Source organism: Anabas testudineus, chromosome 24, assembly GCF_900324465.2.
Source record: "Anabas testudineus chromosome 24, fAnaTes1.2, whole genome shotgun sequence".
Classification (NCBI taxonomy): domain Eukaryota; kingdom Metazoa; phylum Chordata; class Actinopteri; order Anabantiformes; family Anabantidae; genus Anabas; species Anabas testudineus.
This window is the reverse complement of record NC_046632.1, coordinates 18116625-18260803: the sequence shown is the minus strand read 5'-3', so window position 1 is coordinate 18260803 and position 144179 is coordinate 18116625. Positions and strand designations below refer to the sequence as shown.

The following is a 144179-nucleotide window of genomic DNA, read 5'->3' as shown; positions in this document are numbered from 1 at the left end:
ACACCACAGAGCTGTAAGGTCAGCACCAGAGAAAGGTCAATTACTCACTTTCCTCTCTCTGTGCAGACACTTCTGTCCAGTGTTTCAAGGAGAGTCAGTTGGATAAATTAAGTCCTTCAATGTTTCCTCATTGAAAGTGTTTAGCGTTGCACGCAATATGTGCCAGGATGTTACCTCATGGAGCCCTTAAAGACGATTATGTCATAATGGTGTCCAGGTGCTTAACTCGTCCAAAGATAGATATCAATGAGGGTTTCCCATTCATACAGTCCTGTTTTTATTCTGACACATTGGCCCCATGTGAGCTAATTAACAAGCTCCTGTTTGATGGCTCAGAGTTAATTACATTAGCTTCTGCAATAGCGGAAGAATGATGAGAGACCTGAAATTTCATGTATTAAAAGTCGTTTGTCTCTTATAGATGCAACATGTTTTTGACAAACTTCCAGGATTTAAATCCCTCCATGTGCTGAGAATCAGGTAAGTCCTGAGCATGAAATATACATCTGAATATTAAAAGGTTTGGAATGAGCAGAGGAGAATGGAGGCACATCATTTGGGCATAATCAAATCTCCACCGTGGCCAACGCGGTGGCAAGCCACTCCACAGAGCCTTGATAATTTCATTAAATTTTAAATGAGCAGATCGTTTGGCACGGACAGCCATTTGAATAGATAAGAGGCTGGTTGTTATTGGGATTGTGTCAGATGCTGCTGCTGGCAACTGTTTCGTGCCACGACTAACAAGTCAGAACAGAAAAACGTTTTTTGTTTTTTCTTTTTTCATGTTCTGTTCAGATCAGTGGGTTCTGTAGAGCAATGAGCGAGTCACGATGACAACATCAGCAAAACCTCTGACGATCAAGAAAATGTTAAAATGAAAAGTGAAATCACTGCATTTTCTTTCTTACTTCTTCTGGTTAAATTTACAAAAAACAAAGTGAGAGTAATGATGAAATACTGAAAAAATACACTGTACAGAAATAAAACTGTGCTGACTTTTCCTCTACTGTATAAATAACATAGGAACAAAGCTGATTCCCTCTAAAATAAGATATATCGGAAAACAAATTACCTGTAATTTTCATAAATAAAGTAATTTTAGGAAAATTAAAATATTAAGGCATAAAATAACATTATAGTTTACTTCTCTTCTACTCTTCAGGAGACCAGTGAGGTATCAACTTTTCTTTTCCTGTCACTCTAGAATTTATCTATAACAACAACCCACAATGACAGAAAAGAAATGTTTTTAAAAATCAGGAATTAAGCACATTTCACTTCATCATACAAAGGAACTGCAGTTTTTAATCTACCGAACAGTCCACACAGTTCTACTTTCAGAATTTGAGGTTAAATGAAATGTCAAAGCTGCCAACACAAGTGTGATGGATGTGTGATTAAAGCAAACTCAAAGTTTTCCATCACTGCCATTCATCTGTTGTAGAAACACTGCAGCAGGGGTCTGTGTGCTTGTGTCATTCAGTCCTGACATAGACTTCTCAACTATGAACACAGAACGATGGCTGAACAGTCAAAACTGCCAAATGTCCTCTAGTGAAGTGAACCTCATGAGTGACTTCTATTCCAAGATGAATGTCAGTTTCAGGATTTGAAGAGAGTTATTTAATATTTATTTGCAAAGAGTGTATGCATTTCCATCACTCTAAAGCATTTTTAAGCTATTAGCCTCTTGATCTGTTGTGTTTATATGTTGAATTAACCTATTTCTCTGAATTGCTACACACAACCTTAAGTATGTGTGTTGCGAGTCAACCGAAACCCATTTCTTTGTTCAACATGACAAACCTTTAGCTTGTTTAGTCGTCAAGCTAAATACTCTTGTTCCAAAAAGAATAAGGAAACTAGGAACAAAATGTCAGACGGAGAATTAAGTGAACTGAGTCAGGCTGATTTAGACTTTTTTTATGTATTAAGTCATCAAAACAAGTGGAACTTTTATATTACGGTTCAAGAGTTGTACCAGTGTGAATGTTTTTTGTAAATTTAACCAGAGATGATTTGATGCTTGTGTTCGGACATTTTATGAGGATGTCTGGCTTTATTTGTAGCTGAGGAGGCCTTTTTCTAACCCAAACTTTGCCTGGTGGTTATTTTTCACAGATATTAAATGCTGTAGAAAAACACTTGAGCTTTGACACCAACTTTCTGATGCTTGATTGGAACAAAATGTGAACATTTTGAAGCTACACATTCATTGGCACAATTTCATCTCCCGTGGTTCTTCCTCCCCCTGTTGGTTTCCATATTCCTGATCTAGCTCTCATACCTTCTTTTCTTCTCCCCAATGCAAGCGAGACCCAGGACACTGACGGGTAAATGACAGACAGATTAATCATTTTGTGCAGTATCCACCTCCCCATGTGTGTTTGTGCAGGTTCCTGCCAATAGACTGCTTCACATTCATTTGGACCCAACTCAGATGCACAAAGGGGATTATTTTACCCCAAACCATCCAGACAGTTCAATACCAAGCAGACATTGACAAAAAAAACAAATACCTGCTGAGACTAGAACATGTTTGTGAATCCTGTTGTTTTTAAAGGTTAAAAACGGCCATATGTTCATTCTTTTTCACAAAGTTTGTTAGATCTGTCAGCCGTTCCTCTCATTATCAGGAAAGGCAGGTGAGCGGTGAAACAGGAAGACTTGTGGATACAGTAATTGTCAAGCTGCTCCCACCCCATTAATTTGCTGTACCCTGTGGTGTCTGGCGCTGTCATGGCCAATAACATGGAGGCGAGGTCTCAGCGGGAGCTTGTCCTCTAATCGTAGGAAGGATTCACAACTCCTCCTGCTTTTGTCTGCCACACTGCAACAGTCACAAACACAACAAGCTCAGCAGTATTTTAAAAAAAAAGAAAAATGTGATTTATTTATTTTTACTTTATTCACTTCAGTTTAAACAACGTGACTGAGTATTGTTCTCATGACAACAACGTTACATATACTTCAAGCTTTCAGCTGTAGATTTTGTGCAGCAGTAGTGTATTTTCTCAGGGACTGATAACACAGAAAAAAGAGACTGAAAACTAAGATTCATCAAGTGGACGCCAGTTTGGTCGCTCTGTGTCTGCAAATAGGCAATTACTAACATGTTAACATCAGTTTAATTCAATTTAATCATTCATCTGAAGTCCTGTGAGAAAACACTCATTCATTCATTCTTATCTGAATGTACTGTGACTACCTAAAGAGGTAGGTTGTAAATGTGGAGGCAGGAGAAAAGCTCAGGCTCATTAGTGTGATCACTGGATTGTGCAGCAGCTAATGTACTGACTATGCAGACATTAGCTGTAAGTTAGGTAGCAAAGTTTACTACAACAGTGTGTAATCTTCCTTTTTCCTCTAGATTTACAAAGCCTGAGAATATTGTTTAGTCAAGCTGAATCATTTTTGATTCATGTTGACATGTCTTTGTGTGAGTTTGCATCAACTCAGGCAAATTTGTGGCTAATTACAACTATCTATTATCTTTGCTTGCAATCACCCCAATTTGCTTTGCATCCTGTCTGAACACACAGGAAGATAAAGATCATCAGGTAAAGGCTGAAGATAAAGAGAGAGAAAGAAATGTTATATGTAGTGGAGCACTCTTCACACGTCTAAAATGTCATTATTATTATTTATATTAATATTATTTATATTCGTATTGTTGCCGAAAGATGATTTACAGCATCATTAACATTTTTTTTGCCACTAACCAGTTGACTTAAACTTGATATTGTATAACTAAACTGTTTACACATCCAAGCAGACTTAAGAAACATTTACTATTTATCTCATTGGAATGGTGTTTATGTTCACCTTACCCAAAGTTCACTATACACAGTCCTCTTAGCTCTGTTCTTGGTCTCCCAAAGCCCCTCTAGCCTCTACTATCTAGCCATAGCACTCTGTTTTGCATGTTCACGTGTACACTAGCAGTGGGGGGGCTCAATTTTGGTAAAGTGATACAGATTTGGCAGTGACACAAATTTGAAGGGGAAGTCCATAAGTTGTGATCAACTTTGAGCTCTTCACATCAAACTTTTCTACCTAACTGGTACTGTTAAGCGCTTTTACAATGCATCTCATTCACCAATGGCATCTGATCTGACTCCCCTCAACTTGGTGAGGTTCAGTTTCTTGCCCAATGACACTGTGGCATGTGAATCGAAACACCAGTCCTATGATTGGCAGACAACTGCTCTACCTACTGAGCCACAGCCACCCACAACAGATCATCGTCACTCAGACATGTCACAGATCATTGAGTTGGTCATGGTCATGAAGAAGATGAGTCAACACAATATTGACTGTTTGCATAAACTTATTTCCCAGTAAATGTTTTGAAACCTATAAAATGCATGTAGTAGGTAAAAAACTGAAGCATCAAAGTTTGTGAAACTAAGTTTTTGTCACTGCCAAAGAAATTGGCCAAAACTGAAACTAGAGACAGAATGCCTCAAAAATTAGTATTTTCTTCATTAATTGGCCCAAAACATGTCAAACATCAGATTGTCTTTCATTGTCACCTACTGATGACACATGCAAATTGAAAGCATTGTCCTATTTCATTGGGGAATAGTTAAACCAATACCAAGGGTCACCCTGTTTTGGAGGATATGAAGAAAAAAATATGAAAAGAGAAATTTCAGCTTTTTGGTGTAAAGCTAGTGTACCGTAAATGTGGCTTATAGAAGCTGAAAAGGCTATTGAGATTAAAACTCATTGATTAGTTGAGCTTCAGGGGAGCTAGGAGAAGAGGTTTTGAAACCAAACAAAGGAACAGGAAAAATACACCAAGGAGTGCTGCTTTGTAAATCAGATAACTGAAAAGAACTCTGTGAAATTGAGCTGTACACATTAAAAGACAAAAGGCAAGAACTAAAGCTGCTTTGCAAAAATAAGAACAAAGAAGGGCTGGTCTTGGATGCCAGGTGACAACATGGTTGGAACAGATGTAGATGTTAAACAGCAAAAAGTGGGTGGCAGCCTGTACTGCAGGTCACCTTTTACAAAGAACTGCTCATTTCAGCATGTAGAGAAAGAAGGAGGAGGAGTGTGTTTACAGAAATGAGACATAATCAGGTCCATACCAGATAAAGAGCTGTCAGAACTTTAAAGTGATGCAGTGGATGTTTTAAACACAGGACCACTACTGCAGCCTAATGAAGAAGTGCTTGTTTGGCAGGCATCAGTTCACAGCAAAGCAAGAATATTCACATCTCCATTCTAATCACAATCACATCTAGAAAATCAGTTTATTCTCTTGATGACAGTAGCTGTGTAGAATTTTGATGAAGTTTTGATGCAGTCTTTTTCTTTTCTTTTAAAATATAGCCACCGATATTTGTGCCCGGCATTTAAAAGTGGTACTTCTTACTGCAGTAGCACATGACTTTTAATTACCTTTGTTTGTCACCAGCTGTATGTTAAACAGAAGTCCTCTGGGGTTCTCATTGATGTTGAAGTGCATTAACATCTTCGCTGACATATTGGACCATTTTGTTTTAAATCACTGAATTAAAGGGTTAAGAGATACGATTTTACTAGAAAAGTAGAGTTGTATCTGCAGAGAGTTGATATTGATTAGTTGATCAATACAGTTAGTGTGAAGAATTGGAGCTATCAACCCTAAATATGAGATAATTTCTCCTTTTCAGACCTGTAGGGATCTCAGTGCATTACTCTCTCGTCTTTGAGATTGATTCACCTAAGATCAACTCTGAGAACTCAGAGACAGCATCCGGAACACCAGAGTCCTCGGCTGAATTGGTCCTCAGGGATATGGTCACCAAAGCTTTACGTGAAGAGGCCTCACTGCCAGTTGATCTGGACTCACTTAACTTTAATCCAGGTACAATGTTAATGTCTTTCTACAGATATTGTGGTCATCTTATGTGTAGCAGCTATACCTTTTAAAATGAACGGTAAATGTAAAATACTGATTTCAAATGAGTTTTTGAAATGTTTGCCCCAAATTTACTAACTGTCCCTTATAGAGAGCTGGTGGAAAAGGTTGTGATGATTTGGTTTGATTCCATGTATTTCTCATGTATTTCAAATATAAAAATTACTGTAAAATGTTTTGCTTGACAGGAGCGATACTCCTACCAGCACTGACATCAACCTCTTCAGTGGAAGTAATGAATGAGGTAAGTCACACAAGGGTACTGTCCTTTGATTCATTTTGCACTTACCTGTAGATGGATTTTAGATTTTTCTGCTCAGTTAAAATGCTGTGGATGGAACAAAGGACTACGGGTTTTGTGAACATAACTGAAACTGATTAATGATGAAACAAATTCTGAAAAAATGTTATTAAATTATTACTTTTATAATTGGTTTGGTTCAAGGCAGCCAAAAGGAAACTGGGATCCAAAAAACACATTGTTATTTACCATCTGTAAACTTTAGGTGTCAAAGTTTTAGAGTACATCTAGTGTCTTTTTCATTTTATTTGCGCCATATATTCATTTCTCCACAGTTAAGTGAGCCTGACTCACATAACGAGTTTGAAGTTTCCACTGATGAGTCACAGGTTGATAAACCTTGGCTGGTTGTTCCCCTCACCCCCATGGAGAAGGAAAATGCCCTTGTGACCCTGCTGGATCCCACGGCTGTCCCAGATGATGTGATGAAGGCAGTGACTGGTGGGATGGCAGAGAGTACCAATCATCCCTCAGACTCAGAGGATATTACTGATAAGTCAGAGACAATTTATGTGAGTGAGCCTGAGCCATCAATTGATGGGGGAGGAGAAGAATTGCTCATCATTACACATGAGATTGAAGCCATTCATCACAACGAAACCAGCGAACTTGTGAGAGACTACATTCCAACCCCTCTCGTGATTCTTGAGTTGGAGACCGATACTCCATATATCAGTCTGTCTACCAACCAAATACCAGAGAAAGACTTAACTGCTGTTGATGAAGATAATAAAGCTCCTAGTCTGCATGTGATGCCGACCACAGAGGTCTTACTAACTACCACTCCAGCTGGAGAGGAGCTGTCTGACTTACGACTTTCAGCCATCACAGGACAGCAACCAACTGAGACAACAACCAGCCTTCAAGAAGACGAAGAAGTAAATGCTCTTCCAGAGGAAGAGGAGATCGAGATGGATGTCTTTGAACCATATGACCCTAATCAAGATGTTTCAGAGTTGGAACCTGAAGATGAATTGCTGAACACTGAGGGAGAATTAGGAGTTGAACCAGATGAAGAGAATGTAGAAGTGTCAGAAACAGACATAGAAGATAAAGAAGTAGATGATGTTTCAGAGCCAGAAGAAGAGCTGGTTGTAGAAAATCAAGAGGAGGAGGAGGAGTATGTTGAAGAGTCACATCCCGTTGAGGTTTCAGAGCCAGACGAAGGCACAATTAAGTTTCCGACCGAGGATGAAGTGTTACAGTCAGAAAAAGACACAGTTAAAACTACAGAAGCAGTAAAGGTGACCCCTGAACCAGAAACAGGATTAGATGAGGAGAGTTCAGTACAAGCTCCAGAACAAGATGAAGCATCAGAATTAGGTGGGGGTGTGGATGAGGTTTCAGAAGAAGAAGAAAAGGTGGTTGTAGATGCCGGATCAGATGAAACAGTACCAGAAGTTTCTAAACCAGAAGCAGTTGATGTTGAAGATGCTGTTGAAGAAGAAGGGGCTGCTCTGGTTCCAGTACCAGAATATGAAGATGAAGAATCAGAGGTTAAAGTAGTGGAGGTTTTAGTAGGAGAGCAAGTTACTGAAGCTACAGCAGGTAAACAAGAATTATTAAAACCAGAATCAGCAGCAGGTGAGCAAAGCCATGTAACTGAACTGACAGAAACAGGAGCTGATGCATCTGAGGCTGCAGAAGAGAAACAAAAAGCTGTTTCAGAACCAAGTGAAACAGTATTAGAAGTTGTAGACCTTACACAAGAACCAGATAAACCTGAAATCCCACAACCTGAGGAGGAGGAGGAGGTAGAGGGCACAAAAGCAGAGGAAGAAGTGCTTATAGTTCCAGCGCAAGATGAAGAACCAGAAGACATTTCAGAACCACAACTCCCACCAGACGTTCAAGATGAGGCAGAAATGGAGGTCGAGAGTTCCAAACCAGGAGAAGATACAGTTGATGTTTTACCACCAGCAGAAGAGTTACCCAGGGTATCAGAGCCAGAATCAAACGAGGAGATAGGTGATGTCCTAGAATTGAATCCAGAGGAGGGGACGGTTGAAAATTTAGAACCAGAACCTGAGAAAGACATTACTGAGCCACCAGCTGAATCAATTAAAATCCCTCACCCCTTGGACGATGTAGAAAATCTTTACCACGGAGAGGAGACTATTCAGGTTGTTGAAGATAATGAGTTTCTTCAACCTGTCGAACCTGACTATCATCGCCCATTAGAGGAGGATAATTTAGCTGTCATACAAACAGACATTCAACCTTTTGATGACTGGCACAGTGAAGTAGATCATGAAAATCCCATCATCGAAGACATTCACATTGAGAAAAATGTTGACAGAGTGGAGAGTGACACCAGTGCAGCTACAACAACAGAAGCAGCCAAGAGTGATCTACAGTCGGAAACGTCCTCTGATAATGCAGGTGAGCAGGACTCAGTTACTCTGCAGAGCATGAAATATGATTAACGGCAGTGACTTGTTAAAAGACTTGTGCACTGACATTACAGCAGATAATTAAATCTCCTTTTGACATTTAAATGTTCTGTTTTTAAGGCTGCTCGCCTGCTGAAACGTTATTTCCCTTGTTGTTTATTTGAAATGCAGCAAACACTGGACCCTTCAATACATCTTCAGCACTAAATATATAGTAATACATGGTGTATCAATAGTTATGATTATTGTTTTGATTTCTGGATCAAATACTAAGGCACAATCTTTAGGATATTATGTCAGTGCAACAATAGGGAATCAAACAGAAAATTCAGCAGAAAGCAGTTGGAATGTTTTATGTATAACTCAGCAGGCACATTTTGTAATTTGTGGAAATCCTTTGTGAGCGCTCAATTCAGCCTTCTTGTCTGACATTTCAAAGAGTTGACATCTCCAGACAAGCAAGACACATCAGAGGGCACCGAGGACTGGCCAAAGGAGACACAAGAAAGTGATTTATTCCCAGAAAGAGGCACCAGTGTGACGTTGACACCAGTTTCAGACTCCTTCCTTACACCTCCACCTAACTCTGTCAGCGTGTCTGAAGTGTTGTCACCTAGTCCGACTGTAGACTCTGGACTTTTTGAGGTGGCAGAGGAATCTGTAATCCCTACTGCTCCAGAGTCTTCCGAGGATGACGGTACAGAACCGGAAGCAAACTTGGAGCAAAATGAGCCGGCTGTTGTCATTATCGGTGAAGATTTAGACAAAGCAGTGGAGAAAGGAGGTGAAAGCCAAACAAACTCACCGGCAGCTACAGAAGATGTCATCAGTGAGGGTGTAGAAGACCTCGCTGTGGAGCTGGACCAAACAGACATTGCAGCAACTGAGGAAAATAAGCTGCTGGATGAGGGCAGTGGGTTCCCAGCAGTGGATGAAGTCCACACTGCTGTCACCGTCGTGGCCCCACCAACAGTGAGATACCTGACCACGCCTTCCATGACCACAGCCAGACACGGCAGGGAGCTGGTGGTGTTCTTCAGCCTGCGAGTCACCAACCTGAACTTCTCTGAGGACCTCTTCAATAAGACATCGTCCGAATACAGATCCCTGGAGAGCACCTTCCTAGATGTGGTAAGTAGACAAAAAACAACATATCAAAGTCTTCTGGATTAAATTTCCACTTTATCTACAATCTTTAGCATGAAATTCATTTTGATGCAGAAAGGTAGCGCTTTTAAATCTATTAACTTTTTGTAAACATCATCTTATATTTTAAAAATTCAATCAGGATATTTTTTAATTATCAGTTCCAATTATTCCTTGCTGTTACTCTGGACTTCTTTTTTCTACTGTGGATCTCAGCAAGCATTCTGTCTAAGTCTTATCTTAGTGGGGAGCCCACTTGTATGAAGAGGATCCACTGATTTTGTCTATTTGTTGACAACTGTGGGCTGAAAATCGAATCTTTTACTGTCACCCCTTCCAGCTTTATGCAAATCAGCACTTCTTGATCATAATTCTTCTGAGGTCTTTTGTGTGAAGCATGATTCACATCAGCAGCTTTTTGTGAGCAGCAAACTCAAGATGTCTTTTTTATTGTTTAAAAGCAAAGTTGCTTTAACATAGATGCACAGTCTCGTTTAAAAACAATGAATGCTAACTGTGATGAAGATCCAACCGTATTAGAACCATATTTATACATGAATGTAGATATTTGTCAAAGGATTCATTTTGTCACTGTATTATTGTAAAAATATAAATGATATTTGCTTTAAGTATAAAGTATAATTAGAACTAAAGCTCATTTTGATCTGGTTTTACTAAGCTCACAATATTTCTTGTAAATATATTATAACACCAAAGTTTTTTTCTGATGTCAGTCTTTCAGGCTGTGTGACACTAAACAAAAGCAGCCCGTGTCATAAAACATCTAATAATTAAGCTTGGTGAGCGTGTGACCTTCCTCTTTGAATTTCATTATGACTTGCTGGGTAACACAGAAACTCTGACAATTAATGAACACGAGCAGCTGCCGTGTTCATTTGCGTCTTTGTTTTCATTGTGAAAGACTCAGACTCAGACCTGTAGCTCGCTCTGTTGTGAGCGCGTTTGTTTTGATGTTTTGGATGAATAGAGGATGTGAGTGAAGAACTTAAAGCTCAGGGCAGATACAATGCAACGTTAATTTCACTGCAAACAATCACTCTGCTAAATTAATGAGGCAGGAAGATATGCCATGGGAATGTAGTCAGAAAAGGGAGGTGACACTGCTCTGCTGCACTGCTGTGCATTTACTCTTTGTCAGACAAATATTAACATACCATAGGTGTTAGCAGTGTTAAAATGGGTGCATCAAATCATGTAATCTATTAGGTAAATCTATTATTTTATTAGATTTATTTTTAGATTATCAGTAACTATTCTTTTAGAATAGAGCAGCTCAACTCTTCTTTCTGCCCATATTATCAGCCTAAATACTCAGTGGGATGTTCACACACACTCTTCTCTTTACTTAGGTTGTATTATTTGAATGTAACTCTGATTAGCTGTCTTCCCCAAACAAATGTGTAAATCCCTTCAATTAGCAGCTAGGCAGCAGTTTAATTTAGATGCCCTTTTGGCAGCCTGCGCTCAGCTGGTTTGAATCATTTGGATCAGAGCATTGGCACTGTGCTTTCTCTCTCTGTGAGAAGCATTTCTTTATATTATTAAGAAAATGCCCTCTGATCTGAGCTACATTTGAGGAACTTTACTTTAAAATCAGATATTCAGAGTTTAGAAGAAGATCTGTATCTATCAGAGTGAAAAACTGTTAGGGCTGCAGCTTGAGTTTTAATATATAATTTTATTATATAATTACTGATTTGTCTGTTGATTTGTTGTTTAAAGTTAGTAAAGTCAGTTACAAGTGAGTTTAAAAAACATAAAAATAATTAGATGACAACACCAACTTAACAAGGTAAAATTACTGCATGGCGGTTGCAGACTTTGCTGTATATATATATGTACACACATATATGTACCACTGAATATTCTGTTCTCACCCGCACAGCTGTTAATACAGCATTATTCCTTAACCCATTATCTGAACCACGGTCAACCTACAGTAGTTTGCTATTTAAGGTTTGTGTAATCGGAAAGTCTCAGTGAAATCAAGCTTTACTTTGCAAGATGGACATGAGAACACACACACAATCACAATAAAACTGTTAACTCATTGTTAGCCTTGTTAAATTCTATCCCAGCCTGGAAAAAAGCTAAGTCCATTTCATTTAGACTTGATTTTCAGTTTGTAATCTCTTGTGAGTTGGTTCCAGTTGGGTTGATTTTTACTGTTAATGGAACAGGGTGTGGTTTCTCTCCGTCAATCCCAGGATGCAACATGCTGTTTACAACCTGACATCATATATGAAATAGGACAATTAACTACATTTGAAAACTGTGGTAGTGCAACAACTCTGCTGTGAACACTTGTCTCCATAGCTGCTGTTTGTAATGCATTGACTCTATTTTGATGTAGAAAACTTAACAGGGTTTTGTGAGTGTGTGTGTGAGAAGCTTCTTTTCCATCACATCTCTTTATTTAATTTCTATTCAAGGACTTACCCATGATGTTATTGACCTTGTCTAAAGTTGTGTAATTTGTTTTTATTGACTGTTATGAATCCCTTTTCTCTGCTGTTTGTATACAGATTCTAATTGAACTTCTTGAATAGCTATAAATCACCAGTAACCCAGTCGTACTAGGGCAACTCCCTCGTGTTACTATTAAACAGACTGGGGAAGATCTTGCACAGTCAGCAAACCTTTACTCTAAAAACATCTTCGTGAGAAGAAGACGTGAACCTCAGCACATGTTTTTAAAATAAAATCAGAACTGGAATTTGTGTACGGCTGTAACCATTATTAATGTACATGTATCCTGCATTCAGTGTGAAGCTGTGGAGCCGCAGCACGCACCTGCAAAAGTGTAATGATCAGTGGGTGGTACAAAGACTGAAACGCAGCTTTGAGCAGGACTGTGTCCAGGTGCTCTTATTTTTATTTAATTATTTATATGATAAAGCTTGGTGATCAGAGAGATTTTAGTCTTTATGCATATTTAGATGCTAAAGAGTAGTTTTAAAAGATCTACATTATCTCATATCAACTTTACACTTGCACCACTTCACATCAGAGGCAAAGCAGAAAATAAGACAGAAGTGCAAATACTTTATTTGATCTGTGGGACTTTGTGAAGTTGAGTAGAGTTCAGCTTTGATGTGATGATGAAGTTCAGTGATGGCTCACCTTATTCATATTTTACAGACATTTCAGAATTAGATTCAGAATCTGTATACAAAGAATGTTGGACCAGCCAGCAGTTTAGTATGGCAGTAATTAAATTATTACTATAAACCAATTATTATTATTTTATTAATTATATATTATTGTTATAAATAATAAAGATTATATAGGAGTAATAATTAAAAAAAAGAAAATACATACACGATTCAAACTATTACTACTTCTGTCAGTTTTTGCACATTGTGTCAGATAAAAATTAAAACCAGTACAGTGAGAGATGCTAATGTTACTGTTGGTAACAAACATTTAATGATCTGAGCGAGATGTGTTAAATCGAGGTGTGCATGAACGTTAGCTAGCGTATACATTATTAGCATGTTTACAACTGTATCTCGAGGTCCCACAGTTTTGTATTTCCAAACAGGACTTTTTAGATCACTCTGATAGCTGAGCTGAGTGTTATTGTTGAATTATTCACCCATTTCAGTTTGACCTACATTTCATTGTCAATCATTACAGGTGATTGTTGTGTGACTCCTGTTCGTCATGCAGCAGCTCAGGTCCACACTGCTGCTTTTTTTTAACATTTGAATTCTAATTTTTCACAATCTAATGTATGTTTTATTTTCCTATTCATAAATATAATTAGTTTTGTTGATAGTTTTCTCATGTTTTAATTTCTAACCCTAGCCTTAACCCTTTTTTAACCTTTTTATTTAACCTAATTATGGGCTAAACACAAAAAATGAATGATTTGATTTAATGTTGCTGAGTCATATTTAGATGACGCAGCTGCTCAGTAAACTTAGTTTGAGAACGAAGTGCTTGTTCCAAAGATGCTCAGCATGCATTGTTAAAACTAATGTAGCAGCAGAAAATGTTATGAGTGTGAATATTTGTTTGGACCTCGGAGAAGCTGTGGCAGTCAGTCCCGGCTCAGTGAGGCCCAGCTGGGATCAGTTCCAGCCCCCGTGACCCTTAACTGGATAAGCGGTAAAGAGAATAGATGGATGGATGGAGATATTAAATGTTAATTAAATACGAATCTGGCACATTGAAATAATTATAATAACTTCTCAGTGCAAAATACCGAAGGTCCTAATTTAGAAGATTAAATTATTAATGTGACGAACATGATGTGATGCTGCTGGACAGATGACGTCGCGCTGAGCCTCACACTCTGACAGGCGACTTGAACCACTGTCTTTAAAGAAGACCTTACACTATATTTGTCCTTTCTACTGCATCCTTTTAGTCCTCAAGGCTGCTGCTGCACTAAAACATTAATTAAAACACTGAATCCCAGTAATTATCACATGAATAGAATATAATGGCTGAGGCCTGTATATCACCTTGTAAACAAAGTGCTTTAAATCCCTAAGAGACCAACATTTTCTGAATAGATTACTGTTCATTTGGCTGAACAGCATCAATAGAGATAATTATATATGGTCGTATGGGAATCAAAGTGTTTGTTTTTTTATGTGTGTGCTGTGCAGGCATGTGGCACCCTAAGAAAGAAAACCCTGATGACAGAAGGAAGAAAAGCGATGACTGAAACAAACTCAAGCATCTCAGCAGCCAACATAATCACACTTATAAGTGTATTTAATGTGTGTTCATCATTGATGAATTAGAATTTATTGAGCTTTAACACAGTACTCTACATCATCTAAAATCACAATAGCTCATATCTTATATCTGTGTAAACATTTTTACAATGAATGCACAAAGCTGAAAAATAAAAATGTAACTGATCAGACCCACACAGACAAATTTTACCAGTCAAAGCTTGCTCTTCTGCTGCTTGGAGACAAAATTGAGATTCCTATTTCAGCCTCATCTTAGTTTCCATTTTGTTTGATGTGTTTCTGATATATTTCTCCTAAAGTTCACCAAGAGAAATAGGTGAGACAAAAGGACAGAGCAAGTTTTATTTGGAGAAGAAAATGAAACAATTTTCCTCTCCAGATGAAAAGGAAACATTCCAACACTGTATCCTCATAACTGGAATGATGTATTGCAGGTCTGTACATTAGCTTAAATTTATAATAGCTACAGTATTGCTTATTTTGACAAATACATTCATTAAACCCCACACAGTGTGATGAAAGACCACGACCAAAGATATAAACACATTTGGTGATCTTCCATGTAGAACAGTCGAAAATCACACATCACCTTTATTCTGACAATCAACCTCTTCGTTATGGTATAGGAGACTCTAGTCCTTCTTCATTTGGGGGAACAAAAAGTGTATTAATAAATGAAAATGTGGTGGATTGTCCAACCCTGATGGACGAAGGTGACTGCTTTCCTGTTGAAAGTTAAAGTTTACCCAAATTACAAAAAGACTCTGCTGGTGCTTGGCTTAATTTCTTTCTTTTTTTTTTTACATCTCTTAATGAAGGGAAACACTGATTCTTTGACATTTAGCCCTCTGAGGATTAATATGCAGCCGTTTCTCTAAAGTTTGCATGATTTAAAAGCCATTTTGTTGTCTTTACACTTCATGAATATACATATACAAAAATTCAAATGAGGGAAACACTGGAGTTGTTTAAACAAGTTGAAACTCACCTGATTTATAGAGGACAGAATCTGATTTAGAATAAATTTACATATCAGCTTGCACAGGCATAAATGTGATTTGTAGACTATTCTAGCAGGTGAAGTGTGGGTTATTTATGCCCTGTAGACATGCAGTAGAATTTATGAGACATTTTAAATGTCCCCAAACTGCTTCTAAGTGTTTTTGCTTCAATGCTGTAGTTTCTGTTATTTGTAGAGTTTGTGTGAACTCAAAGAATCTGATTGGGAATATTATGTTTTTATTAGTCTTCAAATCTTTCTGAATCACTCCTGTAGCTTCTCGTGTATGACAGATGGGGTTGGTTTGATGAATGAAAGCAAACTCTTGGTCATTAATATCAAATTAAGTGTCAGATGTTTCCTAAGCGACCTCAGAGACGTCTGGTATTAAATTTATTTTACCATGGCAGAAACGGACCACAAACTGATTCTCTCTGTGCTTCTGCCTTCAGCTGCTGCCGTACCTGCAGGCCAACCTGACAGGCTTCAAGAAACTGGAGATTCTCAACTTTAGGAAAGGCAGCGTGGTCATCAACAGCAAGATGAAGTTTGCCAAGTCGGTGCCGTACAACATCACCAAAGCCGTCCACTGCGTCCTGGAGGAGTTCTGCTCAGCTGCCGCCAGAAACCTGCACATTCAGATTGACACCCACTCTCTGGATGTAGAACCAGGTACAGTTTGATCAACATGAAACACGAGGTTTGATTTGTGGAAACATTTTGAAATGCACTGGCCATCAAGAGTGTACAGTATTTCTACAGAGACCAACAGACCACAACATCTCAGTCCTTTTAACTAGAATCAATGTGTTTCTCCATGAAAATGCAAGTCACATAGTTGTTCTGTTAAAAAGGGCCAAACCACCAATCTAAAGATTTGCCATTGTAATTCTTGTTGGTAAGCTGTTTGGGCTCTTCTTCTGTGGTAATAGACAGGTTGCTAATAGGCTGTGCTAGCAAGTGAATTATCTTGTTGTGTCAGAATCTTTGACTGAATTAGAGTAAGTTTGGGCTTTTAATGAGCAGAGCCAGACACACACAGCTGTAATACATTTATACAGAAGAACAAAAGACACAACAAGAGCATCATTCCAGAAAGCATGCCACACAATGATCATTTAATTTCAATGATCTTGTTTTTTATGATTACTGGAAGCCAAAGTTGTGAAGCCACATGTTGTGTGGTTATGGAAAATGTGGCAAATTTAGACACATAGTACTTAGTTCTGGACGTACAATTCATCTTTCCAGTGGATATTCACGTGATTTTTTTAATACATTGTTATATTGGACTTGAGTACTTGCGTTCAGGCTGCAGGTTAACACTTTATTGTATACAACTGTATAACATTGTGTGATTTCCTCATTTTACAGCTGGATTACAGTGATTTGTCACATCGGTTATGAGTGTGAGATAAAACACAAACCAGCATCTTACAGTAATAAATCACACAGTTGTATCAGCAGAGTGACTGTGAATGCATCTCATACTCAGTAAGCTTTAGATTGCAATATTCTCCACAGATGAGGTGGAGGCAGATATCACAAACACAAGTAGACTCAGTAATTAGGTCTATATGTCAAATCCCCCAATACGCTGAGGGATTGTACAGAACATTACAGAGCTAGAATAACCATGATGAGAATAGAGCAGCATGTAGGAGAAAGGCTGCTGCAACATCTTGTTTCAGAGGTGGTCGGTGAAATCTTGAGTGGCGATCAGTTTTTAATTCAAAAACAATCATGTTGTAATATTGGCTGGTTGTGATAAGTACAGGAGTTCAGCGCTGTTATCTGCACTCAGCCACACGCGCATCCACAGGAGTCAAAGACATGTTTAGAATTCAATTATAACAGCAATATGGAAATGTAAAGATACACACAATTTGTTTTTCCAATCTATATTTCCAGCTGCAGCAGCCACCAAAGCTCTAAAACCCCTTTTTATTACACGACCTGCTCAGCAGCAAACAGCAGAGTAGTAATATTAGTCTTAGAATATAAACATGGGTGTAAAATAATTGTGACAGCGATTGAGTCATTTTTTCAGTTATTCAGTGTAAAAATCAACAAAAACATCATTATCTGAATGAACTCGGACATATCTTCATGTCTGTCAGTCCTTTAGGTGTCACATACTGATACTAACACATGCATATGGATGTGTGTAGGATTTCCAGCTACACTGGTAGATGCTGATCACAGGTTACACACATTCCCCAGTGAAACACAATAAACATGCTAATTTCTCTGGAGTTTACAGTAAGTCCATTCCAGAGGGCTAAATCTTACGGTTAGGGTTTTAATGCAGAACAGAAGCTGAAGATCTCATTAAAATCCAACACTACTCAGCACCTCCTGGAGAGAGGAGGGAGGTACACACTCACTCCTCATTAACACTAAAGTTGGCTGTTGTCTCTTCCTCCTGTCCACAGCTGATCAGGCCAATCCCTGCAAGTTCCTGGCCTGCGCTGCGTTCTCTCGCTGCGTGGTGAACAGCTGGACGAAGGAGGCTCAGTGCCTGTGTGAACCGGGCTTCCTGTCAGTGGACGGCCTGCCGTGTCAGAGCGTGTGTGCTCTGCAGCCTGACTACTGCCAAGGAGGGGAGTGTCACATAGTTCCTGGACACGGGGCTGTGTGCAGGTAAATGCCTACATACTGTACAGGGGTTATTGGGATGTTAGGTTTGATTAAGGAAAAACAGTGAAAGACTGAAAACAGAAATGCTGTTTTATTTCCTACCAAATTAGAATCCACTCATAGTTTTGTCTTTAAAATTTGAGAAAATGTCTCAGCACCCAAACTCTTGTATGTTTTGGCTACAGATATGTTTAGATTTATTCATGTGGTCTTCACAGATGTACACATTACTCATGCTGTGTGCACTAATGCATCTCACGACCATCACAGATGCAAGATTATACCAGTAACAAGTCAGATGGTTCCTCTGTTTTTTAGACTGGAGGAAATAAAGAATTTCAAATTCTAACTTGTCAGGCCACAGGACGGTTTCCACTTCAACCCCAGTCTAGAGAAGGTTAGTCTGGATCTTGTTTATATGTGGATTTTAAACATTTGTGTTCACTGGCAGTGGTTTTTAGAGGAGTTCCTGAGCCCATGCAGTGATTTCCACTACACAGTCATGTCTGTTTTTAATGTAGTGCTGCCTGGAGGCTTGAAGATAACAAACATTCAATATTGGTTTTCAACCGTGTCCCCTGTGTACAGATCCAGATTTGTCTGGAGTGTCTGAATGATATTATGAGCCACACATGATGAAATCTCCAAATTCTCAACAATTCTGCAGTGGAAATCGTTTAAAATTCAAACTACGCACTATTTACAATCAAAAATAGTTTTCAATAGTTTCCTTTCTGTTTTATTGACAACTCACACTGCGTCTCGTTCTTTGTGGAAACAGAGAAAACGTGTCTTTTGAGAAAGTCACAGGTTTCCATCCAAACATAAAAATCTGACAGGAAAGTCACACACTCTACTACTGTTATGTAGAAATTAGGAGTTGGTTTAGGGAAATGAGCAGGTCTTATTTGCTCAGCTGGTTTTCATTACACATGCTGTGATTGATTAACAGCATGTCATCTCTCACATGGAGCTTTTTGCTGTCGAGAGTTTATTAGAGTGAAACTGAATTTTAAACGTTATTACCTGGATTGTTTAATAACTGGTGTTGGGAGCCACAGTGTCTGTGGGATTAGGATTAGAATAAAATTTCTTCTTCTTGTTTCCTAGAAAACAGCAATGTGTGCAAAATTTTTGTTTGAGTGCAGTTTGTCCTCATTTAGTTTTCAACAGAGAATTACATTTACTCATGTATGTGACGTGAGGTTTGAGGCGCTGTGGGGCCGTTTTGTTTGTTCTGCCTTTGTTCTTTTCTATGTCTTCTCTTCATCTTTTGTGTTTATTATCTTCTGCTGCAGTTCTACACGCACACACATGCACAGTCTAATCTTTCTCTCACATCTGCAGCCCTCAACACTGTAAATCAATGCTAAACGGATTTTTAATGGAGAGAAAGCGTTTCTTTTAACTGTCGGCTCACAGTCGCAGCCTTTCTACTGGCAGAAAAATCTAATTTCAACCCTGTTAGACTTCAGCACCTCAGTGCCTGACGCAGAGCACCTCAGAGATTTTTCTATTGAAATATTAATTTCCTATCAACTGAACCTTGCAAAGATATTTTAGGGTTACATTCTTATGATGATTATAAGCTCTGTTGCACTCCCAGATAGTAAAAATTCATTTTCTGAATTTCCATTTTAGCCTCAGATGTGTTAATAAATCTACAAAGGAGAACTATAATATCAACACCCATGTGAACACCCAAATACAACAACATCACAGCCTAACGGCAGCGAGCTTCATCCCAAAATATCAATTTACAATGGTTGAATTAGCACAAATAGACAATAGACATAGACTTGTTCATATTCCAACAGATTTAATTAAAATGTGCTCTACTGTTTGTTTTTAATAGCTTAAATGAGGATATTAATCTTTACAGTGAACAAAGAAGATTTAAGATTTAAGATGGGTAGATTCAAATGACAAGAACTGAACTCTTTGCATGCAATATATATTTTAGTGACACTAAGGAAATTTCCTGTATGTCTTCCCACGTGTAAAGATACACTGGTGTTTTTATGCGTTAATTTTTTTCCCGTGTGGATATTTGATCAGTTGTACATGTAATTTCTGATTCGCAATAGACTCTATCTCAGAAATTTAAGTGGACAAGCTGCTTTTCTGTCTCGTCTGCAGACTGAAGGGGTTCTTGGGGGTCACAGATTTGCCACCTTTCATTAACACTGAACCCTTTTGGTCTAATCCTGTGACCAGACCGGCAAGGAACAGGACAGAGGGACAGAAAACAGCAGTAAACATTGAACGGAACCCAGAAGGTTAATACTGCAGAGCTACACGTCCCTTTAATCTTATTTGGCTGCTTGACAACACATAAGGCACTAGGAGAAGCAATGAAATCTATTTGGTTTGAGATAAAGACGTTTTCATCAAACACCTGAAAAAACACCTGTGAAGAGAAACCTGTCAAACGGTTTCATGTCCAAAATGATGTTGTTATGTCCTGCACCAAGCTCTTCATGTGCCGCTTTTATCCTGCAGCCACACTCCTTTGGCTTACCTACTAAGATTTGTTTTAGTTGGGTCCTCGCCCAGGTTAGTGTAACAGCCAGATTTCAGAAGTTGTGAGTCGTGTGTTTTTACATGTTTGGAATTGTAAACATTGAGGCTCAGTCTTTAGTTATTTTGGGGGATTTGAAGGCATAAAAAAGAAAAAGGAAAAGTGTGTTTCCATGTTTTCATTAGAAATGGGTAATCAAACAAAAACCAAAATAAGAAGTCATACTTCTGTTTCTCTGTTATTAAGCTGGGTACTGCGATGTTTCTGTGTGCATGTGCAGACTGAATCACAGCAGCTAGGAGCCTGCACAGTCAATAAAAACATTATTAAAAGCACTTTGAGTTGGAAATTATGGTTGAAATCACAAGAAAAGTTCTGTTAATCAGAGGTAAAAGCTCTGCTCTTACGTTTGTACACAGATGTGTTTTAAGCACAGACATTTTGGCACTTGGTTGTTCTAGGACAGGAACAATGACGGAACATTGTTCTTAAGCTAACTAAAAAGTGAATCATACCTCTTGTGCCACCACACAGCTGGTGTTTAGAAAAAGAACAGAGTTTTGAGAGCCGTAAAAAAGAAAGAGACTAAGAAAGATTAAACCTCATCTGTTTGTTTGTAGTAAATCAAGCCAGAGTTCCCTCAAGTATAGAACGACAATATGAAACGTGTCTGTGCTTTGCATGTTTTTAACTTTGTGGTACAGAAGGGACTGTTCGACTGCGTGACAACAATCATCACTTTTAGATCCTAATGTTCTCCACAAATCACTCACATATAAATAAATCAAGACAGAGAATGTAGTTGCTTTTTCTTAAAGCATCTTTACATCAAGGTCAGTTTCAAATGACAACAACAAATTTTCTCTCTTTATGAGTAGTAGTAGTGCACTCGGTGCCAACACACGTGTGATGAAGTGGTATTCATAAATGCAGAGGGATCAATGCAGTCTGGTAAAATTGAACTAGATTAAAAGTATTTAACACCAATCCACAGCAAAAAGGAGACAAATCATGACCTCTTAAGTTAGTTTTTGTAAGGCTAATAACCAGTCGAATGAGCCGTCTGCTCCTGGTTCATCTGTATGATTCTCCGCAGCCTTTTTGCTCCTTTGTTTTTTTTCTACACGAGTCCTCCTTCCGGTTTCAGTGTGGAGTCTCTGCTCAGTCCATGTGCACAGTTGCTGTAGCTGCAGTTTTGTGCTCACACCTGCTTAATTTTTCTATTTTTATAGATACAAAGACACACACTCCCTCCCAGGCCTGGCCAGTTAAGGAAATATATCGGATTGGACAGCACCTGAGAATATTACAAAAGGTAAGAGGGGCTTGTTGTCCTAAGGGAGGTTGTTCTGGTTCAGTCCCATATGTGCCATCATGTGCCACTGCCAGTAAATAGATAATGCACACTCAGCAAGGCTTCACTGTATAAATTAGAGCTCCGTAAGGTGACAGTGTCAGAACCTCCCACTGCTAGTCTGTACCAGCGCGAATTCTGTGAGTCCTGTGCTGATTGTATTTGGGCAAATTGCAGGGCTGTAATCTGTCCTGCATGTCTGGACCCAAATTGGTTTATAGCTGCCATGTGTTTAAGCAGACACAGAGCTGAAAGGTGAGTAATTAAACCTCACAAAGTATTGAGGAGGACTAAATGTCAAGACTGTTTTGGAGCAGAAACCGGCATTGACGGGTAAACACTAGGATTTGTCCCAAGACTACATCTCGCTTCGGGGTGATTAGTCTGCTCCTCCTGATCCTCTTTTGGGGTCTGAGACATTGCTGAGCTGCAAACGAATTCCAGAGCATCTCACTCTGAACATAAACATCGCTGCTTCTTATTTAAGAGAAGCAGTGTGTTGTATGAGCCATCTTTATCTTTTGTCTCTCTGCTAATGAATCATTGTGCACGATGAGAAAGAGAGAGCAGAAGAGTTTACAGCTGAGGAAGTGAACAGTGTCTAAGAAAGTCCACATTTAGATCTCGTTCATTCATCATTTAGATCCCTCTGTGGTAATTGCCATGTAATTTTGCTCTAATGATGGGAAACACATCATGTTCCCAGCTAATTCCAAATGATTTCAATTGTTACTTCAAGTTAATGTAGCCTTGAGTCTAATTATGAGTGCACAGCAGTTCTGAACTGTGAAATTTGTCTGCAGGCAGGAATAAAGTTACACCAAAGACAGTACATGATGGATGTTAGGGGCGTAATGGTCCTGACCAAAACTGTGTCTCACACATCCACAGTCTCGAAACCAACTCCACGCCCAACCCACCAATCTTTCAGAGATGTCCCACCCCTCACATTACAGAGTCTGTCGCTTATAAATACACATAATGCATCTTAACAGAAGAGAGAATGCACAGTTTTACATAGGCAGAGTTTCCTATTTTCAGTATTAGTACTGTTCACAATAAAATAGAAGTTAATATCTGAGATCTGTGAATAACATCTTCAGACTACACTAACAATAGACATAAAAACAACTGACTCAGGGTCTAAACACAGTAATTATCAGTTAACATTCAACCAAGATGGTGTTTAAAATTAAGATTTTGTCAGGTCGTTATACATTTATGTGACATCAGGATCAAAAGCCCTTTTTATGACCATATGAATTTCAAACGTGTTGAGTGTTGTTTCTGTTACACTTGATCCAACAAACCCCCCAAAAGGACTGTACAGTGCCCCAGAAATCCCCCAGGTAGAGCCCCTTCTAGCTACCGGATGGCCTTAATGTGGTTCTATGCCTGAGACCCTCCCAGTCTAGAATCACCTCTGGCAGTCCCTGTCTGACACTGCTGATACTGGTCTTTCTTTCTTCCTTTCTCCTACATACATCCTCAGTTTGTAGTTGGATTCTGTGACTAGTAAACTGACATTGACATGAAAATTGGTGGAATTGCCCTTTTACTATCATCTCTTTTTCCCCCAGACTCGATGAAACATGACTTAGCAGTAGGAAGTCGTGAATCATCGAAGCCCAACACGTTTGGTTAAAAATTCAAGGAGATTCTGAGCTGAAGAGGTTTCAGGACAAACCCTTCAGACCGCTGAGCTTCAGGACAAGCTCCCCTCAGGGGAAACTGACTTTTAGGCCACTCTGAAAACTGTCAGTCAGTGATGATGAAGAGGAGGTCTGCGGACGACTCTCCAGCATCGATCTGGCTGATATTGATTGACTGGACTGTTTTTATAAATAGGTTGGTCATTGTTAAAAATGGAACTAATCTTTCAAACACAGATGCAAAACAGGACCTCACATCTTCGGCTTGTTATGATTCAGTAACCGGCATCTTCACTTCCTCCCAAAGCATTTTATCATTTCCCAATAAGCTTTGAGAACTGACAACAATGCAAACATTAACCTTGTACAGCTGAACCTTCTACTGTATATTCCTGCACTGAAGATAGAGGTTGCTTAGGTAAGGATGAACAGGGAGGTACGGTAGCTTCAGGGTGATCTAGATCAATGGTTTCTTGCTGGCTAACTGCTTAAAATCAACCAAAAATTTGAGGTTGTTTGATTTAGTTTTTTTAGATGCCTCACTGGGTAAACGTATTAAGATAAATTTCTTTCTAATAATTACTTAATAATCCCCTCAGCCTGATCTCACCATTGAAAAGCACAATTTTAGAATATACTGTAGGAAGAGGAGGTTTATCAATGCACAGAACGGTTATGATGAGAACGTTACCTTATTATAATGTAATAATGGGCATATTTAAATTTTGGCCTGATGATGGCGCTAGTAGAAAAATTTATCAAGAGAGGAACAAGAATGAATCTGAAACAATATATATGACAGAGGCTTGTGCAGGGTGGTGGACCGACAGTGCCATCCTTAGCCACAGTTCTACTAGAGCTAAAGACCATAATGCTGTTGTCTGATCAGATTTAAAAATTTGCAGCTCTTGAAACATTTTAAACTTGGTGCCATGTGACCTGGGGTCAGTTTAAATTCCACCACACAGGCTTTTAAGCAGCAGCTCATGATGATCTGTGGAAGTTCTCAGTCATCCCGGTCATGGTTACTCCAACGTTGCTGTTCAGTGACAACTGGACTTACTTTAGGTTCTTGAATATGTTTCACATCCAAAAGGTTTCATCAGTTCATATACTTCAACTTAACGCTTTCATATTTTGACACGTGTGACCATAGGGTCTCAAACATAGTTCATACAAGTACACAGACACAAAGTAAGTGACACAGTCGGCACCAACGCGTCTTCGGTTACCATACTCACGCTTTTATGTACCCGTGGAGGTGATCAAGTTCTTTTCATAAGGTGGCGATACAGGCTAGCACTTCCATGATCACAGTAGTAATTGAACATGTCGTAATGGAGGATTGTGTACTTCCGCCAATCACAGCAGGATCCTATCATAAATGACAGTGTGTTCATATCTGTGAATTCAGTGTGTAGCTAGAACATTGTTGATGTTTATTTAGCAGCTGCATAGCTTAGTGGTAAAATCACCACCCTCCATGTGGGAGACCAGGGTTCAAATCCCAGCTGTGGCCGGCTAAACTAGACTAACATCAAAACCACTGGTAGCTCAGTGTTCCAACATCCACCACAAGGAGGTTGACGAGGCACAAGTGCTACGGCAAAGGGGAGCCAGGACAGAAAGATGGTCTGACAAAGAGACCATTAGGTGGAGGGAAGGGCTGTGTAGTGGTAAGATTGTTCAGCTGTTCCTCTATAACATTCTGTAATGACTTGATCCATAAAGACACCAAACAACAATACAATTGTCAAAAAAACAACATTCTTTAAATGTCCACCAAGTTAGAAAATTAAGAACTGAAGAAGCTTTTTGGATCAGAAAGCCACTTAATCAATTCTAATAAACCTCCCAAATATAGAGACTGTGTGATATTGTTGAAAGCTCAGGGAAAATTTGGTTAAATCTTAATTTTAAATTTGCTTGTGTACCTTTACATTTAACAGGCTGAAAACCAAGTATGATGTTTAATTTTGTGTGATGTGGTAGAACTTTAAAGTCATCATCACATTGCTGTTGTACAGTTTGTGTAAATATACTGTTGTACTTGACTATGACTTATCACTGCCATTAGGGGAAAATCCTGACTGTAATGTGGACCTTTCTTATTTAAGGTGTTAAATTGTGATTCATGTGTTGAGTTTTGCATTTAATAGTTGAAAATACAAACTGTGTTCAGTAGAAACAGCGTTGTTGTTGTTCTTAGATTTTTTTTAAAGGCATTTTGCAGGTTTTGTTTGACAGAAGCGTCACACTACCAAACTGGAGTCAAGGAAAGAGCATAGAGGTGAGTGAAACATGGAATGCATTTATTCATCTGTTAGAGATCAGCGTTAGAAAAATGACAGTCGACAAAGGCAGTGTTCCCGAGGAATGATTGTACTGTGTGGAGAAAAATGGTCCGTAGCAAATGCAGGACATTTTTTTACATTTGAGGAAAGGATTTATTATCACTCAATAATACTGAGGTTTTAATCAAGCGTGGCCCCTTTACACTCGGCATTAACATGCAAACAGGCTGTATGTATGTATCAGAGCTTATTTTGTTTCTTTTTTCTTGTTAAGACAAACTTGATTTTTCCTTCACATCAAGGAATTCACTCTTTTAGAAACAGAGTCAAACCAAACCTTTAAGTTAGAACTGTGCATGTTTTTGATGTTACAGGTAGCAACTCAACTGAAACCCGAGACTGAAAAACTAGAGGAACACCAAGGTAAGAAAATGTATCTTCCCCAGAATAAACAGCAGTTAATGTGTATATGCAGAATTATCATCTGAAAATGGGCTGATGGTCAGGAAGAAGCCTGGAATCCAAATTATGATACAAAAAATAGACGTTTGTATATTTTGTACAGTAACCAAGATGAAATCTCACACTCGCTCATCTATGTGGTCTGTCGGCTCTCGCAGTGATGGTGAGGTGACAAGAGCGTGGCTGGTTTGAAAATGTGACTGAACCATAATGTTTTTATAATTTTACAGGGACATTAAGTCTTCTTTGTGTATGAAATCTTTTTTACTTCATTCATCTTTATCCGAAGGCTTTTGTCCTCCATCTTGTAATGACATCAAAAGAATTTTAATTATTAGAGAATCATCAGCGTAAAATCGGACTTTGCATTTGGAATTATGTTAGACTGGTGTTTAATGGGTATGATACAAGTTGAGAGCAGCACAAAAATGAATCCCAGTGAGCAGAGAGGAGAGGGAGAGATCGGTTGTTAGGCTGTTTGTTCACTCACTGCCAAATATTTTGGGACCTGTGCAGCTTGAAAAGAGTTTTAATTTAAATTTAGCAGATTAGTTTACAGATTAGCTCAAAATTAACCATAGACCACTGTGTGTTGCCAGAGAACTACGACTTAAATATTTATGTTTGTGAAACCAGTTCCATGTTTTAAAGCATGGTTTCATCATTTGCAGGTTCAAGGAGTTCGACTGAAAAGTACACATCGTTCCACATCCAGGTTACATGTAAGAAATGTTTCCACGGTGGTTCAGTGACTATATTTGTATATATATATCTATTTGATACTTTGATATTGAAACCTAGGCGTTGCAAAGTGTGGAGGCGATGATATATAACAGACGTGTTAATCTGGACATCTTTTCAACTGCACATCACCAAACCAAAGTCTTCTGCCTTTTGCAGTTAGCTCAGATTTTTAGGGCATTTATATATTTAATTGAAATTGCTTTTGTGCATGTTAATGCCATTTGTAAAGGAGATCAGCTACTTAGCAACTACAGGGATATTCACGCTTTCAGACAGTCCAAGTCACCTTGTTTTTATGCCGAGCATTAAGAGGAATGGGAAGCTCAGGAACAGACTTAGCAGCCTCAGGTGAGTAGCACAGGTGTAATGTGACAGCAGATTGTCTTCCATTTTTCTGTGTGGGTAATTTATTGCTTCTCTTAACAATCTCACACGCCCGAGTAGGTGAAGTAGAAACTGTTCTTTCAAAAATAAGCTCTTACATTGCAATAGGAATATCACTGTTGGTAGCATGTACTGTACTTGCTGTATAGAAAATATTTCAGTGTTGACTCAATGTTCCAGTTCAAGGCTGAGTACCAGTGCATTGTACAGAGTTCATGCCTTGCTCAATAGCATCTCACACTGCAGAAAAATGTCCAATGTGACAGAGATGTCCTGTAATCAAGTGGTGCCATCACACTAATAGCCAGATAGGGATTTAATTTTTAAAGATAACATAAATGACAAAATGTCACCTTGGGAATCACTGCATTGGCAAAAAGATCAGGTTTAAAAACTAAAGATGGTGTGAATGGCTTGTTGAGGATTTCGTTTTTGCAGCGCTGATCTGCTCTCAAACAACAGCAACATGTGTGGTTGCATCTCAGCAGTTGCATAATTAATTCACATTTTCTGCTTTGCTTGATAAAGAGACAAAAAGTAATCACGGAGCTGAATTACTGCTCTGGTCCAAAGAAGAAAATAAAGTAGTGGGTCATATTTAGAGCAAAGTTTGGTCTCAAAGTTTTTGGAGCTTTCTCATTAGCTTTACACGTTAAATCACACATAATGAAAAGAAGAATCACTACATGAACAAATCAATAAGTTCTCAAGTTACATTCAGCTGGAAAGACAAAAGGTAAATTAAGAAATATTGGACTTAATTACGAGTGCACTCAGGAGGAACAATCTGACACTCATGCAGCACTGCCTCACGGTGAGAGCTCACAACTCCATGTGCAAGTTTTTTTTCTTTTTGCCCTGTAAGAACCACATGAAGACAATGTAAACAGCAGGTTTTAAGTCAGAGAGGGATCACCAGCTAGCTGTTAAGATGGAAGCGACACACCAGTGAGACTTCAGTGTGATAATCAGGAATGCATAATTACATGGAATTAGGTTTTGTGTTCTGGGGAGGCAGCTTTGAACAAAACAAAGTCCTACTTCTGGCAATTAAACCCTGTTAAAGTAGAATTAAGGCCTCATAGTTAGACGTGCAGAAATGTTAGAGAACATAATTCCTTGGAAAACAACTGGATGTGATCACTTAGCATGATTTTTCTGCATAGGGTTCAACTTCCCTGCCCTCGCCCCCATCGAGGAACTGAAAGCCAGCAAGAACTGAAAAAACTAAGAACAAAAGGACAGTTGAGAAAAATCGCTGTTCACTGAATGCTGAAGGCCCTAAAGTCAGAACCTGGCGCTCAGACGCCCTCTGTGTTAGGTAGCTGGTGCATTCGTCCCTTTGTTTGCCTTGAGAAGCCCCGGGCCCCATCACTTGAACATGCTCTGCAGCATGGCCGTGGCGTAGGTGGGTCGCGCCTGCCGGCTCTCGATGGCGCTGCGGAGGTACTGAATCCCCCCACAGCGCTCCCAGATCTCCTCAAACTGCCGTGGGAGGATCTCAGCCCCCCTTTTCCTCGACAGGCCTGTCTCCTCCAGACTCAGCTCACACATCTCCATGTCGTCCTTCCCTGTGGAGGAAACAGGTTTCAGGTTTACCCCTACAAAGACACTTGTAACTAAATCTGTTTCACTAAAACATCTATTGCAGTTCAGGTCTGGAATAAAATCCAGTGGTTGTGAACTCAGTGACGTGTCATAGCATGTGGCTGCTTGTTGGTGACTGGCCTAATTAAGAGGTATTTATGAAGTCCAAAAACAGCTTTTAGTTTAGAGCTACTGCTAATCAAGCACACGCTCCGACACTCAGGTGAATCCACTGACAAGCTGCTGACGTCTGCAGAGCTGCTACTAACATTAGCTTAAAAAGTTCCAAGTCTACTTCGAAGCTCTGTCTCTGTAACTGTTGAACTAACCAGAATCAGACTTTACTTCAGTTCCCTGTAGATACTTAGTTTAGTCGATGAATTCCTGAATATACAACTGACTAAACTTCAGCAAACATTTTATCCTCTGGTCACATTTTACATCTGCAGCTTTAGAGGTAATAAGTTCCAGCAGCGTAGCTGAGTGTTATGAGGTGGTTACTCGCCCCATCCCGTTGTTGTCTGTGAGCACTGCTGCTCCAACACACAACGTGAAAACTGTTTCACTGTAATATGAGCTTTTGTACATTTACGACCACCTGGTTTTTAAATCACACAACGTGATTTCATAAACCTGGAGCGCGCCACTCCTCAGCCCACAGATGACTGAAAATAAAGTTCAGAACAACGCTGCTGTGAGTCACAAGGTTTTAGCACATGTGCTGAGACAGATGGACAAACTGTAAAAAACCATTTCTTCTTTTTGACTTGTGATTTGGTACAATCTGTTTCTGGATTTAAAAAAAAAACAAAAGCAAAAAAAGAAACCCACCGTTACCTAGACTGAGTCGAATCCAACAGAAAATAAATGGATAAACACGTGTATTTAAATAATAATGTGTTGTGCATTTAAATACAATTCTATTCTAACCCTTAACAGCAACTGCTGAAAATTAATATGGTGATAAATGATAAGATGCAAATAAAAATACTAGAAATAAAACGTGTAATTTCTTCTTTCTATATTATTAAAGCTGCTAAATAATTAACTAAACTAGGTGCAGTGATCAGTCAAACCCCAGGATGCCCACTCAAAGGCTCCAGGAACTTTTAGTATTCTTCTTACTAATAAGATAATGTGTCTATGGTTTCAGTAATAAATAATAATAATAATACATAATGGAGTTTCTATTATTTATGGTTTAGTGGCGGCTAAAAAACATCAGTTCACCTCAGACGATATGATGCGTCTGTGCTGTAAACTCAACTACACGCAGGGTAAAGAAGAATCAGCGTCTGTTCTGCTAAGAGCTGACGAGAACTGAAACCCGGCACCTTTGCTGGAAAATGTCAAACACTAATCGATAACTCGTATAAGACGTCACATACCAGACTAAAAAATAAAAGCCTCTCATGCTTTACAGCCTCCCCACAGTGAACAACCTGACTGTGCATTATAATAATAGAGCTGATGATGATGGTGATGATGATGATGATGATGATGATAATGATGATGATGATGAATCTGCTGCACTGTTACAGTCAAATTCCAGAACATGTATTAGAGGCGGCCAATAAAATGTCACTTTAGTTTCTGTCGGCATCGATTCCTTTTTGATTTCTCCACATCAGCCATCCGTCTGCGCTCTGTTCTCACCACGCTTCGTTTCCTCTCTGCCTCCACTGCTGCCTATTCTCTAGCCTTTCCTTATTTCCTTTCCTCTGTCCCTCGTGTGATTTTCCCTGTTTCAGCTCATAGTTCACTAAAACCCCAAACAGTGATGGTTCATCATATGTTCATCATATGTTCATCATATGTTCATCACCCTCCACGTCCGACTGACCTGCCACCAGTAGGATGGGGTGTTTATCGGGATGCAGCTCCATCTGCCTTGCAATCCAGGGGCCGTCGAAGTGAGCGTACCACCAGCCCTTCTTTTTGTTCTGGGGGTCTTTGTACTGGTCTCCTGGCCGGATGAACGGGATGCGGAAGTAGCGTTGCTGCCGGTTCATCGCCACCTCGTACTGCCGGGCCGGTATGGGCGGGGCTGGGTTCTGCTGGGCTGTTGATTGGATGGAAAAAGAGTTAGGAAGCAGCTAACAGCAACCAATCAAGAGCCAGTGATAATGTTTACATGCAGCCTGGGACCCGCTTAATGTGGAAACATGTCTGATTCCTGTTTATCACCTTGTGTATTAACTTCTTAAACAGCATGAAAACTGCACCTACACCATGTTTGAAGTGCGGTTCTACTCTAGTAGGAACGTTCCCTTCTTTTGCTCCTGCAGGTCCTTGTTAACTCACTGCATGAAAACATTAGGCCCCGTTCTGCTGTGCTTGGATCAGCTCTGAATAATGGTTCCCATGTTAAAGAGTAGTTAGTGGATCCTGCTGTTAGAGCTGGAGGAGGGTCGGCAGAGATCGCAGCAGTGCTGACGACAGAGGGGGGAATCAGCAAGACATGAAGCATGACAGATGCTTATGAAGAGGTTTGCATACTCATGTGAAACATTAAACATACAGCATTAGCAACTTTCTACAAAGCGGAGCGGAAAGTCAGGACAGACTGGGGAAGCTGTTTGAAATGTTTCACTTCAAACAAGCAGTTTCATCTTAGTTATAAATTAAAGGATTTGAGGGAAATAATCTTTCTGTTGTGTTAAACACGCTGAAATAAACGACTGCATTCCTTTATTTTATTCCATGTTTCCAAAGCAGAGCGATGAAAACAAGGAATTAGTATCTGTTAAAAATAAACTGCACTTTAAAACTGATCCAAGATTCAAACATCTTGTTAAAATGAGGTTTTCTTTTCTTTTTTTTTGCAGGATCTTAAAAAGGTGAAACAACCATCTGTTTCATCTGAGCAAAACACCGCTGCACCGTCACCAACACCTTCAGAAAGGCGAGAAATTGAAAAAGAACGACGCCAACAAACTTCACCTCCCCACCGACAAGTCTGAAAGTAAAAAAAATAAAAACTTCAGCATCAGAAGACGAATCTGAACATTTCTGTGCACCAGTGGAATCATTTTCTTCACAAAGGCTCCTGTTGGATTCTCTCAGGTTGTTGATTGCTGTTTGTTGTACTTCCTGACCTGCTGCTACAAAGTGACTGATGTGACGCGATAACAGGTGGAGAGGTGCATTCAGGTTTCAAGGCTGATGAAAATCAAGGGATCTGTAACCTGTACAAGCAGCAGTAGATCATCTACCCGACACTGACGGAGCTGGTTGTGACGTGAAGAAGAAACATGAGCAAGAAGTCAGAAATGTATCTACATGAACTAATCCTAACGTCGTCCAGTAAATAAGCTGTTACAAGCTAATGTTGGTGTGGCTGTAGGTTAAAGGGCTGTGACACATCAAGGCAAAGAATTATAAACTACAGAGCCAAAAAATGTAGCTTGAATTCATCATTTAAAAGAGAAAACAGAAGAACTGAGACTGCGTTGGAAACGTCCAGTAGGTGGGACACGTGTCTGACCCCGACGGGCTCCTGCTACATGTGTGAAAGGGAACTTTTCTGTCCTGAGAGTCTCACGGTCTGATTTAATATGACATTAATATGACATTAACAGGACATTAATGTGACACAACAGCTTCAGATAACGAAGAGAAAAAACATCTTCGTGTTAACGATTATGAGCGGTTTCACTCCTCGTTACATTCGCTCTGGTCTCAGTTTGTAAACTGTACTTTTCCTCTTGGTTCAGTTTCTGTTCACAGAAAAATATAAGTGAACTAGAATGTGTCACTTCAAACCACACACAGGTAGAGGATCCTGTGTTGTGGACTGTAGCTGCTGTTTCTATGCCATGATGTAATTTAACCTACGCAGTTACTCGTCTGACCACATCTGACCTCCTGTCAGGTGTATCCTCCAAATTATGAATTAAATAAGAAAACAGAGAGAGGATACATGTTCTCTTTGAGAAGCTCCAAACACAATAATCAATTTTCCTTAAAACAATAACTTGACTGATTTATCAGCTGCTAAATACCAGATTTATTTTAAATGTCTGATAATTTAATGCTAAATTCAACTTGAGTTTCAGTCCCTGTGTAAAGGCAGCAGGTAGTCAACACTGACTGCGTCAGCCTCGTTTACTGTAGCTGATAGCTGATGTATCTAAGATCTTCATTAAGTCTCTGGTGGATGGAGGCGACACCTTTTACCACGTTTGTCTTCAGATCAGCTGGTGCTGCGGCCTTTTGCTCCCGTCACGCTCCTGTAAAACGTGATGCTATCATCAGCCGCCAAACACAAGCCAAGCAAGCTGCTCTAAAAGCCTTCTGTGTCCCCCCCCTCCCTCTTTTTCCCTTTCCCATCCTTGAGAATTCATCCATGTGGGAGTATCAATAACAGCCGCCTGAAGAGCTCGGAGGATTTACCTCGGCTCTTTATCAAACCGTTATAGCTGTCTGCGAGGCGTCTCGCAAATGGGCAAGAGCTGGCACCGCTGCACCGGTCATAAAGACGAAACCGCAGCTTCGTGCCTTCGAATCGCTCGAATAATCTCTTCCACACACGTCTCAATTGGGGTTGCCATGGAAACCCATCCAGCCTCCTGAAAAGGGAGGGGACTTTTCCAACAAACGGAGCAGCTCAAAGCAGAAACCATCAAACCCGTTAAGAGCAGACCTCTACCATGTGTGAGGAGGGGTTAATAAGGGCGGGGGCGGTTAGTAGCGTTACACACTGGAGGACCACTTACATGCTTTTCTCACAGGAGGTGCATGATCTGAAAGTAAACATGCCAGGTTACACACACATACACTGCAGAAGTGATGCAACAGAGCAGCATAATGAAAAAGAGAAGACAGTGAAAAGATCAATAATGTCTGTTCACGTGATGAGAACGACGAATGCAGCTACTCCTGAAAACACTAAACGTCATCAGTGGATTAGTGGGTACAGTACGGTGACATGGAGGAATAACAATTGATGTAGAAATAGAAGAAATGAACACGAAGCTAATTTGTGAAACTTCTTCGTGGGTCAACAGATCGTTTCTCTGTCTCTGCGCTGATGGAGACCTTTAACCCCGTCACCCATCCACACAATAAACAGTCAAAACTCACTTCTGCAGTATTTTAACAGAGTCAATACAGGATTTCATGACCTGCTGTAACGTCTGTCACCTTGAAACACGGGTCAAACACTAAAAGGTAAAAAATAAAGTGTCATCACTTCTTCTGCTGTCTGAGATCATCTGGAAATTATTTTAGCATCTTAGTCCACTGAGTTTAAAACAGAAGAAGCTGAGGAGGGACTTGATGAAGGCGACAAAGCTCCTGGGACGGACACACACACAGAGCTCAGACGAAATTGTCTACGGTGAAGTGTGTGTGTAGCAGGACGAAGCTGCGTCTCTCGCATGGAAGAACAGAATGAATGTGGGCGTGTGGTGCTCCTGGTCCAATCAGTCAGAGCGGAGCACACGAGCTGGTTCAGAATAAGACCCTTTGTCATCATGACAACTTGATGTGTTGCACAAGGGGAAGAAGCGTTGGCTCGGAGACGTGAGAGACACGAGTCCAGAACGACGAGGACGGGTCGAACTGGACGAGCTGTCAGAGTCCAGAGGAGTTCATCTTCACAAAGTTCAGCAGGTTTATTACAGATCACCATGTTTAAGACTTGTCAGACTTCACAGTGAGGTCTCAAAGTGTTTTTGACTAATCCAGGACAGAACAACCTGTAACGGCTCCAGGAGCCACGTGGATGAAGGACGAGTAGGAAGAGATGTCTCACACTTCATTTATCATCTTTATGATATGAGATGGTGCAGACGAAACAACACAGGATTTATTCTGTCTGTCTAATTTTACCGTTACAGTGAAGACATCGTTTTGTTCCCAGTCTGTAACATCACTCTGTTGAACTCTGTTAAAGCAGTTTGCAGAGAGGCTGCAGTGATGTGACGGTGAAGACAGACTAATACAGTTCATTCACGTTTTCCCGCTGCAGCGTCTAAATACTTCAAATCAAACAGTTCAGTTTTGATTTCTGATAAAACACAGAATGAGTTGAAAATAGATATTTATCTTTTATACTTCCTGAAGACTGCTGCACTGTATTGAAGAGTACGTCCTTGGACACAGCAGGACGTTACCAGATGACATCAAACCTGCACGGCCCCCCCCACACTGCCGGACTGACTACGTTCACCTGAACAGAGTCGATCTAATTACAGCCTTAACGTTCTTTTTTCATTTAGTACTTTGTTTTACGACTCGTCTTTACATCACTGGAGATAACAGCGTGTGCTGAAGGGAGAAATGTGAAGTGTGTTTAAATACATAAGATAAAATAATGTAAAGCACTGATAACAACCACGACAGGAAACAGGATTAAAGAATGATACAGGTGCTGTAATTAGCCACAGTCGTACGTAACGACGGCTTCTCTGTCACTGTCAGCATCGTCTAACACGATTTACAGTCTAGAAAATTGAAGGATTCATGTGCAGACAGACGATTAAAAGCAGTATCACGTCCATTTATGTCAAACTGTGAGTAGAAATGAGACTGGATGTTGTGAAACAGCTGATAAATGAACCTGTGCATGCACAGATATTTAGAGTTTTAACATCTGGTCCTATCGAAAAAATGTTTGTTAACAGAATGTTTTAAACTATTAGTCAGGGAACCACGAATCCTGGATGTTGATGGATGAACAGCAGCTAAGTGTTGAACCAGCAAACGTGATAAAGATTCAACACGTTAAAACTAAACCTCATCATTTGAATCCTAACCGAGCGACTGTGTGTCATCACGTACCGTAGTCAGTGATGGATTTCGGCGCTCTCTGCTCCGTGTCAGTGTTCCTCTTCTTGTTCTTGGCCTTCCAGGTGTGGTAAACTTTGAGCCGGCGGTGGAACTCCTCCCTGCAGGCAGCCAGCAGCTCGATGTCTGCAGGTGACAGATTAAAAAAATATTGTAAAAACACAGTGACAGTGGTGCCTGAACAGTCCCAGCAGGTGGGCTCAGGTAGCCTTCAACAGATGGTTCAATATTATTTAAGTGCAGAGGAAACACAGCAGCTGTGCTGGATCCACATGTCCCACGTTCTCCAGGCTGCAGAAGGTGGTTCTCTGTGGGTGCTAAAGTCAGTCCGTCGTTCAGTCACAGTGAAATATCTCTGTTATAATTTATTATAACTGTTTCACATTCAACATCTACAGGACAAATCCGAAAATCAAAAGGAAACTAATAAACCTCCTCATCCACTTCGAACATACTGCTAATTAACAAGTTAGTGCTAAACTAAGAAGATGTTTGCAGCTCAGCTCATCATTTACATTAAAAACTGTTCATCAAGACGAAACATTTAGATGAACTGAGACAACAATCTAACAGTATAGGAAAATCCAAATCATGCTGAAAACAGACTAGAATTTAAACTAAAGTCATTAAACTGTTTATTTGAAATCTCAAAACAAGTTCAGACATTTTCCTGCTGCATTAAGATAAGAGAGAGCACATTTCATCAGGATGATTCAGATAAATTACTTTAGTAAAAGGAGGAAAGAAACAGTGTGATGAGATGCTTAATGCTCACTAAGTGCTTAGGTAACGTCAACGGAGCAGTAACACTTCAGAAAACTTCAATTAACAGAGCAGAGCTGAAGTCAGAGCAGAACCATCCACAGTACGACGGGTGTCAACAACCTGCCGCCGCCGTCCACGGCTGCGGATCATCACGCGCATCATGCTCACATCAGTATTCTCTGTCCTCTGTCTGGGAGACGAGCTGAGCAGCCTGTTCACAGCGGACTGACTCGATGATGTGCGGCTGCTGCAGACGTCGTTCTAACACATTCATTTGTGGGTCGTGTGCCGACCCCCCTGTCCTGAGCTCTCAGGTTAAACGTCAGTGTTAAGGGAAGAAATGAAGAGAAATGTGACGTCTCTTTGAGTCATAATCAGCTCAGTCACGCAGGATATTTAAACATCAGGCTGGTGCTGTTCTGCTGTTCGGCCTCGTTTCTATGCTGTAATGTTGCTGAGCTGTTGAAGAGAAAATAGAAACTCCACTTTACAACAGCTGCTTTAAAGTCCTGCACCTCATGTTGCTCCAGTGTTCCTGTTCAGAGTTTAGAGAAGTTTGATGCTGATGGTACTTTTAATTTGTCTGTTTTACGTCTTTTTACTGTGTATTTAATTTATCATCAAAGTCATTATTATTAGTCTGAATATTTTTGTGCACTAATCTAAACCCATAATAACATATTACATCTAAATGACTCACTAAAGGTTTGATTTGCTAAATAACTGATTTAATGTCGGTGGCTTTAGTTAAATCAACATCTCTAATGTGTAATCATCCTGTTGGTATCTAACCACTGCACAGATTTTATTACATCTGTGGGGAAATACTCTGTAAACTGAAACACTTCCTCTTTTTCTAATTAGAGTATAAAGTCATTTCATAGTCAGGAGGAGCTGTAGCGTGGTGCCAGTTAAAACCTGCATCCATCTACTGATTGACTAATGAACAGGGATGAAAACATTTAGCCTGAGAAATAAGTGTGAAAATAAAATAAGCACACTCTCAATCACGATTAACTTATCGTTATCGTCCTCCACATGTGTGAAATACATCAGAACAGCTCTTTAACATTTACAGCTACACAACCAAACTCCAGGAAGTAGCCGGTCTCATTATTCTCTGTCCTATAGTCGTCTTGTACAGTAACTCAGGACTGGATGCTCATACATTTGACCTTTGAACCTTAATCCATCAGCCACAACTTGACATTTTAACACTAGAACTACTGACTTTTCTGGTCATACCTAGGAGCCCGACAAGGTGGTCAAATGACAACCTGCCCCCTGTGGACAGCTGCTTTTATTATGTAAAGACGGTCGTTAGCGGCACACGTCGGGGTGGGGGCAGATGGGGGGAGGGTTGTCGCTGACTTAGCACAAGAAGATGTCTCCATAAGATGTTTTGGTGAGGCAGAGCTTCCTCCTCCTTGACCACCTTGTCGGGCTCCTAGGTATATAGTCATTTGACTGGTCTGTCGTAGTTCTAGTGTTAAACATTAATATACACTTGATCCATTTGCTGAGCAACGTTTAAATTAAATAAATCTGTTCTGTGGATCAGGATGTTAACGACCACAGCCTCATTTTTTATTCCAGCAGTCCTGATGCTTCAAAATCAATGTGACAATGATCAAATAATACTGAAATGCTGCGTGTGATGCGTTTAAAGTGCTCTGGATACAAATGACAATGACTGTTGAAATGCCAGTGTGAAGGTTAAGCAGCTCGTCGCTGTCAGATACGTCCCCGTGATTTCAGCTGGTATTGTAATATTTGTCTGAACAAAGAAATAAACAGGCTCCAACTGTGGGATCATCATGATGAGTTTAGTTAAAAGAGTCGTTCTGTTCCGCTCGACCAGCAATTCACTCCCACACGAGAGAAGTGGACGCGTTTACTAAAATAAAAGTAAGTGGAGTGGAAACAGAGCTGGAAACGAGGAGTGAACTCCGACTACAACTGTTTTATAAAGTTCAGCTGAGAGTCTTACGGATTAAAATGGAGCCTCACAGTGAAGCTGAAGGAGCAGTCACACAGCTCAGTCTCAGCCTCTGGGGAGCAGGAATGTGCTCCAAACATTTCTTATCTAATTGCTTATTAAATTATACTCATTATATAATGAGGAGGAATCTACTCATTAACCACTCGAGTGGAAATAATGGTGGTTATAGAAAGTTCGACCTGATGGTGGCGCTACAGTCAATAGATGATTAGAATTTGATCATTGTGGAGCTGAGCTAGTTAATTCCAAATCCCAAAAATAAAACGCTGCGAGGTTACAAAACCAAACTCAAGTATCCTCTGCAGAGCATGAACCTGTTTATTAGAATATGAGATGACATCAAAGACAAAGATTCATCCTCTGAGGATCAAGAACATTCATTCAATTCAATCAGTTTTTAAGATAACGCGTCGTGAACCTCATGAAACTGACAGAGCGGTCGACAGGAGTTAAAAACAAATGTTTCATCCACTGAAGCTTCTTCATCAAACAGAAACTCACCACATGAGGTGTTGATGGCGTCTCGCAGCTCCGCGTACTTCCACTTGCTCAGTTCGTACTTCTTGGCGCCGGCAGCAGCCTTGGAGGCCTGGACCTGTGGACCTCTAACACAGGAAACAGACAAGATGGAGGCAGGAAGTCAGCAACAAAGACCCTCAGCGGGGGGGGGGGATGCTGCCAACACGGAACTTATGTGGAGATCAGAAAGCGGGGCTTTGTTTAGAACTCGAGTCTAAAAGGATTCGAAAAGTAAAGCGTTGTAGTCAGAAGTAGATGGGTGGAGTTTACAGAGTGTCAGATTAAAGACTGACGACCTCCGTGAACACTTGGACGAGATGGAGGGACGATCCACTTCTACAGGTTATTATGTTGAGATGTTGTTCAGGGGGTCAAGACCCTCGAGCAGTCAGACGATCGGGCTACATCTGTTTATTATGAGTCAAAACTGGAAGTGAACACATCTAAAGACAATAATCAATCAACAGTCTTCTCCAACTTATTGAGCTTTAGTCAAACGTTGAAGAAGAAGGAAACTAAGAGCAGTCAGACCTGAAGCATGACGACTGGCAGATGTAATAATGGACTCTTTGGGTTCTCAGATGTGGACGATTGTGGAACTGCTCGTGTTTCTTGACCCATCTGAGTCTTTTCAGTTCTCCGTGTCTCATCTCAGTCGTTTCTGGTCGAAACCATGACAACGTGGAGAAAAGTAAACAGACTGGAGATATAACAAGAACAAGAATGGTATCGAGCTCTCATGACATTTATAAAAACACAGCCTGAAGTCGCAGCATCAGTAGAAACAGATGAACGACCCTGGACCTCGGATCTAAAAAGTGAACTGAAGAAATTCAGAAACGGCCTGAATCACCTTTCACAGTAAACTCCACCCACCTCATCACAGCAACAGGTGCAAGAATGACACATACAACAGATACTAAACAGTGGTTTGTTGCAGCTACAGGTTCACGGCACCAGTAGAGGAACGACATGCTGTGCCAGTCGCCAGGAAGTCAGAACGTGTGTGGGTGAAGCTGCTGTGAAGCTGCAGCTCACTCTGTTCACAATGAACCACGTTGGACGGGAGAGAGTGGACAGCTCCTCTCCAGCTGTGGGTCGAGCTGCTCGCTGACAGGCCTGATTAATCCGGGACCAGGATTTGCTCCTTTTAGAACACCGGGACGCTGCAGCTTCTCTAATCCTATCTGGTGGCTACGTGTCGTGATTAACGGGAGCTGGCCTCGAACCCGTGTTCCCAGAATCTCACGCTGGCTTTGGCAGCTGAAGGCTACAGTCACCTTCTGCTCGTACTTCCTGCCGTGGAGCGTTTGAGGTGCATTGAGAGGCAGCCGGAGATAATTAGCCACAGACAGATGATCAGAGGAACCGGGGGGAGGGACTGAGTGATGTCACATCACACCTGGGCTGATGCCAAGAGCAACACAGGTGGAAATGTGACATCACTGACCAGTAAACACAGCTCCACCTCTACTGGACAAACACAGAGTGACCACTCTGTGAAGTAGCTGTGTGGTCTCAACCTTTTGTTTTAGTTCCATCAGAAACCAGGAAGAGTTCGACCTGGAGAACGGACTCTTTATCTGCACTTTAATAAAAATGTCAATAACAGATTCTAACACGTTCCTGTTAAAACTACAAATGAAAACACTGAACACTCAGACGCTGCTGTCTCAGGAGGTTGGAGACAATCATCAGCTGTTCACGTTGCTCCTCTCCAGCTGACAGCGACAATTCAATAAAGTCAGTTTGCACTTTGCTGATTAACTACGGAGGAGGTGGGGTTCTGGAACTGAGAGGATGAATTAGAAAAAAGATGGAAAAGACTCAAATAAACTGAGAATTAACTGATAATCAGAATTTAGATGATTAAAATTCATTTTAATTAAAAAACATATAAATTGGTGGATTTGGATCAAGTTATTTTTTTTGCATGATCAAGTGATTGATTGTGTTGACGGGTTTCTGTAGTTTTAACAGGTGCTTCGTACCCACCTAGCCAGTAGCTCAGTCATTTCTTTCGCCATTTCTTCCCTAAAAACAGCACGATGGTGCCAAGTGTAAAGAAGTTAGTACAGGGTGGTGTCTTCACAAAAATAAATACAGTATAATATGTATAAGACAATATGTGTGATGAATGTAGATCTCTAACCTGAGGTTGAAGTAGAAATAATAATAATAATAATAATAATAATAATAATAATAATAAATTAATATAATATAAATAAATAAATAAGAGGTTGAAATGTTTGTTGAAAGACGGCAGAAAAATAAAAAACTGATAAAGAGCAACCTGAAGTTCTACAAACGTCATTTGAGCTGATGGTAGATTAGTACAACTATGACCCCAGGTTTGTTTTTAATGAACATACTGAACGCGTTTCCCGCCTCTTGTTCAGGTAACTCACTAAATAAAGGTCAAAGGTAGAAACAGCTCAACACCTACAGGTTAATATTGAGAAAATAAAATCAAAGATCATATGATACGATCCAATATTCAACTAAAAGCACCGTGAACTCAGAGGTTTAAAACGTTTAATAATAATATTAGTACTACGTACTACTAGTACTATGAAAGGTAAAGTATTTCTTTGACTGAATAATAATTTAAACTTGATTAATTAAATATCAAATTTAGCTCCAGTACAGTCGAACATTCTTGAGGATGTTCGACTTTTAGATTCTCAGTCTTAGGGAGAAACGCAGTAATAATATTTCTAAGGAGTAACTCAGAAAACATCTGAGAGAACAAGTGGAGCGTGGATTGGAACCATCTGGTGAATAAAGTGCTACGACGCCCCACTCCAGCAGTATAATGTGACCAGCACCACAGCTGACTCGTGACATGAAGCATCAATTTCAACTTTCAGAGTGACTTTGAATGTGGGTCGTTTCAGGCTAAGTGAGGAGAAGAGAGCGGGGGAGGCTGAGGCCCACGAACCACCGGGAAACTGAAGCGAACGGCAGCGACGGCACTCGAACGTTTCAGGATGCATCTGTGAACTGGTTCAACCTCCGCTGTTGTGTTCAGAACAGAAACAGATGCAGAACACGGCGGAGTGCATGTGATTTATGCAGCTGCTCTAAATAAACCGAGAGCTGCAGGTGTTTGTGCTGAGAGGAACCTACATGGTCAAGCTCTTGAGTTTTGTGGCTCCAGCAGCTCTGTAAACAGAGGTCAGAGGATTATAAGACGCTGCACAGTAGAACACAGCAGTTCAAACAGAGAAAGGGGAAATCAAGAAGTGATTCTCCTTCTGAACTCTGATCAGAGGACACGGCCTGAATTTATCAGACTACTGAGAGAACAACTCTGTCACTTTGACTCATATTTAGTAAATTAAGACAAAAAGTACTGTAAAAGTCTTTAAAGTGAGGTCAGAACTCTAAAGTTGGACGTGAGAGGGACTTTTTCCAGTTTCAATCCATTAAAGAGACTAAAATACTGCTACTTTATTAGTAGTTATAAATAACTCTATATACTAATAATTTAATAATTATTATCTGTGACTACAGTATTTTATCCTTCTATCTGGGTGGTGCAGACAACTGCCCTCACAGGACAATTAAAGTTTTGTGTGTGTATATATATATATATATATATATATATATATATATATATATATATATATACACACAACTTTAATTGTCCTGTGATATATATATATATATATATACAGCTGCTAATATAGCAGTAGCAGTAAATCCTCTAAGTTTCCTGCATTTATTGCTGAGGAATCCAACTTTTCATTTTATCAAAGAATATGTTTGTGTTATTTTATCTTATTATATTTTAACAGTTTACATCGTTTTATCCATCTCAGAGTTGCTCCTGCACTTTGCTGTAAGAATAAATCCTATGATAAATAACTAAATAAATAACTCTCAGAGGTTCGATAAACACAGGCCAGGATCACAAATTTCTGCTGAGTGACAGAATCACGTTTGTGCTAAAATCAAGTCTGGTGATGAAACGTCAGATCTAAACAACACAAGTTGTAAAATGACAAATTAAAAGTGAATTCTGGTGCAGCCGTTAGTTGGAATCTGCATCTCACTGTTAGAGAACAGAGGTCTGTGCTCAGCTGGCGGATTGTTACAGCATGCAGGGGTTGGTTAGGGTTTAAAAGGTCAAAGGCAGGTGGGGGGGGGGTTTAAATGAAAGGGTTAAATCGCCGGGTCTTACGCTGATCTCTCTGGGGACGATGGAACTGAGGAGCCATTACTGGGAGGGAAACAAAAAAGAAAACAAAGAAGAAGAAGAAGAAATGGTTAAACACAGGATCAACTTGTTTCCCGGTACGAGATCCAGGAGCTGAACGATAAATAAAATCATTCCTGCTCCGAAAGAAGCAGGTTTGAAGACGACACAGTCCCACGAAGCTCGAACAGCTCCACAAACAAACACCTTTATACTGAAGGCACAACTTAGTTTCATCAAACAGAGGTCTGAGGTCTGTTTTAGAGCCAGGACGAAGTAAAACTGACTGATTTTAGAGAAAAATCACATCAAAATGATTTAGTGACACATACATTTAAATGTTTGTCTCAATCTGACCCGGTTGGAGGAAACTGCAGCTGGAGCAGAAACCATTTCGCAGCACAGTAACTTTACGTTTATTGGCCGATGGCTTTTAAGTTAATAGTGTTTCTCCTCTTTTTAAGCAAATGTTGTGCTCGATTGTCTCCCAGACCTCCATTATCTTGAAGAGACAAAGGTCTGCCTCATCTTCTGCAGGACACTAACGTCCCTCCTGGGACTGAGACTCTGTTCGTTACCTGCGCAGGCCCGCGTCGATCTGCACCTCCTCGGGGATGAGCTCGGCCTCGCTCTGGGCGATCCTCAGCGCCAGCTCCCTGTCCCTCCTCTCCTGCTCCAGGACGGCCTGTCGAGCCGCCTCCTCCTCCCGCTCCGCGTGCAGCTGCAGCTCCATCTCCATCTAAACACACATTAAACATTTTACTTCTCCTGCCTGGACGTTCTGCAGTGGAGCACACACGGTCCTTACCTGCTGAAAACTTTGATTCTTGGTTATTTCAGGTTAGTAGAAAACACATCTGAAACTAAACCAGTGCTGGAACTTTTATCACATCAGAACAATTCTCACTCGTTTTGTCAGGTTTTTAAAATTAAAACAGAAAAACTCCACAACAATAAATAAGTAAATGATGCTTTTAGCATAAAGTCCAGAGCAAAAACTCCAAACTGCTCAATGTGATGATGAACTGATTTTATCTGTTTGTGAACTCAGTACTTCTGGTTTTGGACAGTTTGGTATGAACAGGCTGACGCCCTCCAACAACAAGAGCAGGTCAGACGGTGGGGGTGCATCTCCTCTGTCCTGCTCATTAAGGAAGGAGTTGGGGGCAGCCAGTGAATGGGGGGTGGGGGGGCACGTGGATGATTAATGCTCCTGTTTCCTCCTTTCTTCACAAAACAACTTTTCTAAGTCAAACGCCTCGAGAAAACTTTCATCCCGGTTTAATACAGGACGCTGAGGAATTCATGACATTAATACAGGACATAATAAATGAATCAGTGTTGTCACTACAACTTTATTTATTTGATATAAGCCTGAAACATTTGAGCTCTGATGATAAAGTATCGAGCTCTGTCCGACTGTCTTTATATTGTGACTGTGTCAAATATCTGCACTGAGTTAATGTTGCTGAAACATGAGACGTCTGCGTGTTAGCATCGCTTCCACTTTGGTTGGTCAAACACCTTCCTGGTTCCTAGTTCCGAACCCTGAGATCATCTGTGTCTGTCACCAAATGCATTTTAAACGTCTGTTAAACAATCGATTTCTGCACCGGTTCATCATTTAGTGTCTTTACACGTCACTCACACACATCATCCGACCTTTAGGACCCTAACGATCAGTGTATAAAGAAATAAAACTCTTTAGAGTCGTGTTGTGTTCAGAGTCTGCAGACGAAGTCATGAATATTTAGCTGAGAGGAAACGTGCAGAGCAGCCCAACAAGTCTGTGCTGTGCAGGAGATTGGTGGGGAGCCCGGCCAGCAGCTTTGATCTGAACGGCTAAAATCTGTACTTGATCCAGGCCCGGTCGACGCCCCCGGGGGAACCAGAGGAACCAGCCACGGCGCCAACAGATGAGCTGCACGCAGACAAACCAGATAATAAACATAAAACTCTATGAACCGTAAAAGCCACTATCTCTGTGACACACTCACACAATGTGTTCGTATCTGTGAAGCAGCCAGACTGAGGCGTTCAGTGTAAGAGAGAAAAACCGAGAACCCAGCGTGCACGTATGATCAGCACAGTGCAGACACGTGAACATGACCACGTGTGGTTAAAGGGTCAGTTCGTCCAAACTGTGAGCTAATAATAAAGTCTCCATCCATTGAATCAACGTCATCGAGTCCTTTTCTAAAAAGACTAGTCCTTTTCTAAAAAAAACAGAAAAGCAGTGAAATGAGGCTTCTTTCTTTTTCCTGTGCATCGTTACATTCACTGATTTCTTCATCATAAAGGAACGAGACACTACGAAGTCAAGGTCACGCAAAATGTTTCCTCTGCAGCAGTTTGCATTCAACATTTCCACCGGTCCTCACACAGATAGCACAAACAGGCGCTCCCACAGAGTCACAATGACAGAGAGGGCCATTAGAGAGTGAAATGCAGAGAGATAACGTGTGGCCATGTTCCTGCCAGAGCAGCTAGAAATGGATTAGAGAGGAGTAGCTGCACAGGAGGGATTTCAGGGCTTCGACTCGCTCGTCCTGCAAAGACAAATGTGTGCGGACGTGGACACGAGCTCCGTGATCCCACAGCACTTGTTCTGTCCAGATGGTGACGTTTTAAAGTCCCTGTTTAAACTGGATTCATTTTATCTGCACAGTCATTTTGAAATCAGCAGGAACTGTGAGGTTCTAACCACATGGACGCTCAGTTGGTTCTACGTCACGTTACTCAGTGAGGTTTGAGAGTCGAGTTTTAAAGAGGTCAAATAGAAAAGAAGACGCAACGCTGTCATGACTTCATTCAAAACAACTCAGACACACTAGAAAACCACAGGTGTTAAACATGGAACGATCAGTTTCATGTGATCACATGAACCATAAACTGTACTGGAGCCACAGACCCACCTGAATCCTCCTCTCTTCCTCCTCCCTCCTCTTCCTCTCCTCCTCCTCCTGCTTCCTCTTCAGCTCCATCTCTGCTTTCCTGAGGGCCAAAAGGAAACAAGACAGAAAGAGAAAGAAAGAGACATTGATTAAGAAGAAGAGGGAAAAGAACCGACGTGGAATGAGACCGAAGAAGAAGAATAAATAAAAAGACGAGACACAGAGAGAACCACAGTTCGATGTGTGAGGTGGATACTTCAGTTCATCCTAACTGATCCTAACGTCAGCTGCTTCTTCTTCTCTCACAGCTGAAGTGTACGACTCAGCATTTCTCTACACTTCAACACATTTACAGTTCACAGAAGCTGTTAAACTGAATCTGGTCACTTTACACTCGATCTTCTGCTTCACATCTTCTTCTTCGGCTCTAGTTGAACATTATTTTTTCAAGTTTTTATGCTTCACAAACTAAAAATAACTCCTGACACAGCGTTTGAATCACACGCTGCAGCATGTTTAGCTCTGTTTTTGGTCTCCACCAAGTCCTGAGATACGTATCAGCTCCTCACCGGCTGGTTTCTGAATGTGTCTCTCTGCTGTTTGCTGCTGATCAATAGTGATTTGCAGCGACGTCACGTCCGACACGTGGACAGTTTGTATTTTCTGGATTAACTGATGTTAACTTGTTCTTTGTTTTCTTGCTCTTTGCCTTTTCTTCTGTTCGGCGCCCACAGACACTAACAGAGCACTAAAGCTTTGACATGCGTGCTCCTTGCTGCCGACTGCTTGTGCTCTGTGGTCATCCAGGAATTGAAGGTTATCCTGCTGCTGCACACGCTGCAAACCGCTCTAAATAGAAACATCAGCCGAAGGCCCAACAGAAAGAAAAGCACCATGTGCAGTAGTTTTAAAAACAGTGAAAGCACCACGAGTGGAGTCTGCTGGGAGGCGTTTGCATCGACAGGCAACACCTCCCTGTAGATCATGTTTGGATTAACGCTGCACTGGATCTATGATGAAATGGGAAATCCCATAAAACAAGGTATTAGAGGCTGAGAGACTTTATCAAGGTCTTGTGATGCAGCTCAGAGAGCCGGCGCTCTTCGGCTTTCACGACCTTCAGTCTGTGACCTTCAGCTGAATCTGAAGGGAGTTCATAACGCCCCGGAGGAGGAGAGCAGAGCAAAGAGGAAGTGTGCTGTAAAATTTGGGCCGTCGTCTCTAATGTCTTATATTAGCGGGTAGTGGTTTGTGACGAACACAATGGCCCCCATCAGTCCTCCTAAAAGGCTTTCCATACCGCTCAAGGAGAAGGGGGGGCCTGGGGGGTCATACGTCTGCCACAATCTGGGCAGGAAATTAGATTTTCAGTTTAACTCACATGGTGGTGTTGAGGAGAGGCTGCCAGACTGAACACTGAGCAGACAACGAGTCTCTAAATCCGAAACTACTGTAGGACTAAAATCAACCTGGACGTGTGTGACCAGCGCTGAATTAGCTCCTGGTGTCTTCATCTGGTTTAACGGTTGAGAAAGTCCTGAATTAAATGAGTTCTTTCAATTCTCTCGTAACCGTGAGGCCGTCACATCCTTCTGTGATAACACACACTGAGGAGCTGAAGCTTGTTCTGCTGCTGTTCATTAAACCACGTCAGCTAAATACAGGACAACAGCGCAGCCTGTTCTACGGACATAAATCCCTTTGGAGCAAACAGCTCATTATGTAAATCTCTTTTGCGCACATTTAAAAATAAGTTTGTCGACCGCAGCAGTTTCTACTTAAATGCAGTGTCTCTTCTAAAAACGCTTCATCTGAACATGTACAGGTGCTGCAGCCTGAAGCCCCTCCCACTTACAGTCGCCTGTCTTCCTCCTCCTGCTTGCGCCGCTGCTCCTCCTCCTCCCTCCTCTTCCTCTCCCTCTCCATCTCCTCCTGGATGCGCCGGAGCCGCTCCCGCTCCTCTTCCTCCTTCTTCTTGTTCTGCATGGCCACCAGCAGCTGCTCCGACCGGGTCACCAGGGCCTTGTACTCGTGGTCGATATCGATCCGGGTCATGATGGTGCTCTGAAAAACACAGAATCAGAATCAGTTTATATGAGAAGAACTTTAAGACGAGTTGAGACTGGTTTAACTCTAGTCTAAAAACTAGATTAAAAAAAAACAACAGTTAAACAAACAAAAGAAATTATTCTTATTTATTTATTTATTTATTTACTGTAATTTAAAAAAAGACACTTCGACTTCTTTTTGACTTTTGAGGTTTTATATTTCAACCTTTTTTAATTAATTAATAAATAAATGGGTGTATTATTTTGTCAGACTTGTTTCTTTGGGTTCTTTTCAGTAGTTTTGGGACTAGATGACTTTAACGACCATTAGGACTCGACAACGTCGCGGTGAAAACACAGCTGGAGACGCTCACACTTCTACTTTTTTTACTGACACATCTGAGTCGGTTTCTGTTGGAGCTTAAAAAAACCCTGGAGGCTTCTCACATTCTACTGAATGTTCAAGCATCATCAGATCTCAATGTGACAGCTGACACCAACAGGCGGGGGGGCGCTGTAAACCTGCGGACGGAAACGTGTTAATTTCTCAAAGCAGATGAATATTTATATGCATCTGCTGTCATCGTAACCTTTCTCCTCCGACAGCCAGCGAGCCCACAACAAAGCCACTGGGTGGAGTTTGATGTGACAGCAGCGTCTCAGTCGGAGAACCTCGACCACTGCTTGTCCTTCTGATCCCGACACTGACTGCAGTGATCACCTGTCAGACGACTCTCCAGTGGGGAAAAAACAAGCGGGCGAGATAAAGAAGACAGCAACGCTGAATTATGAAAATCAAATAAAAAAAACGACTCTAGGGTATTTAAGATTCATGACACTCAGAGGGAAGATTATCTGGAAAGAGGGCGGATTTAAAGTCAGAGAAAAGCACACGACTTCAGTTCAACAGTAAATATCATCAGTAATGAGAAGTCAAGAGTCTTGACTGCACATTATTCTGAATAAATAGCTCTGAAATCTTAAACCTGACCCCCGTCCACATGAAAAGCCTTATGTGCTGTATATAAAACATCACAATCTGGACTCTGTCATTTTTTATTTTCAGAAAATCCCGGGGATCCAATCTGTTCTCATTTTGTCAAGCAGAGACTTGATGCACCACCTGTCTGTCAAAAGGCACCAGAACACGGTTTAATTTCATGCTGTCCATCATTTTCTGAGAGTGGGTGGCACTTTTCTCAGAGCTGGTGGATTTCCCATTTTTAAAACTAAATTATTCTGTATACAGTATCTGTCGGAGGAGACACAAAGGCTCTTACCGGAGGATATAGAAGACGATATATATAATTCATAGCTGAATGCTAACAGCACAAACACACCTTTATTTTGACTATCAGGGCGTCGACGGCGGCCTCCAGCTCCTGGATCTGTTTGCTCATCTCCTGTTTCCCCTCCTTCAGCCCGGCGACCACCTCGTTGAAGCGGTCCATCCTCTTCTTTAGGTTACGCACTTTGACTAACCCGTCGATCCTAAAGCACAGACACACAAATGTTTAGTTACGAAGAAGAAGAAGAAGCAACTCTCAGTGTAGAAATACACAAGTCAAATCTAAATGTTCAGTAAATGTCAGTGTCCAGCAGGAGGAGGCCACAACACGCTGAAACTCCAATTTATGTTTTGAGCTAAAGATTCAAAGAGCAACTCAGAGCATCAGTCTGTTAATAATATCAGTTCAGCTGCTGATGTCTGTGCTGAAACTAAAATCATTTCATTTATGGCAAATATCATGCGTGCACTGTGACTCTGTGCTCATATAAGGAAAATCAACGTAAAGAAGAGCACTGTTACGTATCCACTCTCTGAATAGGGCTTAATAAACTGATACTGATGTGCACAATGAGTGACATGCCCCTTTAATCTCTGCATAAAGTGGTGCTGGAATCACAAGAAGAGAAGATTATTTAGAGTTCTAGTCTAAAAGTTTTCAAAGACACGACTATGTCAGGCTGACTTTTAGGAGAAATGTGCACAAATGAAAATCTGGATCTTTTTATTTGATGTGACGGAGCATAAAAGAGTCAAATTGGATTTTAATGTCATCAGAGAAAGGTTGTAGAGCAGCTGCAATAAAGAGGAAAAAAACAACAGATAAAAGAGTTAAATGTGTGGAACTTTAAGGGAACATATGCACGGTGGGATTCAGCCACAAATCAGAAGCGATTCCAACACATTAACTCATTAGGGACGGAAACTGCAGCAGCCCACTGTTAAATGCTGCTAATCTCGTCTATGGGTAATAAGTTGAGGCGCGAGTCGCTTTGGCAGCTAATAAAGCTTCATCTACGCTGTAGAGCTGAAAAATGACCTGCACCATAATCTCAATCACGACGAGCTCGCCTCCGACACTTGATTCAACATAATTGGGTTTGATAATGACCCTGTGTTTAAGGTTTCTGCTCTGCTACATTAAATCAAACGCTCGCTATTCACCAAACTGTCTGATCAATCACAGGCATAAGCGCAGCATGAAATAAACGACTGCAAGAGCATTTGTACGACCAGACAACTGCATTCAATCCATAAAGAAAATCGTTTTTATTAGTCTGGAAGCTGCAGTTTAAGAAGATACAGCCCCTCCACCAGGGGGGTGATGTTTCCACAAAGGCTCAGTGAGAAGCAGTCGACTGTTGTTGGTATTAAACCTGGTACTAAACCTGTTATTAAACCTTTTATTAAACCTGGTATTAAACCTGGTATTAAACCTGTTATTAAACCTGTTATTAAACCTGGTATTAAACCTGTTATTAAACTTGTTATTAAACCTGGTATTAAACCTGGTATTAAACCTGTTATTAAACCTGGTATTAAACTTGGTATTAAACCTGTTATTAAACTTGGTATTAAACTTGTTATTAAACCTGGTATTAAACCTGTTAATAAACTTGTTATTAAACTTGTTAATAAACTTGTTATTAAACCTGGTATTAAACCTGGTATTAAACCTGTTATTAAACCTGGTATTAAACCTGGTATTAAACCTGTTATTAAACCTGGTATTAAACCTGTTATTAAACCTGTTTTTAAACCTGGTATTAAACCTGTTATTAAACTTGTTATTAAACCTGGTATTAAACCTGGTATTAAACCTGTTATTAAACCTGGTATTAAACCTGGTATTAAACCTGTTATTAAACCTGTTATTAAACCTGGTATTAAACCTGTTATTAAACCTGGTATTAAACTTGTTAATAAACCTGTTATTAAACCTGTTATTAAACTTGTTATTAAACCTGGTATTAAACCTGGTATTAAACCTGGTATTAAACCTGTTATTAAACCTGTTATTAAACTTGTTATTAAACCTGTTATTAAACCTGTTATTAAACCTGGTATTAAACCTGGTATTAAACCTGGTATTAAACTTGTTAATAAACCTGTTATTAAACCTGTTATTAAACTTGTTAATAAACCTGGTATTAAACCTGTTATTAAACTTGTTAATAAACTTGTTATTAAACTTGTTATTAAACCTGTTATTAAACCTGGTATTAAACCTGTTATTAAACCTGGTATTAAACTTGTTAATAAACTTGTTATTAAACTTGTTATTAAACTTGTTATTAAACCTGGTATTAAACCTGTTATTAAACTTGTTATTAAACTTGTTATTAAACTTGTTATTAAACCTGTTATTAAACCTGTTATTAAACCTGTTATTAAACTTGTTAATAAACTTGTTATTAAACTTGTTATTAAACTTGTTATTAAACCTGGTATTAAACCTGTTATTAAACTTGTTATTAAACTTGTTATTAAACTTGTTAATAAACCTGGTATTAAACTTCATATTAAACCTGTTATTGACCTTTTAGAAGCAAATTGAAAATAGGAGCAGTATTTACATCATTTCTGTGATTAAGATGAGCTCACACTTCTACACTTCACTCGTTCAGTGTTCAATGACTCTGCTAAAATCTGCTACTGGTCAAAGACCTGCTCATCATTTCTCTATTTCATAACTAAGACATTTTCAAAATCTCATGACCTTTGACCTTCACATTGTCCAGGAATCTCTTCCTACTTTGCTGCAGAGGGGTAGACTCAAGTCAGACCTTTGGCTTTGTAAGATATGAGCGAGCTGCCGCTGTTCTCAGTGTGAACACTGGTGAAGAACGTGAGGAGAGGGAGGCTACAGGTAACTATGGCAACCAAAGAAATGACAGCACGGGAAATGACACAGGAGATGATTTCACGGGAATCTGAGTGACACAAATCAAGGAGGGAGGATACAAGGAGGGAGGATACAAGGAGGGAGGGAGGATACAAGGAGGATACAAGGAGGGAGGGAGGATACAAGGAGGGAGGGAGGATACAAGGAGGATACAAGGAGGGAGGGAGGATACAAGGAGGGAGGGAGGATACAAGGAGAAAGGGAGGATAAAAGGAGGGAGGGAGGATACAAGGAGGAGACAAGGAGAGACAAGGAGGGAGGGAGGATACAAGGAGGATACAAGGAGGGAGGGAGGATACAAGGAGAAAGGGAGGATAAAAGGAGGGAGGGAGGATACAAGGGAGGATACAAGGAGGGAGGGAGGATACAAGGAGAAAGGGAGGATAAAAGGAGGGAGGGAGGATACAAGGAGGATACAAGGAGGGAGGGAGGATACAAGGAGGGAGGGAGGATACAAGGAGGATACAAGAAGGGAGGGAGGATACAAGGAGAAAGGGAGGATAAAAGGAGGGAGGGAGGATACAAGGAGGGAGGGGGGAGGAGGAAAAAGGAATAAATGAAAGTGAGGAAACAGATGGAAAGTGGAAAATGAAAATACTTCTTCTTTAATACTTTAGATTTTGACTTTTCACTCCAACTCGTGTTTAGTTGAACAAAATGTTTTTTACTGTTACCCTGTGAAACACGGGACGTAGAAGAGGACAAGTAAGGAGGCAGAGGAGAGGAACGGAAGGAGGAGACGGAGACAGAAGACGGGACACCCACCGAGGCTTGTGCTTCTTCTTGCAGAGCCACATCCGAACGGTCTTCTGCATGTTGATGCAAGCGCTGGTCCGATACAGAATCTTGTTCTTCACTGGAAGAGACGTAAAGACGAAGGAAGGAAGCAGCAGACTGTTAACGATCATTATTACTGTTTGTATCATTAGAGGTAAATTTGTTCATAACATACATCACATGTGACCTTTTTTAACCTCACGTCACCTTTATTTCATTTCTGGAAGCAGCTGCATTTTGAGCCACTAAAAACTTTCACGTCGACCTCATTAGCTCACATTCATTCACTGTAACATTTGAACCAAACAGCTGAACTGATGGTTTTTCCATCTGTTGTAGGACGTTTTTAATAACTGGAGATCCGCAGCGGTTCAGGTTCAACCAGAGCACGCTGCAGGTCACAGAAAAAAATCTGCACCTTTACATTATGTTGTGTTTCTGTGATTCCTTTACAGAACACGTATTCTTTGTGTTTGATTTGATCCAAGTCTTCACCAATGTAGCTGCTCTTTCTCTGCCGCCAGCGAAGCATCAGGCAAAGAGAGAGAGAGAGAGTGACAAAGAAAGATAAATGGAGACAGAGATCGATAAGATCGCTGCTTGCTGCCAAATTCTTGTTATGACCTCTGAATATTTAACGTCTGCACAATAACCAATAGACGCCAATAACAGTAGTGAATTAACGACTACGACCACTAAACACACTGTAGTGGTTCTAATCTGCAGCCTAGTGGACTGGAAAATGTATTTATCTTAATGAGATGTGATGATGTGATTTGCTAATACTCGCCAATAAAGCTCATTTCCAATTAGATCAATAAAGAGAACCAAGCGTGGGCGAGAGGTGAGGGAGGGAGAGAGAGAAGAAGATGGACAGATATCAGAAAAGAGAGAGATGGAAGAACCCAAACAGAAGGAGAGAAATTAGCAGAGACAGAACAGAGAACAGCAGCCTGCACCGAGCGGCGGGAACTCTCCTCAGACTCTGCAGTGGTAAACACCAGACAGCCGACAGGTGTACCACTCCTCCAGGAGCTCAGCCCCACATTATTAACAGCAGCCTGTCTCTGCTGCACATGTACCACCCTGTGGTTTGTTTTGCTGTCGTACTCGCTCCGTCCACAAGGCCCCTGGGTATTTTCCGGAGCCATCTGTGCGCATACAGATCTGCGTCTTGTTTGCATGATTGGATTTCCAGCACGTCTGCACGGACAGAGCCGAGAAGAATCACCAGGAACTGTACTGAATGTGTAAATGTAGAATTACTCCTTGTGTGCACTGCTCAGCAGCCTGAGGGCTGAGCTCCAGGTCTAAACCAGTGCTGGTTTCTGGTAATGGTGTAACTTGCTGATCGGTTTAGATTATTTACAGGAAGAAGGGGACTCTGAGTCTCAACTCATCCAGACTGCATCCAAACAGCTTAAACTAATAAAATCTTAATAGCAGTGTGTTATGTGCACCGTAGTTAATTAGAAGATAAAACACCCTCATGGCATCAAACCCCGTTAAGATGAATTAATCATTTTCCAACATGTTATTACTCATTACAGCTTCCTAAACTTTATTTATGCATTAGTTCCCTTCGATTCTCGTTTAATTCTTTAATTCAGCACTGATGCTGCTCACGTTTGATGACGGACAGAGCGCACCACTGGACCTTCTTCCAGCGGCTGTGGATGAGCCACTTATTGACTTTCTTCACCAGCTCGGCCAGGTGGTCCGGGTCCGACTTCATGATCTGGTCAAACTCTGCAAACTGACAGAAGAAAGGAACCCGTGATTTTACATGATGAACAGTGGACAGAGACTGTTCAGTAAAAGAAAATGCATTAAATGAAGCTTCTTTCCTATTATCCTAACATTTACAGTGTGTATCCAGATGTGCGGTACACTAACATGTTAACATGTCTGCTTTATTTGTGTGTGTGAACCTTTAAATGTATCTGTGAACAGTTTTTAAACATGTGTAGAGGACTCTTGAGTGTTTTCTGAGGGGGGATAAAAAGTGCTGCTCAGTGAGGTTGTTGGTTTTCTACATAATTCTGTATTTAGTTAGATTTTGTGTAAGTGATACGACTTCTGTTGTGATTTGCTGCTATACAAATAAAATTGAAGTGAATTGAAAATTGCACTGTGCACCCTGCATGTGCCTGACAAGTAAAGTGGACGCTCATTTCATGCACTGCAGCTCTGGACTGTTTAATTCAACGTCGTTGACTCTGTTCTCGTTAAATTGTTTCACATGCTGCTTTATCTTTCACACAAATACCTGGAACACATCACCGCTTCTTCTTTTCTAACCCTACTGACAATATCTGCATTTTTTAATAAAACACCAGTTTGTTTTTCAAAGCAACAGCTATTTATTAAACAGAACCGTATTTTAAAATATCCCACTCTGACATAAAGCAGATAAATTAATATAGCAAACCATAATATACGCATTATTCTTTATATATCAGCGTATTGTAGCAAGTCATAAAATCAGAAGAGCAGGTTTAAAGATGTCATTTTTCATGTTTTACTACCTTTGTCGTATTTTACTAAAGCTCAGCCAGAAACAGAAACAGAATAAGAAGACATAAATTAAGTTTAGCTACAGTTATTATTCTTTTATTTTTTTACTATATAATAAACCCGGTGCTGCTGAATTCAGTTCCTACACTGGATTTAAAAGTGCGCTGTGATACTGTACATGACATCTGTTGCTGTGTTTGGATTCTTTGCTTTGGAAACCTCTGACTTTCAAACCTTGAGAGCAGCTGATTTTATTTTAAGTGTAATTAAGCCGCCCTCCACATTCACAGCTTGATCATGTTCCCACCCATTTAAAAACTCTTGCAGGACACATTAGCTAAAGCCTGAAACATATTTTCCACCATCTAAAGTTTCTCATAGTAGGAAACAATCCTCTCTGGCTCCTCACAGACGAAAAACAATATTCTACAACCACCACGTGATCGTACGTCTTTGTATCTTTGCCTGCAGAGCAAACATCACATCTCCGACACGTCCACAGAGACACGAAGGGTAATGAAAGCATCCAAGTATTTATTTATTCCTCTGAGCTAAATCTACAGTGTCAGAGTTACAGTTTGTCCTGCAGCGTGTACGCATGCACTTTAATAAAGCCCCCTCAGAAACCACATGTCTAACCCCAGTGTGATGAATTATTCATCCAGTGGAGAAATAAAAACCCCATCTGTTGGTTCTGGCTTGTTCTAAAACCTCATCTCACCTCAGCAGCCAAAATGACTAATGTGCTTTCCCTGTGAATCTATTGTCTATCTATTGGGAAACAATACCTATGTTAGCTGGAGTGAGGCGAGGTTGGAGCTGGTTTTAAAAAGTCTCACCTTCCCAGGTCTGAAGAACACTTTGGTCAGACCGAACTTGTAGTCGTTCTCATTCAGCCCCAGAGCTTTGAATAAAGCCTGCGACACAAACACAGAGGCAGTGATGAACATGAAAAAGTCACCGGATTAAATCATAATAAGAGACTGGATCAGGGCCGGTGCCGAGACTCGGATGACTCACCTTACAGAACAGACGCGGGTCGAGGCGGGTGAGTTTAGCAGGCATGTACTTCTGATACATGTTGTAGAGTTCGTGGAAAGGAGCTCTGGAGGGGAAGCCGCCCTGCATCAGGTCCAGCACCGACACCATACCTACAGAGGCAGAGAGGACACGAGGCTTCAGCTGCTGAGAGTTGGGGTCAGGAGCTTCTGATCTGAAGACTTACTAGTTTCAGGTTTTAATGGTAAAGTTCTGGGTCAGTTAACCCTTAACAATTAAAAACTTCTCTGCTAAATGAAAAACAGGAATAATTGTGCAGCTCTGTGAGGTCGTACTGAGAGGACAGCGGTGCACTGAGGTAAACGTTGGGCTCAGCATGCTAATAATCTCATGATAATTATGAAAACATGCAGATGATTTACAGTATTTTTTTACCACAACTCAGCGAGCTGACATTCGCTAATTAGCACAGAAGAAAACTACAGCTGAGGAAGCTGGAAAGGTCACTGTAATTTAGTCATAAACCGAAGTAGGAGCCAAATGACAAATCCGACCTAATCACGACACTAAATGTACAACTTGTACCTTTATAACTTTTATTAACTTGGAGGATCACTGGATGTAACTTCCTACAAGTCATGGAACACATCAGGATTCAACATCTGGAGTCATTACTGTTTGTACCAGTACATCAGTAAATGTTTATGATATTTCATTAGATAACTGTTTATTCCCTGGACACTGCAGATATCTGAACCGTCTCCATCCCACAGTTAGTTCACACAGAACCAAAGACACTAAACTTGTTGTCTGATCAGGCCGAGGACACGAATGCAGGTGTAAACACTGCAGATCCAGTGAAATGACTCTGAATTAACTAAATCAAACAGCAGAGCTGAGTCACACAGCTCCAATTAGCAGCGTTTGTCCGCTCTGTGACTCTTGTGTTGACTGCTCCCCACGACACATTTTATTCTGACCCCCTGTAAACGCACATGATTTGGCCTCTTTGAAGAATTGTTCGTCATCTCACTGCGTTTAAACGGATCATTTTCAGACTCTTTCAATGCAGACACACGTTACTAATTAGCATTCAGTGTAAACGAGCAGAGTCTGTGACTGAATACGTTACTGAAGAACTCAAGTCCTTCGAGGATTTTTGAGTTCCTCTGTCAAACCCTCCACAACACTAAGACTTTTCAGACTCAGAATTACACTTCCATTAAAGTAACAAGCTCCAAGTGTTTAAATACAGTTTCTGTTTCTGGAATCAGGATAAAACCAGGTCAGACACTCCCTGAGCACGTCCCCGAACCTTTTATCCCAGTTTTAGTCTCCCTTCACTGGCTCCCTGTAAAACCACTCACTGGTTATTAGGTTCTTCTTCTAACTTACAGGGTATTACACAGTTTCAATATGTCACTGATTTTCTTAAGCCTTCTAAGTCTACATGTGCGCTCTGCTCTGAAGAACAAGCTCAAGGCCACTTTGGTCAGAGGGACCAGGTCTGTCTCACGGTGCGATGACATCTACATCTTATTTTCAGGGATACAGTCCATTTTGGATCCAACCACCTCGGTGATAAAGAGCCTCACGTGGTATCTGGACAGTGTTAATAAAAAGAGATATTAAACCCGTCATTTGTTTTCCTCCAAACCTGAGGTCAGTGTCAGAGGAAGATCAGACCACAGGAATCCAGGTCTGCAGAAATGAAGGGCAGCAAGATTGGATTCGGGGTTTCTGGTTGTGTTTGATTAATTCAACTGATGTGATTCCAGCACTGATACGTGACATAAAATGAAGAATTTATTTCAGCTGATTACAGCACGTAACGTAGCCGTGCGATACACAAAAGCTCCATTGGACCTTGAGCTCAGACTGTAACTCACTGAACTCTGCTGCTAAAACTCTAAACAGAGTTTTAAACTCTCACTTTCTCAGGTTATATTTTCCTGCAGAAACAAGATGTCTTTGTCGATGTAAATGTTCTGGATGATGAGTCACTGCTGATATGAACTGTTCCTCAGTTTGTCCTTGGGTCTTTATCTTTCTCAACATTCTCGTTTATTTGCTGCTTTATTTATTTTTCAGTGAAGAACTTTCATCCTGTTTTTTGTATTTAAAACTGGATCAACAGGCTGTGACAGCACATGTTGGACACATCGAACGGAAAGACTGAGAAAGGTTTTAGGTGTTAATATATATTTAAAGTCGTAGAGAATAAACAGGGGAACACAATATGATCCGTGTCAAACTGACCAGAGCACTGCAGCTGTGAGAGAATCTGAGCTCCTTCAAACTGGTGGCTGATCATCTTCAGGTTTGGTTTAATGCAGCGAACGAAACTGGAGCCCTGAAGGCGAGAAGCGAGGATACATGGAGACAGAACAGCAGAGAGAGAAATGAGCGAGAGACAGTCATTACAGTAACAGCAGGATTCACAGGCCGCATCAGAAATTCATGACATCCATCACATGCTGGCTGTGAACATGATGCTGTGTGTGTTTCAGGGGAGATAGAAACTGTGGGTGTTTGTGTCTGGTGAGATGTGAGACCTGTAACATCACATCAACACAACTAGAAGTGAGAAGAAGGAACACTGACCGTGCTGCGGAGCTTGTCCAGAAGAATATTCAGCTGGGTCTGCAGACAACAGAACACAGAAACGTTTCAGTTTGATAAAGTGTGTGATCAAAAGAACGAGAGTTTATCTTACAACTTAACATCCGATCGCTGAGTGGTCTTTACCAACACGTAGCTGTAGATAACACGGCGTCACCCACAGTCAGCACATGTTTGGAGGATTTAAAGGTTTAGCCACAAGAGGGCAGACTCGAACCCGATCATCCCTGAACAACAACGTTATTTCTTCTTTGTGAACTACAGCTTTTTTAACATAGATTAATTAACAAGCACAAAACCTGCTACAGAAAGGCGCCATGTTTCGTAAGCAACCGCGTAGTTAACACCAGGTGCCGTTTATCCAGCGGCCTCACAACAAGAAGCTGAATGTTGAGCAGCAGCCCCACCGCCTCAGATTTCAACCGACTCATGAGAGTTTTGCAAATAACACAACATAGTTTAACTTCTCAAATGTGTCCATGTGTCAGAATGAGAGAAAATCAAACCAGGAAATAGAAAGTCGCAGTAAACACCTCAACGTAGTGTTTCTTAATGTCATAATAGACAGCGTGACAAAGTATTAGTAGAAATTAGCATCAACATTTGAGTTTAGGAGACTCAAAGAGTGTTTGTTACCAACTGTACACACACAGTCACCAGTACATCTCCTTACTCTGGATGTGCCACATGTTCAGTGGGTTATTGTATCCCTGCCTAGACCACGTAGGAACGATTACTCTGGAGTTGTTGAGTCTCACAGTTTGGCCGAAGGTGCTGCTGAGTTGAACAAGTGAGGTGGCACCGAGAAGAACGCTGATAAGCTGCATGAAGAAAAGCTTTTTACTTTAGTATGCATTAGCAAGAACCCGCTTACTTTTCATGCTGCCATGGGTCAAGAAGGATTAATTCTTTACATCTGTTGTGAATCACTTAAAATACCAGCGGGGCAGGATTCTGATAAGCAAAACTTTGCATCAGCAGCGTCTTTGTTCAGGAGCTGAACTGCGAATAGTGACCAGGCCAAAAAGACACAGTTCAAAGTATTAGTTTCACCGAGCTGAGTGGGATTCTGATAAGGCTTTATCTGTAAAATGTTCAGAGTGTGCATTTTTAATTTTTCTTCAATGCACGTACATTAATCTCAACTATAGGCAGAACTTCAAACTAAACAAAAGCAGCTTCAGAAGAAGTGCTAATTAGTGCTGAATCATTAATATTCCAATAAAAGTGGACGCTAACTTCTCCAGTCTGGCCAAAGATGGTTAATTGCACCGGTGGTGATGCATATTCAAGCATGACTGTGAACAGCATCCTCACGATGTCAATGTAAATAATGTAAATTAATTAAAGTGAACAACAGAGGAACAGGTGAGTTCAAAAAGGGACACGTAGCCAGCGATGCTGCTAAAAGTCCTGGTTTGTTCACTAATGTGTTTGTCAGACACAACACGGCCAGTCAGCAAAGCAGAGAATGAGCAGATAGTGGGGGTGGAGACAATTCAAGGTCTACATGGTTTAAACCAACTACATTTCATTTTACTAATGCCAGCAGCATTATAATCAGTGAAATCAGCCTGTAGAAGCTGCGTTCCAAAGGTCATCCCCCGAATACAATTTGGGGTATTGAAATCTGGTTTTATCTCTGGAGCTGCTGGAATTATCAGTTGTGTCTCTGGAATAGGACTCTGTGATTTGAGACAAAGCCATGGTGTCTGGTTGTAATGAAAGCCCACAGGCCCTCCATGGTTCACAATTTCCCTCTGTTGCTCCAGCCAGGAGGCAGTCTCTCTCATCGCCTCGAATGACTTAGATTTATCACTGCTCATTTTCACCGCCCTCCCATAACCCCTCTCTCCTCTACGCCCACAGCTCTGTTCCTGTCTGCCTATCTGGATCCTCTGCTGAACCTTTTGAACCTTAATCATAGCTCGGACGGAGAGAGGGGAGCCAGGCTAGAGGAGGAGGATTTAGAAAAACACTACAGGTAGCAGAGCTCATGGGTAATAAGAACTCAATCTGCTCTGCATTGAGTCCAAATCCACCCTGAGACGAGCTCTGTACTTCAGCCCTTCAAATAACTGTTGAATGGACTCCAGGATGATCTGCACTGTTTGCAGACAAACAAATGTTAGATACTTTAGTTTTACTGTAGGTGACAATTTGTAAATCAGCTGTTAGCATAAAATCCAAAATACTGTCTATAATGTCAGAATTAGCTGTGGAAATGGTTTTGGATCACACACAGCATTTAGCCTCACAGCAGGACATGATCCTCAGACTTGATCCTCTTTCCTGACACAACAGATTACACACATTTATGAGATTAACGGCACTTAGTACAAGGAATATAATAATGGAATTAAGTTCATGGAAACTGGTGGAACAGTGGTTTAAACTTTGAGTTTGGAATGTTTTTAGTGTTCTGAAGGTCTAATTCTAACGTGTGCACACATGACGGTGACCTTACACAGCAAAAAGAGCTCTTTTTTTAATTGAATTTGGTGGGATAACAGCGCCACGCTTACAAGTGATTGTGTGAATTTGAGTAACTCTGACACAAACAGTAGAGGTCAAGATACTTTAGTAAGTTTGAGCCAAACTGGAAAATAAACAGAGGTGAATTGTAGCTAAACTGTAAGTAATAATTATTACAAACTAGACAAATTATTACTCCGCTTTACTAAGAAACAGGATGCTGATGAATCATCACTGACGTTTGGTTTAGGCTGAAACACTGCGTTTGAGTATCGTCCCTGATCTGAACACAGAAAAACAACTTTACTTCTCCTTTTTTTTTTCTTTCCTGCAAAATAAAAGCAAAACTGTCCCAAAATAATCAGGATAAAAAGTGTGTTCAGCACACTTCAGACAAATATTTCACGTAGGGACAAAAGAACACAATGCTGTCCATTCATGAATGGTGAATTTCATTCAAACTGCACTGTTGTGTGCAGCATTGAACACTTGAGCGACGGACACTCTCAGCAAGGATCTGCGATGCATCACGCATTTAAATAACATCTCGTACACACTAAAGGATAAAATATTTGTACATAAAAGACTTCCCTGTGGTCTCCCCAGCACTAACACTGACAGCAGACCACGGCATCTCTCCCCGGGGTTCTGCGCCTTTTTTGGTGTCATACACTATTTTTCAGGATGTGATTGAGTGGAGCTGAGCGCTGTGGTTTTTGGCTCACCTTGTCTTTGGTTAGGTGACACATTAAAACACACAAATCAAGGTGAGAAGCTGAGCTGGGTGAGTCACTCCGTCTGTAACTACAGCTGACATCAGAGGAGCTCTAACGCTGGAACGCAGTGAAATTTCACAGAGGAGACTTCTTCTTCTGTACTGATGGAATGAGTAACTAGTACCTACAGTATGTTCGTGTTCCCAAGAGACCAGCTTTTGAAATGAGAATGTGAGAGTTTATCAAACACTTCATTTGATATTCATTGTTTAAAAACTGATATTGTTATTAAGAACTGGACGTATTAAGTTTGATTTTTATCCTTACGATGTACTAAAATGACCAACCTGCTTCCTAAAGCTGCTGTGTAACGTTTCCAATCCTCCATTTATCACTGTCACAATAACTGAGATAAGTTGGAGTTGTCAACAGACCTGTTATGACTTTGCACACTGCAGGTTTTGTGTCCTGTAGTTTATTCTAGTCGCTTGCATTTGGTTTCAAATACTTAAAAATAGAAATAGAAGTGCTGTAGAGTTTTAAAAAACCATCACAGACACATACAGTGAACTCAAGTCTAGAATAAACTAAATCTGATTCACTGAAAACTTCCTACAGGTGGATTTTAATGTTGCTGTGACTCTTCTGGAACTGTACCACGGGTCTCAGTGCAGGACTAAAGAAAGTAGCGAAGAAAAGTCCTGAGACTCAATTTTGTTGCTTTCAGGTTTTAAAGGTCCCTTGAATGAACAAGTGCACTTAAGGCCAGATTACCAGCTGGACAGATCAGACCATCCAGAACCCCAAAGACCTCAAAGCATCGGGGTTCACTGTGTGTCAGTGGGTTTGGGAAATGTGATTAATTACAAATTTACTCTGCAGCTTGCAAAACGGAGGCAGGTCCTGCATTTTAAACTAAATCTGCAGTCCAGTTAACATCTGATTTTATATTCAGGCATAAACTTGATGACTTTTGTTAAGTTAAATTGAAAACATGCAGTGAACCTGCACAACCTGAGGTTGACCTCTGACCTGAGCGCCCCACCGTCTGTCGCGATTCTGCTCACCTTAAATTTGTTTCCAACGCTGATGAAGCTCAGTTTTCCCGCCTTCTGCTTCACGTCTTTGCTGTTGTTGGAGTTTTCAAAGAGCTCGCGGACGAAGCGGTCCTTGGACTCACTGACCAGACACTCCAGAGACATGTGAAGGGCGTCGTTGTTCTTCTCCACAAACTTGGTCTGAAAAACCACAAAGATGTGTTGAGAGTCTGCTCGAAGGCCTCATTACTGTTTTTCACTTTAACCTTAGGACACAATTTAAATGTAATATCTTTTTATTTCTGCAGTTGTTCATTTTGTGGTTGGTTGACTGCTCCCTCGTCACACTGTACAGGTGAAGGATGATATTTAAAGCAGCAAAAAGCCTTTTGGTTAATTTAAAACCTCCTCAGAGCTAATATAAGGTCTCCTCCTCAGAATCTAATCTAATCTGAATGGACACTTGCTTTCATGTTAAAACGCTCTGAATGATTGTCTTCCTCAGTCTAGTGATCAAAGAGAAAGAACTACATAATTTCATGTGACATTAATTCAAAAGATGGCTCCAGGAAAGCAGAGCGCAGTGTGTTTTTGTGAACGCACCGTCTCATAGCACACGGCTCCTGCAAAGTGTCTGATAATAAATCCTTCATCATCTCTCACGTTCCTGTGGATGGCCAGCTTAGACTTCCTGGGTACCTGAGGGACACAAACACACACAGCCAATCACATGGGAGGACACACACAATAAAACACTGAGAGTCAGCAGAGTTTCTGTATATTTTCCATTTACGATACAGAATAATTAGCATCCCTGTCAATCACTGTTGTCTGGAAATGAAGATTAAGAGCCAGTGCTCAGGAATTTAACTGTCAGCTACACCACATCACTCAGAGGCTCAGCGTTTTATTTCTACTGGCCTGAATATGAGACGACCACGATTATAAGACTTAAAGCACCACGTGCAACATTTGATGGAGGATAGAGGACAGAGAGTTCATTTTAATGTTTTAATGTTTTAAGCAAACATTCAAGAGTTTCTGTTTTCTCTTGTGAACAACTTCCTGTTTGTGTTTCTCAGTCACTCACCGTCAGGCGGAAATGGTCCTTGTGTTTGTTGTGAACAGTGTCGGTAAAGTGCTGGTCGCTGGGTTGAGGTAGTCGGTTCTCTTCATCTAGGATGTCCAGGATCCCGACCAGCTTCGCCTCCACCAGGTCTGTACGGAAATCACAAGAACCATGAGAAAAGGCCTAACACCTCTGTGTCCTCCATGAAGCTGCTGCAGATTAACTGAGACCATTGGGCAACGGGACAAACTAAATAAAGGAGGGGGGGGTGTAGCCGATTAAAAAACTAAATGAAGTTGAATCGAATAGGATGAGGCGTGGCGATCATAACACTTTCTCCTTGACCTGATCTGACTGGGAAGGTGATGAGAGAGCAGGGATACTGTCACCTAACCATGATTATTATATCAGCTCAGTAAAGTACGATTGTCTTTGTTTTATCAGAACACTGAAGAAAAAAGTCATTTTAAAGTCGTTCAACTTTAATATTAAATCTTAACAACGCTGTGAATTCATTTTCATGTCATTAACTTTGTGTCTTCTCTCTCCTGTAGTTGTGTTTCCTCCTGTCTGTTCTCCTCTGCAGGTATCCTCCTCCTTGGAGCTGGATATCTCCAGAGTCTCTCTCTCCTCTTTCCACTCACTCCAACCGGTCGAGGCAGATGACCCCCCACCCTGAGCCTGGTTCTGCTGGAGGTTTTTCTTCCTCTAAAGGCAGTTTTTCCTCTCCTTTGACTCTTGTTGGGTTTTCTATATAATTCTGTATACAGTTATATTTTGTAAGGTCTTAAACACTGTAAAGATCCCTGAGATGACCTCTGTTGTTTTGGTGCTTTACAAATAAAACTCAATTTTCTAATAAAGGTTGGGTCCAAAGACTTTCAAAATAAAATCCTGACCATGCAGCAAGGCTGTGAAACGTCTGGTAATATCTTAATTCTGCAGCACAGTGGCAACAGAACCATTTTGAAGCCATAATGAACATACGTGAGGAATAACAGACTTTGTGAAGCCCATTTTTCATTATTATAGTGTATTGTTGTTTGTTTGTAATCCTATTACCTTCACACCTCTGAGGTTTTACTTGTGTATTACTGGTCATGAATGTAGTTAATGCTGCGTTTGATAAGACAACAGAGGTTTGACATGCGACAGATACAAGCTGCCTTAGCTCCTTCAAAGATACAGATTTTACTGACGAACGGTTGCACAAGTCTTCAAGTGTGGAGCCTCAGAGTCCGACTCAGTTGGACGTCATTGTTCCTCACTGCAGCAGCTATTAGCTGCCTCAGCAGTGTTCATTCAGGGTGGGGGGGGTGCACTCTTGGTCATTTTTCACTAAAGTGAGGGTCCTAAATAAAACCTGCATGAATAAATACCAAAACCAGGGGATGAAAGTGTGAGTAAGACTTTGAAGTGTATTGAATAAAATGTCTTCTTTAACTAACTGAACTTTCTTTGTGATCTCGTCCATTAGTTTCTCTGTTTTAATTTGTACTTGGCCTTGTACGAAGTCATGCATCTACTGTCTGTGTAGATTTAATTTTCTGCTACATCAAGTGTAATTTTTATGTCCGCTAGAGTCTGTGTGGACACTGAGGAGCTGCTGCTTTTACAACAACAGGAATCCAACAAAACGAATACATCAGTAATCTACAGATTCGAGCCAGTGAACACAGCTCGTGGTAAACAGCCAGCACTGGCCCGAGCACCGCCTCGCTCCAGCTGACGCTGCTGCAGCTAAGCAGCTAATATTGATGCTATTTCACAGAGACGGACATGAGCAGAAAGCTTAATTAACCTCCTTCACCTCTCATCACCTCACATCCATCTCTCTCCCTGTTTATGAAGCAACAAAGACACATTTCAGTCTGGACAGGAGTTCACGTGCTCTGGGGCTTCATTCGTGCCTCTTTACTTTGTCCATGAAACAGCACAGAGGCTCTGGGGTCAAACTGTGGAAAGGCAGCTCTTCTAAAACTGGATTTAAGCAGCATACTGCTGCTCATGGCTCATAAACACAGCTTTCACTGTTTCCTTCTCCTGTAAGACGACTGTAAGTAAAATAACACATAGTCAAAGTGGCAGCAGCAGCTCTCCAGCACCTCCTGCAGAGACTCGACAAGGCTGAGATTAGGTGATTCACACATATGTGAATACTAAATGATACACGATGACATACAGTAACACAGCTGATGGGAAAAATCAATCTCTATAAAAGTCTAGATCAGGTCCTGATGAAAAGTTTAATCTCAAACCCTAAATCAGGAAAACTCTCCAGTCAAGTCATAAATCAGGAGATATGATAAGAGTCTGAACTCAGGTCCCTAATCAGGACCTAGCAGTGCCAAGTGAAAACCTGAAAACCACAGGTCAGGTCCCTAATCAGGACCTAAAAATCCTCGGTCTAGAAAGTGTTGCTGTTTCATTTGTCTTTTCTTGTCTTAGTGTGTCAGATCTTCTATTTAAGCATCTGTTGAAACATTTAGTAGCTTCTGTTTTGAACTAAGAATTTCTTTATTTCATTTCACACGGGTCACGTTACAACAAGGTCTGAATTCTGGAGGCAGAGGGATTTGATAACATGTACTGTTGGTGCTAAAAACATAAATCCAGGGTCAAACCAATAAATACTCTGTCAACTGTTAAATGTATAAACTGCGTTACCGCATCAGACAAAAAGCCACGTTCGACTCCGTTATGATGCATTTGAAGGCTTCTCAACACTTGTTGACATCAGCCATGTAACTAAAACACCTCAAATACACCATTTGAACATGAATCCGCTTCATTAGCAGTGACTGTTCTGATCTTTTTTGGCTGTTTTAGCTTCTGCTCGGTTGTGTCATGTACATTAAGCTCTAGGTTCAGGTAAAAATATCACCTCTCAGTTGGAAAATATAAATATTCAACGCCTTTGCAGAGAAACACTCTGAACTCAACTGCACAAATATAGAAGATGAGTAACTGGAGCTGCTGTGAATACACAGTGATGAGTGGCGTTTTCATACCTATGCAGTCCTGATTGTCAACATAGTGAACCTCGTTGACTCCGAGCCCCTCCCTCTGGTACAGCTCTTGCTCCTGAAATGGAAACGAGATATTTATAATGAGAAACCATAATGATATTCGTGGCGTGGACAGTGTTCGTCTAATGAGGACGGGGACAACGCTGTATTTTCTGCTGCAGGGCATTTGGGCTCTGTAACTAAAAGGCACTTAGACCTGGCTTTCTACAGGCTATAACACCTTGATGCAAAATGAGCATCTAAAGGTTACGGCTCTCATGCTGGATGTTGCTACACGCTCCGAGTCTGTAAATGAGGAGATTTAAGGTAAAACGAGTCGTCTAACATTTGAGAAAAAGGCAACAATAGTTAGAAAATTATCAAAATGAAAGTCAAACACAATTCAAAGTGACCTTTTCGTCGCCCTTTCCTGAGGTATTTTTAATGACGGTTCATTTTACACAAGTCTTCCGGCAGAATTCAAACAGACTCGGCTTCAGCTCTGCAGACAGTTCAGCTTATTAAATTTTGGGACTGATTCAAAACTTTTGCTCCAGCAGTTGAACTGTAGTCCATGATTATGCAACAGTCTGACATTTGAGACCATAGGGTTGTTTTTTTTTTTTTATCTCCTCCCCACTCCAAACGAGAATAATACCATCACGGCTGCAGACGGCGGCTTGGCGTTGGCGGAGGCTTGAGCACTCAAGTTCGCTCTACTTCATTATGTGAAAACCTTGAGTTATAAAAACTAAAATTATATATTGAGCATCATTATTTTCCAAAATAGAAATATGGTGTGTGGGAACATTCTAGATTTGGGCAGCATCATTTTACATGATGACGGTTTCTAATGGTTGTTTGTCAGCAGCAGAAAACTTTCTGCAGCTGTTAGTTATCAAAAACACATTTAAGGGATATAATCATCCACCATCTGCATGAAACTCACTTTGATAACAAAGGTAAGAATTGTGTTTTAGAATGAAACATTTAGAATAAAGTTTATTTAGTTTATGTTTTCAAAGCAATACTTGAATCAAAACTGAGACAAACACAATTTGAAAATGTGAAACCTTCTCGTAGAAAATAAGTGGTTACAACCAGAAAATTATATGAGTGGAAAGTAGAAATCAAAGTCCCTGGAGTTTGTTTTGACTCGCTGCTGTGTGTAAATGCTGCCTGAAGGGTTTTTTCTCCTTTTCCATTCCCTAAATGAAAATAACATGTAGATGTTTAAAGAAAAGCTCTCACCTCCTTCAGGATGCGCTCGTTGAAGAACTGCTGCAGCTTCTCATTACAGTAGTTGATGCAGAACTGCTCGAAGCTGTTGTGTTCAAAGTACTCTGCAAAACAGAAGCAGCGGCAGCAGACAGTCAAATTAGCTGCGTTACAATCGGAGCAAGACAAGACATTACATGTCATCATATTGTTAATATGATCACTGTGAAACATGTGTCTGCACAAAATAAACAGTTATCAGCTGTTAATAGCTGTGAGTGACGTGGTGCCGTAAAGAGTTACGCTGTTCTTACAAGAGCGTTAGATAGTTCACTAACAAGCCATCAGCTTATTAGTCAGTGAGACAGAGTCCAACATTATTTTAATATAAAAATCAACCTTTAGTGCCGGTGGAGGACTTTTAACATTTCTGTTAAACTCTTCTAGTTAAATTAGCACCTTTCACATGTCAGTGTTGAAGTGATAAAGGGTTTTAGGAGATACTGACCGAAGCCAGCGATGTCCAGAACGCCGATAAAGTTGGAGGACGAGTCGAAGGGAAAGCACTGGTTGACTCTGGTCACCACGTGGTCGAACAGGCGGCTGTACACGGCCTTCGCCAGGGCGTCCCGGGCGTTGTTGGCTTGCTCGACTTTGAGTGGCACTCTGGACAAGACACACAGCAGTAAACATAAAACTAATGTAAGACGCGAAATGAAAGATGTAGATAAACACTAACCACCTGATGAACTGTAAACCGTACGTTTCACAGTGATGGGAAACAGCCCGTGTCCTACTGTAAAAACTGTAGCATGTTAAAAAGTCTTAAAATGTTAATGTTGAGCTTGTGAATTGTTGGACGGGAGCAGCGGTTTAAGTTGAACCACTTAAAGAAGTCGAAGGGTCGATTAATGTTGGAGCACTTGTAGGAGTTGAAGTGTCACTACAAGATGAAGTAGAGACTGGGTTGAAAATGTCAGCTGAAGTAGAAGTATTGAAGTTTAAGTGTGTGCAGCGAAATAATCCGAGCTCAAAGGTCGACTTACTACTTTTCATGAGAGAGTTATTGAATGAAGGAAACAACAACAAACTGTGATTGAAACCTCCAACACACTGTGCACGGCGTCGAATTGTCCGTTACAGGAGAGCAGACTAAGAAGTGACGCACTAATTAAAGACAATTAGGGAACATGTTTATATACATTTCTATTTTAAATGTCCTGACCATATTAAATTATGTCTTTCTAATCCAACACTATACTCCACAAATATTTGGGATAAAAAATGCTAAAGGAAAAACAATACCAGAGTTTTTGTGTAAATTTAATATAGTAACAAGAGAAAGAATTAACTGTTATCGGTCTAGAAAGTGTTTACTTAATTATCAAGTAAAAATGCTGAATATTCACCGATTTACTGCTTTTCTATGACTTATATTGTTGTAACCTGGAGGTCTTTGGGTTTTTGGACAGTTCGAGTGAACACATTCTAGTCATTAAAGACTAAGTTTAGTTGACGCTCGATATTTTGTGTTAACCACAAGGTCATAAACACACAGCAAAGTGTGTAAATGTTCTTTATATTCTCTTTTATTGGATCCACGTTGGTAATTGTGTTTAATCTAATGTTAAACACATCCAGCTAATGCTTGAAATAACAAGTGTAAATATAAATCTGTCTTCGTTTGACTGAACTCGGCTTTCCTGGTTTTCCAAGCAGATAATTGTGATATCGACAGCTCGACAAAGAGGGACTGGGTGTGAAAAGGCGCCTATAAAATAGTGACAGAGGCCATAACCAGTGGCGAGCTCTGTCGAGGTATTGTAATTGCTTCTGACTGTGCAGTGCGAGTGCGTGGTTCAATAGCGGCAAACAAAAGGAGCGGTCCGATCGCAGGGGCCTGATAAAATGTGCCGCATTAATCTGCTGTGAGGCTCAAGTTTCTGCCCAGGCTCTACCTCAACACTTTACTTCTGCACGACTGCAGTGCACTCAAGGACACGCAGGGAAATAACTCCACACAAGAGGCACTCGGGCTCCCAGAGCTCTGAAAAAATCCACCTCCTCCTTCCCCCCCATCCCAGCAGCAAATTATCTGCCCTGCACACACCATTTTAAGCCACATGTGAGTGTTTCATGGGAAATACTCACGCCTGATCCCTGCAGGTGCCTCGTGCTGTTTTTCACACAAATCCTGTGATAGGACGACAAACTGAACTAAGGGCAGAACCCTGAAGCTGCAATCTGTAATTTCCATGTACATCTGCGTCTGTATGCATTCCCATCAGAACTCACTATATCAAACACTCACTGTTCAGTTCCCATTTTTATTCAAGTGCAGCCATGTGAATAACAAACAGCCAATCACCAGGTTTAGGCAAACATGTTTCCCTCTTTCTGTATGTCACATTAATCTGCATTTAACCTCCGCACAGAGCTTGATAACATTTGTTTAGTCTCGAGTTTTTGCACCTGCTGGTTTGTTGTTCATGCACTTTGAATTTCTCTCTTTAAGCACAGAGCTGTCAATCACTCACCATCTCACATATCAACAGGAACATAACATTTTTCCCCAAAGAGCATAAGATTCATTTGTTGTCAGCCACGACATGAGCACAAAGTTAATGTACATTAGAAATATAAGTCGTCACGTTACAGTACGTTTGGCAGCTCTTCCTAACAAACATACATCTGTACATTAACACAATAGAGCTGTGAGCACACACGTGTTCCAGCAGCTCCACAAACAGCCACAGAGCCGGTTTTAAAAGCCGACACAGCCTCTCAACGCTCCTACAGCTCCTCACCTTCACCCCTGCCCTCTCCCCACCACCTGCCATGTTTAATTCATGCCCCCAGCTCCTCCGAGCTGGAGCATCGGAGCCAGAGGTTTTAATACTGTGGTGAGGCCCCCTCATTTAAAAACCAAGAGGTCTAAATGCCAGGGCAGCATAATGTCAGAACACTAATCGTACAAGTAGCCTAATATGTATTCCCTATGAGTCGCTGCGCCGTGAACATTTTTTCTCCTCTATCTCTGGGTGTAATTACTGATGTTGCCGTTTGTCGGATCTCTGCTCTCTGAAGACGCCGGCTGCTCTGCAGCTGCTGCCGGCTCCATCTGCGGCAACACCACACAGGAAAAGAAACGATTTCAAATCTGACTTTTTAGCCATAAGACAAATGTTCTAATGTGTGACGGATATTCTGACTCTGTTCTGCTGCTTTAACGTTACACAGTAATCGGAGCTTTCTGAGAACAATATGTCCATCGAAGTCCCTCTCTCCCTTCTTCATAAAAACGAGACTCACATATTAAAATTGACTGTTTCATCACTTTTTGGTCAGTTTGCATCTATTTGAACATGTTTTTGTGTCTCTGTCAACTTACACTGACTGTTCTGTCGCCTTCATTTGGATCATAAAGTGGAAGTGCTCCGTATTTATAAAGTATCTATATGTGAGACGTGTGATGTATCTTAGGTGTTCACTGCCCTCTGACACGGCCTCAAGCTCAGTAATCAGAGTGAATAAGAAGAATGAATCTATCAATGATGTACTGATATCTCAAACCCCACCTCGACCCCCCCACCTCGAAAAAGCTGTTACTGGCCGACTTCGGCCACTGGGGTCGTAGCGATTGGCTTCTCCCATTTTCTCTGTGCCCTCCCACTTATTTTTCCGCCCTCGTCACGCTCTGTTGAAATTACACTCACGTTAGACGCTCAGAGTTACGTATGGTCTGTCTGGATGTCAACCCCCTCTCCCCCCTCACTCTTCTTCCCTCTTATCTTTCATTTTATCTGATCCTCCGTCCATCATCACTCTGTCTCTTCTGACAAATACTCTGCTCCTTTATTTTTTGTCTGAAGTCGATTTCCTCTCCCTCAGCTTACTTTATCTTTATTTTATTCTACTTCAGTCTCACACAAAAACACTTTATTCCTCTTCACTTTGAAGTAACTCCATTCCCCCGTTTTCATTTTAGGTTCTTCCGTACCCATCAAGTCCTCGAGGTTGAAGGACAAATCCATCCTTTGTGACTGCCCTTCAGGAAGACATATTAAAGCATTTTATTCTACGATCTTTTAGAATTAAACCATCATAAAATAATGTTTTAAAACTTGATTTTTGACACTTTGGGAAGTGGAAACAGGTTAAAAACACATTTAAACACAAAGTTTATTTTATTTTTATTTTAGCAACAAATCATTTATATGGAGTCATGTCTAATCTTTACTGTCTTATCATTTTATAACCAATGGAAACGAGGTGCTAGGTCTGAACTAGGTCTTTACATCGGTGTTTCAGGGATTGGGAGACAAAGGCCAGCACAACAACAAGCAGCACTACATCTCTTAAAAGCACGACTGGTCCGACAGGCTAAAGTATCCATGACGAGAGACAAACGCAACGAAGACATCAAATATTAACAAGCTCCAAATATGTCCTCCAGGGTGGTTTTGCTTCTCATCCGACATGAACTGGCTTGTTAGATGGACAACGGAAAGGATGTGGGTAGAGGAGACCTGGATCCAACAGTCACGACTCCTAACAATCCCTCACAGTCGTTAGTTGTGGCCTCCCCGGTGGACGTGTGAAGTGGTCTTAATCTTCCTGGAGATCACAGGGACTGTGGGAAGCAAATTGGCTCTGAGGCCTGATCCTCTGTTGAGGGGAGAAGGATTCTCTCCTCTTTCAAACAATCCATCCTCCTTCAAGATGGTTGACTTCCTGTTCACCTAACGACTTTGTTCCACAAGAAGAACGTGATTGACATTGAACAGAAATCACTCATGTCAAAAAGACAAAGTTTTGTTGTCTGTTGAAGTGTGAACTCCTCTTTGTAGGGATGTGGTGGCTCTTTAATAACATCCAGTTTTACCGTCATTGTTCGAACAGGACAGGAATCTGAATCACGGTCTTTGTTGCAGGACGCTCACCACCATCCCCTCTGTGCCATCATGTGTCCATCTCCATCAAATCAACCTGTCATTCACGATCCTGCACTTACTTTTCTCTTTGTGTCACCTGATTCCATAGGTTTCCACAGTAAATTCTGCTTTAATCAATCAACGTATCTCATCAACCTCTGCTCAGTGAATGTTCAGTAGTTTAAAACAAATGTAGTAATGCACCTTTTCTAATCTGGTATTTTGTTGATGCTTCCCATCTAATTTCACGTCATATATATGACTTTTGTGAATGAATATGTTCCTCCTGTGGGTTTTTGTCTGATCCTCATATATCTTTTCACGTTTGTGCTGGGGCAGGAGGGGGGGGCCTGTAAAGGTGGGTGGTAATGATATGCTGATGCTGCATTTATTCAGCCAAAAAGCAAAAACAGAAGAAGAAGCAGGAGTAGGTGCAAAGTCATCACAAAGTGTCTGACTCCATTATTTATTTATTTTTGCATATTTTCTATTTCCTGTTGCGGAACGCCTTAGAAATGGTTGGTAATTCGTCCAGTCACTTAAAAATCACTGTTCAATGTTATTGAAGGATAAAAAGTCCAGACACTGCAAACAAAGACTACTTTCACTGTGGATGACAAGGAGACAGGGCTGATACCTCAAATCCAAAACAGAAACATGCAGACATCTAAATCTGGTAGTTATGTTCATTTAAAATCCAATTTAAGAGCAGAAAGTGGAGGACAAAGGTAAAGTTTGATGAGCAGCGGGACAGAGAACATGGATAAGGACGGTAAGCTGAGCTGCAGCTTCATGCTGCTTCTTCGTGTTCCTGTAGCAAACGTCTTTTCAGTCTGACGTCTCTAGTCAAACACTTTCGACTGGGTGATGCTTCCACATGCTGCTGTGTGGCGAGTGCACTTGGGGCAACGACTGTGGGTGTCATTAGCAGATGGTGTCGTTTGGCCTTTCAAATCCTTCGCCGACACATACTGTATGTTCTTAATCAGCCAAATGTCAACATTAACTGGCCCAGATCACATCCAAATCACTTAGATCAGTCATAACTCATGGCAACAAAATCACATTTGTAATTTGCCCCAAAATAATAATGTGTGTCCCCAGAGATTCTCCACAAGTGTGAGCTGTCATTAAACTGTTCTTCGAGAACGCCGCTGTGACTCAACAGCACAAGTGCAACTAAGTCTGCTGCTAATAACTGCCTGAACACAAACTGTGTAACACTGCATGTTTGGCTGCCACAGAGGAAAATAAATTATCTTGTTAATGAGCGTCTTCTGACTTCTGCTTCACAGCAGAAACAGACTAACTGAGTCTCACTCAGCCTTAAAAGCAAAAGTTCCTGACAGTGCTGGTGGCACGGTGAGTCAGTTTGTTGACTTGTAATTATGCGACGAGAGCGGAGGTTTGATGTGACTGTTCGCCTAAGGAATTAGACATTTTCCATTCATTAGAAAACCTTTGAATAACGAGCGCTCACTGCTGTGTGTGTGTGACAGAGTGTGAACAAAGTGTTTGCAGTCAAAGTGATGTCAGCAGTAGGTGAAAGTCTGCAGACGTTAATGGTGTGAAAACCTTCTGACCGTGATAAGCTGCCACTTCTAGCCAGCTGCTGAGAATATGAAGCTACTGTACCAACTCCATCACCAAACAGATTGTTAACCATTCTGAAAACTCTAAATTACATTTATTCCCAAAGGCTTTCCAGGGATTTTATTCCACAAAACCTGTGCAACTAAGCAACAGTTTCAGTTATGTAGAGATATACTGTAGTTCCTGGAAACTTCATTTTTTAGAGATTCTGATCACACAGTTTTAATGTGAGTATCTGTGATTCAGCGTCATAACAAAAATCATCAACCCTTGAGCAGCACTAGGTGACAGTGAAAAAGAAAATATCTGTCCCCTGCCTCCACCCGAGGGGATGAGTGAAAAGAAAAAAGTACAGATGGGGAAAAATAGGAAGTAGCTAAGTATTTGAATTCTCCTTCATTTTATGTCTGTGCCAGAGACAGTCAGGGCTGGATGACCTGTTTCATCACAGCCAAAGGTCAAAGATCAAATTCTTGTTGGTAATGTGGTGTCTCAGGAACCTTTGAGGGATTGTTTTTCCAAATTTGGCACAAATTGTCACCTGGAGTCGAGGATGAACTGCGAACTAGGTCAAGCGCTCTATGACCTCAGGTACCGTTTGTCCCATTCTCGTCACTGCTCTCTCAGAAACACTTGGAAAGAATTTGATTGCATGTGATAAACATTCGCTTGGACTCGAGCATAAACTTAGTAGAATGTCGCTGCCTAATGGAGAAGAAGAACCTGAATGCAGTCGTTCTAGTTCCTCCCTCGTTTCAGTGTAAAAGTTAGATTCAGCTATAAGAAGCTAAGAATAATTAGAACTAAATGTTTTTTCAGCACGATTAAAATTTGTTTTGTTATTTTAATCTTTCTTCTTCAGCTTGTGAAACCAGTTCTTTAATTATCTTGTGTTTATGTGTAGATTTCTAAAACTGCCAAACCTCCTTCTAGTGTTAAAAGATGTTTTAATAAGTAATGAGCAATTCTCAGCTGACTGGTCATTGGTCAGTGGTTATGGGAACATTTGTATGAATGTCTGTTTTTTTGAAAAGATAAAAAGTTAAAGTCTGATAAGTTACTGAACAACAGGTGCTTAGCTGGGGAATAAAATCATATCAGATGTTTTAACATTTTCAACAGCTTTTCTTTGTACAACCTCATTTTGCATAATGACAGTAAAGCTGCATCTTGAACCTTAAGGAATAAAATCACACTGAATCAAAAAGTAGTTTTTATCTTTTTCCTCTCTCTACACACTTGCTGTTTTTCAATCTCTGCTCGTCTTCATCTCCTCTCTCCCTAAATCAGTGTGTTTACATACACACAATGAAACCAGTTTACTGGGATAAAACAGGGTGCACAGGGAATCTAAGGACATGTTTACTTGTAAACACACTGAATGCCGCTTTCTCTCAATTTCAATTTGCTTTAGTGCCATGGCACATAATTAGATTTGTGTTTCCAAACTACACAGGGTGAAAAGTAATACAAAAATATCGTATTGTAATTGTCTCTTTCTCTTTAAATCCCATCTTCCTCCCACGGTCCCTCTCTCTCACTTCATTTTCCTCCTCATCTCTGCCTGTCTCTTGCCCTCTTTCAGCCCCACACACAGAGCCGTCTGCACTCTAGCTTACATAACTCCAACAAATAAATAACCAGCTTAGTGATGCAGCCAGCTGGCAGCTATCCAACCCACCGCCTCACTGGAAATCACCCACTGTTCTCGTTTTATCCACTTTTACCAACTGTAAAATTAAAGCAATAATCTGTGAAATTTTCATATAAATAAGCAACAGTTTGGATTAGACTGTGTCACCACTTTCAAGTACAAAGCAAAACTGAGTCAACCTTGATCCGGTTCAGGAAGGTTTCAGGGCACAAAATGATGTGTTCAAAAAGAGATCACACAAAGAAAAGCCTAAAGAAACTATATCAGTATAAACACATAATAAATCTCATTGGCTCGGGTTTGACAGGCAGACGCTCAAGTCAGGAGGACAGCAATGGGAACTTATATCACTTGGACATCGTGGGTTATACAGACCAAAGTAAAGTAGAAAGACACCATCCCTGCTGTCACTCAACATCCACATTAAAACTCAGTATTAAAGTGGAACCAGCATCGTCGCAGACTGAACACTCTGATAGTTTGAAATGAAATTGTTGGAGTGTGGAGTTTACCAGAGTTTGTCTAGACTGCATCACATCATCTCATCTCTGCTGCAGGAAAGCGGCTCCATGCTACAGTAGCTGCTACTACTACTATAACACAGACCAAATCACCAGAGGTTGAACTGCATTATGGGCTGGGCTACGACAAGTGAAAGAATACGTTGAATATTGTTGGTTCTACTATTTCAAATCTAATACTTGTGCAATGCTAAATAAGTAGAAGATGTTTTATGAACATCAGAGGCCTAAGATCTATGACAGACTTGTATCAACAGATCTGCAGCCAAAGGTCTTGGACATTAGAGAGTGGAGCCCTAACCCCGAACCCGCTGCAAATACTGTGAGGCCTGAGGTTAAGGAGGAGGTCTTTGGGAACCTTTCCCACACCTTGAGTGAACTGAATATTCGCTCCTGGCGTTGCCCTTCGTTTTCCCTAATCATTCTCTAACATATATTTTTTGTTAACCTAAAGGTTCAGTACCGAACCCACAGATATGTGCTGAGTTTCCTCCCTCAAGATGCTTTTCCAGGCCTTTACTGCAGCTGCCTTCAGCTGCTGCTTGTTGTGGGTCTTTCTGCCTTCAGTCACGTCTTCAGTAAATGATCAGCTGCTCTATTAGTTTGAGATAAGGTGACTTAAACAATATCCTATTCTTTGGCTTCAGCAACTCTTTTGCTGTATGTTTTAAGTCATTATTAATCTATAACTGTGTCCTATCAGTTTTTCAGCATCTGGCTAAAAAACCGTATCTTTGTTCATTTACTAACAACCTGACTAAATATAATTTTTCAGAAGGGTGTTGTAGCTGCTCTATTTTTATATTTACATTGACTATTTATACTATTGTCATAGTAAGAGAAGATCATCATCATCATCAACTAGTAATGGCACTGACAGTGCTACTGTTTTGTCTAACAATTAGGACTGCATTACCCATAAAACTCCCAGATTTACTGTGCAGCTTCCCATCAGTCCTCCTCCCTGATGGGAATGAACATGTTGGAAACCAGTCTCTCTATCCCTTCAGCCATCTGGCATCACCAGAAAGTCTGCAGCCTCCTATTGCAAAGAGGATCTTTTGCTTTCTCAGTAGAAAGGTTTTTCTTTTTGGCTTTAATGGAGAGAATAAAAATGTTGGAAATGGTTTTCCCCATCAGCTTTTCATTCCTTTCACCATCTGCCTCCAGCAGAAACTCTGAAAGCTGTAGCTCAGTTTGCTCTGGATGGACAGCACCCTCTTCAGGTTTGACTCTAAAAAGCAATGCAGTTTATTTTCTTCGACTTCAAAGCCAAAGAGTGGATGTGTTAAAAGGCACTTTGACAGTTTTCTTCTTTTCGTGTTGCCACTAACCCATAATAATGTTCATCTATCAGCAATCCCACATCCCTGAGGTGATAAAGTGCACTCACACTTTATTCCTCTCTCCTCGTGTTTATTGTGTAAAGCCCAGCGTGGATTGCTTTGTTTGTTTTCAGGGAGACATCTCAAATTATTGTGATAGTGATGAACACATGTAGAACGTTTAAACTGGGAGAGGAAGCTGAATAAATGCATTAAGCAGCAGCATAAAGTGTTACTGGCAGGTGTCAGACACATGTACGTTCACAGAGAATCTATCTGACAGGCAGGGCGGCATCAACTGACACTCAGAGACAGAGACAGGAAGCAGCTTTTAATTCATCTGCCCCAGCTCATCTCTCAACTGACGAAAGTGGAGAAATAAACATTAGTGTGGGAGGTTTGAAATTGAGGCGATTGGCTTGGCATTCAGATGGTGTGTGCTCAGACCAAACTGCCAGCAAAACAATCACAGGTTTGAGAGCAACCGAGTTCAGGCTAAATGAGGACAGTGACTAGGCTCGAACAGGTTCGTCAGGTGAACAATAGAAAGACTGTGAGTAGTGGAGTTTACAGACTTAACGTGACTCGACTCAAGTTGCAAAGACCCAAAGTTTTGATGTGAAGAATGTCTGCTGGTCTCGTCCAATCAACACTCAAAGATATTACACGTAGAAACAGCTTCACACCTTCATGTTTGAGAAGCTGGAAGCGACTGTAACTACTACAGCAGATGCAGCTCGAAAACGCTGAGCAGGCTGCGAACGGTACATTCACAGGTTGGTGGATTCTCACCAATCTGTGAGAATCACACCGCTGTACTAAGACTGAAGGGACAAACAACACAAATATCAGCTTGTTTCAACAATATAACCTGTTTGTATGTCAACAGTAAGAAGCAATAAGAGCTTCAACGAAGCCGTTAAGTTAACACAGTCGAGCTGCCGACACAGAGGGTTTGTCAAAACTTAGAGCAGTCGTCCAGGGAGGTGCTGCTTCCTTTTTTAAGGTGAATCAAACTTATTCTTCTGTTTAACGTGCAATGACTGAGATGTGGGTTGGTAATAATGGCAACATGATGACTTACCATGATTATACAAGTGAAGATGATGTTGTTGCTGCTCAGTGGAAAAGTTAGTGGAGTTGTGGCAACAAGGAGAACAAATCCAGGATTGTACGTGTCGCTTCTACTTTATGTTTACATGCTTGTTCTCCTATTGTGCCTAAAGCTTTACAGTACATCTGTAGCTCGCTCTGTCAGAAATGTCCTTACTTGAACTTCTCACGTGGGTCAAACTAATCTCTGCTAACAGGTCTCTCACTAAATCTCCCGGGTTGTCTGGATATGAGTGGCGTATTATATTCTCATGGCTTCGTGGTGGTGTGTGGTGGCGTCTCCCGCCCTCCCGTCTCATCTTCTTCATTACTCTGAAGATTAAATTATGAGCTGCCTCAAAAATCCTTCATAAAAAGCTGCATGGTCCAATGAGGAGGTTTGTTTAGGTATCTGCTCATTGCAGCCCTGAGCCTGAGGTGAAGTCTAATACCTGAAGCTCTCCTCCCTTGACGTTGCGCACTGAGCTGTAAAAACTGTATAATGCTCAGCCCAACTCCACCTCCGTAACACTTCACTGGTTCACATTTATCTTGTTAAGCTGAAGCCTTGAGAATTGGTAAAAGCTGTGAATAGTCCAAGTTGTCAGTCTGATTTTAGACGCTTCGTTTCTTTCTCCCCGTTTGAATTTCAACTCTTTATCTATCACAAAGTTACGATTGTGACTCAAGTTAACAATTCACCACTTTTCAAGAGAACAAAGTGACAGTGATGAACTGCTAGAGTCATGGTCAGAGTCTGTCCTATCAGGCTCCTAGTGACCTCTGCCCTCCACAAAAACCAACCAAAGAAAACAACCACTAAAATCACAATCTAGATACTTCTCAAGATGTCAGGGTTTGATCAGCGGCTGAGATGAATAGTTCATTCAGCACGAGAGTCAAAAATAAAACAATTGTACTGTTGATGAACCAACAAAGATCTACTGAAGGATACCAACGTCTTTACATTCCTGCCTTTAGTTGGAGCAGGTCAGAATTTGCTGCATCCTGCAATTTGCATTTAATACTTGGAAAATAGGTCCAGAATTCAAAGGCTCAAAGATGAAGGTCATTACGAACGCTGTTGAACAAAACCAGACCCTGGAGAAGCACAGTCCACAGCACACAACCACACACACACTAACAACTGTATGAAGTGTTTTTGTGCAGCCACGTGCACTTCAAAGTGCCCATTATCAATTTTAATTTAACTCATGTATGTAAATTAGGCCGGTCACCGTTAACGTGGTGTTATCAGTAAATTTGCTTGTACACAAGCGACGTAGCCTGGTACTGAGAAACAAGCTGTTGGTTTAAATAAATAATCCCTTTAGGGTGACTACTCTCATAACTAGATACAGAATATAAATCCTATACAAACCAAATATTAAATATCTTTAACCACAGACTGAACTTTTCCTATTTCATGCCTAAAATTGTGCTGTTATTCACCTTGACTTTCTAACTAGGAGTCATTAATAGCAGAGGATGTCTTCTATCAGCAGAATATGTGAAACCTTTTCATTAGCAACAAACCATAAAGGTTACCTTCAGTAAAAGTTGCTGTAAACAGGAATTCCCTCAGTTGTAGCAGCACTGCTGTGGACAAAATAACAAACGTGACTAAACCATTAGCTGGCTTTTCTGTCCCTACAGAGGGCTGCTAAGATCAAAGGGTACAGGATGACAGTAGTATGGAGGTTACTGAAGTCTGAGTCACAGGAATAGAGGGAGATTAAACAAGAGACACGATGGATTCAGAATATTTCACCTTTTAATGCTCAGGCGTTTTGATTTTCCTATTACCCCTGATAAAGCCTTTACAATTAGTAATCTATCCATCACTAACACACATTTATGGTGCTGATAACAATAACAGCCATTTAATGGCATGATGACATTCAAAGCAGATAAAAACAAAGACTTAATGGCCAACCATAACCAAATGCATATTTTCTGGTTCCTCACTTACAGCCAGCTTGAGGCATATCAGCCTGAAAGCATGTTAACGTAACACTGTACAATCAAGACCTGCAATATTAGGAGTGTGTCCATTAGTAGGTTTTGGTGTGGGTGCCTCAGAATTAAAAGCTTCTTTCTGCAGCTGACATTTTGCACCAATGTTCAATAACCAGACATAAAAAATAGATTGTAAAGGCCATCAAACAGTGGCCTCAGTTGACCGGAATATAATGTCTGTGATCCTAGACACAGCCCTTTGTTCACAAGCAGCCACCCCACCTCTGTTTATATGCTCAAAACACCTACAAACCTTTGAACAAGCTGGACTAAGTCACACTGTCTTCACCTAGTCCTTCTGGGAAATGCAGAAAACCACTAACTGAAACAGACGTGGCTGAGTGGAAGTGTGTATAGCAAAAATACAAGTTAGAAATGTGCACAACATCCTTCCAGCAACATTCAGTCGCCTCTTTGACCTTTTCAGATCAAACTAATATCATCATCCTGATGCTTCACTGAACGTCCAGATGGCCCACCACTTTATTCCTAATAACTGCTGGCAAAAACACAGAGGTTGGATCAAGTTTGTTTGGGCTGTTTAGCTGCAACCACATCTCATCCTGGACTCGTACAGGAGGAGGCAGGTCAGCCAGTTGTTGTCACCGCCAACTGCTAATCAGCTCGACTTCCTTCACTGTATAGTGTGATGTCAGTTGAAGTGTTTGCTCGTCTCTCTGGACAATAACAAGACAAGCAATACATCAAGCAGCTGCTCCAACCACACTGAGCCTGAGCTTACACAGCCTAAATGCATCCCTGTGGCTCACACCTGCCAAACGTCAAAGTGCTAATATGTAAATGTGTTTGTGTGGAGTTCATGACTCTGTGCATCTCTGCTGCAGAGGTTCTCAACCTGTGGTTCAGGTCCCCTCGAATGGGCCACGGCATTTATTTGAGATCATGATATATTTAAGATGAAATTGGAAATTTAAACTCACGTTTTCTTTTGAAGCACTAGTTTTAGTTCAGGTTTCTACTGGATTTCACCGTTTTTGTCACAGAACTGTTCAGATCTAAATCCACCTTGTCTTTATAGATTAGATCACAGCTGAGTTGTTTTCCATCAATTTCGATGAGATTAAATGGAAAACCCCTCTGTGTTTGTGTAAAGTACAGTATATGAGCATTAAAAAATGATCTTAAGAACACATGACTATTAACTATTCCCTTCATCAATCAATGGTTCAGTCAACTGACTCTCAGGACTGGGACAAAAATGTATTTCTTTATTTTAATCCCACTTATTCACATTATCTTTGGAGGGAAGTCGTATTACTTCTGCAGCCCTATTACAGCATTTATACATTAAAAAGTAATGTAGGAAACTAAATGTAAAAAGATAAGAGCACACGCCCCTCACAGGCTCCCAGAGCACAAGATGTTCTCGTCCAGGTTCCCTAATTGATCTGGAAAACCCCAAGGGATTTGTTTTATAAGCCGAAAATCTTCCTAATAGAAAATCTGTGACCGTTCTTATTTGACAAACTGGTTTAAGGTGATTGATCAGTTGTTTTAGTTGATGAGAAGAAAAACGCTGAATCACACAAAAGTACAAGGATGACCCAATAAAAGACTTTTAACAGAGATGGTTTTTGATGTATTGATGCAGAAGTTCAGCACTTTTGGCTGCATCATACTACCGACTACCTGATCAATACAATAAAGACGTATCTTAATTAACAGAATCTAATGAACAGACATTCACATGTGTTTTAAGCTGTTTGATGTTGGGGTTTTCTCAACCTTAGAAAAGGCTGTGTTGCTGAGATACTCAGCATTATAAATCTCAGTGCACGTGCAGTCATGCACACTAAATTCATGCATACTACCAGTCTTTTGTGTGCGTGTGTGTGTGTGTATGTATGTTCAGTACGTGTGACGGCAGGCCTCTTACTTGATGACTGTTCCTTTGGTGCCCCCTGCTGTTGTCAGCATGACCCTGGTGGTGAGGCTGACTCTGAGGTCCTCTTCCTCCAGGCCCAGCAGCTCTGCACAGTGCTCTAGAGTCTGGCTCGACTGGTTCTTGATGGCACAGCCACCTGGAAGACGAGAATGAGGGTAAACATGAGCACAGCACAATCAGGACAAGCAGGCAGAGTCTGTGGGGTCACGCAGCGGCAAGCTTCTACCTGAAGAAAGTGCTGTGCGACTTAAAAATAAAAAATCATAGCATACAGATAAAGACTGTATAATGAGACTCGAGCTGAAGCTGAAAACTGTATCACCACCTTCTCATGCTGACAGTTTTAATAGCAGCAGTTAATGATCAGAATAAATCTTGTTCCAGATCTATGGAGTCCTCGTCTGTGTCTCCAATTTGATGAGCATTCAAGTGGATAAAAGTTAAACAGATATATCGTGAAACTAAGTGTAAAATGTTAATAAGCAGTTTCCAAATGAATTCTGGTTTAAATGTCCTGGAGCCCTTTTTTAAAGATAAAGGGTCAAACAGATGAACCTAGAACTAGTTTTTACTAATGGCCTATAATTAATCTGTTACTTAAAAACCTTTTTAAATGGTGCCTTAAAAGAAAGTGCTGGTTCTTTAACATGTGTTCCAGACTTTATAGAAGATAAACCTGTGATGTCAGATTAGCAGCGTTAGCAGTGTGTGGTCTTACATGTAAAATATCTTGAGTTTTAGTCTTGACCTTTGTGGGTGGAGGCTGCATTTCCAATACAGTTTCCACCTATATCCCATAAACAAAGTCAAGAGGGTCAAAGAGAAAGAGCAGGTTCTCTCTGTGATCTATGCTGGAGCAGAATCCAACACACTAAAGGATTAAGTGGGTGTAAAATATGAATGAAGTAATCTTTTAAATCCCTCACATTTCTGCAACAACGCACACGGCCATGAAGACATATTGACAAGCTGGCCTACGTGCGCCCTACTCAAAGGTGAGAGCGATACACAAGCGCTCATTATGTATGGACGCTCTGGGACGAATTCAAGGTGAGCGAAACTCCTGCAAGTCCAGGAAGAACTGAATGAAGCTCTGAAGGAAGTGGGTGGTCTGGAGCGTGAAAGAACAGAGCTGACACCACAGGAATTCAACCCTTATAGGTGTGGAAGATGTTTTTGTTTCATAGTCGTTGTCGTATCTTCTGGAGCAGTGTTTAAAATGAATTACTGATATTAAAGATTTGATTACTGTGAATAGAAAGATGATAAAACATGCAGTTAATTATTATTTTCCATGGACATGTTCCAATCATAGCTATAGGCGGATGAATAAAGAATTAGCTACAAGGTTATTCAACAGTCAGCTTTTTATTTAAGCTGCAAGTTTCATTGTTTCCATTGGTAACACCACCATTATTTGTAGATTAAATAGAACTTTGTCTTGTTTTTATGTTTTAACTTTAAGTCAACTGTCTATTTCTCTGACTTTAATGTTTAATGTGTTTGCATAAATGTCCAAAATGACAAGAAGAAGAAGAAACACATCAACACTGTGAAAAGTTTATATTGAAGCGATTCTCCTCGGGAACACGACGCAGGTTTATCTGTGACGTTTCGAACAATAAATTCTAAAGTATATGAAAAGCTTTGCCCCCATCAACCCCTTTGCTAGATGGTGCTGACTCTTACTTCTCCGATCAATGTGAACAATCAATAACCCCTGAAAGCTAAGCTACGCCAATATTAAATCAATGTCTGGATGGTGAATGAAGAACCTTTGGAAGGAAACGCTCCAAGCACACATTAGAACAGAACCAAGGACTTAAACCTAATTCCCAGTTAATTAAACTTCATTATTTCCAGTCTCTTCTGATGGATTTCTCAGTTTACTCTGAAATAAATTGAGTCCTGGGAAGAATTGAGTTCTGACTGTCAGCACAACCTCAAGTGCCGAAGGTCCAGTGATTTATGGGAAGACAGTTTTGACAATGAACTCAGACGAGCACATTCAAAGCAGTTTGACCTTTGAGTTGAAGTTCACAATAGATTTTTATATTATCCAAAGTGCTGCAGAACCACCTGCAAACAATGACGGACAAACAACTAAGTTGGTAAAAGATGTTGATACAGATGAAACCTTGGGTTCAAGATTTTAGCTTCAAACACGATTCATACTTTAATATACTGCAATATTCACAATTATTAGTCACTTAAACACGTCTGTGTGAAATATTAAAGTTTCTGCAAACCCCAAAAATACTCAACTGCTGGTAAACATTATGTGACCGGGTTGGAACAACGCTTTTTATGGTATATTTAGAGCTGTGCTCTATTATCTAGGTCTTCCTGAAGATTTACAGTCTCTATAAATACAACCAGATATAAAAGCTATTTAAATCAACAGCAGAATGGTGGTTGGAGGATTATTATTACTACATTCAGACTATTTATTATTATTATTATTATTTACCTGCTTTATAACCTCACAATCAGCTTTTCCCCTGTTTTGTTTCTATTTAATTCATGTCGGGTAATAAACTGACTACTTCAGCTGGAATGAGCTTTTTAAAACTTATGTCCTTTTCGCATATCAATACAAATAGTCTGCTTGGTTTGGGTGAGGGGGGGTCCCTGGGTAGAGGGAACACAAAAAGCAGACGGTGTAAAGCTCAGTGTTTTGTTTACAGTACATCGAAACAGAGCCAGTCCCATGATTCAAGATGTGTTATGTACATAACTTTCCTGAAGGAGAGAAACTCAACACAACAGCAGAAATCATGGTAAATATTTTCCATACGCTCTCCTGTTGTGCTGAGGAGACTCAGCAACTCTGCTATGATTGACAACGAGTGGCGATTTGTTGCTCAAAGTGTGAACTACCAACAATATTTGCAGAGAGAGTCACAAGGTCTCTTTGCAAACCTCTGCCTGGGGTAGTTTAACTTTCTGATCTAATCTTCAGTGTTTCTCAGTTGATCCTTCTCTTTTTATTTCTCTCACAGACAGTTCCATTTATTTATTCGTATTTCCTCCTTCTCCTCACGTCCTCTACTGTAAACTGATTCCACGCCACAAGTCCGACACAGAGGAGAACATTAGTAATGTTCTTCACAGGCATGTGTTTATAAAGGTCAGCATTAGACGTCTTAGCTCAGTAAAACAGGACGTGTCGTGACACTTGAGGTGAACAGGCAAATGTTGGTTTGTAGAGTAAATTTGTTTGACTTCTTGTTTTTTCATTAAATGCTCTTGTAGCTTCGCCAAAAACAAATAAATCTCCCTAAAACCCCTCTTCGGGGGACCTCTATCCAAACACTGCTGGATTATTACCTCTGCTGACTGAACACACTCTCCTCACTTGCTGTAAAACATGCGCCATGATAGCCCCCCGCTGCGAGAACCAGTTTGTTTAATAGGCTCCCTGCTGTGCTTCCTCTTCTTCCCTGCGGAGGGAGAAAACGACGGGGAGGAACTGAGAGCCGAGGAACTTCAGCGGTGAAGTTCAAAGCCTCCGTTGATTTTCATGGAAACTGAACCTCCCTGAAGGGATTAGTCTGAAGCTGCTGTGAAAAATGAGGCATGAGATGGGGTGAAGCGGGAAGACAACCATGCTAAAATATGCCATTTGAAATGTCGAGAATATGGCATTTGGAATAAAAGCTTCAATAATTACTATGATTTTTTTATACTATGTCATTAACACATTTTAATTTAGGAAATGTAGAATAATTCCACACAGGTACATCACACGCTGATGTCGTGACTCCTGCTGGTTTCAATTACATAACAAAAAACAAAGCGTGACACCAACGCCACATTTTCAAGATTTTACATTTGTCATTGACCTTAATGAGACTGAAGTGAGAAGGACGGAGGTGGAAGCTGAACATTATAGTGATCAATCAAAGTGCAGAGTCTTGAGGGATGAGATCAAAATGTGGCTCTTAGATCCCCCAGCTCCCAAGATGGATGGTTTCTGATACAGAGCAAATGCAATCACAGAGCGCTGTCGGCCAAAAACTCACTGGATCATCAGTTAGAGCTGATGATAATCTACACACCCAATCATGTGGAAGCCTTTCACTGCAAATCATTTACACAGCCCTGAAAGGATGGCTTCGACTTATCTGGTCTAAATGTGATTTTTGTTTATTATTAATAAGTAAATTAACATTTTCCAAACTGACTCTACTGTATTTACCACCACAAAGGAACGATGGGCTTTGATACTTTGGTTGAGTTGACTGAAAAACAGATGAACTGTGTAGGAATTACAACCATTTCTAATTTCATAGAACCCCAGTTTTACAGGCTCAAAAGTATTTGGACAGTCGGCTGCTCAGCTGTTACTCTTTAGTTCATTTACAAGTGTAGTACAAGTACACAAAGACAATATTCAAGTTAAAGTTCAAGTAACTGATAAAAATAAGAACAAAAATCTGTGCAACTTTGGAGAAAGTCGGCACCTGGTGAATGTGAAGCTGATTTACTTTATCTACAGCCGGGTAGTCAATCCATTATGTTAAAGCTCTAAAAACAATAAGTAATATAAAATGGAAACTAATCAGTATTTAAGTACCTCAAAATTCTACTTAAGGTCAGTAATTGAGTAAATGTACTTAGTTACTGTTTATTTTTAATCTTTAGTAAATAAAAAATAAGCATCACTACCAGTAAATTTCACAAACAAAGCCACCAGAGAGATAGAAACTCATGACATGCGGCCAAATCTTGTATCTGACACATACAGTTGCAAGAAAAAGTGTGTGAACCCTTTGCGGTTACGTGGAGTTTTGCATGAATTGGTTATAAAATGTGCTCCGATCTTCATCTAACTCACAACAATACAAAAACACAGTCTGCTGAAAATAATAGTACACAAACATTATATGTTTTCATGTTTTTATTGAACATAACATGTAAACATTCACAGTGCAGGGTGGAAAAAGTATGTGAACCCCTAGCCTAATGACTTCTCCAAGAGCTAATTGGAGCCAGGAGTGAGCCAACCTTGAGTCCAATCAGTGTGATGATATTGGATGTGTTGCTGAAAGCTGTCCTGCCCTTTAAAAACACACGCCAGTTTTACTGTTGCAGCACTGTTGCTACTCTACCTAGGCGTGGTCGTCCTGTAAAGATGACTGTAAGAGCACAGCGCAGAATGCTGAATGAGGTAAAGAAGCATCCTAGAGTGTCAGCTAAAGACTTAAAGAAATCTCTGGCACATGCTAACATTTTTGTTGACACGTCTACAATAAGGAAAACATCAAACAAGAATGGAGTACATGGGAGGACACCACGGAGGAAGCCATTGCTGTCCAAAAAAATATTGCAGCACGTTTGAAGTTTGCAAAAAAGCACCTGGATGTTCCACAGCACTACTGCCAAAATATTCTGTGCACAGATGAAACCGAAATTGAGTTGTTTGGAGAAAAAAAGGCACAGCACACAAACATCGAAACCTCATCCTCACTGTAAAACATGGCGGAGGGAGCATCATGGTTTGGGGTTGCTTTGCTGCCTCAGGGCCTGAACGGATTGTTGTCATTGATGGGAAAAATGAATTCCAGAGTTTATCTAGACATTTTGCAGGAAAACGTAAGACCATCTGTCCACCTGTAAGTCCTGACCACAACTCGTTTGAAATGCTGTGGCGTGACCTTAACCTTAATTTACACCAGACATCCCAACAATATTGCTACACTGAAACTGTTTTGTGAAGAGGAGTGGTCCAAAATTACTCCAGATCGTTGTGCAGGTCTGATCTGCAACTACAGGAAACGTTTGGTTGAAGTTATTGCTGCCAAAGACCAGTCGACCAGTGTTTTTGTATTGTTGCGAGTTAGATGAAGATCGGAGCACATTTTATGACAAATTCATGCAAAATTCCATGTAACCGCAAAGGGTTCACAAAGTTTTTCTTGCAACTGGTTGAACTGATGGAAACCAAAAGGGCTGAAAGAGCGTAGAAAACAACTGGCGAGCGGCGAAGAATTGTTTCTCTGGTGAAGAAATACAGTTGACCAGATCAAGAACGCCCTCCAGCATGTGGAGAAGACTTAACCTGAATAAACTACAAAATGGAAACCACTGGTACTGAGAGTCTCAGAATGATGAAGACCAGATTAGAGTTTACAAAAAAAAAAATAAATATATATATATATATATCTATTTAAAAAATGAGCTGCAGCTAAGGCCTTGACAGTGAAGCATGGTGGAGGTAGTGTTATGGTCTGGACATGTGTGGCTGCTTAAAGAAATGGTTTTTATTGATGACTGGAACTGAAACGCTCTGTAACAGTCTAGTCCATCACCGGACCTGAATCCAGTTATCACCGCAGCTCACCTGATGTGCTCCCAGCCTCCTCGAAGTCGATGTTTCCGAGGTGCAGCACCCCAGCCACCACCCTGAACAGATCCAGTTTCTCCGTGTCGTCCAGGCCGATCTTCTTCATTGCCACACACATGCGGTTGAAGTCACCTTGGTCATCCAGCAGTGGGTCCTTCAACGGGCCCGACTTCATGTGCTAAAAAACAGGACAGAGGTCAGACAGTTTGTGTTAATGGAGCGTCCTTCGCACTCACAGATCTACCTTTGTTCCTTCTCTGCACAGCCTACTCATCCACCTTCCACTCTGCAAACACACCAAGTAATATTTACCTCTTTTTCTCATTTGGTTCAAACCACTCATTCTGCCCTCCTACTGTTCTGTCAGCTTTACTTATCCTTCATTTCTTCACCTTCTACTTCCCCTAAAGCACTCACAGCTGTCCCTGTTTCTTTAATTCATCTTTCCATTCAAACTATTTGCCTTCAGTCTGTCTCAGGTATTCTCCTGCCTGTCAGCCTCTTCTCCTATTGTGTGGTCCTTTTGCTTTGTTGAAATGTTTTGCATTATGTGACGTGTGCAGCTTTGTCTAACCAGCATTTTATAAATCTTAGTTTGAAAAAATCAGATTGACCTTAATCCTCTAATCACCCTTGAGAATTATTACATTTTATTTTCAAGTTGCTCAATAAACTTCTCTTTGACGAAACGTTTACTGTCAAAAATCCTACATTGACCCACCACAGCACATACTGAATAACAGTTTTTCCTTGAATATACTTCACAGATAAACTCTAAGAAGCAGTGCAAGAAATAAATCTCAACTCTTAGCACAGAGGAAGCAAAGACGGTAAAGTAGGAAAGACACACACCTGGAAAAACCACTCGAGAATGTCACAGTCTGATGATATCTGCAGGCTAAACTGCTGTAGCTGCCATCTCCTCTGTGTCCCGTGTGATTGGTTCCAATATTTAATCAAGATCTTGCTGGATTTGCGTCAAGTTTTTTTGTCAAATCGTTCTGAACAGTGTTTGTTGTGTCTGAGAAGTTAGGAAAAAACTAACACTAGAGGCGCTTTGTTTAATGGTTGGATAATTTTCTGCTTTTAGTTTTTAGTTTGATGAGAAAAATGTGATGCAGATCTGGTCAAATGCACCACTATGCAAAACATGTAGTCTTTTTCTTTTTAAAAGACAGAGCATGATCTAAATTAACAAATAAGTAAGGATTTACATCAGTGAGGAGAACCAGCACCTCGAGGTGTCTGGTGTTTAAACTGATCATCATATTCCATAAAGATGATTCAGTTCAAGGGTTTGGTTTCTTGACTGCATCATTACCTGAGTGAAAAAGGTTTTTTACTTGTCTGTTAGGAGGATAACTCACAATTGCTCAATGTTTCTTATAAACTTGCATAAATAAATAATTTCCTATGAGCTTGTTTTAATGTCTTTCTGCCCCCTAGTGGCCAGAAATTGACAAACTCTGCCTTAATACAGTTTGTCATTATTAAAACACAATTGAGAGAATGACATTTGCACCGACTTGACAGGGATATGTTGCTAGATACTGGCAGGTTGATTTTATAGGTTTATGGGAAAATAAAGGACGTAACTCCTCCTTATCTAATGCTGAAAAGCTGTTTATTATTCTATAAATCGTTCTATAAATCGTTCTAATTGCAATTTCAAATGAAAGTAAAAGTAATATTGACCTCTTGCTTTGTCTATTGCATTAATCAGACAGGATCTGCTCTCTGAATAGAGCAATAATGACCTCCTACCAATGCACTGGATTTATCTGAGGCCATGTCCCAGAAAATAAAATGGAAAGATGTTTGCTGTTTTAAATAAGCATTTGGTTTCTCTGCTCTGCTTTGAAATGATGAAACTGGTTCATTGTTTGTGGACACAAACAGGAAGACATGTGCTACCGCACTGTGACATTCAAGATGAGACGTACAAATCTTAAGGGACGACTCTGAATTTTCTACACAGCAGAGCAAAGTAGAAAAGAGGATACGAAGCAGACTAGAGGTGAAAGGAAGATTAGAATCAGCATGCATTAACTCCCAAACTGTCAGAGAAGATGTGAAACCACCACAGCTGAGGCTTCTCAACATTCACACTAACATCAAGATTTTAAAGAATCCTTCAGAAGCAAAGAGGAGGAACACCAAATCACCTGGACATCCTGTGTGATAGGAGACGGGGCAGCGAGGAGACATACAGCAGTCATCAGTGATTAGAGCACAGACCGGACCTCTATATAATTAGCAAATCAGCCTTTAGAGCATTTGTTATCTGACTTAAGGGAGTGGTTCGAAGCTCAAACTTCTCTTAACTGAATTCAAGGTTACATTAGGGTGAATGCACAGAACTTCTCTCTAATGCTGGATTGTATTGAATATTATCTGAGGCGTGTTTCTGTCCAGTTTTCCCTCCTGATGCTGAGTTTAAGCACAAAGCTGAGGATGTTTTTGTACGTGTTATTTCTCCTGAGCCTCTTCCCAGTTGTTCTCTGAAGCAGTGAACTAAAGCAAAAGGATTTCACAAAACCAAACTTCTGAGGACAAGTCCCAGAACGAAACACTTCTTTCCAACTGTTTGTGTTTTGTACCTTTCTCAGTACAAAACACGCCTCCTATTCAAACCGGCCTGCAGCGATTACAGCAGCTGTTCCTGCAGTCTGGTCATCGCTTGTTGTGTTTTTAGGCCTAATTATTGTTATTTGGTTCTTTGTTGCTTTGCCGAGTGCTGCTGCTGTTTGACACCTCTTCACATTCACCCATCGTGCTTAATGAAAGTTCGTCCTTGCGTAACTTTTCTCTTTCATGTACATTTTCCATGGTTTTCTCCTTTTGGTTGTTTCCTCACAAAGAAAACTTCACCTTTATTTATTCTGATGTTGGTTTAAGGTTGACAAGGACATATCAGCAAGAGAATCAGGATGGTTTAGATTAAATTCTCTGCCTATTAGATCGAAAATAAAACAGTTTTATAGCTGTAAACCACCTCAATCTACTGGAAAATAAACTTTCATCAGTGCTGTACTTAATCTACCATTTGTGATAAATTCAGACCTGAAATTTCAAAAGGTCATTTTTACAGCTCTGCAATACAAGTATAATTCAGACAGGTCAGAGCTGGACGGACATGACAATTTAAAAAATAGGTCTAAAAGAGATGGAAGTGCTGCTTTGGAACGATACCAGGCAGCTATATATATATATATATATATATATATATATATATATATATATATATATATATATATGCGCACTTGATCAGTGCACTCAAAGTTAACTGGCCTGTGGAGAGGCCACTAAACCATTTTAATCTCACGAACCATCAGGATGAAATCTGCTGCTTTTTACAACCCTAATTAAAAGCACATTTCTGCTTTCTATTTAATTTCAGACTCTGTGTTTAAGCCAAGAAAAAGCAGCTCATAAGATTTATTCACACTTGAAAACTCACAGCATGTTGATGGTGAGTAAGGAGGCTTCAGTCAGGTTTTCAATTTAAGTTGCATCAAAACTAAACTACAATGACAGCTATGTTTTTACCGAGAATACAACTAAAACCAGATAAAATATTCAGTTATTATAATGAGAATGTTGACAATCACACTAAAAGACATGATGTTTGATCCTATCTATAAAATGTGGATCTCTAATGCTATTAGCACAGTTAGAGAAAGATTTAGATTGAGATCAATTAGAATTAGCATCACGAAATGTGGAGCTTCAGCGATCTGCTCCACTACAGGAAGCTCTGTCCAGAGAACTAAAATGGAAGAAACCTCCAGACATCTTGAGTTAACTGAACTTCCAAATAGTTTTTAACATTATGATGCAAATACAAATATCAAAAGTGAAGATACACTAGAAATACTATAAAGACTTTATGACTATATGTCTCAGTATGATTGAATTTATGAGTCTCTGTAGAATAGTCCTCCATTTCTCACCAATCTCTGCTCCATGTTCCTCTTAATAGCTATAATAATTAATAATGCTGCACTGTGGGGAATGCCACATACAGCCCCAGTAATGGAAAACTAGCTCATAATTAATCGAAGGCCGAAGGCAGAGGAAGCAGCTCATTTCACATGATGAGGTTTTCTTATTAATGCAGCGTATTAGATGTCTTTGTGCAGAGGCTCCTAGCCACGCTGCTAATTAAAATGTTTGCTGTTTGAATATAAGCATCTGAACTTATTCTGAAAATTAGTGCATTATATAAGCAGAGCTGCTTTGCAGTGAGGAATTCCAGAGCAGAAACATAACAACGCTAATGGAGAACGTGAGAGTGTCTTTGTTATTCACATAATCTGGTGCAGAGGTTCATTTCTTTAATGTGGCTGGAGCAGAACGAGCTTCCATAAGTACATGAACAGATTCAAAATATTCTCTGCTTTGCTGTCTGGATTTTCTCAGCTGCCTGAGGACAGAGCACAAGTTTCCTTCTTTTTGTAGACAAATTGCAGCAAATCAAGCCAAAGTGTGAACAAACACAGTTACAGTTACAGTCTGTGCTTCAGTGTCTCTCTTGTAAATTGCTGTAGATTAAAGTGCCTACCTGTAATACAAGTGAACATCATCAGAGCATAGTGTTGTTAGGGACCTTTGTGGGAGTTTTATAGAAAATAATAACCACTGCAGCATAGAGGGGATTTTAAATCCAACACAAAAAATGAAGTGAACTGATTCTGGGCTGAGTTTGTCTGCAGTATTCCTCAGCGAGTCACATTTATTCTTCTTCCAAAGAAAGAAAACTAATTATCTGTCCCAGTCGATCACAAGATTTGCTTTTATTGTTTCTATGGGTGGGGGATTTCCAGGACAATGGATTAACAGATAAAGTGAACACAGAGAGAACAGAGGAGGTGATGCGCTGCGGATTTAAGACACAAACTATCCTGCACAAAAGAAAAACTGAGTAGCCGACGGCAGTAAATCTGAACGAATCTGCTGAGTCAGCTTTAATGAGACTCTGGTGGAGTTCGCAGAGCGACTGTTTCCTTTCTTACGGCCCACTGGGTGATGAGAGGCTTCAGTTTGCACAAGCTTGTAACTGAGACTGAGAATTAACATGGGGGACACAAAGACAGTGCAGCCACAGCGCTGACAGTCCTCACTGGAGTTAAATTAAAAAAAAAAAAACACTTTAAAGTTCATGAACTGTTCATTTAAAAGAAGCTAAGTTACAACTGCACTCACAGGACAAAAGACAGAGGTGCTGAGAGACACTGCTGCTCTCAGCAACACAGAACTATTTACACACTGCACTACCTGTTTCAGTCATTCATCTAGTTTACTCAGCTAAAAAATATGTTTTTATTCAACTTAACTCAGTAAAAATAACGTAACTGCGACAGGACAACATCTTCGATAAGATAGTGAAGATATGTTGACTAATAATGTAAATGTCAAGTCACACACACATTATCTTATAAAGTCTATCTTATCAATTAAATGTGCACAAGGGAAGAAGGTGGACTGAATTCAAACAGAGAAATGTCTTTAAAGAACGAGGCTGAAATTCTCCTTATCTAAAGTGCTTTTATTGCCTAAGACCAACATGGCTCAGGACTCAAACTTCAGTTTAGTTGCATTAGAACGTAACTTTCAGGAGACAGGAGCTCCTTATCTCTGATCTTCTTAGTCCAAATCACTTTTCCACGACAGCTTCCTCGACTGGAGGTTGTAATGTCACTTTGCTTTGTACTAAACCCAACGTTGCTCATTCACTGATGCTTCTGTCTAAATCTAAACTAATTCTTATTTCAGTTCAATTTAATACTTTGGTTCAGATCTTTTGAAAATATCTACAGCATGGACATGAACAGAAGACATTCCCCCCACATCGTCAGCGCTGTCTGTCCCTTCTCAACGTGCTGCACGTTGTTTTCCGTTCTCCTGTGGCCATTCAGGATGTAACCTCCTGTTTCCCATCCAGGAATATTTACGACACCGTTCTGAAACCTTTTACTGTGGAGTGTGGCTCAGATAATAAAAACCTGAATGAAGGCTGTACTGTACCTCTGTGCTCTTGCGGTTCTGCAGGATCTGTTTGTCAGTGTCTTTGCTGGCGAAGAACCGAGTACATCCTCTGTTCAGGTACTGAAACACACAGAAAGAGGAAAAATCAGAACTAAACAGTGATTAAAGCTGAATTAAGATCATAACTAAAAACAGATGCACTGACGGTGATGAGACATTTTACATGAACTACAAACAAGTGAGTGAAGATTGGAGCTGGAGCTTTTATTTTGTGGAGAAGCCACAGGGACGACTCTGTGTTCATTCTGTGTTCTTATATTTCTTCAGCGTTTCACAAATGGTGACGGCGGCTCTGCAGCAGCTCGTTCATTATTACCTCTTAGAAAACACCCCAGCGTCGTCCCGAAGCTCCAGAGTGCTCTGTTAGACACTGCTGCTCGGGTTGTACGGTCGACTTTTCCTCCCAAACATCTAATATCAGAACCAGGCTGCATCTTTGAGCCAAGACAAAGTTTTATCCCATGTAGAGCGTGGGACACGTGGGACGTCTCAGAACCCTGAGTCAACATGTTCTGCGTGGAGATGACGTCATGGAAGATCCTGGCTCCAGCGTTTAGTCTGTTGTGTCTTTTGGCCAATTCAGTGCATTCAAGTGTTCGATAGGTGAATTCAGGACTTTGTATATTTGCCTAATTATCATTCCCCCTCTCTTCTTTTCCTGATTCTATTTTCTCTAAATGTTTCCACATATTTTTCCTCTGACATCTCTGTCCTTATTAAACTGATCTTAAAGCAAACACGTCTCTATCTGGCAGATATTGGACGTGTACATTTCCTGAGAACATCTTGTGCTAATAGAGGACTTTACTTTGATTGATGTGTTTTATATAATTTAAGACAGAGTGTTCGTCTCTCTCTGCACTTGCTGAATCTCTTTAAACCAAAGACATCCTTTTAAAAACACCCTGAACAAACCTGCTCCCCTTGAACGTGCTGTACCCTCGTCTTGTCCCTCCCTCTGGTGTACATAACAAAACTTAAAGAGACTTCGTCTTAGCTGCTCAGCTCCGTCCTCGGCCGCTGTTACGGGCGCACTCACTGAATCGTTCTTAGTCTCTGCACCAGCAGGGAAAACTGCAGATATATGAAGCCATTAGAAGCTGTTCAACTGACTGTGGGAGGTGTAATAAGTTGCAGGGGGACACAGGCGACGACCACAGAACGAGCGTTAGCACTTTAAGGCCGGAGAATGACGCAGGTGAGAATAAACTACTGAACCAACAGAAGCGATGACAATGTGAAACAGAAAGTGCCTTCAGAAGAGGTTTTCTTCTCCAGCAGCAGAAAAATGATTTAGCTCTTTACTGAGAGCAGCCGAGGAAACACAAAGCTGAGTTTAGCATAAATATGAAACTGAGCACGTGGAAACATCTGGATTATCTTGTGAACAGCACTGATAATCTGAGAGCAGGTCCTGTGGTCCTAGTAAGGCACCATCATGGGCACCCTGTCATGCTGCTGAGCATGGGGAGTGAAGTGCAGCCAGTCTGGTCAAACCCCACCAAAGAACCACTGCAGGACTCAGGTGATGTTGAGCTTCACGTTACTGCAGATGCAGCTGCCCACACAGTGCTGCTACGACTATTCTTAAGAAACAAAGAAGAATTTCATTTGGTTTCTTTACTGTTGCTGCTTCTACAAATATTTGATTTCACCGTTTCCTCTGTTTTTCCTTCAGCTCTGTTTCTCCCAGTCACTCTGGAGCACACTTCACTTTTTATGTACATGCAGTTTTATTTGTTGTCCTCGTGTTTCGTTCCTAAGTACTTGAGAATCATCTAACTTTTGTACTTTGGAGCTGTGGTGCTGACAGGTGAGACGTCCAAAGATCAATACTCCTGTCTTCAGAAAGCCAACAGCCATCATCTGTGCATCACCCACTTCGCTGTGTGTATCTTGAAATGGGTGATTTATGTTTAGGACAGAACAAACAGTCCTGTTGGCAAACTGAAACACTGGATCCTCACCTGACAGGCTAATAAACACAGAGCAGCGTCTGTACAACAACCACACAGGCTCCAGCTTAAATGAAGATGTGATGCCAAAGGCAGCAGAGCTCAGGGACAGTTCTGCACCACAGTGAGTCTGGTTGGGCTGAACCAGGGTGAGTCACCAGCATGTTCAGTCTGCAGTGACTTGGCCTGAAGCACGTCCGCTTCGTACATGTTCAGCCCACGTCTTTACGACACATCACATGTATAAACTCGTACCCTGAACGTGTCCGGGGAGCTGAGGTGGAACTTCTGCCTGATGTCTTCAGAGGCTCCGGCGCACAGTCGGTAGAAGATGTGGTAGTTTCTCTCCTCTGGGCCTTGTCTGCAGATCCTCGACTTCTCCAGCAGGTAGTGAGACACGAAGCCACCGACCACAGCGTTCTGACGAGAAAAACAGGACCTGTCAAGTTCATATCCTGAATTTATGGGAGTATTATTTTATAGCATGTGAACAGGTCGGCAGGGTCACAGAGACCAGAGGAAACTGAGGCTTCATTTAGTGTTTGTTTCTGCTGAGTAAGCATCTGACAACACTTCATAAAGTGGGTATAAAAGATCAATATAAACACTTCATGTAATAATAAGGAGGCTGCTGGGCATCATATTCATTTGATAACTGTACCTTCTCATTGAAGTGGATTTCTACAAACTTTCCGAAGCGACTGCTGTTGTTGTTCCGAACTGTTTTGGCATTTCCGAAAGCTTCCAGCAAAGGATTTGCTGCAGGATTGAAGAAGGACAACAAATGAAACACTGAGTCAAAGAGGGGAAACTGTGGTTTGAACTGATGCAAAGAGCAGAAGTGAATCTTACCTTCCACTATTCTCTCATCTATATCCTGACCCGTTCCGTACGAGGTTGTCAAGTATCTGTGGTGAAACACACGACACACGTTGTGCTGCACATTTAGAACAAGTGCAGCGTTTACTCAGACACACACAGATTTCTACTTCACATCACTGGGACTTTTCTTTTCTTAAGTTTACTGTAATTTTCTTAACTGCACAGACTTGTTGTAAATTGCCTTTCAGACCAATTACTGATCAGATCAGAGCTGCACAACAGAAATACAGAGGGAACAGTTTGTTCAGGTCTGAACCACTCGTGAACTTTGTTCTTAGGTACGAGAAAACTGATTCTCTTAAATCTTACGTGAACATTAAGAACAAACCTTTTTCATACGAGTGATTCAGATTTTTTTTATTTGATGGTTGCAAATAAACACATTTTTATGTTTACATGTTTTTATGTTTTTGCATTTATGCTTGTGACTTAACACTCTGACTCCATATAGACCCTCAGGAACACACCGAGCACCGACCTCTTGGTAAAAACCTCCAAATGTTGGAGTCAAGTTAAAATACATTACAGTACTACATCTTAGTATTAGATCAAAGTCCAGGATGAGCTCATTTATCAGGTTCACATTTCGTCTGAAGAACAGACTCTCACCTGAGAACAAACTTGGTGTTTTCGGTCTTCCCGGCTCCGGACTCCCCTGATACGATGATGGACTGGCTCATCTTCAGGACCTTCATGTCCCTGTACGCCTTATCAGCTGACCGAGCGACACACACAGAAGCAGCTGTCACGTCACACTCCCCAAACCTTACTCCAATAATCATGTAGATATTTTATTTTAAAACTGTTGAACTATTATTAGTCAGTCGGAGTGAAGCGTGATGTGATGTGTGATGTTCTGGGGCTGCAGGAAATCTGAGCGCTGACTGCCATCTGGTGGACAGATCAGAAACTACAGCAGCAGATGACACTGCAGTGAAGACACTGAACTCAGCAGTTAGTGTTTCTGTTCAGTCAAACTGTGAGTGGAAAAGGCTCAAGCTAAGCTAAATGTAATCCAAGTGTCTCAGTGAATTGAGCCTTACAGAGACCAGGTTAATGGCACATCAATAAAACATGAGCTCGGACTGACCTGACTGTATCTAACCTGTTGCTATTAATCATTATAAACACAGTCTCCCTCCCACAGAGGAAACTGCAGCACACTGAGCAGATAACAAATGTAAAGCAGGTAAAGCAGACGTACAAACCGTCGACTGAACCCAAACTAAACTCATTTAGTGCTAAACAAGGAGTCAGTCTGATTGAAAGTGAGAGGAAGGAGATGTGTTCACTGACCAATGGCGTAGACGTGCGGCGGCAGCGTTCCCAGCGACCTGCCCTGGTACTGCTTGATAGTCTCCGGCGAGTAAAGCTTTGGGATGTCATAGTACGGGTTCACGGCGATCAGGATGTTGGCTACAAATGTCTGGTTGTGGAGAAGAAGAAGGAGGACGAGGGAAAAATTAATTAGGAATAAATGTTGATGAAGGGAGGATTTACTGCAGAATTCAATTCATTTCTATTCTCAGGTGAAGATGTTGGGGAAGGGTTGAGTCACTTCTGCTTCCAGCCACTAGATGTCAACGTGCACCAGGTCACAACAGGCATCAGCTGGAACGTGAAGTTTGTGGGTTCTGACGTGTTGTTAAAGGTCGAGTCCTGAATTAGATGAGTTTAGTTTATGTGTTAGGAAATTAATTAAGTCAGTGAGAGTGTCAGTAAAATAAATGTAACATGGATGTGGTTGTGAGCTGCCATTAGTGATTTAGTGACTTAGGAATCCTCTCCTCTAACTTCACCTTCCAAAAATAGTTTTATTAGATTTGAAAATGTCACTTTTTAAATGTTTATTTTCCTTTAGTTTAGTGAAAGTCTAATTAGCTCAGTAGTTTAGCTCATTATTGTTACCTACAGCAGGTGTTCAGTGGGTTATGTGACTGAAATAGAAAAGATGTGTGTGTGTGTGTGTGTGTGTGTGTGTGTGTGTGTGTGTGTGTGTGTGTGTGTGTGTGTGTGTGTGTGTGTGTGTCTGTGTGTGTGTGTGTGTCTGTGTGTGTGTGTGTGTGTGTCTGTGTGTGTGTGTGTGTGTGTATGCGCTCCACCCAACGCTGCTGAAGGCAGTTTAAACAAACAGCAGCTGGTTTCTCTCTCACCTTGTTCTAAGCTCTGACTGTAGTTTGGTTTCATTAGGAAACATCAGACTTTAGTTTGACACATTGAACTACACTGTGTTCATACTGTAGGACAAACAGACCTGTTTGTTTGAAAAAATGACTTTAAATTCTAATTCACAGAACACTACAGGCCTGAGAACGACGTACTTACAGGTTTGAGGTTAACATATTGTAGTACAGGTAGTTAATGAAATGTTTAACTGCTCCCACGCGTCGACACTCACATAAATTTTGTCTTTGCTGTATCTCACACGAACGTTGTTGAGCAGAGTGGCTTCGTTCAAGTACATCAAAGAACCTGAGAGACAGAAACGTGACAACACAAAACTTAACATTAACACAGGTTCATCCAACTTTAAACTGTCACAGCCTGATAAAAACAGAGGATGAAAGGCAGCAACCAGGAGATTTAGTAGAAGCTGAAGTAACACCTACAGTTATCCTCCACGTGCTTGTTGACATCATCCTCTGCAGGGAAGACTTGGTTGATAGGAGCCAGAAATGTCTGTGAGAAAAGAGAAAAGGAGAAACATAAACTTTGGATGAATTAAATGTGGGGATGGTTAAAAGCAGTAATTAGCTACGAGTTCTGGTCAAATTAAGACTCAGGTTCATGACAGCTCTGCTGTCAATAAACCTGAGTGAGAACAATCGTAAGAGACTTGAGACTTGACTTGGACCGAGCATCTCTGCTCACTCAGCAGAAAACTCGACTCTTAGACAAAGAGAGAACAACTTATTTACAAAAGAGAACTCTTCATCTTAGTCAGCAGGTGCCACTGTTGTTACCTGTCAGTCCAAGCCTTTAGTTCTGTTAATCTAAGAACCTGATTTAGGCTGGACTAAGATTTCTGTGGCCCCTGAGCTGCTGCAGCTGAAAGCCTGATGAATTATTTGGAGGCAGGAGGAAACAGGATCAGAGTGAGGGGACAGACCGGCGACTGAGACATGAGGACGGTCGACACGTCCACAGCATGGAGCTATAACTCTGCATTATTAACCACTGAGTAAGGTCACAGGATGAAGTACCTGTCAGTACACTGCTCTGCTGTATTATAGTACCAGTCACACGCTGTGAAGCTTTTCTTGGTTGAACAACATCATGAGCTGAAAATTTAAGAGATGACTTTAGATTCCAGGATACGGCAAAAAGCATTTTAGTTAGTTGAAGCGCTGCTACATGTTCTCTGAAGTCGTACTCTGCTTCAAAGGCATTAGCTGCCCACACATTTTACATTCTCCAAGCTAAAACCAACCACGACGAACTCCAAAGGTTTTAACACACGTGACCTCGTTGTTTTGGAGAGCAGCGGTGTATCAGGCCAGTCGCTCCAACAGGCTGTGCTGCTGCAGGCTCCAGACATTTAATCTGTCCAATTAAAGAGGCGCTGCAGTGCCAAGGTGAGGTACAGTTGATTCATTCTTTCCAGTGGCAGCATGTTCCACATTCCCAGTCCAAACTGGACAGATTCCAGAACCGTGAGCCACGTGAGGAGAACGGAGAGGAGAGGAGGAGGTGAAGGGTGACGCAAGGCCAATAATGTAAAAATAATACAAACTGAACACAGTTCATCCTTCAGCACCTCCAACGTGGAGGGAGGATACATAAAAAGTGATTCCTGGTCACTGTTAATAAAAGTCATAACTTTTAGATTTTCAGTGAATAATAACACGTTGTACAGATTCTCGTGGACAGATTTCTTAGCAGAGATGTTTTAGAGGTGAAATGCTGTGCGTGCCAGCATCCTACTGTACAAGGCCATGCTGCTGAGCTCTCATCACAATGATGTTATTTTGTTTGTCTGGCTCCAACAAACTTCATGTGTCGTTATTTATATACAGTGACTATAAAAAGCTTTTACCTTTTATTTATTTATTTCACATTATTGAATCATGGTCGATTTAATTTGGTTTGTTCCATAATTTAACAAAGTGAAAACAGATCTTGACAAAGAACAGTTTGTTTATTTATTTAAATATTTGTCCTATTTTATTTAAATATCACAGTTATCCTCCACGGGTAGCAGGTAACAGCAACAGTTGTCTTCACCAGTTGAACTTTGAGGGGAGAGTGATCTAGAGTTGTTGTCGGAGACTCTGACGTCAACTAGAAGAAGGTTCTATGGTGCGACGACTCGAGAACTGACTCTAGGACTTGTGGTCTCAGTTCTCAGAGGACGTCCTGCTGTAGGCAGATTAACACTCATAGATTTAACTGATTCACCAGATTTTAGTCTGTGTACAGTACTCTACAGTCTGAGGCTTTGAGAGAACAGCCAACGAAGGCCAATCAGTCTGGAATTATCTCCTCAAATACTGGTTTGTATTAGAATTCCTGTTAGAAGACCTTCACATTACACTGAGCTACTTTAATAATCCAGTTCCTGCACCGACAGCTTCCTCCACTTCACTAATAACCAACACAGAGGCAGATCAAACTGTGGACACACAGAACCCACAGAACAAAGACTCAGCCACTGTGACTGATAGTCCACACGGGGATCACACTCTCTGTCTTTCTCCTGACGTCCATCCCAGGACGTCTGCCAGCAAGTGAACGCATCGTCAGACACTGGCACAAACTGGTTGCAGCAGGACAGACTGGACATTGTTCGGATCCTCCGCTGCAGCCGAAAAACTCACTGGACAACAGATCCAAAGAGTTATAGTGAGTAAATGTGATGTTTTATTGAACTGTGGGAACCAAAGATGAGCAGTTCCACCCTGACATTGGCCTCGCTGACTGTACTTCCAACCTCTACCTATAAAACTAAGTTATAGTCGGTTACATCAGTCAGTTGGAACAGCCCGTTTCCGGGAGACAAAATTCAGGGCAAAGGAATCTGATCATGTGACCGTGAAAGGCTGCAGCAATCACATAAGCCACACAGAGCTAACTGCAAAGTTAGACTTTAAGGATTGAAAGTCTGCATGTGAGCTCTACCTGAGAAAACTGTTTAAGTAAATCAACACCTGGAACCGCCGAGGAAGGGAAGACAAAAAACAAACCTGCACATCCACAAACTATTCTTGTGAAGAGAGGATTTCTGCATTGTAAATATCAGGAGACCCAGTTAACTTTATATAGTGCTGATTAGGTGAAGAGCAAAGATAAGAGTCATAATAAGTAGTAAACAGGTGAAGTCAATGTTCCTGGAGACAGAGAGTGGTCACATGCAGCACAGGAAGGTAATAAAGACTCTAACCGAAGAGGATAAAGCAATAAATTACAGTGAAGAGCGAGACAGCGAGAGGCAGGGTTTACTGTTGTAGTTAGAGTTATTAGATGTAAAGAAACATGTAAGAAAGCTGCAGCCGTGCATCACACAGTGCAAACACTCTGTAGGTGCTGAGATCCGTGTTCCCATTAAACCGTGAGAGGCCTGTGTTTTATAGGCTGACGGTAAACAGAAGGGAACACTCGGTCACACAGGCTTTCCGGGGAAGGATTACAGAGACGGACACAGAGCTTTAGGGGTTACCGTGACGACGGCCTCTCAGCAGCATCAGGAAGCTTTGCTGAGGGTGAAATGTCACCTCATCCATCAGAAAAGTGAATTAACGGTGGAGATATCAAGGAGAGCCTGTTTGTCTTGCTGCGAGCAGCCACTTGACTTCAAACTGCTCTTATTAATTTTGTACTCGAGCACATTAGATCTTCAGGATCTGGAGGTGGATCACTGAGTGAATGATGCTTTATTAGAGTCAGTCAGAAAAAGCTGAACAAGCTGGACACAAGTCTGTGACAGCTAAACACACTGAAAAACACATGAATGAGAGCGTCTGAACACAGAGTGGGATTGGATTGATGATACAGCCCAACCTTCTGCTTCATACTGATAACACTGCTGCTTTAAAATGTGTGCTTGTGAGACCATTTATTGCCATTTACAGCATTTCCTCCTGTTATAAATGCAAAGACTGACGTAAACGTTGTACAGGACTGGAAAGATATGCTGTAAAAGCCAACACTACACTCTGGGTGGTGACTGAGGCTCATGGGTAAAACCTGGGTAACACCACTCACCTTTCCTCGCTGTTTGAGAGGTTCGATGGTGAGACTGTCTGTTCCAATGTCCACTATGGTTCCCAGCTGGAACCCGTCTGTTGGGTGGGGCGCCCACACCGGCTTCCCATCCTCCATCGCACTGCTCTGAAGGCTCTGGAAAACATGACAAAACAGTCAGAGTTGTGTTTTCTTCAGGCTCAAACACAAGATTTTTATGCATTAGACAGAAGATCATGAGCTGAATTCTACAACATCTGAGCTCATGTTGAAAATAAGTAATAAACATTATTTTCCACACTGCATCACGTCCTAAACAAACACATCAAATCTAATTTTATTTTATTTATTTAAGTTTAATATCACAATTAGCCTCTGTGAACTTTAAAGCCCCTAAAACACACAACACCCTGTGTCCTTAGAGCGTGTTGGTCTCCAGACCATCACACAGTGTTTTGTCTTCGCTTCTTTATCCACAGATACGGTGTTCGGCCTCTCCACCTGAATCAATAAACCATAATCTTTTATGATTTTGTTCATATGGTTTATTTTTCAAGTGCTTTTGTTCTGCTTTTCTATTGTTTATTAATACCAGATACTGAACCTCTGACTTGTTAAAGACTGGTCAATGGAATCAAGTCCAGGACAAATTGAGTCTGATATAGAAGCATAAAAATATAGTTAATAAACCAACCAAGACCAAAACCAAAGGATAATAAAACAGAATGAGGGATTTACATTCCCTGTACTGAGCTCCCAGGGGCTTTGTGGAACCAAACCAATTACACTGTTACTAAGTCAAACCAGCCGCTGGTTGTGTTACTGTGGTGAGGAGGTTTTTCCCACTGGGACGACCTGATACTCGCAGCCTGTACTGGTGTTCAAGGCAGGAAACCAGAGGGGAAATCATTTGGGTCAAACTAGGAACTAAACAGGTTTAAAATTTCAGTTTTATTTAGAATAAATCAAAATATTAAATGAGCTCAAATTAAAGCTCCAGGAATTAAGAAAAATATCTGTAGGATAAAAGAAATGTTTTACTGCATTTCCAGCAGCGTAACGTGGCAGCAGATTTAACACATGCTGAACTTACTGATCCGTTTATTATAATATAAATATTTAAAAAAATATATATATTTAAAATGTTTAAAAGAATATTTAAACATTTCTCAGAGTTACATCATTGAAAACAGAAACTTATCGATTCTGATTCTGTTGATTGGACAAAACTTTTATGTCACTACTTTCAGGCTCTAAGACATGATGATTATGACATTTAACCAATCAAAGTGTAGTATTTGCTAACCACCATTACACCACTGAGATAATTATCATTTCCTGCAGGATCCAAGAAGGACCAACTGTTTTTTCTTCCAATGAAACCACTGCTTGATGAAATATTTCAGTCTGTAATAAAGCGATGAACCAACTGACACCAAACCACCGTTGACAGAACCATGTGGATACAGAGCATTAGCTCCTCAAGTGAACTATGGAAGAAACATATTAAGTAAAGTCTAACCAAAGTACTGCAGCTGTAGTTCTTCCTTTGGACATGTAACTGTACATGTGCATTTACATGAAATCCAAAACCATGGAAGTTAGGTTGTTGTCATTTAGGAGCATCATGACCCTGTTGGAGTCAGAGAATAAGTCCGAGTCACTGTTGGCTGCTAATAAGAGCCGAGACACTGAGCCAAGCTGTGTCCTAGAGTTTCCATCCATCCAGCTGTGGCTGAGGATTACAACATCCAGCATCTCTCTCCTCACATGGTGGCTTCCTGCCAAACTGCAAACTCAATAAGAGCCCTCAGTCTTCATCTGGGAACGTCAAATAATTACCCCAACAGTTGCTGCACTATCTGAGCTGCGTACTAAGAGGCTATCAAAATCAATAGGGGAATTGAACCATTATCGCTTCAGTCTAATCGTCCCCTTTATTACAGCAGCCTGATAACTCCTGTAGCTGGAGGATAACAGGTTTGGTACCTTCAGTAGCTCACGTCTTCATCATTGTCTGAGTTAACTGAACAAGGGCTTGAATGCACGTTAGATGCACACAGAAACAGAGCTCTGATTACACTGTTTTTCTGTAGATGGGAGGGAAGTTACCATGTTCTGCTTTAACTTTTAGCTACAACAACAGATACTGTTTAAGAGTTAATTATTGTGGTCACAGTAAAAGTGGTGATGTACCGAGCTGAATCATACTTCTGTTTGCTGTTTGTCACAAAACACACAGTCCAGTCCTGCACCACTGCAAACCACAAGCTCAATACCAGACACCTACTAAAATAATAAAGGGTATCTGAACATTATTATCTACATAAAGATTTAATTCGTGGTTGTGTTGAATTGCCCTGCTGGTTTTCCAACCATCCCTACCCTGCACACTAATTACCAAGTTCAGGTGTGTTCACTCAATGAGAAGCTGGAAGATACCAACTCACTGTTTTTCTCTACTCCATCCCCATCTAACATGGTATCTTCCAGCTTCTGACTGACTGCACACACCTGATTCACGTTTTCAGCAGTAGATAGGGCAGGAACAGTGGCCCTCGAGGACTAGAACTGACAATCCCTGCATTGGATTGTACCCAATAAAGTGGCCTCTGAGTATCTAGTATTTCAAGCTGTAGCTACACTGGCAAAACGTGTTAGGTCAAGTTGGGTTACAGTCTCTTCACAGCATTTGTTGTTAGTAACAAAAAGATGAAGTAAAAACCTGCAAACTGAGACAACATGAAACCAACAATGAGTGTATCTGACTGTATTGTGTTTGTTACAAAGCCTGATATCATATTTCTGATTGTTGTCCAGATAAACACACACAAACTACAGTTTATAGTGACTAAATCTAACATGCACCAGCCACAAATCATGGCTTTACACCATATAGACCAGAACCCACTGTTAGTTTGGGCCTTTTCATGGAAATACTGAATATCAGCCTAATCCTCCATTATTGTATCTTGAAGTCCCCCAAGCAGAAATAAAACATCTTGTGCATATAAAAGTGAGTTAGATCTCTGTTCCCTGAACACTGTGCAGCTTCAATCTGAATCTGGGAGGTCAGAGGCCTGAGGCTAGGATGACTAAATGTGGATCAAAGGTTGCTGGTAACTCATTGTTAGGGCTGTAAAAATCTCCCAAAGTTACAAAGCCCTAGTCTGCATGTCTGTTATATAAAAGGGGCCATTTAAGGAGAAAGGCTCTGCCCAGCTCAGTCATCTAACTGCTCGGTGCCAGGTGGCACGTCACATAATGTTTTATCACTGTGTAAAGTGGCAGAAAGAAAGAAAGAAGCTGTTTCGATTTTTCGATTTTTATTTTTAAATCACAAATGAACAACTTATCTAACACTTAAAATACAAAACACCAAAAGCTCCTTTTCTACAGGGTAGACAGGCAGGTACATACAGTAAGTGAGTAGCATGTAGGTAAATGTGCATTTACTTCATATGTCACTCTGTCTTCTAAGTAGGAAAGACTTTCAGTGCATGAGAAGGTACACTGGGTGTAGACATTGTAGGATTTGTGGGACTTTGAGAATGTTTTTTTGATAGGTCATCAATATTTTACACTGAATTGTAGGTTTTCAGTTCAGTTATTAGGTAGGTAAGGTTGCTGTCATGTTTCTCATGTAGGAAGGTTTGTGTCTTTAGGAACAGTGAGAGGAAAGTTAGGAAAGTTCAGAGGAATTTTGTACATAGATTGATAAGGTATGGGTAAATAAGAAATTTATTAGGCAGGAAGGAATTCTGTGGACGAGTAGGTTGTTTTTTTTTATATAAGAAAGAAAATTTAAAAAAAACAAGAAAAAGTTCATCATCAGTTGTATGTGTGGAAAGGTAAGTAAGGTATATTTATTGGTAGCTACTGTACAGGTTTTTTACATTTAGCTTGAGGGAGATAAAGTTTTGTTTTTAGGTTGACTAAGCATTTTGTGGACTAGAAAAAAAAAAGTTATACAATAAATAATAATAATAATAATAATAATAATAATAATAAAAAGCAGATATGTTGCAGAAATAAATTCCTTTCTGTTTATTTTAAAAACTATTTAAACTGCATTACTCAGCACAGTAGGCCAAGTTGCAAAATCAGTTTCTGCAGCAATGCAGCATAACTCATTTCAACATAATTAACTACATAACCCACATAACATCGACACTTTGATCTCTAATCTGAGCTGAGTTTTATTAGCGTTGCTCAACCCAGTTTTCCAGCTTGTGAGGTCATTGCATCACATCTTGTGCAGTGGTAGGAGATGGTGAGTGTGTCAGTGATGCTGTGTGGGCTGTACAGTGTGTTTGAAGGAGGTTTTCATCTCTCTTCTCTTTTAATACTAACTCTTGGTGCTGCAGCCAGGGAATCTGTTACATTGATCAGAAGCGGGTGTTAAAAGCCACGTGGCAGCAGCAGCACTGAGGACATTTTGAGTTATGAATGTTCCTTGCGGGACTGTTGAACACACTTAGTTACTGAGCTTCAGTACGAGTTCTGAAGCTCCTACTTTTTACTCCATTTACTACATTTTGACAACTTTAATTACTGAGTGATGATCGTCCAATAAAACAGATATTACACTGACAGGCACTGATTTGCTGTAAAATAAGTTTATCTATACTATGAATCACACAGATTACATGTACAAGCAGCATTGGGATATTTTTAAATTATCAACCTGAGTGGGAGAGTAGAGACTAGAAAATCATAGTTTCAATTTAAAATAAAATTTTTCATGTTTTATGGTGTAACTAGAGCTGAAATATGAGATAATCAAGGCTCTTCATTATCAGATGTGATGATTTGGTGCTTTTCTTAGTAACATATTATGAAAATTGCAATCTTACATTTTAGAGAAGATATCAATGAACCACACCTCACTGATCATCAGTGTTACAGTAAATCATCTCTCGACACCGTCTAACAGGAAGTCTGGTGGTTTAGGTGCTGACCTCTGATCTTTGAGGCTTTTGAAATGTTATTCTTCCTGGTCGTCAATCGAACTCCTTTTTAGTGCAGCTTCCTTCTTGGTGAGACAGAATTTATCATCCTAGTTAAAGAGTCACTAAGGAATCTGTCTTCAGTAGAAACTAGCTGGTAACAAATCAGAACAGTAACATTAAAACCTGGTTGATCGTTTGGCTGCTAGTTCAAAAAAGTTAATGTGATGCACTGATAAAAAAGATTTAAGGTGACAACATAATGTTCTATATAAACATTTGGGTATTCATTTTCTGTACATTTTACTCAGTTGTAAATAGATTTTTTTTCTTTAATCAACCCATGATGACTCATGACAATTTTTAACAAATAAAAAAAGTCCAAATCCACACTTACAGAGATGCTAAAACCCAGAAACTCAACACTTTAATAATGTTCAATAAAATATTAAAGTTTTATCTCTTCACATTTGAGAAGTTAACAATATTTGGTATTTCTTATTAAGAAGTTGTCAATTAATTTTCCTCCTCAGTGCCTTCTTGCCTCGGCCCCAATTTACATAACTGTGTAATCCGCTTTGATTCAATTAGAAGATTTTTAATGATAAGATTTTGATTAATTGCTTCTACAAGCTGCATATTCTCCGTTAATGGAAGACAATTTATCAACTGTGAGTTTATCAGTTTAAAGTTTTAATCTCTAGTTTTAACGTCCTGTAGAACAGAAATAATACAAGGACTCCATTAGACACTGACTGAATCTATAAAAAACGTACTCATGCCTTACTCCACACTAAATTTAGCATCGGCTGACACTGCAGCTAAATTTATCCGCAGAAGTCTCATCCAATAATTTCTGGTTTTACCCACAGACTTAAAAACCTGGAAACTGCTCATCTCTCTGATCTAAAGCAGCTGTTTCAGAAAACACAAAGCACCAACACCAGACAGCTAATGGCAGAGCTGCTGCACTCACGACCACACTAATGGTTTTTTACCAAAGCCTTAAAGTAAAAGGGTACAGTCTATTTCCAGCCACTGCCCTCAATATAAAAATCCTGCGAGGTGGTTTGGCTTCACAGTTAACGTGCACTGAGCTGTCAGCATTCTCTGGGACATTATTTCCATTAACATCCTCAGTCAGGTGAAAAATTAAAGATGCAAACTGAGCAGAGAATGAATATGTGCTGAAGAGTCCCAATGCAGCCATCAGAGCAGAAGCATTATGCTAATGACACTTCCACTAAATTAGTTTTAAGATTTTACACTGGAGTAGAACAATTACAGAAGCGGCAAAAAGCAAACAAACAGCCGATCGCATGAGGAGTTATCTACTTTCTACAGTGGTGAAAGGAATAATAACTCCACTCAAACCCAATCAATTCAAAGTCATATAGGAAAAGTCAGTAAGCTTCATCCTCTGGGAACCATGAACGTCTGTACAATCGGTCAATCAGATGTTCACATTCTGTAGATCTAGAAATAAAAAGTGGTCTATGTGGTGTTTTGGGAAAATAATTTAATCATTAGTAAAAATGGCTGCAGTGTTTTTTCAGTGTAAATTTAGCACAGGTGACACAAACCGAGTAGAGACGACTGACACAGATCACTTACTGACCTACAGAACCTTTTACGGTCTATATCATGTTGCGTCATACTGTTCGATGGAGGCTAAACAAAGGAAAACTGGCACTTCAGCCTGCATCATGTACTGAAAACCTCATCTAGTTGTGTTGCTGGGTGTAAGAATCGAAGGAGTAACAGCTCGAACTTAGAGTTTTACCTTATATCAGCTGCAACTGCCAGTAAACATGTGGTTTAACATGTTTGCTACCATTAAAAGGGTCTAAACATCTTCTTTCAGAGGTTAATCTCTTTCTGAACTAGTCTGCACTGTGTATCTTCTGTTTTTAGGGTGTAGTTTATACATAAATTATTGTACAGCCATCAGCCACAACATTAACACCACCTGGTGATTTGAATGTTGTGGTGGACGCTGCGTCAGGGCTCCAGTCAGAGGCTCATTCCGGTCTCTGCATCAAACATTTCAACCGCTGTAGTTAAACTAAACACTATCAGGAGGATTTTCAGACATATTCACACTGAATGCACAAACATGCAAATTCATTTAGAAATTATTTACTAAATTTGTCTCGTTCACGCCGCAACATTTGCCTGATATGCAAAGAACTGCACTCGTCTGCATCATGTTTTCTGAATTATGATTTCTCTGTCTGTCTTGGTACTTTAGACAGACCCACCTGCCCTTTACACCTGGGAGCTCCAGTATAAAGACGTTCAGTGTTTGGTGACAAGCTGACTGTTTACATATTCAAACATATGGATGTAAAGGTCGGTGTACGTTGTTGACACATGAGCCGAACGCTGACTAGAAGCAGAAAAAGACGACTCATTGTTTAAATAGAGTGACAGTGATATTTAATATATCTGATGAAGGTTACAGTCCTATTTCTGTCACTTTTACTCTCAGCATGAAATGTTTTGAGTGATTTCAGATTATCAATGAAAGAAAGGCAATGCAACCTGTTGCTGAACTACTAACTGACTCAAGTCCTAACCCTAACCATCTAGAGGCCTGGTGGTGGCGCTCGGTGTAAGTGAACCACTGGTGCATGAAGTAAAGTTCACTGAAGCCGAACGGACAACATGAGCACGATGAGCATCAGCTCATGTAAATTTTCCCATGATATGAACAATGTTGGATTCATCCTCTCAGCCGAGGCTGTTTGAGCAGCAGCACACAGAGCTCAGCTCCCTGACTGCCTATTAGACCCGAGTTCAGGAGGAGAATATTTCTGGGATGTGGTAACAGAGACAGGTTGATTTCTCTGCTCTGTGCAGACCTGTGCTTTGTGGTATTTTTGTGTCTGCTTAATTACATCTCACATCCATTACTGAACACTGGGGCTGTAACAGAGACCACAAAGACAAAGACACCTAAATATTTGGCTGCTTAGTCTGAAGACTCAATCAGAACATTAATTATTAACAGTATAACAATCAATTCATTTCTTTTACTGAGGAAATATTATCTTATTTCAGCTTTTCAAACATTACATTTTTTTAGGCTTTTGAACTGAACTTATGTATAAAACAAAGCACCTGAAAACATCACCAGAGAAAAATAATGAAATGAAAATTATTCTTTATGTATAAACGTTAAATTACTGTTTCACACGTAAATGTGTCCATCAACCAGTAAAGTTACAGTTCATATTTGTATCTGTCCAGACTCATAATCTGTTCATCCTCAAGTCCAAGTGAACATTTCTGCTAAATATAAAAAAGTTTCCTGAAGTTCTTGAGTAATAACAAATAACATAATGCCTCTGCACCGGCTGAAGACGTTATTGTATGTAACAGTCTACAAACATTTAGATGGTTTGTCAAATGTCTCTGAAGACAGAGGTAAAGAGATCAGGATAAGTGCTGGATACGGCTCTGCTTCTAAAACTCAGGCTTAATACTTATTATAATTATAAAGATTATCACAGTGAGGAAACAGCTGAAACACTTATTAACATAATAAACTGTAAGTTAAGAACATTTTCTTATTTCTATTTAAATTGTGCTTTTGTTCAGATGTGCAGAGACTTTTTGGATTTCTTTTTATGAATTAACATGTTCATAAAATATATTAACACATTTCTTAGCTATGTTCAAAAGAAAGAAGCGAAGGGGCTCTGAGGTTTAATGATCCAAACTCCAAAGACACTGGATCATAAGTTTCTCTACAGTTTAACTTAATCACAGAGTTTAATTATAATTAGTTATTATTAGTTTAGCCTCTTTACGAAGATTCTATCAGGTGCATGTGGCCAAAAGCAACAGTTCCATTCATTCATACACTGAAAAAGAAGCTTTAAGTTTTTTCAAATGACAAAAATGGAAATTTATTCTATGTGCAGAAACTCCTCTCTCGCTCGGTGTGTGGTAACACTCCACACCTCCAGCGTGGAATGCCGGATGAGCCACAGGGGACAAGATACAACTGCTAACACGCGTGCCGTGTCTTATTAAACCTGAACAGAACAACATTTATGAGTGGACTGATCCTAAATGACAACTCTACAAAGAACCCCCCCGCCCCCCCTTTACCTAAACTGCTGGAAATATTTGGACACAGCATCATGTAGTAAACATCAGCAGACAGCGTATTAAAGTGTGTCAGGGTGGGGATCAGAACAAAGTCGCCAGCAGCAGCTGTTACTTTGTGAGTTTGAGAGCACGACACATTTCCCAGCAGCAGAGGAAGTGCTGCTTGAATCGGAGGCTGCAGTTCTGTGTGTCGACCCACTCCTCCGCTGACAAACGGCTGATTGTTGGATCTGTGTCACGGCTCACTGAGAGCTCACTGTCACGGCCGTTCAGCCAGGGTCACGTGGTGAACAGAGAGCCTGTGATGGGTCCACAAATAAAAAACCTCTGAGGCCAGACTGACAGTGAGGGCGTTTTAGACCTAATGTTGGTTTGATCGGGTCTAATTCAGTCTGGACGCTGTATGTGTGACACAGTCATCGATAGCAGCCTGTTCACAGATCAGACTTTAAATGGAAGCTGCCTCAGCTCACATCATTTAGTCTGATGTGAAGTGATGACATCTCATCATTTATCTGACTGGTTCAGCTTGATTTCTCATATTCTGCCTCGCTGGTTGATAATTAAAACAAACTACCAGCTTCAGTTTGCCTGGTTTTAACATTTATTCTCCGATTGCGCAGGAAATCATGCCTCGCAGCTCCTGAAATAACTTTGATCTCTCCCACGGCTGATTGCACAGCTGAGAGAACATGTTGTTTTACACAAGCTCCTGTAATGATGATTCTCTTTTCTGTCTCCTGCTCCTACACAGCATCATGACTCCTAATGGCAGCGTGGGTGCACAGACCAGCCAGCACCAAACATGCAGAGTACTCTAAAATGTAAAATGATCTTGTTCTGAATGCAGCCTCGGTCAAAGGAATGACCCTGTCACTTACTAATCATCAACATAGTCACCTAGTGCAACTCAAATCGTCCCTCGTGACATTTGGAACTCTTTATATCAGACGTTTGTGGTTTTACGTACGTTCATGAACGTTAACCAGCTTCTTTGAAGCAGTTCACCTGCTGCTGCCACACCTACAGCAAAGCTTCACCACAACAGGGTGTGTTAGAGGATCCACAGATTAGCAGGTGATTCCACTGTGTGAAAAAGAGTCTACACCCTCCAAACACACACATACACTCGTCCCACTTTAATATAAAGCCTTTTAACTTTACCTTATTCTAATCTGAACCTTAAAACCTTCATAAAGTCATTTTAAAGTAGTGAGGACTGATCAAGATGAAGATGTCCCAACGCTGCAACAACATAAAGACTAAAGAATATTAGTCTGAAACTGATGAAGTTAAGTCCTCTTTACACTCCTCAAATGTGACAAAGTTCTAAATATTTGACTGTTTTAAAAGGTTTGACAGACAGAATAAGACATTTACTGACGTCACTAATGTGTCAAGCACAATGTAAAAGATATTTTCAGCTTGTAATGTCAAAAATAAGAGTTAGTAGATTAATTAGCTTTGAAAATAACAGCGAGTAGCAGCACTAATTTCCATAATGATGGTATAAAACTAAAGGTCCCTGCATCAAACATACACTGGGAAATGTGCATGATGTTTGGAAATCAATATTTCTGTGAATGTCCAGGATGAAGATTCAAATGTGATGATTTCAGCAAAGCTGTGGTATTTGAAAGTGCTGATCTTTTACAAACTCCCTGTAAAACTGTTTAAAGATTGACAAGAGTCATCCTCCTGATGTTGAACTTTAACACCAATAAACAGCGTTATAAGCAGCTAAAAGTTGTACATTACACACAGAGTCTTAAATCCTCATCCTGCTGCAGTGCAGTGGAGATTGAGATCATCTCAGCATGATTTACCGACAGTGGCCTGTGAGGTTTAAAAGTTTCCTGTCTTAAAAACAATCCCAGGGTTCTTGTGTTTTCTCAGGATCTTTCTAATCTGTGTTCTGTGTGGTTGCTTCTCTACAGCAGATAATGTAACAGAGCTTAAAACAGGGACGTGTGCAGACGCCCCAAAAAGAAAGAGAGGAAGCGTCCGGCGGGGGCGGGCGTCAGCCCCACAGAGACAGAGAGACAGAGGTCAACAAGGATCAAAGGACTAGAGCTGCATCCAATGATTTCACCAGGGGCATCCCTGGGAAAAACACCGGCTCCGAATCAGTGTGACGTTTGGTTTCTCGTGTGCGTCCAGTGCTGTTGTGTAACGGGTCTCACGGCAGCCGAGTGCGGACGTCCAGTGGAGCTGGCAGCGAACCAACGTCAGCTAAATATAACAACCAGGAAACAAAAGAGAGACTGGAAGGAAGAGACGGCTGATGTGACGCATCCACGATTAGAAATGTTCTAAGAAAACATGAATTCAGGTCAACCACACCTACCAGGTATAATTATGATGTAATGGCCCCAGTACACCCCAGTGACAGGGCAACAGCCACAGCAGAAAATCAATCAGCAACCACTTTAATCACCGAATGAATAATTAAACTCAGAAAATCAGTGTCTCAAATATAACTTAAGACTAATCTAAAGGTTACCAGAAAGGAGAACCACAATCCAACACCCAGAGCTGTAAAACCTGACAACAGCTCGATCTAGGATTCCTGTGTCATTTGGATGTTTAAGAGAAGTCGGATTAAGTCGGGTCAAAGTCCTCCTGGACTAAAGCCTCAAAAACATAACGCGACCAACCAGAGCAAGAACTGCTAAATAAATGCACCTTCACTCTGCTCGAGTCAACAGCGACTATCTCTCTGGAATAAAAGTTAGAATCAAAGTTCCTGTTCTCGTCATCTGGGTTTAATCTAAATCTTAATACATGTAGAGCTGCACGTGTCAAACCAGTGACATTACCCAGTATAACCCAGTAAAGGCCTGGCTCTGACTCCGTACCAAGAGGCCTTGGGTTTCAAAGGTCACCAACACGTGATCCTCAGCGTTGCTACGGTTACAACACTCTCCACCATAATGATATAATAATGGGTTGGGTGTATTTGCATGTCAACATGACGTGACAGGCTGATTCACTCACAGCTGAACCAAACAGGCTGAAGGGAAAGTGAGCGTGAAAGCACAGGTCTGCTGTTACAGACAAAAAGACAGGCTGCTAAAAATAAACACACCTGAACATTAAATATAGTCACAGCACCTTCAGTGCAAAGGCTTTAAATCTGCCCTTATCTGATTAAATAAAGCAGACCGTATCTTTAAGAGTGGTTTTATTTTGGTAAAGCAATGAACATTTGACATTTTCATTTCAGTTGGCAGCAAATTACTGATTAGTTGGGGGTAGATACATGTTGGTGCATTTACTATAACACAAATGACCTACATTCTGTTCTGTCCCTGAATGCCTCTCACACAGTGTCATCTTCTGACAGTCACTCTAGTTTTTTATCGTGGTCCGACAAACAAGCAGCGGCCATCAGCCGGGTTTTAACTGAACAGTAACAAAATCATTTTAAAGTAAAAGTGAAAAACAGACGGCCAGGAAACCCCAATGTGTTCACTTCAAAATAAAACAAAAAGTGAGTCCACGTAACTTCTGTTTACAACAACAAGCGCTTCCAGGATGTTTGAGCAGGAAACCCCCTGGTGTGAGCCAGCCGGGCTCACAGACTGCATGTAAGTCGACACTCTTCATCACCATCGCCGGCTCAGTGGAGCATGACTAATTTAATATTTCTCCATCAGAAACAAGATATGTATGAACCCCTCCACCCTCCATCACCACCAGTGAAGAGAAAGTAGACGAGAGAGCTGCAGGGTGGGTAGTGTTACTCTATTCAGAGTCTCTGAACTGACAAACTTTTCATTGCATCCTCCAATTTTACATGAACTCCTACACAGAGGAGACAAAGTGTGGGCTGCAGTCTTCAGACAAGAACCTATAGGCCCATTTCCACTGCTGGAACTGTTATTGGGACACCAGGAACCTTTTGGAGAACTTGGTTCTTTTTACCTAAGTATCAACTGGAGGAGCCGGGGCCTACAATTAGCACCAGGGATGTAGCTCTACCCTGAAAAAGAAAGTTCCAGGTCAGGGAGTAATGTTTTAAATGTGGGGGTGGGGCCAGCGGCACCGAAGCACAGCATTGTTAGAACCCACGGCTGTTGTGCACACAGTGACGTTAAAAATGACCAGTCAACATGTTTTTATACTTCAGCTTCCTAGTTTTGGGTTTTTCTTCTCTTGGCTTTGACCCTGTCATGGAAATGCAAATCACACTGTGCTCAAAGGAACGCAGGGAAGGTTCCTGGACTTTAGTTCCAGGGATAGAGAAGTACCAGGAACTTTCCTAATAGGTCAAAATGCAGCTAAAAGTACCCTAGCTTATGGTATAATATATCAACTTATCAGAAATATATCTGTCATAAATAGGTGTGTAATGATTCTTCAGATCCACAGTTCAGATCATCAGTTTGGATCTACTAGGCTCTGAGCACTGGCCATGAATGCCTCACGTATCGGCCTATCCTCTGTCTTGTCAGTAAACGCCTCACTAAAACTGAAACCGAGGCAGCTCACACCGCTCTTTCCCTTTAGACAAAGTGACAGGTCCTCTTACTATAAGCAATACCAGAAATATTTAAATCTGACAAGAATAAAATGATTTATTTTATTTCTTCACTATAATCTTAAAACGATCATTTAATTCTCTCTGCACCACCGTGGTTTATTAGGCTCAGCTGTGCTCTGTGCTGTTATTTGCTTTTATTGAAAAAGTCATTTTAACATCATAAAACTCCCACATATGTCCAAACTTCCTCAAAGAACCTCACACATTCCCTCAATCTCTCTTCCAGGATATTCCAGAAATTCTTTGACCAGGTTTCCTGACAGATTTTCTCTCTCTGCCTCCTCCAGCTGCTTCCTCCTCAGAGTTAGGATGTAAAGAACAAGTTTACAGAGAGAGAACACAGCTACATCTAATCAGTATATGGAGACAGTCGCGCTAATGCCATCATGCAATCCAGCTGTTTAATATCTAATGAATACAGGGACCTTTTAAGTGGATATAGATGCATATAAAGAGCTTATCCTGACTGAGACACTTGAACGTGAGCCAGTTCTCAGGATGCCAAGCACGCTTGAGCAGTCACATCTGTGCAGCCAAAAAGCAAAGAAGCAAGTCGAGACTCCGTTCTTGATAAAAGTTACTTCACTCTTAAAAAATCTAATCGCTGAGTCTGTATAGTGCACAACGTCATAAGTGCAACAACAGATTCCAAAGAAAGCTCAACATTCAACTAATCCAATAATCGTGCAGTCATTCAGGATCATTTCCTGCAGAGGACTTTGATCCCTGAAGGAAGGACAGCTTGGTTACAATAAGCACTATTTCCTGCTGTGACATACAGTAACTGTGTGTGAGTTCAGTCATAAAAGGAGCAAAAGTCAAAGTCCCTTTGGAGATCAGGAGAGGCCTCCACCTCATCAAAGATGCTGAAGACACAAGAACAATCGGAGCAGTGTGGGAGAGGGAACCACTGAACTAAGCATGCACAAGTCAAAAGGTGAATATCACAGGTATAATGTGGTTTTTCAGTCATTCAGAGGGACTTTGTGACAGTATAATGACCATAATAGCTCCAGCACAAAAACAAGCTCAGGACAAACACAATAAGCGCTGAGAGCTCTTATATAATCATGCAGCACAAATCAAACCACAGCACTTGCTGAGCTCGTTTCCTGCATCCACACTTCTGAGGATGCCTCCACATCTTTGAGCATCAGCCAGTAATATTCCAATGGCCACCTTTCTTTATTGTCATGCAAAGCAGCTCCATTGATTCTTCTTCCATGCTCAGCAGCAGCAGGGGGAGGAGAGAGGCTGCAGGCCGCAGCCGAGCTGACATTGGGGGACCTGACATGTTGGTGCTGCTGCTACTAACTCAGCCTCACATGTCATGCACGCACCACTGAATTATCCCCACGGCCTGTCGAGCTCTGTCCCCTCAGAACTCAATCTACCGTGATGAGGTTTGTGCAAAACGCTCGTTCCGACATGCTCTGGCTGTCTAGACACATTCTCACGCTGATCCAAACCTCATTCAAAAACTGCGAGAATTAGGAATCGCCCTGCTTGTGGGACACTGACATGCGCTATGAACAATGAGTCAACACTTTTTTTTTAATTCTAAAACACTTCTATTTAACTCGGCGTGTGTGTTTAATCTGTGGCGTCTCACTTATTCAAATAACCCCACTTGTTGTTAGAGTTTGCCTTTTATTTCCTCTCTTCTTCTACAGGACTAATCATTTAGTGTTAACAGCAGCGACGTCCAGAGTATTGATAAAGTTGAAGCTGGAGTCTAATTAAATGAGTCACGGTGTATTCTTTATTAGCCGATTTTAACACCGTGTCCTTATTATTATTAAGATGTATTAGACAATGTATTCTCTAATACATGCATCTATTTAACACGAGCCAATTTTAAATCGCCATATGTTTGAATGAAGTCTGGTGTCGACTCCTTAACAAAGCAAACCCAAGAACGAGTTATGTTGGTAAAAATGTGAATTTTTCACCCCTGAATGTTAAAATGATAAAAACCGAGGTGTTGCTGCAGTTTGACTGTTTATTCTGACTAAATCCCACTGGTTCTGGAGGGTTTACCCCTCAGCCCCTCTGTGTTGACAGGCTCCCCGTGCTGCTGGCTGCTAACACCGGGACGCTGCTGCGTGCTGTAGCCGCCTCAGCTAGCTAACACCTCGGCTCCTCCGGTTCTACCCACCTCGTCTGTGTGGAAACTCCCGGGACTCAGCGACTCGTTTCTGGGCAAACTGCGTTTAAAAATCCCACAGAAGCAGAAGAAGAAGAAGAAGCAGCGCTCGTCCTGAACACAGCCGCGCCGGGCGTCTCCACAAGATCGCCGTCCGCTCCGGCAGCCTGGGCCACACTCTCCCCGCCCTGCAGCCTCCGACTCCCGCAGCAATCCTGGGAAACCGGCCCCGTGACGTCACGCGCTGGGTAAACAGTCCCGGTGGAGCGGGACCTTCTGCAGGGGGCGCTGTCCGGGACCGGGGGGGTCTGTGTCCGCTGAGGAGGAGCACATGACCCCGGAGAGCTGCAGGAGCACGTTTTAATGGAAGATGTGTGAAGATGCATTCATGTTCAAATGAAAGAAACGTGATGAGCTTCTATTAAAAGTTTCAGTGATGCAGCTTCAGCTCCTCTTAATGCAGCTCTTTGCTTCTTAGTGGCTCCTTTCTACCTGTCAGAGGACACGTTGCACGGTTTTATTTGGAGTTTGGTTTGTTTTAACATGCACAGGATCACACAGTTCATTTAAAGACCTGTGAACTCTGAGGGAAGATGTGACATTAAGGCCTTCAGAGAGGTTGGGATTAACTGGGATCATGTTAAAGACGTCAACAGTGGTGCTAATCTCTGTCTGTCACTGTCGGTCATTGTAGACAGAAGTGTCTCACAAATAACTAAAAATGACCAATTAAACCAGTGGATATTCAACATATAACGTGTGATCACCTTTAAAACAGACATTCCTGCACTTCATTAAGGCAAAGTTGGGTTTTTATCTGACTAAATGTTGGTGTTGTTGATCTAATCGCTCCAACTGGAGGTCGTCCAGCAGGAACACACTGACACCAAGGCTGCACAGATGACTCTTCATCACTCCTCTGCAGACAGATGGAGGTTGTGTACCTGTGGTTCCTTTAAATGACGAGAGTTGAGGATCCGTTAATATTATTTTTACTGTACAATGAAGACAAGATGGTGGATATTAGACAAATGTTCATAATTGCAGCTTTTATTTGATGTTGCGTTGACGTACTTAGAGCAAACACCTGACAGGTGTGTCTCGTTACCCTGTTGAGTTCTGTGAGACTGATTGTTTAAATGACTACACTTGGTTTAAACCTTGGGTTCAACCAGAAAACACTTGTTGTTAATCAGGATTAATTAAAGATGAACACTGGGAATATTAGTACAACATTTTATAATGTCCTGAAAAAGAAAGAAACCTCTGGTGTACCGAGCAACATACAGGAGCTGCGTTCTGATTGAATTTTACATTTACATTTAGTTATTTTGCAGATGCTTTTATCCAAAGCAACTTAGAGGTGAGGTATGAAGCAAACTATCTAAGCCAAGGAGACAAACTTTAGAGCTCTTTATTAGAGTTCTGTTTTTACCAAGTTGAGAGTGAGGCAGGTTGTTCTTTTGAGGTCAGGGGACCACAAGACATTGTTCACTGGCAGACTGCAGTAAGCAAGAGGGATTGGAGACCAGGATGAGGGAGTTCAGGTACCAGTGTTGTTGAGTTGACCACTTAAAGGTAAAGGTCAAAGGTTTGAAGCTGATGCAGCAGCTACATGACGCCAGTGCAGAGATCTGAACAGGGGTTTAACAGTCTCATAATGAGACGATCATAGAGGTATGCTGATAGATGAGGTTGACAGTTTGTCTCCATTCAAAAAAGAATTAATCTTTATCTATCCTTTGATTTTTAAACCCAGATGTCTCAGTTTACAGCAAGAATAGATAAATTAGCCTCATGAAGTCCAAACAGCGCTAAAATACAGAGTATTTGTAATTCTCTTTCTTTCAATTCTATATCTGGCAAAAACAAAATTACAAATAAATAAATAAATAAATAATCATGTTCCTGATCATTACCTCAGCACTTCATTTATATTTGATGTTTTAATCATTTAAGGCTTTAGTGTGAAGGAGCTCATAAGTGAGACGACAAAACACTCTTCAAGAGTCATGAATGTTTTAGTGTCTCGTAACGTAACACTGGATGAGTTGTCGTCTCATGAAGAATAAGTCACTCAACATCAGACTGAAAGCTGAGAGCAGCATTTCATAACAAAGCAGAAAGACACACCTGCTTTATAAATACTTTGGTTAGACAGTAGGCCCTACAAAACCGATAGAACGGGAAGAAGATTTTCCAAAGCGTTTTGGACTCCACAGTCAACTGTCGGACAGATCATGTACAATTAGAGAATATTTAACACAAGTGTTTCCCCAGGAGTGGTCGACCTACAGCAACTGACATAAGCTAGAAACTGGTGGAACAAGAAGTTCTGCAGATGAATGAGACCTAAATAAAACTTTCTGGCCTGAATGAGAAATGCCAAGTTTGGCTAATAAGATAACAACCTGATGGTGGTGGCAGTATCATGATCCGGGCCTGTTTTGCTGGATTCAGATCAGGAAGATTTGCCACTATTGATCGAGGTATGAAGTCTGAGTAGTAGCCGTTAGTTTTACAGAAAAATATTAAGTTTCCATGTCCAGTTTAACAGAAGGTTAAAGACAATGACCCTTAACACACAAGTAAATCCTGTAGAAACGCTAGAAAACGAGCAGGTGGTTGATGCAAGAAGCTAAACAAGATCTTTGAGTTGAGCTGTTCTGTAGGAGGAATGAGCTAAAATCTCTTCAAGCTAATGTTCACAGCTGCTGAACCGTAAGAGGAAACTCCAACATTTGGTTCAGTTTGTGAAGAGACAAAATGAAATCAGGGTTTTGAAGTGGTTCTCTCCTCGAGTCAGTTCAGAGTGTTGACTTTCTGCCACCTCTGTTAAAGACACACATACAAACACACAAACACCTCAGCTGTATGAACTGCTTTGCACACAGCACAAATAAAAAGCTGAGGCAAAGGAGGTGCTCTTGCATCTAGGTTTGCTTTTAATGCTGAAAACTTTCATCCACTCCACATCGAAGAGACACAACAGGCACCGAACTACGTATGTGACTCACAAGCTGGAGGTCAGCTCGTCCAGGCAGGTGGATTGTTAACTTACAAATTACAGCAACTTTCTCTACATTTTATTATTATCAATATTATCTTCTTCTTCTTCTACACAACTCAAAAGCATAAAAAATAACGACGCAAGAGCGTGAGAGAATCTGCTGCACAGATCCTCCTGGAGAGAAGAACATCTATGAAAACATAACTTAACGAGCAACTTCATGAATGAGTCAAAACAGTAAATTACAAAGGCAGCGGGAAAACTCCAGCATATTTACAGTTCGTGTTTATTCAGTATAAATTTAAAGGTGTGTTTGATGTCTGTGGTTAATGGAGGGAGAGTCGAGGACCGTTTCAGACACGTTGAAGTGAAACCAGCAGCGTACAATCAGTGCCTTCCTCGCCCCACGAGTAAGAAGAGGAGGAGGAGGAGGAGGGGGGTCGTCTCAGGGGCCGATGGCGAGGTTTGGCGACACTAACCCAGAAGTCTCTTCGATTTCAGGTTCCTCAGGAGAGCCGGGGGGAGCAGTGGCCTGGTCCGACTCTTTCTTTTCCAGTTCTTGTTGAGCTTGAATCTTCAGGATCAGCTCTTTGATCTCCTCGCGCTTCGTCTTCATCCTCTGCTGAGGAAACCAGTCCGACAGGTTCACGGGCAGATGAAAACTCTGAATGGGATTCTGTAGGACACGACAGAAGGAAAAGAAATGACTATTAGTGAAGTCAATTTATATTTTAAGATTATTTAAGATAACTTAGCTTCAATCCATCCATCATCAAGTGTTGCTGTTTGTTTTCTGTCCTGTACATGATCCCCTCTTTTTGCAGTGAGGTCAGACCAGACTTTTCTGACTCTATAACTTATTCTTTACAGTTGAGAACCGTATTACTATTAAAAACCTCGGTGTAAAACTGAAACTCCAGTTTAAATCCAGGAGATCCTCACAATGTTCTTGGTTTCATATAAGCAGATGGTGCTTGGTTACTGAAGCACAGGATGAAAACAGGAAATTCACCTCGAAGAAGCTCTCCACATACTGCAGGATGTAAACTCCACAGTCACTGAAGTTATCCTGCTGAGGCACACGTGGGCTGGAGCCCTTCATCACGTCCTTCCCGAAACTCCTCTGAGTCCCCTTCCGCACCTCCCACTCCACCTCCAGGTACCTAAAACAAACACACCCACAGTCTCAGTCAACAGCACCAAAACAGATCAGCTCACTATTTACTGTCTATTCCATAACATTTTTTTTTACATGAACATGACAAAGCAAATTTCTTCCAGTCACAATAGTACACCAAGCGATAAAAATAAACTCTCAGACTCGTCTCCAATATTTCTCCATATTTGCAGTTGTGTGTCTGCTCGTCTGTGCAGGAACTCACTCTCTGAGAGTTTTCACTACAGTCGACCTGGCCGGACCGCGCAGCGAGTCCATGATGAGAATACAAGGCCTGGAGAAACAAAGAAAAGTCATCATGGCTTTTCCATGGTGAGGTGAGCGAACCAAAACTAATCAACATCAGCAGAGCAGCGGCGCCTCCTTCAGGCGAAGGGACACAAGTGCATCGCCACTCACTGTTTGCAGAGGTTATGTTTGGAGGCCAAACAGGAGGCGTCCGAGCTGAGCGTGTCTTCACCCAGAGTCCCGTCCTCACTGCACTCGTCCTGAACATAGACGAGGAAACAGTCACCAACTCTATTTCATCGTTTCCTTTTAAAAGTGAAACGTTAACACTTGTGCTCACAAGCAGAGGGACGAGGGAGGCTGAACAAAGTACCTGACAGGAGCTTTGGTCGTCAGAGAAGGTGTAGGTGTCATCATCTCCTTTACCTGAACTGTAACAAACACTGATTCTGTGCAACTCACCTGAGAGGAGAAACACACACACAAACAAAAAACACCATTAAGCACAGAAACAAATCGTTTCACTTGATGCTGCTCAAAACCAAACGTCAGTCTCACTCGTATACTGTTGCTCGGTGTCAGTCTGCCCGTTGCTGGACACCGTGTTGGAGGACTCCTGCCCCCTGTCTGGGAAGGCAGAGTTCTCCTTGGCGAAGTCGCCATCGGGCTCAGATGCCTCGGGGACACCAGGGGACAGCTGCTCCGATGAGCTGTCCAGCCCGTCTCTGTCTGGGGACAGAGGCCGGCAGTGGTCCGGGATGTTCTCCTCCGGCTGAGCATCTGAAGCTGAGGTGGAGGCTGGAAACTGGGCATGGCACAGCGGGTTCTGCTCAAACACAGGACCCTCGAGGCCCGGGAAGCAGATGACTGCCAGGTACCAGTGAGCTCTGAAACAAAGCAGGAGTTAAAAAAGTTATGAAACACATTTAAAATCCAAAAGTCGTGCGATTTGTTAAACTGAAGACTCACGACTCGTTGATGGGAACAAAAATGAAGTCCTTCTGGAACAGATCCACATGCCGAGTCCACGTCTTAACCCTGTTGTGCTTCCGTTTCTGGATTCTGGAGAAACCACAAAGTGAAAACCTCTGAACACAATTTGATAGAAAGAAATCCACAGATATCCTGTTGGTTCTTTTGGTAACTCACGGCAGGTTTGTTGCGTCTGGAACGTTCCTCCGTTCTCTCTGGTTGAGTCTCTTGTAGAAAAAGGAGCTGAACACGTGGATTCTTTGCGCATCGTCTTTTCTCAATTTCTCTAAAACTAAATATCTGTCATGGAAACAGAACGCCTCATTTTCAGTTTCATTGAACACAGATTTTTTATTTATTGTGTGGAAGGTTGGTCGTGACGTGTGAGGAACGTACTTTAAATAAAAATCTATGATAACGTCGTTCAGGAATTCTCCGTCATTAAGGCAGTGCAGGTCTTCGTTAGTGACTGATATGCCACCTTTGGCTGGAGGAGGAGGATACACCATTAATCTGAAAGACAAACAAAAGCACATGGGACACTGGGACGTCAGCAGCATTTCCACTTGGTGACTCTGGGTTTTTAGCTGTTGCTGAGGAGGTGGAAGGTGCAAAGCTGCAGTGACGCCCAGAGTAAAAATAGACACAGTCTCTACTGTACATGATGACAGGTCGACGACAGTCACTCACTTGACAATTGGTCCAGAGAAGGTCGGCTGGAGGTCGGTCATGTCCTCGTCTTCCTCTTGATAGCAGGTGCCGGTCTGCTGGCGGGTGGCCATCCGTGTACGTACGGGCATCGTGACGGGTGTCACCGGCGAGGCCTGCATGACCTGAGTAACCTTGGTAACTGGGGAGGCCTGGGTCATTTTGGGAGGAGTCATTGGCTTCACCTGGAGAACGCGAGTTAAAAAACGTAAAATAACGAGATTATGGTTTTAAAAATAAACAGAAGAAAACAACTAATGTTTGTTGTTTAAGAGTAAAAGGTAAATAACAACGAGGCTGAATCACCACGTCTGTTACCCTACAACTTCTCAGGTTTCAGTTACTACTCCAACCTAAAGGATCAAACTGATCATCTGAAAGTTACAAGAAGTCATAATATGGAGTAATTGTAATATCTGAAAATGTCTTGGTCTGATAAAGACTGTGGCAGAGCATGAAGTGAGTCGAGTTAGCTTCCAGGTTTAAATCAGGTCTTCATTCTTATTAATACATCAGCATTTATTTGACCCTTTGATGAGTAAAAATTACAATATCTCCCCTAAAGTAAAGTAAAAGTAACAGAGGTAATGTACTTAGTTACATTAACCAAATCTTTGTCAACATTAAGTGTGATAATTAAATAATTAGGTCGGAATGAGCCAGTGTCTGTAGTTCAAACAGGTTTTGTAGAGTTGGTTTCACATAAACATATTTAAAGATGTAATTTGGGATTCTTCTAAACTTTTTTCACTATGTAGAATCTTAAAGAAGAAGAAATCATGATGTAACGTAAATTATAATTAACTGCAGGCCGTCTTATCACAGCACTGAGCGAGGTCCTCTCACCTTCTCCTCCTTCTGCTTCGACGCCTTGTTGTAGTTGACCAGTCGGATGTTGGCCTCTTCGAAGGACAGCTTGGTGGGGAAGTTGATGAGATTGTTGGTCTTGCCGATCTCGCCCAGGATGTCCTCCAGGATCATCTGCTCCTTCATCGCTAGGCCGTTCTCGAAGATCAAAACAATGTATTTCTCGTCTGACTCTGACAGAGCGGAGAAAAGGAAACTCCAGTGAAGTCAGGTTAACAAACAGAGGACATTTTAAATGTAGATATCCGTACTTACGATCCCCGGTGCAGTCGTACCACTGGCCTCCCTTCTCCTTGGACATGTTGAGCTGTGTGCGCAGGCGGCTGCACTCCTCAGGTGTCGTTTGGAAGAACAAAACGGGAAGCTTTCGCACGCTGCACCACTCGCAGCTGATTAGCTCCGACGCCCGTAGACAAACCTCTATCCTGTCGCGCTCCGTGCCTGACAGCAAAATAATAATACTAAGGATGTTAGTGGCTCCTTCACTCTCCAAACTGATAATTATCAAAATTTAAGGTTTGTTTTGTACCTTTTTACAAAGTACCTGATATAAAAAGACATTGATTGATTAATTATCAGATTATTTAAACTCAATATAAATTGAGTGTTTTTTAATGTTTGGCGGTTTTGAATTTACTGAACTCATCAGTGCTGGTTCATACCTTCAGTTTCCAGCTGGATTTGGTCGATGGAAAACTGAAAAAGACAAAGAACAAAACAAGCTAATTATCATTTCAGTTGTTGTTTGGTTTTAAAATGACCTGGTTCCATTTCTATATTTCGACTGAGTCATCACTAGTGGAACAGCATATTTTAAAATAAGAGAAATCAAGCACTCACAATGACAGGTTTCGTCACCATCCTGCGTAGAGTTCCTACTCTTACACTCCGACACTCCAGTATGATGCTGTCACACTTACTGGGCGACGTGATTTTGGGCTTTTTTGTCTTAGGAGAAAACTGCTCAGCAGGGGGTTGATTTCCAAACTGAGAAATCAAGAAAAAGACAAATATGAGACTTGAGGCACAGTGTGAGCTGCTTTGTGGTTCTTTCTTCAAACCACTCAAACGATCCTTTCTATATCTGCTAAGCTCACTATCACATCCCACCTGATCTTTCATGCGTGCTCTCCGTGGTATTGTGATCTTCATGTTGACGTCTTCAAAGAAGTCCGTGTTGATCTCCTCCTGCTCTCCGGCACTCTTCACCGCCGCCTCCACTCTGCCTCCAGAGGGCGCCGGAGAGGAGTGAGCCGAGTCCGCAGGTCGCGGGGAAACGCTGTCCAACCTGTTGACGTTTCCTGTGCTGCTGTTGTCGACCTCCTCCTCCTCGTCATCACTGGACAGGACGACTGGGAAAAGGAATGTGAGAAAACTTCATTTCATATTTCAGTCCTGAGGTTTCTGAGGCAGTGTTTCCAGAGGCATTTTCTAGGATTGTTACTTCGGGGTACTTAGGGAATTTCTTTTGCACTTCTCACTTCTTACTGCACCTGTCATCACTTACCTCAATTCACATTAGAGGCACAACAACTCACACCAGAGCGGGGAACGCGTCACTAAACAAATATGAACCATAAAAACAAAATGATCGACCCAGACACAGCGTTAGAGGCACCAACACTTTCTGCCCTAGTTTATCTTATTTAGTATTTTTCTCTTTTTATTACCAGTGGCTTTTACAGCCCACATTTCTGAAGTGTTCTTCAGGTACCTTTGAATGTGTGGTTTATTTGACACAGCTGGAATCTGTCCTACCTGCAGGCTTTGTTTACTTTTCCTACAGCAGTGACGTCGGTTGACGAAGGAAAAGTGGGACAAACTCACATTTCACATTCCCCACCACACAAATCCCAATCATGTACGTTAACATGTGTAGGAATGTGGGAGTGGGAGAAGTGGAACAGAACACTGGTCTGATATCAGGTTTTACTGAACCTGGGCTTTTACTTACATTAGTGGAATAATTACACCTCATTCCCGTTATTAATCCCTGATTTAATCACATGTAAATGGCAGAGAAAGAATAAAGCTCGAGTGAGAATTTTAATTCTGCATTTCAGATTTTCCATCATGATCGACAACAAATATTAAAATTACCTTTTGAGGCTCTTACTGAAACCCTGCAGTCTGGCTCTTGATGCCTGACTGAAGCTGTCAGAGTGAGAGCTGAAAACAGACCAGAACATCCTAAACCAGTTGCTGCTGCCAGTTTTGTCAACCAATGGAGACAAACTGGGATCCACTCCAGATCTGCACAGACACTGCTGAGTTTTAAGTCACTGCATAGGGTCTAATCTGTAAAGCTCATTACTGCATTCAGCCCTGTTGTGTTCATGCAGAAATCGATGTGTGTCACATGCGACTGTGAAGGTAAATTAACTTTTAACTATTTTTCTGTTTTCACAACCTGCTCCAGTTTGCTGCAGCATTTTCAGCTTGGTTGTTGCTGAAGGACGAAGCCGTCAATCAGCATCAATATACAACGAAGAGTTTACACAGCTGTTAGAACAAACTCCAGTTTACTTACTAGGGTCGTTGAGCTCTTGCTTCTGGGCTGCCGTCGTCCTCTTTCCTTTGGGGGGGTTCCTGACTCCGCAGCAGTTCGACGTCCCAGGTAAAAGAGGCGACCTGCCGTTGTTCAGGGGCAGCAGGGTTCCTCTGGTGCTCGTGATGCGTATTGGCAGAGTCTCCCTTATGTTCGAGCCTGGTTTGTAAAAGTTCTGCTGCAGGCAGTTTGGTCCGGGGGAGGGCTGGGTTCTGATGGGGGGTCGGGGGGTCGGGGATGACAGTGTGGCCTGCTGACAGGGCAGCAGCATCTGACTGTTCCCACAGTTCTGACACTTATTACTGTCCTTGCTCGGTTTGTTGCACTTCATGCACACTGACTGATGGACGGTCGGTCGAGGAGGAAAGAGAAGAAGAATAACAATGTGGTTTTATGGAGCATCACAAACATCAGCAGAACAAGATTATCAACTCATTTAAAGCTGTGTTTGAGCCCAATATTCACCCTTATGTGCATCTTTAGTCCTAGAAAATAAACAGCTGTAACTGAAAATGTGAATGATCTAATGCTACATACTACTAACCCTTATTTTCTGTATAGCATCTGTAAGGTCTTTATTTTTCTGAGCATACACAGTCACATTGTTGCCAGGAATTTAGGATTTCTGAGTAAATGATGCAACTCAAGAGGTTGCATCATGTCCTGTAAACGATATGATTTGTTTAAATTTCTCTCAAGATGCTGCAGGTTTGAACTGATAAACAATTCCTTCTGGAGAAAGTTGGATTTTACGCCGCCTCCAGTTTAGATAGAGAACGACACTGAGGCCCGGTGCGACAGTCTTTCTGTTTTAGAGTTTCTCTTACCTCTGCTGCTTTGCCATGTGAAGGAAAACTACAGCAGTCCTCCAGCGTTTTCCTCTTCTGCTGGACACGGCGTTTGATGTTAAGGGTTCCATCTTCTGAAAGAACAAACACAAGCGTTTTCTTGTCTCTATAAGTTTTTACTGTTTGACATTGAGTGCACGTGACCTTTTATTGTTTACTGCATATGTCTCAAATTTTTATTGTTTTACATTAATTTCTCATCACTTTGTCAGAAGAGGACTTTAATATACATGAACCTGTGTGTTTACATCACCGTTCAGACACACACCATTCTCATAGATGCTAAACACACAAATCAAACCACCAGCAGACACACACCTCGTCCACGCAGTCAACACGAAACACATCCACTACATGACTCAGTCCTTTCCTTCTTGTAACAGGAACATGTTGTGCTCATCTCATCGAAATTCAGCACCAGATATCTGCCTGCAAGTCATCACCATCCTGAGAGTGTGGTGTGTTTGTTTAGCAGTGGTCTGTACCTGGGATCTCGGGACAGGTGAGGACGATGCTGTCGACCTCTACAGCTTGTGTGGTGGAGAAGTCGTTCCTGCAGCAGGAGAGATGGATGATTTGGTCACTGGAGAGAACATGTATTGTACACACATCTAACAGGGAGAAGAACCAGGTTTGTGCCACATAGCTGAACCTGAAGACTTTGGTTTAGGCAGAGGCAAAAAAATCTCAGAGAGAAATCACATGAAATGAAGTGAAACCACCACAGCAGCATTCAGTTATAAAGTATCAGCCCTGGTTTTACCATGAGTCATGCATAAGCTGAATTTGACACAAAAACAACAGAAGAAGAAAAAGCCCAAATGCTAATGTTTTGAAGTAGCACAGTCTGTCATCACTGAGCGAAACCTGAAATAAATGAGAATGCACAATGTTCTGAGGACATGAAACGAGCATGAAATAAGATCCAGTCTGTTAGCTGCAGCAGCCGGATCAAAGTCTTACCTTTCCTTTAAGTCGAGGCTGCTTGAAGATAAAAATCAAAGAGAAAGTGTCTCAGTAACACAATCACCTCATGCTCCAAATCATTTTTTACAGCCTGCAGTTCGGCTAAACGGAATCGTTTTAGTTCCAAACCTCAACCCCAGACTCACAGCTACAGAGGACGAATGTAAGAAACCACATTTAGGAATATGTTGTGCAAATAAAAATTCAAATTTGGTCCTATCGTGTTTGAAAAGTTAAAGAAAACGTTTGTAGTAATGTAAAAGTCATTTTGACTTTTCAAACTGCATCATCTCAACACAGAGATAAGAAAAATTCAAAAAACTGGATTCATTAATGATTCTTTGCTTCATAGCTTTGTTTAATCTATATATTTCTGTACAGTCCTCTGTGTTTTTCACGGGTGACTATTACTGTCACACAAACACAGAGAAAATAATGAGGGTCGAAGAGAGAACAGTTCAAAGTTGCCCCCAGTCCAGCTTTAAATGTGCAGATCCACCAAACCGGACTGGTACAGTCTCTGATCTGTATCGACTCCTGCTCCAAACTTGATGCCTACTTGTTTTTGCTTCCTACAAACGCCACAAAGCCTCTAAGAAGACAGTAAAGGCTGAAGTTAGGTTTAAACTTGTTGTTTTGCAACTCAAATGTAATATTTATCTATTAAGACTAGTTTCATTCTAGAAAAAACTATTTCCTAAAAACCAGAATGTGAAATGGCCTCAAATTCACTAAATGAGTTTAGTTGTGACAGATGATGATGATGATGATGATGATATTATAATAAAAGCATTTTCTCTCATGTATTTACTGCTGGTTTTTAATAAAGTAACGCCATTTCTCATCTGATACCTGATTCATCAGTGGAATACTTAATAATCAATAGCTGCAGTCCTACATGGTACATTTTAGTTTCACTGGGATTTATAAAGGTGCAGAGCATCATTGTCTCCATTCGTCTATTCTGATAGTAAAGAACGGCTCTCTGTACATACATGGGAAGTTAAACCTGTGAGATCATCATCAGTAACAGAACCGAGCAGCTCCGTCTTACCTTTGGACTGGTTTCCTTATTGCAGTCGGGACTTGTGCGTGCTGAAAGTGTCGACCTTGTAAAACGATTCCTTGTGTTGGTGCGGGACTAAGGATGAAAAAGTTGGTTCTGCTGGGCACGGGGGAGGACGTTGCTACTGTGAGAGGGAGCTCAGTGCTGGGGGGGAGAAAGAGAAGTCATAACGTCATCATCCATTTAATATGTAGGTTAACTGCTGGTTTTACTAGAGCTCAAAGTAAAGTACCTCAAAATATGTTTTAGGAAAGTGTCATTGAAATAAAGTTACTTTATTCCATAAAATGTCAACCAAGTGCAGGTTGAAAAGAAGTACAAGCAAAGCAAATCACGAGCAGATGTGTTATTATTCTACAATAAAATAAGAGTAACAGTAAGAGATTATATGAATAGTTTGTACTGTACCTGAGCCGTTTGGGTGCCAGCTTGTTCAGATGCCTCATGTGATTATTTGACCTGTTTTCATACGTTCTCAAGGGATCAGAGGAGGAGAAGTGCCGGAGAGCAGGAGACTGGAGACAATTATTAAAATGACACAATAATAAAAAGGGTTGTTGCTTAGAGGAAACAAAACTCATGGACTGTAATCGTACTACTGACCTGAGATGTTTTATTTATGCCTAAAGGGAAGCGAGTGTCCATCAGTGTGAGTCAGCTGTGCAGCTACATAATAATGTTTGTTGAAGCTAAAGCTGGAGATTTACTTAGAACAACACACATCAGTTCTCAAACCCTGATCTTTGATTGAGCAGCAGACACAGCTACACCGGGGAGAAACGAGGAGACTCGTACTTGTTGATATTTCACTGTTCAAGTGTTCGACTGTGTCATGTTTTCTATTGTGCAAAGTCTGAAACATATGAACCAACTGCTTCGACTCACTCAGGATGCTGCAGTTGTTTTCAGACATAAATCCATCATTATATAGCATGAATGTTATTCAGTAAAGAATAATCACAAGCCAACACCCCACACCCACTCACACCTCCCTCAGAACAACAACACAAACAACAGCAGCCTTTGGAAATGACTCCCACAGCGCCCCGGCAGTATTAGCTCACGGACTTAGGGGTCCTCTGGGTGCCATTGCTCTGCAGCATCAGGCGCCAGCCAGACTCTGACATCTCCAGGCACTGTTGGAGAGCCCAGTGCCCCACTGCTAAGGGTGGGGGAGTGGGGGTGACAGTCAGGGAACAACAGGAGGAGAAAAGTGGTTTACCTTTTTCTCCTCAGGAGAGGTCGGCTGCTGCTCGTCCATCTCGTCGGCGCTCACCACACTCGCACTGACAAGAGAAGGGTTAAAATGAAAATTACATGTGGACATCTTCACTCAGTGTTTTATTTTTAAATAGTTTGAGATGTTTGTGTGAATATCATTGGATATAAAATGATGCATCTGCACAACGATGGGGACAGCGTGAGTCCTAGGGTCTGACCGATATACTGTAGTTTAGTAATTCTTTTCTTTTTTCACCTTAAACGGGGAACATCAGTACATATTTAATGTCACGGGCAGACACCAAAGTGCGTCCACAGCCCACATCACTGTGAGCAACTGAAATATGTCAACATAATAAAAAATGTTAACATAACACAAAAAAAAAAATCACAAAAGGAAACGCAGCGAAACCTGCTCTAGTATAAAAATGTGAAAATGTTTTTCATACACAAACATCACAGCCTCGTTATTATGAGCCTGTGAGGTGCCAAGAGACCAGGAACAGACAAGGATTAAGTGAAATAACAGCAATTGGAGAAAAGCTGAGACATCAGACATCATGATGTCATCAGTTAAACATCAGTCTGGTGATGCATCATTGGCATTTTCTAATGTTTTCATGAATAAACACTTTAATTGCAATTTACAAGATGTTTAACCAATTGCTGTACTAAGACTTAATGTGGAAAGTATCCAACCTTTTCACTGCAAGTGCAGTTTCAGATTCACTATCAGAAACCCTGTATATCGGTCCAACCCCAGTAACCTCCAGTCTAGAACAGAAAGGAGAATTTACATGCAGACAGTGTTTTATGTGCCCGCTGGACTAAAAGGGTGGTGAGTATATGATCAGAGCAGGGAATAATAGCCTGCTCATCAGCAGTGGTGTCAATGGGGGTTTTCTGCATGTGGAGGGAGAAATGTGTGCTGGAAAAGTGATGCAGTGCAGCGCTGGTGGTGCTGAGAACGAGGGCCGGAGAAGTGCTTACTCATGTCTCCTTTCCTCTTCACTGTCATCAGAAAGAGAAAAGCTCCAGCTGTGCTTGTACCCTCCATCTCGCCTGGTCTCTGATCTATCCAGGGCTTAAATTAAAGAATAAACCAGACTCACATCAGTGCAGGGAGACAAGAGCAAGACACAGGCATCAGCTGACATGACCTTTTCTATAAAGCCACATTTCAGGGCAGCATTGAAAAAATGATATAGATATCAACAGGGATCTTGGAGTCAATCATTTAAAAATCTAAACAATCATTGTAAACATCAAATACAATCATGTCACTGCAGCAAAGTCTGATCTTTCTTTATGCAGACTTCACAACTCCACTGATTCTTTCAGTGATGATGCACGGTGACTGGATTTAAAAGTACAGTGTTTAAAAAACATCAAAAATACGACTGTGACATGAGAATAAGTGAACAAACAAGGTACATGTGTAAAATTCAGTACTGGAACTGAGAAACTGCTCTTCAATCCTCTGTAGCACTACTTCTGAAAACAGAGCTGGAACAATTAGTCGATTAATCAGTTAGTCAGTCGAGCAGAAAACTATTTTTATATTTGAATCATTTTTTAAGCAAAAACAACAAAACATTTGTTGGTTCAAGCTTCTTAAACATGAGGATTCACAGCAGCACTAAAAGTATTTTACCATCCTTACAGATTTAAGTTATTTCTAACTTATTTGCAAATGTGCCGAATTGGCATCTGGTTCTTTCACTTTTAATATTTCCTTTCTGCAGCACTAAAGCATGTTAAAGCCTGCTTCAGAGTTTGGCAATAAAACTTCTATTAACTCAACAATTTTTCAAATGCTTCTGTGCGAGTGATGGTCAAGTGGAACCAAAAGCTTCATCTTGCTAAAGGAATAATCATCATCTTCCTCCTTGACTGTAGCTCCACGTGATGGGAAATCAACCCTTCATCGTATCAACAAACCCACACTACAGTGCGAGTGTGAGGGTCATGAAGACAACAAGAAAACCGAGCTCTGCAACTGAAAAGTTCAAAATAAAAAATAAAAGATCCAGTTGTTTTAGTGACAGTGTATAAATACACTGTGTATAAACTGTATACTAACAGTATACTACTGTATAAAAAATACTAACCAGGACCTTTTTTAGATCGACTAAAAGCACAACACGTTAAGCTTTACACAGAGCAACTCCAACTGAAAACTATTCATATTTCAGTTTTATGTTTGCTGCCGTTTAACATTTTATTGAGCAAATGATTAATACAGAGAAAATAATCTGCGTTTGCTCATTTGTTAAAATGATCATTTCAGCTCCTCCACAAGCTGAAGTCAACAGAAGTTAGTGAAGCACAAATATTCAGCTGGATGTCAGTTTTTCCCCCCACAACAATGTGGCTTCTCATTTCCTCCCAAAAAACAACTGACGCTGACAAGACAACAAAACAAAACGGGATTCAAATGTGGTTTCTCTGCATTGAAACATGACCTGAGTAGTTAATAATTACTGCTGTATTCTGGTTCATTTATTACATAAACAGTCCTGAAACTCAAACTCAGTTAAAATGATTTATCTCTGTGAACTACGTCTCTTTTGTTTTTGTTAAACATGGAGTTGAACTAAGTTGACTTTAATTTTAATTTCAGTTTGAAACATGAATTAATTCCAGTGTTTGAATTCACTCTTCAGTCTGAACAGTTTAGATAAAACACTTCAAGTAGGAGATTTAGAAGCTTTTTGATGTGATGATAGCAGCTTTAAAGTAAAAGTAAGGTTAAGGTGAAAGAAAAAACTGATAAACTTCAGTATCACACATTTGTAGTTAATTATTTTACACAAATCCAGATCCAACTGTTCAGATCCCATAAAAAGGGAAAAGACAGTGATGTTTTACTTTTACCTTCACTATGACAGTTTTCTTCTAATTAAACTGTAATCTCGCACTTTGCCTGAAGTACCACAATATATCCTGATATAAATCAACATATATTGAATCATAACTCGCCATTATCCAGCCCTGTTTTATCTATTTTGTTGCCATGTTTGAGTTGAGAAATACACATTTCAACATTATCTTTAACTTGTAGACTTTCCTTAATATCCAAACAAGTAGACTCATGATCTCATCTGTTCATTATATCACACTTGCAATATATTGGTCCACAATTATCGCAGTACGACGGTGCTGTTCTGGAATAACTCCAGACTTTCTCTTCATTCTGTTCTTCAGTTGTTTTCTGTGGCTGGTTTACTCATCCGTCTTCTACACATTCACAGCAGGAGCTGAATTATCCATTTCAGTTTTAATGTGAAGGGAGCAAATTTACAGAAATGGACTGGAACACCTGGCATGGATGCACGTTGGTTTTACACAAAAGTGGTGTTTTCAGATTTAGCTGGAGCCCAGTGATCTCACCTATCCAACCTAATCCTCATGTTAATGCATGTTCTCTATTTTAAACCTCAATCTTCACTCGCTGCCATCACGTCATAGATAATGTGGCTAAAATACGAGCCTTAGAAGCTGTATTCTTTTCTTTCTGCCAAAAAACAAATTCGGAGCTTCTAAGCCTAAAACCATTTCTTCTTCTTCTTCGCAGCCTCATGCATTATGCTTCTGCTTCCCTCTGTGCAGCTGCACTAATGGATTAGACACTCGATAAGAGACTAGTAGCAGAACATTTAGAACAAACTGCTGAGTGTTTTCAGTAAATTATCCCTTTTAGGATCTTTTTATATGACAAGAAAAATCATCTTTAGAAATTGTTGTTCTGCCTCTGTTGGTTGACTCGTCTAGTTCTAACCTGTTCTTACACTCTCCAGTTAATAGACACAGCCAGTCTTCAAGTCTGCAGGATTCATATTTTTCTATTTTCCAGCTTCATGAATCAAAGCAAACACTGTGATGATGTTAGTGAAGGACTGAGCTTAAGTGAACTCATTTATTCTGTCTGCAGAAAATATGACAGTGGATTTTGTTGCAGGACAAATCCATGATTGGATATTTCTACACCAACGCGATTAATACAAGGACTGAAGTCAGAGAGGCTGCAGAGCTTCGACTCACAAGGTTTTTTAAATCGATACAGCAACTCACTCATAACTGCACTGTATTTTTAGATGTGCCCTAAATTTTCATTAACATCCAGTTAATCTATGTCGCCACGCTAACATCACAACATTCAAGCTGGTTACCTGGCCTAAGGCTTAGTCCGAGTTCGAGTCCAGCCGTGAACCCAGTCCTGCAAAAGTCAAACCATGTGAAACAGGTGGAGGAGAAGCTAAAACCAACCACAGCGTCAGAAGAGGTTCGAAACCTCAGTATAAGAAACAAATTGAACATATGAGAGTTTAGCTCTTTTAATTGACCCTGTCTAAATCTCATGAGATCTGATTTGTGGGTTTTGGTTTTTACTAGAGACCCTTCAGACAGGATGGTCTTTACAGTCCTGCTTCCTCGTAGTGGTGCCACAGCCGCTGAGCAAGGCACTAATGACACCTGAGCTCAAACAGACCTCCTACCTGTGAGGAGACAGGTGTTTCTGTTCTGTCCATTTATGTTTTTAAGCTATAGTTCAAATTTAACAGGTGAACTACTAAACAGATGGAGACCACCGTGAGTAACGACACATCAACTGCATCAAATCACTACTGTTTACAGTTTTTACTATTAGCTAATATTAGCTAGCTGATACCTGGAGCTACTAGGTTAGCATGCTAGTTTGGAGACAACAGCAGCTGCTCTGGATTTTAAACAAACACTAAATGATTTTAGTTTTATTGTTGAAGCTGTTCGTGTGTCCGTCCGTGCTGTGTGCTTGTTGTGTGGTGGCCGAGAGCCGTGCAGAGACAGGAAGGCCTCTCTCCGCTGTCGCTACACCAGCTCCCTCATTGCAGACCCAGCTAGCGGTGCTAGCTCAGGCTTGCAGCCTTAGCAGGATTCTGCTAAAAACCCACCGGGACGGATCGGTCCCGTCACGGTTTCGTGTCAGCCACTCAAGGCCCAAATATGTGGCGCTGTCACCGGCCTGGCAGCGCTGGTTATAGCCCGGGCTGGCTGAGGATGAGCGGGTAATAACAGCTAGCGTTGCGAGGCTAACGTTAGCCACCTAGCTCTGGATCCACACATTTTGGACCGATTAAGAGAGACTCGAAATCCGCCTCTGCAGGCGGGGATCGGAGCGCTGTGTGCGGGTAAAATGGCTGCTGGCCTACCGGAGCAGCCGGCGGAGTGTCACGGCTTACCTTCAAAGAAAAGGCGTCTGTTGTGGGCCATGTTTATTCCATGATCCTGCTCAGATGAGAGCGCTGCTCCTCGGGACAGCGGATCGGCTGTTTGGAGCTGGGGGCTGCTGCGCATATCAGCGGCGCTGCCGGAAGTCTGACTTCAGAGTAAAAGCTCTCCGTAGCATATAAACACCAAATTCTCATCATGTTTGTACAGAACACAACACTCCGAGGTTCTTAGTTCTAAATTATTTTACTATTTACTTTTATCCACCAGTTACTCCATGCACTTGTCTCCACAAACAGCGAAAAATATCCAACTTGCAGAGTCTTGGCAGAATAACCCTGTTTTACTCAAAGCTGCCACCTCTGTGGTTGGACAGGTGCCACACAGAACATGGGGAATCGAACCACTAACCCTGGGCTTCATAGATGACTGCTCTACCAGCCGGGCTGCTGCCGCCCCAAGTTGCATGTGGACTTCTGGCAGCACACCCCAGTATAAAGTCCCCAGTATAAAGTCCCCAGTATAAAGTCCCCAGTATAAAGTCCCCAGTATAAAGTCCTCAGTATAAAGTGGAATCAAGGATCAGGAGGGAGGTGGAGCTGGGCACTTTACAGATTTTCACTGTCCTTGTTATAAAGAAGGGAAAGTGTTGGTGTTGTGGGAGTTCTTGATTCTGGGGCTTTAGCCACGAGTTGTTTCTGAGACCAGAGGGTCTCCTTCTGACTTTGGAGCTGGTTAACCAAATATGTCCAGTAACAGTTTTATGTGTTTGCCTAAACCACGTTCAGCTGCTTTATTATTATAAATACAAAAATATAAAAAATTCTAATTAAAAAAAGGTAAAGGTAAATCAAGTAAAGGTAATTGGTTGTCTACAACAAAGAAGTATTGCCCAACATTGTTCTCAGTTTTATTTTGAAGGGTATTTCCAGAAGTGTATGTTACTTAAATTTAGAGTAAAATTTCTTTTCCTATATCTGGAGTTAATTTTTATATATACATGTACTGTATGTCAACTTCTACTTTTAACAAAGAACCATGGTAATTCCAGTTCTAATGGAAATTTTTTTGTACATTCATGTTATTACCTGCAGAAAAAATAGAAAAATATGAAATAATACTGAAAGAAATGTAAGAATAATGTCCCTCTGGGATTAATAAAGTTTTTTGAATCTTGAATTTTGAAGTATATGACAAGTAAAATCAGAAATCTAAAAAGTAAACAGTACAGTACAACTATAAATGCTCATTTAAAAATGTTGTCATCATAAATATGTTGTGATATTGTTGTTATTATTATTATTATTATTATTACATATCAAGGTCACGTGATTATCCTACATGAATTTATTTTTTTAAATATTATCACAAAGAAAAATATCTAATAATAATAACAATTAATCATTTTCTTCCCTCTGAAGAGATGATGGTGAGGGCTACAGCAGATGGCGATATTTCTCACTGAAATTAAATAATGATGTCAGTATGACGTCACTGCACAATCCTCTGGTCTCCTGCAGTGATTTGAAAGATGTGGTGTTAAAAATCATTGTAACATGAGGCTTTGTTGTTAAAATGTCAAATCAAAACCAAGTAGAAGGTTGTCAGACAAGTCAGAAATGTATAAATACAGCGTCATTCATCTTCTTATTGTTATCTTTCCTATATCTTAGGAAAAGAAAAAGTCCTTGTAAGCGAGCAGCGCTCCCCATTCCCATCACTGCATCTCCAGATTTTACTGAAGCTTAAATGATGATGAGTTGATTTCAGGACTCCATCTTTCAGGGCCTCAACAAATTAAGGAACTTAGAAAAAATACATTTTAAATTTTAAAAACACCAGAAAAAAGACAAATCAATCATTTCAATGTAAATTAAACAAATATACCAAATAAGAGTCAAATGTTAGCCTGATGCTAACACATACATGAATTTACCAGAAATTAGTTCCAGCTCGGTTTATCTTGGAAATAAACCAAACAATAATTAACACTTTGTGCAACACTCTGAATAATAAAACCATTTCCAAACTCAGACTCTGGCCCGGAATAGTTTGACTTAGCAGTATGTACAGTCTATCCCTGCCCTGGTAGTCCACAGTGAAATGTGCTGAGTTGCAGAAGCAGCTTGTTAAAGTGAACTGAGTCATCGCCTCCTCCCCCCGTGATCATTATCACGCAGCAATTCTCTCGTTCATCTGAAGTTTAAAGGTTAAAAATTAATGGACAATCACAAACAAACAAGCTGCAGCCCAGTGTGCTGACAGGATGTCAATGTGACGACCAGTCCACCTCTGGTTCAGAATATTAAGCATGGTGGACGACCAGGTAGGTTAAAGACAAAGTTATGATTGTAACTTACTGCACATAAGCAGATAATCTGTGTGATGGTCACAATAAGGAAAACTTTAAGTTTCACACACCCACTCAGCATTGGCACATGTTTAGTTCAGGTTTAATAAAACTATTAGTAGTAGTAGTTTGGACACAGCGTATTTAGTTAACACTGCTGTCATGTTGTTTAATATTAATGAATTTCATTGTCTGAGTTACTTGACTGAGTTCTCTTCCTGAAGAAGAATACGGATCAGACCTGCTGAACTACTTTAGCTCTGTCCTATTCTTTGGACGTCTCATGTGTGGCTCTCTTCAAGTCGTTCCACAGCATCTCTATTGGGTTGAGGTCTGGACTCTGACTTGACTCCAAAAGGTGGATTTTGTTTTTCTGTTGTGTGTTTTGGGTCATTGTCCTGTAGCATCACAAACTTCTGCAGAGTTTCAGCTGACGTACAGACATTCTCACATTATCCTGCAGAATTTGTTGACACACTTGGGAATTCGTCTTCCCCCCAATCACTGTGAGCTGGCCAGGTCCTGATGCAGCCTGACTTAGATGAAGATCAGATCACATTTTATGACAAATTATTGCAGAAAACCATGAAATTCCCCTGTATATGCTTCCATCTGTGTTTAGCTCATTAGGTCAGTTTGTTTTGTTCATGCAGTTTGTTCTAGTCTAAAGTTATTTATTTGAACTCTTATGGACCCAGAACTTAGTTATAAAGTAATCGTTGCTTAATTTGGGGTCAATAAAACCCTTATTTGAAAATCTACCCATGGCTTTTCTTGCCTGCCAGCTCGGTCCCTCACAACCTGTAAAAAGCCATACAGTAAACTTTTCAATTAAAACTTAATCACAAACAAGTTTTATTTGTGGGCCAGCCCAAGTGTACATCATTGGGTTTCACAGTCTTTCTTTAAACCTTTTACACAGTTCCTGCAAAGGACATGAGATAAATTACGATTTGAAATAATAAAAACAAAAACAAATGAATAATTTCAATGTTTTTAAATGAACACTAATCTTCGTGTTACTGCCCAACAACTGTTGCACTTCTTCTACGGATCCTTCATGTCTTTATTTCCCAGAAAAACCCAGAAAATGACTATCCAAAAATGTACCTATGTTTATTATATCTTTGAAAATGTCTTTATGATAAGGAAATCACTTTGGGAGTGATGCTGAACACCACACTCTCCACCTAGTGATAGATTTCGTGTCAGCTGTGTTATGTCTGCTGAAGCTCGACGTCACACTTTGAGTTCAAATTCTCACCGGTTCTCATTTATAATGTGGAGTCCAACTCGGCTTTATTAGGAACAAATGTTCTTGTATTTACAGCCGTGAATAAATCACATTATGTTTGAAAAGACTCGTCTGGCTCAGGCCTTCGATAGCTTAGGTAAACCTGCTGAGACAGGAGATCAGGGCCAAGTGGATTTTTTAAACTAAAAGCTATGAATAAAGAGAAGTTCGTAAGCTCGACCATTTACAACAGCTGCGCTGCATTAAACCCTGTTGGAGACATTTTCTTTTTTTCTGTACTTGTTCATATTTTCAAGCTTTGCATCAAAATATTTGATGAGAAAATTAAATGAAGTGTTTTAAATTAATTTGTAAAAATACCAGACCAGAAGTGTTTTTTGGTCGTCTCAAATATATATTGTTACGTGAACATGAACCATTTGTCTCATTTGTGTGTTTACAATTAGATACTTTTATAAAATGACCCCTTTTGAATTAGTAGATATTAACATTGTCCATCATAATGTAATTTACTAAATGTTAAAATAGTGCAGGTGATGACTGAAGACTGAAAT

The 144179-nt window shown here is 40.8% G+C and overlaps 2 protein-coding genes across 10 annotated transcripts; both read right to left on the bottom strand.

The window, feature by feature from the left end:
- Window positions 1–25948: 25948 nt before the first annotated feature.
- Window positions 25949–121423, bottom strand: myo6a (myosin VIa). 6 transcript variants are annotated; one of them, XM_026340694.1, is made up of 36 exons: window positions 121211–121423; window positions 105460–105594; window positions 101868–101937; window positions 101657–101730; window positions 100555–100684; window positions 99868–99973; window positions 99229–99284; window positions 99038–99135; window positions 98632–98796; window positions 96401–96481; window positions 90371–90551; window positions 84016–84160; window positions 69489–69646; window positions 69014–69105; window positions 67766–67838; window positions 64776–64903; window positions 64289–64384; window positions 63716–63886; window positions 59440–59478; window positions 59095–59188; window positions 56857–56987; window positions 56676–56753; window positions 54946–55075; window positions 53308–53398; window positions 49690–49840; window positions 48157–48365; window positions 46323–46401; window positions 43986–44146; window positions 43393–43431; window positions 42336–42371; window positions 41202–41240; window positions 39189–39292; window positions 35915–36046; window positions 33847–33873; window positions 30972–31190; window positions 25949–29112 (listed from the first exon to the last, which is right to left on the bottom strand). In XM_026340694.1, exons 2-36 carry the CDS (start codon window positions 105574–105576, stop codon window positions 28913–28915), a joined length of 3900 nt encoding a protein of 1299 aa, XP_026196479.1. In that variant the 5' UTR covers window positions 105577–105594; window positions 121211–121423; the 3' UTR covers window positions 25949–28912. The 6 variants fall into 6 exon arrangements, with proteins under 6 accessions (XP_026196479.1, XP_026196480.1, XP_026196482.1 ...); XM_026340695.1 differs by lacking the exon at window positions 33847–33873; XM_026340697.1 differs by lacking the exons at window positions 42336–42371; window positions 43393–43431.
- Window positions 121424–124476: 3053 nt separating this feature from the next.
- Window positions 124477–140151, bottom strand: senp6a (SUMO specific peptidase 6a). Of its 4 annotated transcripts, none has more exons than XM_026341307.1 (24): window positions 140032–140133; window positions 135800–135893; window positions 134811–134874; window positions 133997–134103; window positions 133577–133732; window positions 132520–132540; window positions 132042–132109; window positions 131536–131630; window positions 130691–131048; window positions 129271–129512; window positions 129001–129147; window positions 128823–128856; window positions 128416–128601; window positions 128140–128333; window positions 127276–127478; window positions 126982–127098; window positions 126763–126885; window positions 126583–126675; window positions 126172–126500; window positions 125987–126075; window positions 125785–125873; window positions 125591–125659; window positions 125221–125371; window positions 124477–124884 (listed from the first exon to the last, which is right to left on the bottom strand). In XM_026341307.1, exons 1-24 carry the CDS (start codon window positions 140060–140062, stop codon window positions 124654–124656), a joined length of 3291 nt encoding a protein of 1096 aa, XP_026197092.1. In that variant the 5' UTR covers window positions 140063–140133; the 3' UTR covers window positions 124477–124653. The 4 variants fall into 4 exon arrangements, with proteins under 4 accessions (XP_026197092.1, XP_026197093.1, XP_026197096.1 ...); XM_026341308.1 differs by having other exon boundaries at window positions 132520–132537; XM_026341311.1 differs by lacking the exon at window positions 135800–135893 and having other exon boundaries at window positions 140032–140151.
- Window positions 140152–144179: the final 4028 nt, after the last annotated feature.

Bases quoted from the DNA above. Each gene is read 5' to 3' on its own strand.
- senp6a (XM_026341307.1), bottom strand. From the start codon at position 140,062: ATGGCCCACAACAGACGCCTTTTCTTTGAAG. The intron at 126,501-126,582 runs GTGAGTCTTCAG...GCTTTGTTTCAG, and splicing joins TTTGTTCCCATCAACGAGTC to AGCTCACTGGTACCTGGCAG. The intron at 125,874-125,986 runs GTACTTTGTTCA...GTCTATGTTCAG, and splicing joins ACGACCAAAGCTCCTGTCAG to GACGAGTGCAGTGAGGACGG.
- myo6a (XM_026340694.1), bottom strand. From the start codon at position 105,576: ATGGAGGATGGGAAGCCGGTGTGGGCGCCCCACCCAACAGACGGGTTC. The intron at 90,552-96,400 runs GTACAGTACAGC...CCTGTTTTTTAG, and splicing joins AGAACCGCAAGAGCACAGAG to CACATGAAGTCGGGCCCGTT. The intron at 29,113-30,971 runs GTCAGTCGGACG...TTTCCTCCACAG, and splicing joins CCCCATCCTACTGGTGGCAG to GGAAGGACGACATGGAGATG.